A 144,179-nucleotide genomic window follows, 5' to 3' on the forward strand; every position below is an offset into this window, starting at 1 on the left:
TGCTCAGCTTGGATGGGGCGGAGTCTCAGGGTGGCGCAGACAAGCTTTGGTTTCCCTTCAGCCCCACCCTAAGAGGGCCCTGTTCTCTGTGTCCCGCAACAATGGCTGCGCGCACCTCTGAGAGAAGGCTGCTCTCGAGTTTTGCCCGCTGCCAGACAGACCATTTTCACTCCGACCAGAGCTGGATATCAGTGCAGTCGGGAGGTTTTGTTTTTCTCCTGAATGAGAAGGCTAGCCACAGGGAGGGCTTCTGTGCTCAGCTAGGGTGGGGCGGAGTATCAGGGTGGCGCAGACAAGCTTTGATTTCCCGTCAGCCCCGCCCTAAGAGGGCCCTGTTCTCCGTGTCCCGCAACAATGGCTGCGTACCTCTGAGAGAAGGCTGCCCTCGAGCTTCACCTGCTGCCAGACAGTCTAGCCTCTCCCCAACCGGAGCTGGATATCAGTGCAGTTGGGAGGTTTTGTTTTCCTCCCTAATGAGAATGCCTGCCATGCGCCTGCTGCCCGCCCTCTCCGCGCGCCGCGAGCAAGCCAGCCACGTATTCAGCTGCTTGCCCTTTCCGTGCTCACGGATCTCTGCACGTCCACAGCTCCTGAGGCTCAGCGTCCTTTTCTCTTTTTTTCTGGTTGTAGAACTTCCGCTCAGCCAGCTTTCTGGTGGTTCTGGACGATGTCCGCTCTGTTTTCCAGTTGTAGTTCCAAAATTGTTGTGGTAGGCAACAATTAGGTGTTCACCTTATGCCGCCATCTTGGTTTCTCTAGGGCTGGTGTTTTTAAATGTACATGTAATTTGTTTTAATTGGGTATGGTAAGACAAATAGACATGGAAGTGATTGTCATGAAGAAAGAAGTTTTTTGAAATTTATTTTTTAAAATATATTTTATTGATTTTTTACAGAGAGGAAGGGAGAGGGAGAGAGAATTAGAAACATTGATGAGAGAGAAACATCAATCAGCTGCCTCCTGTACACTCCCTACTGGGGATGTGCCCGCAATCAAGGTACATGCCCTTGACTGGAACTGAACCTGGGACCCTTGAGTCCGCAGGCCGACACTCTATCCACTGAGCCAAACCAGCCAGGACAAGAAAGAAGTTTTTATATTCACAATATCCCTAGAAACAGGAGACATAGCATGGCATGTGTATGGTAAATGGGAACATGGGCCCCTTCCCATGCTCCAACTCCCCCTCCCACCCTGTGGGAAATATAGTGAAGGCCATCTGGAAGTGGACTGTGAACCTGGCCAGCAACTCGGTCTAAGAAAGGCTAAAGAGAAACTGCTTCTAGATGTGAGCCTGGATTGTAAACAGGTAGTGTTTTGAACTCACACAGGCACGTGCCCCTTCCCCTGCATGCCCTGTTTTTCCCTGTTTTCTGTACTGTATAAAACCTGTGTTGGGAAAGTCTGGGTGGTGGCAAAACAGTAACACCCCCTCCTCACCGCCTGCCTCTTCTGTAAGCCCATCAGCAGGTTGGATGGCACTTAGTGGGACAACTTCACCAGTGGCAGCCAGTGCAACAGTAAACCTCACCAGTTGGCTGTCATCAGTGTGTGCACTTAAGTCCTAATAAACTCACATCTTTCACAGCCACTCCTCCAGGTTATTTCTTTGGAATCCACAAACAACTCACTGAGGTTTTCTGGGACCTCAGCACATTGCATATAACAGCATGCCTCTTAGGGCCACATGGCAAAGCACAGGGTTCATCAAGAGGCAGAAAGAATGAGGGGAAAACATGGGCATGAACCTTTACTGTAGTTTTTATGGGAAGGAATGGGTGAGGCAGGTTATGCAGGTTTAGGATTTGGCTAGTTTGAATAATTTCAGTGGGCTCGTGTGACATAGAGGCTGTGGCCTTGTGTGAGTAGGGTAGGGGAATATTGACTCCTAGAGTATAAGATCTAGATAGAAGAGGTGGCTCAGAGTATAAACTCTGGTTTGGGTTGGTCTGTGTATAAAAGCTGTTTGCTTCTCTAAGAACTGGCTAGCTTTGATAGAGGCAGTGTGTCCTTAGGCAGGGAGGCCCCAGATGCTGGAGCATCAAGAATATCCTCCTTATCTAATAAAAGAGTAATATGCAAATTGACACCAAGACACAAGATGGCCGCCCCATGTGGTCAAAGATGGCTGCCCCCATGTGGACACAAGATGGCCGCCACAAGATGGCCTACAGGGGATGGCAGTTGTGGGAAGTTAGGGGTGACCAGGCCAGCAGAAGAGGGCAGTTGGGGGTGACCAGGCCGGCAGAGGAGGGCAATTGAGGGGGACCCAGGCCTGCAGGGGAGGGCAGTTGCGGGGGATCCAGGCCTGCAGGGGAGGGCAGTTGGGGGGGACCAGGCCTGCAGGGGAGAGCGGTTGGGGGGACCAGGCCTGAGTAAAGGGCAGTTGGGGGGGACCAGGCCTGCAGAGGAGGGCAGTTGGGGTGGGACCAGGCCTGCAGTGGAGGACATTTGGGGGGCACCCAGGCCTGCAGGGGAGGGCAGTTGTGGGCGATCAGGCCAGCAGGGAGGGCAGTTAGGGGTGACCAGGCCAGCAGAGGAGGGCAGTTGGGGGAGACCAGGACTGCAGAGGAGGGCAGTTGGGTTGAGCAGGCCTACAGGGGAGAGCAGTTGGGGTGGACCAGGCCTGCAGGGGAGGGCAGTTGGGGGGGGACCCAGGCCTGCAGGGGAGGGCAGTTGGGGAGGACCAGGCCTGCAGGGTAGGGTAGTTGGTGGGGACCAGGCCTGCAGGGGAGGGCAGTTGTGGATGATCAGACCAGCAGGGAGGGCAGTTAGGGGTGACCGGGCCAGCAGAGGAGGGCAGTTGGGGGGGGGCAGGCCTGCAGGGTAGGGCAGTTGGGAGCCAGCAGTCCTGGATTGTGAGAGGGATGTCCAACCACCTGTTTAGGCCCGATCCCACTGGGCCTAAACGGGCCGTCAGACATCCCTCAAGGGGTCCCAGATTGGAGAGGGTGCAGGCTGGGCTGAGGGACAACCCCCCCCCCATGCACGAATTCTGTGCACCGGGCCTCTAGTAGAAAATAAGAAAATATAATTAATACAGTATTTAGCAATTTTGAAAGCTAGCTCAAAACATTTAGCAAAATCATTTAAATGGTCTTTGCTCCATTTCCTGAAACATGGTGCCCGTGCCCTGATTTCAATTATTGTGGATACTAACTAATAATATTTTTAAGACTATTGATTATATCATTTTAGACCTTTCGGCTATTCTGAAATTATATGTCCTTAGGCAAAAACAGCATATGTGATTAAGTGATGTCCATTTTTTAATAAATACTGGGTTAGAAACCTCACCTCATCTCATGCTACAAAGAATTTGTAGCTCTGTTTTTAACTGGTTTTGGGCAAGTCACTGAGTTGTTTACATCTCCTTCCTGCCACCCTCCTCAAGTGAATTCTGTGTGTGTGTGTGTTGTGTGTGTGTGTGTGTGTGTGTGTGTGTGTGTGTGTGTGTGTACTACAGAGTTGACCATCCTCCAGGAAACAATGAAGAAGTTTTAAAACCTCATGGAATGCCCCTTGCATTTTTCCAGCTAGCGGCCTGCTGCTGTCAGCCCAGCCAAGCCTCCCTTGGAAGGTCAAGTGTTGAAGTCCCTTGGAATGCTAGAAGAAAATTTGGCAAAAGTCCAAGTGTCAAGGACAATAGGCTCTATGCCAAGTTATCTTGTTTAAACTTCATATTCCTATGAGACAGATGCTGTTATTATTCCCCATTTAATAGTTGAGAAAACAGGAGGTGAGCTAGGTTAAATTGCCCAAAGTCATACTGCTGGTGAATACTAAATCAAAATAATGTCAAAATAGAAGGAAACATATTCTTGTTTAAGAGTAGGTGGGACTTTTGAGCCATGCTTATCAGTAAAAACTGTAATGGGCTGCCTTTTTTTGGCTGGCAGGATTGAGGTAAAAATTGAATAACCATTTTTTTCAGAGATGTTATGGAGGGGATTCTCCAACTGCTTGAGAGTTGGATTGGACAGCCTCTGAATATCCCTTGATAATTTTAAGATTCTGTGAGTCGGTGTTCACACCAAAAAATTCACACACAGCATCTGGAGACTCTACCACCAGAGGGCAGTGTCTTCACACTTGGTCCATTTTCACCTAAGGACTCAAACCTGGTTCCCTCTGGAGCTGCTTAAGAGCACCAAGTTTAGAACCATTACAAGGGTGATATGGGCCTATGTGAAGATGGAGCGGGAACTACCAATGGGAGATTACTATCCCTTCTTCTATCAGCTTAAATAATGATTTCTGTCTGCCAATGAATTGGAGAGTTGTCAGACTGCTAATGGTCAAAGGGAAGACACCATTTCCAGAAAGCCGAGGAAAGGTGCGTTCTAGGGGCTGTGAACTGGCAAGGAGCCCTCATAGTGTTGCCCCTGCTACCCCTGCACTCTGAAGACTAGGAAAGTGAAGAGAGGAAAGGATTGAGTAGTGTTAGAAGGTGACAGCAGAAACCCTGTCATACTTGGAATGGTTGAAAGACCCAGGAATATTCAGCCTGGAGAAGAGAAAACCTGGAGAACTGTCTTCCATTAGGGTTGTTCTGCAGGGTCCTGGGTATCAAAACCAGGGTTAGCAAGGGGATACTGCTACGGGGCAGATCTCAGCTTGATTTAAGGAAGAACTTTCTGGTAAAGTCTGGAAGGACTACCTTGGGAGGCCACTCGTTCTCCATCATTCAGTCACAGTGTGTCTATTTTAGGCCTGATCTCTCTAGTTGCTGAGGAATATAGCAGTGAGTAAAACAAAACAATCTGCCCTTATGGAGCTGACCTACCTGTGTCGGAACATATTCTAGAAGATGCTGAGGTGGATCATTTGGAAGCCTCATATATCAGCCAGGATGGATCTTACCATCCCTTCAGTGGATTCCATAACTTCCTGAACTTTATGAAACCTAGATTGGCTTCATATCTCTGAGACTACCCTCTCAAAATTTGCAAAGAACACCACTAAGACTGCATAGTTTTTATGGTTTCAATAGAAACAAGCCTGTGAATTATGATACAGGGACACAACAGAACTCTGATATATTGTAAAAATTGCCTTTGGATTTGGAAGTCTTAGAAAAATAAAAATTCTTCACTTAAAAACAACCTCTAGCCAGTCTATTTTTCATATTTCTTTTATTTAAGCTGCATTGGGACAAGACATTAAAATTTTCCATGTGATGAATTATTTCTAGAGAACAGCCAGGTCACACAGATTTACATATTCCATCCTTGACATGAACATGTAGGATCTCAACTGAAACAGACCCACTGTTACTTTTTTCCAAGTGCTTACACATCTTGATACAGTCTTAGGGAAGCCATGCTAATTTTAATTCCTCTAATTATTGGTATTTATATCCCAAACCCACTTCCCTCCACAGCTATCTTTATTCTTTAGCACCTGTCTCTTTCTGGCTTGCACTTTCCTTTGCATAGCAAACATTCTCAGGAAGACCCAGTTTTCATTTTCATATATTTTTTTCCTCTCAATGGTCTGCTGTTGAGATCTGTATCACCCTAGAGGACAAAAGAGAGAGAGGTTGAGAAAATCCTTGTGGGCCAGAGCTGAAGTTCTGACATCTTTGCCCATTCTTGCTAGAAAAATGCCTGGGCTGGTTCTACACAGGCTTCCTTCCTCATAATGGACACCATTGGGTTATATCTGGCTCATTCTGTGTAAGGCTGTGGTGGTTTAGATAAACCTTCCTTGGGCTTAGCATGCTCAAGCAGGCCTGAATCCCACACAGGCCACTGAGAGGACCAGAGTGTGGTTCCCTGGAATACAATGCTCCCCATGAGCTTGCCTGTGTTGTCTCATGAGGGGCCAAGGGGCTTGTTTTTCTGTTGTGATGTGTTTTCCCAAGAAAGAAAAACTCATTACATCCCACAAATGGATTTTTAAAATTAACAAGATTTCCTTATGGAGATTGTGGGATACTTGCACTCAACAGGGCCTTTCGCAGCCTCACCCATGCCTATCCTGCTAGCTTCATCTCCCTCCCTGTCCATCACTCTTGCCTCATCATGAGCCCCTCTTCTCCAGTCATGATGTACCCTTGTGTGAATCCCACCTCTGCACTTTCACATGTGTTGAACCTTCTATCTGGAGTTCCCTTCTTTCCTTCTCTACCTGGTGTGGCAGCAATTTATTCTTTTTATTTTTTATTATATGTTTTTTTTTTTCATTTATTTTGATATCAGAAACTAACACTCTTATAAAATATGCTGATCATGTCCATGGATGTCATACAGTCTCAATTGCTATAAAAATTTCTAAAAATGTCCTCTTAGTTTCTGTACTTCTGTTATCTTGGAAGGTAAACAGGCACCACCCTTGAGTGGCACTGCTCTAGATTCTTGTACAGGTTACATCCAGTGTGGAGCTGTTTCACACAGCCACTCCAGGTTAAACCAGTCACTCATTCCCTGTGATCCTTTCTCAGGAGAGGCAAACACCACATCACAGATTATTTGCTCACAGCCTTGTGTTGATGTGTGTGTCTACCTCTCCACTGGATTCTGAGCTCCACAAGGGAGGATGGTCTTTCCTACTCATCTCTATATTCCATAGTACAGGCCTAGCCCATATTCAGAGCTTGATAAATATTTGTGGGACTTAATATAATGCCATTTGGAAAACTAAACTCTGTGGGGTCTTGACTCAGTGTTGACTCATGAGCTAGTTTGCTTAAGACATGTCATGGCTACAGATGGCGTATCTGCTCCTATGACCAACAGGGAAACTGGGATAAGAGAGTGAGGATGGATAAAGACATGGATAACAGACCCCAGGGCTTCCAGCCTTATAACCTCTGCATGCTGTTGGCACAGTGATGTGGAGAGAGACCAATCGGACTAGGGCCAGCAGACCCCAGGAATAAACAGTCACCAAGCCAAGGCAGGGGATATGCTTTCTGAGGTGTCTAATTCTGGAGGCTAACACTTAGCAGGTGGAAGGAGCTGAAATGCCTCCTGAGTCTGGATGGTGTAGGAAACCCATCTGGTATCTTCTTTTGGATCTACCTGCACGGTTGATGAGTTCTGGTCATTCCTCCCTTTGGAATAGGGGCTGCTCCCCAGTTCTGCAGGTACCTTTAATTTTGGGGTGAAGTATAAGGATGCCCATGATGAACACCCATTAAATTCTCAATTTAGAACCATAGCATAATAAAACTTTTATAAATTTGTCTCCTGTATTCTTTTTAATTGGTTTTGAATTAAGAAAATAAGAAAGGGCTATTTTAAATTGTCTCTCTAAAATTCCACCTGCACTCAGGCTCAAGAAATGGTACTGCAATGATTATTATTTCCTTAATGCTAGTTATTGAAATTCAACCAGTATTGATGAGATCCTCAAGAAGAATGATACTGTGGGGGATGTGGAAGCTGAATACACGTTGCCTATAAGCTTGCAATTGTCCCTATGGTTGTCCAGTGAAAACAAGCTTGTACTCAGCACCTATTTTCCAGGCTTAGTATTAAGTAACATCAGACATGGAACCTGCTTTCAATGAGCTTTCACTCAGATGGGGACACATCATGACTACCAGCACCTGTGATACAGGTAAATAGCACCACAGCTGAGAGCTTTCAGATTAGAGAGAGAGAGAGAGAGTGTTGCAGCTAAAGGGACAGGGGAAGCTTTGGGGTTCCCATTGTGTGAGATCAGGGCATGACAGTCTGGAAGCCAGGAAGCATAGAAGTCTGAAAAAGCAAAGCAGGAACAGAAGCAGGAAAGGTGAACTTGGAGCATGGCTGTCGAGAGTGGTATCTACACTCACCGGCTGTGAACTGGGACATGGAGAACATCACTCCTCAGAAAGGGTTTTGGAGGAGCCTGTCTTGGACACCTGGATGATCTCAACGGAGGTGATGCCTTTGCCGGCTACACGGTGTCTGGTGCGTAGCTTGTTCAGAGCAGTCTCTGCCATACCAGCCCGCTCCTCAGCATCATCCAGCTCATGTACTGTTTTCCTGTAGCGAGCAAAGGTCTGGTTGGCCTGCTCCTCCTGCAGCGAAGACAGAGTGGAAAGTGGGATGTGAACCTGGCTTGTTCTGATTAAATGTATTCTGTTTGTTTTCTATCCTGCATTGTCATCTAAGAGTGTAATTGTTCTATAAGGCTCTTACAAAACACAGCAGTCCTGGGTCAGGGTCATCCTCCAGCTTACCACGAACAACTGTCTCAATACTTTTAGATAATTCTTTTTGGCCTTGACATCCATATTTCTAAATAAAATGTGCTCTGTTGCTGCTTTTATAATTCATGGTTTTAGGCATTAGTTATTGGGGCCCCGCTTGGAAGTTGTGGATTTAGTTCTTCTCCTAGCCCCCACCACACATTTCCCATCCCCTTGTCTTCCCAGTAAAGATGTAGTTGTTTTATTTAGACCATATTTACTGTATGCCTGGCCTTTATTGAGCCTTTGGGGAAGGGCTTTGAGTAGGTTAGTGGCTGATAGATTCAACATGGTAGCAGAACTGGCAGCAAATGATAGCAAGAGTCAAATATCTATGTCTTGGATGATGGTGGTAAGTGGACATGTGGTGTAGGATTGAGACTTGAAGCCACTATTTGCTAACCATCTGACTTTAACTTTAACATAAATACCCCATACTGGGCTGTTTACTCACTTGTGAAATGGACTGAAAATACCAGATTTCCTGCCTTGCATCAGGAGAATCAAATAAGGGTGGGTCCTTGTGTTTAACAGTATGACCAGGAAAGAGAAGTTATCCGGGCAGAGGCCACAGAGTTAGCAGAAGGACAAAGGAAGCTAAGACCTTCCCTGATTTTAGAGCACACCCTTCAGTGGGTACTTCACCCAACACAGGTGTTCTTAGCGGATAAGTTTGGTTTTTACATATTCTTATTGCCAGTGTGTAGTGTCCAGTCCACTTCTCACATGATAGTGGGGGTGAAGTGCCATAGACATAAGACTCATGGGAGTCGTCTTTTGGCCAATACTTTATTCCTTTCCTGCGGTTAATTCTAATCAAGGCTTGAGACCTGGGCTGGGAAGAAAGGGAGAATTAGGGATGTGTGGTGAGCACCTACCGCCTCTTCAATCTGCCGCTTGTAGACCTTCATCTTGTTCTGTAGCTTCTCCACCAGCTCCTGCATGCGCTGATTGGTCTTGTGGTCCTCCTCTGTCTGGAAGACCAGCTCTTTGAGGCGACGCTCATTCTTCCGTAGAGTCTTGACTGTCTCCACATGCCGTTTCTGCTCGCCATCCAGTTCTGTCTCTAGTTCCTTGATCTGAGGAAGGAGGAGAGGAATGTGGCTGAGGAAGTGTATGTTTTTGAACTTCAGAGCTCAGTGACCTTGGACAGGGATGTCATGGCTACAGTGTCCACTTCCTACCCAGAGGTGAACAGGTGAGCCCTGGATAGGAGGGGTCAGGCCCTTAGTAAATTGGTTACTTTTCCCAGAGCCTCAAGTTTCCTCCTCTGAGAAATGGGAGAGGCAGGGATCAGAAAAGGTGACCAAACCTCCTGGGCCCTTCCAGCTTCAACATTCCAGGAAGTAAAGGCTTATTTTAGGTAAGCAGTAAGAGAGGAATAATATTGGAAACTGAGACTGGGAACAAAGAGGACGAATATATTGGAAACTGCTCTGCTTGGGGGCTAAGGAAATTCTGGGGGAAGATGACAGGGAGAGGAAGTGGAGAGGAGACCTTTGTATAAATAAATTAGAGCTGTTGCCTCAATATCCCTTTCTTTCCCAGCTCTGGAATAACCTCATCAAATGCTGGGCATGTTTTTTGGGAAAGGACCTCCTTCCTCCTCCAGCCTGGCCATGTCTGTCTCCTAGCCCAGCTCAGTGTTGCCCTCACCCTGGTTTCCAGCTTCATGATTGTGCGCTTCCCTCCTTTCAGAGCCAGCTGCTCAGCCTCCTCCATCTTGGCCTGCAAGTCTTTGATGGTGATCTCATAGTTCTTCTTGATCTTCTCCAGGTGCATGCAGTGGTCCTGCTCCTGCCGGAGCTCTTCTGCCATGCGGGCAGCCTGTGGGAGACCAGGAGAAGAGCATGAGCTGGGGCTGGGGCTGCATCCAGGCTCACGGTCCCTTTGAGAGCTGAGGAACCTTGTCTCCCAGTCTCTTGGAAGCCAAGTGGTTGACTTGAGGAACCTCACTAACACACTGCTGGGGTTTGATGGAAGGGGGCTCCAGGCTCCCATGTCCTTCCAAGTGCAAGGGGAGGAGGCAGGGCCATGCACTCATAGCCAGGCCTTCCAATCCTGTGGACTCCACCAGCCTGATGCTCTCCAGCCAATCTCTTTGCTGTATCATCCAAGAGGGGCATAGCACAGAGGGTGGGAAAAGCACAGATCTAGAGTAGGAAGGTGAAGTTCTGTACCCAGCCCCTGTGTGACTTTTGGTAAGTCGTTTTACCCACTCTTCTTACATTCATTACACAAATATTCATGGAGGACCTACTGTGTGCTATGTCTGGGTCTATGCTCTTGAGACATACCACCAAATTAGACCAACAATGTTCCTGAGCTCCTGGCATTTCCATCAAGTGTGAGAAAAGAAAATCTGTATTTTCTCAGCCCTAAAGTGGGATACATAGTATCTACACTCAAGGTCCATGTGAACACCCAAAGGGATACTGGGATAAAAATACTTGGCAGCACATCTTGCCAACATCCACCCCTGAGCCTCTGGTCACAGCACCCATTTTCCTTCCACTAACCCTCCCTTCAAGGCTGGTTTGATGTTCCTCTTTGCCAAAAAGCCTGCCAAGATGAGTCCACATCGATGGCTCCTTTGATCTGTGCCCCCAGGCTGCACTCTCTAATCTCTCACATGATCATGTGTAGCTTGTAAGTGTTCCTCCAGACTCTGGTCTCCTCAGAGCTGGGACCATATCCCTCTGGCAGGGTGCCAGGACTCCATAGTGACTCAAGGAGAGGTGCTGGCCTTCCCTGCCTAGGGTAGCCGGGTCCTCAGCAGGTGGCCTGGCCTGGGGTGCCCTGGCCCCCTCCCACCAGCAGCAGGCAGTGCACACACTTACGTCAGTCATGGCTTTCTTGGCCCTCTCATCAGCTGAGCGGAACTCGCTGATGAGCTCCTCGTGCTCGTTGGAGATGCGCTGGACATCTGATTCCAACTTGCGCTTGACCACCAGGAGGCTTTGGTTCTGGAGGAGGAAATGAAAGAATTGCTGTGAGACAGGAGTCTGCACAGCCCTTTTGTTTCCAGGAAAGAAAATGACCCTCTCCTAGACATGCTTGTCAGACACCCTAATAGGAAATGGCTCTAGGACCCTGCTTGGAGTGAGGGTCTTTCCTCTGTATTCTTCTCTGGATTTTAGAGCAGAATTTGCATCATGAGGAGCCCAGGAATAACATCATTTAGGCCTGAGGAGGATGGAAGCTCTAGAAAAATTCTGAACTCAGAGCTTGGAAAACCCAGTTCAAGGTTGGGTACTTCCACCTAGAGATGGATGAATTCCTTACCTCTAGGCGTTTGGCTTCTAGTCTCCAAATGGGATAACCCCTATATGTCCCATGTACATTTTTTCTTTTGGTAAATTCACATGAGATGATGAGTAAGTATTAAGCCACGCCAGTAAAGGACTGCACTGTGAACAGTAAGCAGTACTGGTGTTTCCATTAGTAGCAGACGGAACTCCCAATGTTGACCATGGTTAAACCACTCAAGTCTTTGGCCTATTATTTTCTTCATTTATAAAATGAAAGTCAAACTTTGGAATATTCTAGATCACTCCCAGTTCTGAAGTTCTAGCCTCAGCTACACTTGTTTAAAATTGGCTTAATAGTTAGACTTTTCTGCAGAGTTTCTAAAAGTTTAGATTTCTGGGGTTCTATCATGGATCCACTGGATCAGAATCTCCAGGGGAGTCTCTGGGAGCCTGTCTTTAAAAGCTGTACACAACAGTGTACATGTGGTTAACACACTGTGCTGTGCATGGAACATGGCTAATATGGTACATTTTTAAAAAAATATATTTTATTGATTTTTTACAGAGAGGAAGAGAGAGGGATAGAGAGCTAGAAACATCGATGAGAGAGAAACATCGATCAGCTGCCTCCTGCACAACCCCTACTGGGGATGTGCCCGCAACCAAGGTACATGCCCTTGACCAGAATCGAACCCGGGACCCTTGAGTCCGCAGGCCAACGCTCTATCCACTGAGCCAAACCGGTTTTGGCTAAGATGGTACATTTTATGTTATTATTATTATTTTTACCGTAACAACAACAACAACAACAAAGTTCTGCTGGTGAGTTTCGAGGACTTGAGGAATGAGGACATTAGCTGCCTCTGAATTCTGAGGGGGAGCTCACAGGTCTGGGCACCATTCTGGACTTGCCCTGGCATCCTGAGTATGAGTTTCCATGGCACTTCCCAGGGAGCCACCATCCTACCTGGACGTTGACCTCGTTGTGTCGCTCTGTGATCTCCACCACCTCTTGTTCCAGCAGCTTGCGGGAGCGCTCGCTGCCCTCCAGGGCTGAGCGCACCTCCTCCAGCTCCGTTTGCAGCAGGCTTAGCCGCCTCTCCTGCAGGTTGTACTGCTCCCGTAGCTCCTCGTGCTGCCTGGCGTCCTCATCCATCTGGACCTGCAGATCCTGGGGGACAAGAAGACACAATCTGAGCTCATCTCTTTGAGCTGGCCAGGACTAAGGGTGCTCTGACCTTCACAGACCTGGCTCAGGAGGGAGCTGGGTGGAAATGGGGAAATGAAGTCACAGCCTGGTGTTTACAGCAGGGCCTCTCAAGAGGCCTTCCTCAATGAGCTTTGACAGTTATACCCCCACTGGCTAATCCCTCTCTTCCCCTGTCTTGTTATTTCTCCATAGCACTTACCATTTTTTTATACTACAGTTTTATTTATTTGTTGCTTATTGTCTACATGCAGAGATATTTGTTGTTTCATCCATTCTCCTACCCCTAGCACTTATACAGAGCCTGGACAGAGCAGGTCTCCAATAAACACATGTTGAATGCATGGATCCAGCTATACATGCTTTAAAGACCAACCTGATGATGAAGAGTGATAAAGGAGGACTTCAACTCTATTTGTGTTTATTTCTTAAGGTGGGTGAGTAGTGGATACATGGGTGTTTATATTCTTTATTTTTCTATGTCTGAAATCATTTATAATAAGTAAAAAATGATTTAAAAAATTAAGACAGGTCCAACTTCCTGTTTCCCTCCTTTCCCCTCTTATTCCAGTGGTCCTGGATATGGACTATGGTAGTTGGGACCTCTTATTTATTTATTTTAATAATTTCAGAGAGGCAGGGAGAGGGGAAGAGAAATAGAAACATTAATGATGAGAAAGAATCATTGATTGGCTGCCTCTTGCACTCCCCACACTGGGGATCGAGCCCTCAACCCAGGGCATGTGCCCTGACTGGAAATCGAACCTGGGACCCTTCAGTCCGCAGGCCGATGCTCTATCCATGGAGCCGTACCAGCTGGGCGGGACCTCTCATTTATAGTCTCCAAGTCTCCTGCTCCCTGGAATGCCAGCCACCCCATATTCTCACTCTCTTGTCTTTATCCTAGCTGAAGACATGCATGAAGTTAGCTTTCTGAAAGCATGTAGGCTTGGGGTTGGCTTGCTTTGTGATTAGTTCTTTTCCCCTCCCAGGTCACTACCTTGAGTTGCTGTTGTAGCCTTTTCAGGGTCTTCACAAGTTCGCTGTTGTTCTTGTTGGCATGGTCCAGCTGGATTTCCATTTCATTCAGGTCAGTCTCCATCTTCTTCTTCAGGCGAAGTGCCTCTGCCCGGCCCTTGGCTTCTGCCTCCAGGCTGGTCTGCAAAGACTCAATGGCCCGCTGGTGGTTCTTCCTACAAGGCCAAGCAGAGAAGGCCTTGACGTACTGGACAAGCACATTCAGTCTGTGCTAAACCTCCCTAGATAAGAGACTTCTGAGCATCAACATGAGTATAGCAATCATGTTAAGAAACTAAATTATCTTTTCTTAAAGTATTTAAGTGAGGGAGCTTTGGAAAAAGGAATGGAAGGTGAAAATTTACCACATGTCTTTTGTGACATTGATCCATTTAACCTGAAAAACAGTCCTGCAAGAAAACTGAGGTTCCAAGATGGTGAAAAACATGCCAAAAGTCATCCATTTAGCCCACAATGAGTTGCATTCAAACCTAGATGCTGAGGTCCAGTTTTATTTATTATGAAATAGGAGTTTTTATTATACAAGTTAGATATATACTTATCTTCAAAACAATTCATTGATTGTTCTTAATATATATATTAATTATATTGTAATCAACATAATAAACATTTCCATAAAGCCCTCATATAAGCTGTATTAATATCCTTTTATAAGAGGGGACCAGAGGAATTAATTTAAATGTTAAAAAAATAAATGTTTCATTGAGGCAAATAAATGATTAGCATGTAAAGATCCTGTCCACATTATGCTTACCTCTGCCTCACTCCTGAACACCCACTATGTGTAGGCATGTTGCTGGATTTGTAGCACTTTAAGGTGTATTCAATTTGTAGATATGGGCAAGATTATCATGACATTATCAAAAGTGAACAAAATTGAAACTCATTTTGGCTTAAAAATAAATACAAGCAAAAATGTTGGAAAAAAAATTAAAGATCTAAATAAATGGAAAGACATTTATGTTTATGGATTTAATATTGTTAAAGTGGGATTAAATGCAATCTAGTCACAAATAACCACACATTGTATGATTCCATTTATATGAAATGTTCAGAATAGGCAAATTAAAAAAAACAGAAAGTAGATTAGTTGTTGCCTAGGGCTGGGGCTGGTGGTAGTGGTGGGGGTGAAATGGGGTTTGACTACTAAAGTAAATGGTATTTCTTTGGGGGTGTGATTAAAATGTTCTAAAATTGTAGTGATAGTTGCACAACTAAAAACCATTGAATTTTCCCCTTAACATGGGTAAATTGTATGGTATGTGAATTATATCTTAATAAAGCTGTTGTAAACACACACACACACACACACACACACACACACACACACAGTGGCATAGCTAGAAATTTAGGGTGAGGGTCAGGTTTAGCCTACTGGCTATAGAGTCATTGGCTTTTCTTCACAACATGCTTTCATATCTATAATTTAATTTAATCTTTTCCACATCTCAGAGAGAGGTGATTAGGAAGCTGTCATCTTCTCATCTGTTAGCTGGGAGAATTGCATCACAGGTAGTTTTTTCTAATTCTTTATTGTGGCAAAATATACATCAAATGAAATTTACTATCTAACCATTTTTAAGCATACAGTTCAGTGGTATTAAATACATTCATGATGTTGTGCTACCATCTATCTCCATAACTCTTTTAATCTTATAAAAAAAAACTCTATACCCATTAAATAATAACCCCCATTTCTTCCTTCCCCACAGCCCCTTGCAAATACCATTCTACTTTCTGTCTCTATAATTTTGAGTACTCTAAATACTTCATAGAAGTAGAATCATACAATATTTGTCCTTTTATAACTGGCTTATTTCACTTAGCATAATGTTCTCAAGGTTTATCTATGTTTTATCATGTGTCAGAACTCCCTTCCTTTTTAAGGTTAAATAATTTTCCATTGTATGTGTATATCACATTTTGTTTATCCATTTGTCATTATTATTGGATTATTTCCATCTTTTAACTATTAAGACTAATGCTGCTATGAATACAGATATACAAATATCTCTTTTAGAACCTGCTTCAAATTCTTTTGGGTATATATCCAGAAGTGAAAATGCTAGGTTATATAGTAATCCTATTTAAAAATATTTGAGGAATCTCCATACTGTTTTCCATAACAGCTGTACCATTTTACATTCCCACAACAGTATAAAAGGATTCCAAATTCTCTACATCATCAACAACACTTGCTATTTTCTGTGTGTTTTTTTTAAATAGTTGCCCTTGTATTGGGTGTGAGGTAGTATCTAATTGTAGTTTTGATTTGCACTTCCCTAATAAATAGTAATATTGAGCATCTTTTCATGTGTTTATTGGCCATTTGTATATCTTCTTTGGAGAAATGTCTATTCAAGTCTTTTGTTCATTTTTTGATTGGATTATTATTTCATGGGGTTTTGTGATGAATCATTGAAGTAAGACATTTCAAAGTGTTTGTTAACCACAGAGTACCCCATCTGTATAAAGTACTACCATTATTACCGTTCAACAGATGTGGAAACTGAGGTTCAGAGAGGTTCATCTAATTTGCCCAAGATCACATGACTAGTAAGTGGCAGAGACCCAGATTTCTGAACTCTGCTCCATCATGCTATCAGTCAGCCTCCCATCCTGTCAGCCCCATACCTCGTAGCTTCAAATTCTTCCTCTTTCTCATGAATTCTCCGGTCAATGTCAGCTTTAACCTGAGCCAGTTCCAACTGAATTCGAATCACTTTGCTCTCTTCAACCTGCCAGGAATGTAAATGTCAGTCTTTCTGTCTAAGCAGGTTTGCAGACCCTTGCCAAGTGTTCAGCCCCCAAAGAGACAGCCACGAGGTTACCTCCAGGGAAGACTCAGCTTCCTCTAGGGCCACTTGGAGTTCGTCCTTCTCAATCTCTAATTTTTTCTTCAACTTCTGCAGCTCATGCACACTCCGTCCTCCCTCGCCCAGCTGATCAATCAGTTCTTTTATCTCCTCTGAGAAAAATAATATTCTTGTTAATAAGGTGCATGAGGACTACCAGCTTCCCAGGATCATGGCATGTGGCACAGATATTCCTCCACTGGGGCCACAAGCAGGCACTCCTAGCCTCATTGTATCAAAAGAGAAGCAATACACTCCAAGTCATGGATTTGTGGAGCATCAGGGCTTTGAGTGGATCCAAGCTCCTCTTTTTATAGATGAGGGTCTGAAGCCCAGAGAAGAGTAAGCAAGCACAGAGTAGCTTTAGGGCCAGTGCCCAGAACTCTAGGGGCTGTCAGTTCTATATGCAAGGCCTTGCTTTCTGGAGACACACCCCCACAGCACCCCCCAGGCCTCAAATTCCAGCCTGAAACTCTTATATGTAAGGAATAAGTATACATATGTATATTACTTACATGACAGATGTAAGGGCTAAAATAAAATCTACTGAGCCTTTATTTGTGCCAGCTCTTCTACTAAGTGAAGACTTGACACATTTTATTGTATTTCATTAGCATAACAACCTTACAAGGAAGGCAGTATTATTTCCCTATCTTATAGATGAGGAAATGGAGACACAGATAGTTAAAGTAACTCACTTGCCTGAAGTTATATTACTGAGTGCTCGAGTGCTTCTACAAAACTCTTGCCCGACAGTCAACAAACATTTATTGTGCACCTACTGTGTGCCAGTTGCTTAAACCCATGATGTGCCTGGGAGAAAGAGGGCTCTGGCTGTGTCTTTGTCCCTGCAGACCCACCTGCCTGCCCTTGACTCACCCTGCAGGGTCTTGTTCTCCTTCTTCACTGACTCAAGGTGCTCGATGGACTCCTCGTAGGCGGTCTTGATCTTGAAGCTCTCTGTCATGTACATGCGGCACTCCTTCTGTGAACTGTCCACCTCCACCTGCAGCTCCTCGCACTTCTGCTGCCACTCAGCCAGCATCTTGTCAAAGACCCGTTGCTTCTTGTCCAGGGCGGCAGCTGCAGCATTGGCCTAGGGAGAGATGGGGATGGTCTCTGACTTTCCTGCCCCTTTCCCCTCCTGCTGCCCCCTCCCTTCCTTTCCTCTCCTTCCCCAGTGACTCTGGTGACCACAGACTTCTTGGGGATTGGGATATAATTCAACATTTATGGCACAAGCACAGGCTTAGGGAGTCAGGAAAGAGCTACATTCTAGTTCTAAAACCTCTGCTACTAGATGTGTGACCTTGGGCAGTCTACCTGACTTCCTAGGCTAGAATTTTATCAAGTGTAAAATGAGGAATCTGGGCCACAACATCCTTCCCAGATTTATGACATTCCCCCAATTCCCCATAATGTATTTCTCTATAATGTATTAATATACGTTATACATCCATTGTCCAACTCAGAGATGGGCTTGGTATTATTTTTCTGTGAATCAAAGCTGATTACTCTTAGACATTATTTTTTTCATAGATTTTCATCTTTTTCATAACTCTCTGGTAACTATATATTTGCTGCTGTGCAATACCAGATTTTGTAAATTTCTGCGTTATTTCCTAATTTGGGAGTAGCAAAACCTTTTTGGGTTTTAGGACGATTTTCTGAAGCCTTTCTCATGGATGTGACCTTCTGCCCTCACAGCTGGCATGAAGCAATGGTCCTGTCTAGACCAAGACCAGGTTGATATGGAAAGGCAGTGGATCTTATTTAATTCGGCTGAAGACTGGCAAATCAGCCTGAACCCCAAAGATGCAAAGAGGAATATTTAGCCACACAAACTCTGTGGGGCATGGTTTTTATGAGAGAATAGGGAACAGGGATAATATGTTACATGACTTCCTGGGACTAAATTTTATCCTTGTCATGGATCTATTTAAATAGTGGCTTGTTGAGTGTTAAGATCTAGAATTATGAGTATATATAAACACATATTCAAGCAGGAGCCTGTTTTCAGTGGGCCTGAATATATACCCTGTGTTTCATCCCCATAGGCCACTATTTCTTCCTGTTCACCCAGGACATATGACAGTCTCATCCCGCTCTCTGTGGTCCCTTAGACCTGGCAAATAGGCAGCCTTTGAGCCTTTAACCTTCTGACCTTTTCCAAGTCAATGGTGAGGTCCTCGACTTCTGCCTGGAGCCTCTGTTTATTCTTTTCAAGGGAGGCAGCCCGGGCCTGGGCGGCTTCAGCTGTCTCTTCCGCTTCCTGGAGCCTGGCAGCCAGTTTCCTCCTACGGATGAGGGCAAGAGGGGCAATCAAGGAAACAGAGGAGCCCACAGGCAGGGGGCCCGGGAGTGTGGTGCTGAGCTCTAGGGTGACATGGACAAGATGAAGCAATCACTTCCATTCTTTAATTCAACAAGTATTTGTTTCTATTCTGTGCCAAGTATTGTTCTAGGCATTAGGGAAGCAGCAGTAAACAAAACGGACTAAGATCTCTGCCCTCATGGAAGTTCTGTTCTAGGCGGGACAGACAATACACAACATATAGACATAGCACTATGGAGAAAATAAAGCAGGGAAGGGGACACATGAGCAAAGGCCTCAGAGAGGGTGGGTGAGGGGCCCGTGGGTGTCTGGGGTGGAAATTCCAGGCAGAGAGAGGTGAGGGAAGAGATTTAGGTTTAGCCGGGAGTGAGAGCAGGCAGCTGCTGGCTGCTCCTGGATAGCTCACAGTAGAAAATAGAAAAGGGCTGGGGGGCAGGAGGTGGGAGTTACAGGAAGGCAATTTAGGCTCAATCTTTGAAGATCTTTAGATAAAAGATTTGGAAGGCGCAGTGGTTACTGCTATCCTGTCACCACAAATTCCAGTGAGTGGAAGGCACAGTAAGGAGGCACAGGGCTCACATGCAGGGCTTCCCTGGGTGGGCGGGCCCATGGCACCCAAGCAGCCTCTGATGCAAGAGGCCAGCTCAGAGCCACATCTCTGTGTCCCCTTTTATTTCCTCAGGCCCTTCAAGCAGAGTGTCCACTTCTCTAGTTTGTGAATGAGGACTCGAGGACATTTACCACAGAGCTGGGGAAAGGCAGAGTGGAAACCTTAGCCACGGGGTGTGGTCTGTGTACTGCCAGCATCACAGAGAGGCTCCACCCCAGACACACCAGGCCTGTGGAGGCTTCCTAAGCACTTCAGAGGCAGAGGAGCCGCCTGGAGGGGGAGCCCCTGCTCCTGACTTCCCTGTCTGACCTAGCACTTAAGGCGGAGGATGAGGCAAGAGAGCCCTTGATGATGGAACCTGAAGGCTGGCGGTGAGTGGGCTCCCCTGTCTAGACACTCATCGCTCCTTTAGAGGAACCTGCAAACTGCCTTCTTCTGGTCTCAGCTGTGGCTGATGGTGGGGAGATCCCCAGGGCCCACCCTCCCGCTTGGCCTTCCCGGCTCTCCTGCCATAGTTGAGCTCACTTGGTCTCCTCCAGCTCCTCAGTCCTTTGGATGGCATCAGTCTCATACTTGGTCCTCCAGGTGGTCACCTCGGTGTTGAGTTTGGACACTAGGCGCTGCAGCTCTGTCTTGCCTCCCTGCTCCTCCTCCAGCTGTTCCTTCAGCAAGTCCAGGTCGTGCTTGGTGTTGGCGAGACTCACCACAGCTGTGCTGCGAGACTGTGGAGACCACACGAGCCTGTCAGAGGCCCGCTGGTCTCTCCACGGCCCAACAGTGCAGCAAGTAAAGGGGAAAAATACCACCAGGGTTTATATTCCTTTTTTTCCCCCCAATTACTGTCCATAAGATACATATTTTCACTTAGTCATAGTTAACTTTTTTACTTGTTAGTGGATCAAGTATTTTTCATGCTCCTTCTACATCTTCATAAACTATAACTTTCTTCAAGGAGGCTGCTCTGTCACCCACACCCCAGCCCCCAACGAACCTTGGACTCCTCATCCAGCTGCCTCTTGTAATCGTCCACCTGTGATGTCAGCGATGTCTTTATCCTCAGGATTTGATTGAGTCGGCTCTGGGATTCTTCATATTCACGGCTCAGCTCACTATTTTCAGCTGGGTGAGAACGAAATGGGAGAAGTATTGGATGAAGAACTGGCTCCTCAGCCAGATCCTGAGCTCCCTCAGGGCATTGCTCCCAAAGTGGCGACTGAGTTGGAATGGGGAGCACAGTGACCACCACACCAGCCACCCAAATGAAGTCATCCCAGGGATGGAGCAAGTGCCCAAGAGCTGCCAGCCTCCAAGTGACTTGCCTAGGGCAAAGGGCTTTATTCAAATAACAAAGCCCTGACCCTTGGCAGGAGATACAGCAAAGGAGTTTGGAGAAGACAGCGGGGCAGAGTGTTTACTTTGTAAACTGTATTTGTCACGGTCCCAGAACCTACTACATTCCTGTCACTTGTGGACTGATTGCTGAACCGGAGGACAGAAAGAAATGCATGAATCAGAGGAAGACCAGGCTTCTGGTTCTGCTCTGTAAGTCATTAGTTTTGTCACCTCATCTCACTGAGCTTCACTTTTTTCATCTGTCAAATGGGGATATTGATTTTAAAAAGTATTACAGGACGTGGGAATAAGGTCAAAGGATACCTGCAGGTTCTCTGGTGTCACACTGGAGCTTGTCTAACCCAAGGGGTGTTTTCTTCTCTCAGGGAGTGCAACTTTGTTTGACTTACTGTTTACTCCAGTTAGAGCCCAGCCTCTGCAAAGTTAGGTGTTAAACTGGATAGTAATAAGTTCCAAATTATTAAAGTCTTAGAGATGCAAAGGATTTCTTCTGATAGAAAAACAAAAACAGCCCTGGCTGGTGTGGCTTAATTGGTTGAGTGTCGTCCTGTGCACTTAACAGTTGTCTGTTCATTCCTGGTCAGGGCACTTGCTGGATTGTGGGCTTGATCCCTGGTAGGGGGTGCGCAGGAGGCAGCTGGTTGATGTAGCACTTCTACATCAATGTTTCTCTCTCCCTCTCTCCCTCTCCCTTCCTCTCTGTCTAAAAATCAACTTTAAAACTCTTAAAAAAGAAAATAAGAAAAACCAAAACCAAACTCAGAGGTTGCAGTGTTGTTGTCTTGTAGGACAGTAACCAGTTTTGTATCTAACTTAGCAGATTTCCTTGAGCACTCCTTTTCCACTGACTATGAAAATCTCACCCCGCATGTTCTTCAAAGGCAGCTTTACCATTTTTCTGGTTCCCTGATTAGGACACATGTTCACTTTATGTTAGTATGTGGGTCATGTTTTAAAATGTTTAAAAAGTGTCAGTATGACTGCCCCCCCCTGCTGATCTCACAGGATGAGAGAACTGATATGAAAATACTTTGTATAGTGTTCTCCATTTTACACTATAAAAATGTGACTTGGAACATTCTGAGGGTAAAATAAAATCTCCTTGTCTCATCACAGAGGATGCGAATTTTCCAAAGCCAAGAAAGCTCTGAGGAGAGGACCTAGGTACTCTTTCAGTTTCCCTGCGAATCCCTCTTCCATTCCATGTACTGTTTTTTAGGAAGCTGCAGGGAGGAATGAGCTCACCTTGGAGGCGTGTCCTGATGGCATTGATTTCTGCCTGGTTTCTCTCCAGCTCAGCCACTTTGGCGTTGGCTTCTGCTAAGCTGTCTTCCAGCTTTCGGACATGGGCCTCGGCATTCATCTGCCCAGGAACAGTGCATTCAGTGGGGAAATGCGGCCAGGCTGCATGTACTAGGGGAACCCAGGCCAGGCCTTCCCTTCCTTCCACCTGGGTTTGCCTAGTGTAGGCTCCCAGGTTTCCAACTCCTTGAGGATCTCTCTATATAAAAGCCTAATATGCAAATTTCCCCATTGGGAGTTTGACCAGGAGACCGGGAGTTTGATTGCTCACTATGATGTGTGCTGACCACCAGGGGGTGGCACAGAATGAAGGAAGGCCCCGGCAGCAGCTGGCAGCCGGAAGGGTCCGATTGGCCCTGATCGCCGGCCAGGCCTAGGGACCCTACCCATGCATGAATTTCATGCACTGGGCCTCTAGTATAGTCAATGTAATGATGAGCTTAATAGCACACATTTATTGCCAGGGACTTTTGAAACCTTCACAAAAGTGCTTTGAGGCAGGGATTATTATTATCCCCATTTTATATATGAGGAAACTGAGGCATAGTTATGTAGCTTGGCCAAGGTTATATACACAGTTGGTGGGGTCTGTGAAAGGTTCACCTCGGTTCCCTTCACAACATCTAGAACAGGTGGGGAGCCTTTTTTCTGCCAAGGGCCATTTGGATATTTATAATATTACTAGAGGCCCAGTGCATGAAATTCGTGCACTTGGGGGGGGGGTGTCCCTCAGTCCAGCCTGCACCCTCTCGCAGTCTGGGAGCCCCGGGGGGAGTGGGCCTAAGTTGTCAGTCGGACATCCTTAGTGCTGCTGCGGAGGCAGGAGAGGCTCCCGCCACCGCCACTGTGCTCACCAGCGTGAACCTGGCTTCTGGCTGAGTGTCTGCCCCCTGCGTTGAGTGTCTGCCCCCTGGTGGTCAGTGCGTGTCATAGAGACTGGTTGTTCCGCTGTTCGGTCGATTTGCATATTAGCCTTTTATTATATAGGATTTGCTTATTATAACTCACTTAATATAAATTTATGTTGCTATGAAAAATGCTCTTAGATTTATTGACTTTTGAGTGCCACCTCTGGTTGTCTTAGAAGGGCTAGACCAAATGATTTCATGGGCCTTATATGGCCCATGGGCCAGACATTCCCCACCTCTGATCTAGACCTTAACTCAGGCCTGCTGGGGGCTCAGGGAATATTTGTGTAAGAGCTAATGCCGGAGCACCTCCATGGTTCTGGGAGGGGGCTTTCCTCACCTTGGACTTCTGCACATTCTCCATGCTGGCATTGAGGTCGTCGATCTCGGCCTTCATGACCTGCTTGTCCTTCTCCAGCTTGGACTTGACCCTCTGCAGGTTCTCCACATGCTCTGTCAACTCAGCCATGGAATCTGTGTGTTTCTTGCGCAGGGTGGAGGCCGTTGCCTCACTCTGCAAGGCTGCCTCCTCCAGCTCCCGCCGCAGTTTCAGCAGCTCGGCCTCCCGCTTGCGATTCTGCTCAATCTGGGGGTAGAGGAGAAGCAGGGCTTAGCAGGACTGGTTGGCACTGGTCTCCTTGGGGTGGACACTGCTCACCTGCTCAGTGGTCCTTTGATATTCCTGTACCCCACTAATGAGATGCCCTGATTGAAATATCAATCCTAAGCCTCTGGGTGGGTTGCCTATAGGGTTTGTTTAGATAGTGTTGTGTGTTGAATTATGTTTCCCTCAAAGATATGTTTAACCTGGATGGAATTGGAGAACATTATGCTAAGTGAAATAAGCCAGTCAATGAAAGAAAAATACCACATGATCTCACTCATTTATGGATAGTAAAGAACATTATAAACTGATGAACAAAAAGATAGATACAGAGACAGTAAAGCATCAAACAGACTTTCAAATTACAGGGGGAAAGTTACGGAGAGGTGGGGGAGATAAGAAATCAAACGAAGGACTTGTATGCATGCATATAAGCATAAACAATGGATGCAAAACTCTGGGGGGTGAGGGCATGTATGGGTGTGGGGTGGGGGGGGGTAATGGTAAGATATGTACACATATAATACCTCAATAAAAAAAAATGTCAAAAAAAAAAAAGATATGTTTAAATCTTAACCCCGATACTTGATTTGACCTTATTTGGGAATAGGGTCTTTGCAGATGTACGCAAGTTAAAATGTCATATTGGATTAGGGTGGGCCCTAATCTCTAATTACTGGTTGTCTTTGTAAGAGGAGGGAAATTTGAACCCAGAGAGACACACAAGATAAAGGCCATGAGAGAGGCAGAGACTGGACCATGCAGCTATTAGAAAGAAACAGCAAAGATTGTCTGCCAATCATGAGGAGCTAGGAGAGAGGCCTGGAACAGATTCTTTCTCAGAGCCTTCAGAAGGAACCCACCAGGAAGCCCCTATCTATAGCTCTTGCTCTAATGGCCCCCTGTTATTCTCTTAACTCCCTGCAGTGCTAGAGATAGTCCCTTTGTTAATGCCCCTCATTCAAACCATCTGGGATGATTTTGTTTTCTGCCAGGATCCGACCCCAGCTGGACACCTGCTTCAGTTCAGCTCCACAAGGAGCAGACTGTGGCCAGAATGATGAAGCCACAGGACATGGAGTCCGGGGGCCACCGGAAAGGATATCCAGCCTTCCAGTGATAAGGGACGCCATTCATGCTCTCTGCTCTGATCCAGGGTCCACATTTGCAAGAGAGCTGACTTCATGAAATTATGAGAGTCTCATGTGGCTTCTGGTAGTCTCCATGATGCCTGCTTGTGAGGTAGAGGAAGACACATTCCACCCCAGGAGGCATGGCTCAGATTCCAGCCCCCATTCACCTCTCAGTGGGGTGCTCTTGGAGTGTGTAACCTGGTCTATATTTTCTGTATTGTGGTGCTTTGACATCTGGGGCTTTGCTGACTCCAGAAGGATGGCCCCTCCCAGGTTTACCTAATTCCTAGAGGTAGCAAACTATTCCATTTCAATCGCAACCAACCAATCTAGAGCCTCCCCACCCCCCAATTCCTTCTTTCATGTGGCTCTCACACTCTCAGCTACTATCCACTTACCAGAATTACTCATGGCCAAGTACTAGACAACTAGGGATGGCCCCTATGCCCCAGAGCCCTCCAAAATGGTCCGAGCTAGCCAATCTAAGCCTGCTCCCATGCCTTCCTCAGAAACCATAACAAAGGCTTTCTCATAATTCCCCTTCCCTCTGCCCCCTGAATGACCCTGGTGCTTCCCTGTGTGGCTCTGCCTGGCATGCCCCCTCCTTTTGGGAACTGTAGCAAACTACAGTTGGACCCTTGAACAATGCAGGTTTGAACTATGTGGGTCTATTGAACTGTGGTCAATTGAAAAAAAAAAAGTGTGTATAAATATACCCATGTGGTTCAAATCTGTGTTGTTCAAGGGTCACTGTACCTCTTCAATGGCAATCTTCTCATCTTTTGGCCTTACTGTACCTCAAAGTTTTTTTTATTAATACAATGTATTTTATTTTTTATTTACTTTATTTTATTTTTTAATTTCTTTATTGATTATGGTATCACATAATTGTCCTCATCTTCCTATTCCCATTCTGAACCCCTCCCCACATATGCTCCTACCCCCCTGTTGTCCATGACCACTGGTTAGGCTTATATGTATGCATATAAGTCCTTTGGTTGATCTCTCCCCCTTTACCCCACCCTCCCCTGCCTTCCCTCTGAGGTTTGACAGTCTGGTCGATGCTTCCCTGTCGCTGGGTCTGTTTTTTGTTCTTCAGCTTATGTTGTTCGTTATTTCCCTTAGATGCGAATACACTGTATTTTAGAATACCCGCCCTCTGCATGCAATCCAAATCCTGCTTCTATTAGTGTCACTAAGGAGCCCCAGAAGGAAGTGGACCAAATCAGCCTCTCTCTTGCCTACTTTTTTTTAATTTTTATTTTTTATTACTAATCAGTTTCTCTTCAAGGTAGCCCCAGGAATTCAGCAAAAACTAGGTGGTCTTTATCCCACTGTTTATCATCCCTATAGGCAGGCAGGATTGGGGTCCCCAGGTTCCCCGAGGATGGTACCTGAGCAGATGTGGCTCCCCCAGCCTCTTCCAGCCTGTCGCTGAGGTCTTCAAGGTCCCGGGACAGGTCACTGCGTTGTTTCTCCACCTGGGGTAAGAGTGAATGACACTGACTGAAGCCATCCATAAGTCCCTCTTTCCACATGATGTTTGTGGAGCCAGGGGCCTGCGCTTGGGGAGCTCTGCACTCTGCCTGCCACCACACATGCTCAGGGAAGGATGCTGTCTGTCCTTCTCCTTGCACTGGGTGGACCTTAGTGCCCATCCTGCCCGCCCCCCAGCCCAGTTTGGCTGAATCTGGAGTTTAGGCATCTTATGATTTATTTCCCATCATCTTTATTGCCTCATTTCCTGTAGGATCCCTGCCCTCAACCCTCCCTCCACTCTTTGCTCTTCCTTTTACACCTTAGTTCCTGTGCAGGGAGGTGCTATTTCATTGCCTTGGCCTGAAATTCCTCCCTGCCTCAGCCTGTTGAATTCAGTCTTTGAATTCCTAAGCTAATGTTGCCTCTACAACCTGTCCCAGGCAGAGTTAGCCTTCTCTCCTTGGTTTCATACCACAAGCAGCATCTTTGCATCTTACATGATATTTAATGTCCACGTGTTACACAGTGCCTGGCACACAGTAGGTGCTAACAATGAGGCCTTTTCAACTGGAAACCTGTCCTCCTCTCTGTTTCTGCTTATGGTTGGATTGTAGCTGGCATTTGGCACTTTGACTCAAGAAAGGTAAAGGAAGTATGTTGTTTACCTTGGCTCTCATTGCTCTCTCAGCTTCCAGTTCTTCCTCCAGTTCCTCGATTCGGGCCTAGCAGAAAAGTAAGCAGAAGAAGAGGGTTGAGGGGGATTATCTTAATTCTGTGGGAAACTTACCCAGTTAGCCTTTTAGAATGGAGGTAATGGGGAAGAGTATTATGCTAAGGAAAATAAGCCAGTCAGAGAAAGACAAATACCATATGATCTCACTTATATGTGGAACCTAATGAACAACAACAAAATAAATCTATATATGTAAAAGCCTAAGCGACCATTATGACTGAACGACAGGTCGCTATGACATGCACTGACCACCAGCTCAATGCAGGAGCTGCCCCCTGGTGGTCAGTGTGCTCCCACAACCAATCTCCTGTGGCCGGCCAACTCCCCCCTGCCCCCCCCCCCCCCCATCCCAATCGGCTCTGATCAGGGCAGAGCCAGCCAGCCAACCTCCCATAGCCCCTCCCCTGGGTTGGCCTCCCATGGTCCCTACCCCCGACTTGCCTGGCCAATCCCCTGCGGTCCCTCCCTCTGGCTAGCATGCCCTGATGGCCCTGATCGGGACTGGGCAAGATAGCCCAGATGGCCCCGATCGCCAGCCAGATCGAGGGACCCCACCTGTGCATGAATTTGTGCACCAGGCCTCTAGTAAATAAATAAATAAATAAGGAGGTAATGGACGGGAGCTAAATGTCAAAAGCAGAGGGGACCAATGGCCCTGAGGCAGGAGGGAGGCTGGGATATGAGAGTGCCCTCACGGAGCTAGCATGGGTGGCCAGCATGGTGGTGGTGGTGGGGATAGTGGATGATGAGGTCAGTGAGGAAGCAGGGGCTAGATTGTAGAGGGCATTTTAACCACTGTAAGGACTTTGAATTTAACCCTCAGTGAGGCGAACATGTGTCGCCTCCAAGGACTCTGTGGCAATCTTGCTCCTCAGGAAAACTTAGTAGCCAATCAGCTGCTGTGAGAAAAGGGTGCAGGGAAGTACATCTTAAAAGGCAGGTTCAGTCTTCTCAGTCCTGGACATACCTGGTGTTCTTTGAGTTTCCGTTGCAGTGTGGAATTCAGAGACTGCTCATCCTCATATTTAGAGTTGACAGAATTGATTTCCATATCCCTCCTGCAAAAGAAGTTTTGATCTCCTGAGGAAAAGCTCTGAGGGTAGACCAGTAAGCTGACCAGAGAATAGAGACTGGGCTGCCAGACGAGGCCTTAAACCTGCTGAAAAATACGTGCCCCCAACCCCCTGGCCTTTGGGGATGACAGCCCAGAAGGACCCACCCTACAGAGTCCCAGAATCTATTCCACTGGCTTTTCATGCACTTATTCTTTCACTCATGCACTTATTAATTTAATATATGTTTATTGAGTACCTACTATGTACCAGACATCATTTGGGGTTCTAGGGACACATCAATGAACAAGCCAGACAGAAATCACTGCTCTAGTGAACTTTAAATTCTAGGGGCTACAGAATCACATTAATGCTTTGCCTTTTTAGAGAAAATTTCCTCCAAAAGCTTTTAACAAAAGGTTGTCTCCTTCTGATGTGTGAGTTCCATGTGTCAGGAAGCCACATATGAAAACTAAGATGATAGAACGAGTAGATGAGGAGGATGGGCAAGGCCACATGCACCTTCTGGGTGTGCCACAGGAGAAATGTGCTGAGATGCAGATTTTGCTGCATATGCCCCTCATAGCAGTCTGAGGTACTTTAAAACTGCCTTAGAAACATATACTTCAAAGATGTAATGTCCAAATTCTACTCCTTTTTCCTTATCTTACTCCTTATCTCCATCACCTCAGCCTTTTACTTAGTTCAAGCTTATGCCTGGACTATTGCAGTAGCCTTCCAATTAGTTTTTTCCTACTCCATCTTTCCTCCATGTTATTGCCAGAGTGATATTGATAAAATACCCTCTCAACTTGTGATCTTTGAGAGCCCAGTTTATACGTTTCTATAAACTTTCTGCCCTCAGATACATGCATTGCTTAATACAAGTCTCATTTTCATCATCCAACAGGCCATGTCTGATGTTGGGAGCTCCCTGTAGACAGGGTAGCACCTACTCCTTTCTCCCTATAGCCTCCATGGTGGGCACACGGCCTGGTACATAGGAGGTGCTGGTGACAGGCATGGATACATGTGAATCCCTCAGCACAGTGCCTGGAGCCTGGGACCATCTAGAAAGTGGTAGATATTGCTAATATTATTACGAAGACATGAATGACTGCATTGGCGTACTTTTTCACCACCTCCTCAAGATCTAGCTTGGACCGCTCCATCTCATTGAGATTGTCAATGGTCATCTTCAGGTCACTCTCAGCTTTCCGACGAGCCTTTTCCACCTCTGCCCGGATTTTCTTTTCTTGTTCCCAGTTATCTTCCAGCTGTAGAGAAAGTAGAGGAGGGGTGAGTCTCAGTCCAGAGCACAATAAGAAACCAGACTGGGCCTGGTTCCTTAGCTGTGGCATCAGAAGAGCCCTCACTTCCCTGGGTGCTGGGGGGGGACACTGGGGGATGTGTCAGTCCAGTGCCAAAAATGTATCTGAGGACCCTGTCCTTGAGTGTAGAATTGGCCAGCTGTGGGCATTACCTCATGGATCTGGGTGTTGAGCTTGCTGTTGCTCTTTGTCAGGTGGTTCACCTTGTCCTCCTCAGCTTGCAGATCATCGAGGGTTTTCTGGAAGGAAAGATACACACGTGTGTCCCACAATGTACACAGGAGCAGCCGGTCAGACCTGGTTTTCTGCCATCACTTCTGAGCTGAGTTGAGTGGACTGCAGTGAACAGCTACTGAGTGCCTGCGCCTGGGTGCTAGGTGAGGCCGGGGCAGACCTGAGCACCCGTCAGCAGCAGGTAAGCCCTCGGGTCAGTAGGGGGGCTCTGGTTCTCCACAGGCATGTGGGAATCTGTGGGGGGCTTTTGGTTGTCACAATTATTGGGGGTCACACTGTCACTTAGTGTGTAGTTCCAGGGATGCTGGACCTCTTTATCTTGCTCTGGACAATCTGGCACCATGAAGAGTAAGTCTATTGTCCACATGCTTGATGTCCCACCCAGACTCTCATGTAAATAAAACAACCATTTATCCTTTTCTGAACCTAGAACCCACCACAACTTTACATATAACTCAAATACTTTTTAAATTTAGTATACACTGCATTTTGAAAGAATGATCTACCATGAACATTGAGAGATGATTTATGAAAATCTCCCCGGGAGTTATTCAGCATTTTGTTGAATTGCAGCAGTGATAGCCGCCACACATTGCTCTCTGGGTCACCAACACACCCTCCGGTGCCCATCTGTAGCCGTTGTAGACAGGCCCAGGCAGACAGCCCACTGTTCACAATATCTACTAGTCCATCTGCTTTACCTTTTACACATGGACAGCTCTATTATTTATTATAAATTACTTTCCATTTATTTCTCCTTTATATTGAAGGGTGCTCTATTGATATTTTTATTTCAGGATAGTAAGAGAGCCTTCCAAAATAGTCAGTCCTTATTATTTGTGGATTATCTACCTGCCAAGTTACCTACTTGCTAAAATTATTTGTAATCCCCAAATCAATACTCATGTTGCTTTCATGGTTATCCACAGATATGAGTGGAATGGTGAAAAATTTGAGTCACCTGGGGTTTTTCAGCTGAGATCAAATGAGATGATCTTGTTTCATCTCATACTGCAAACAAATGTCCTTTTCACAGTCTATTTAGTGTCACATTTTTATATTTTTGTTGATGATTTCACTGTTAAAAATGGTACCCACACACAGTGTTGTCTAGTTCCTAAGTACAAGAAAGCTTTGATGTTTCTTACAGAGGAAATTGTGTATTAGATAAGCTTCATTCAGGCATGAGATAGAGTGCTGTTGACCAAGGGTTCAATGTTAAGGAATCAACAATATGTACTAAAAAGGCGCTTTTAAACACACACAAACATAAAACAACATAATGTATTGATCATAATTATATGTATTATGTATTGATTGGTTGACAAAATATTATGATCAAAGGCTTACAGAAACCTAACCCTAAATTTCCCCTAGGAGCAGAGTTTTAGTTTTTGCTATTTCAGTGTGTGTGATGATTTTATAGAACATAACTACGGTACCTTGAATAATGAGAATTGGCTGTATTTGTTATAAAAAGTGGCTCTGGGTATTTGATATAGTTGAGTCACAGTCGAAGGGGAGATATTTTCAGAGGCAGCTCAGGGGACATGTTGTGGATTCAGGTTTTAGCAGACACAGGGATGAAGGTCCATTGTCTGGTTCTGAGCTTCAACTCACTCTTTGCACCTTTGTTTCCAGAGCTAGGAGGTGCCCTGTGCTGGAGGCTGGTAAGAGCTGGCTCTGTATTTAGTAGCCTGAGCCTGTAATAATCGGGTGGGTCTGCCTGTGACCTCAAGACCTCATGTCTGTTGTTGCAGCAATGCATCAGAATTCACTGGTACTTTAGAACTCAAGGATACTTCCCTACCCCCCACCTCATTCTTATGACTCTGGGGATCACACCTCCCAGTCACTTCTGACTTTTGTCTGTTGTCCCCATTTTACTCTGAAAGCTGTCCCAGTTTGGGTGATAAATTATATGGTTGTCCTACTTATAACAAACCTAGAAGGAAGGCATTAAGATGTGACCATGCTCACTTCACTGATGAGGGAATTGAGATTTAGGAAGATTCTGTGAGTTTCCTGAGGGTCCCTAGCTGAGGGGTGACAAATCTGAGGTCTGCCTGCTCTGCCAAGGGAAGAAGTGGGCGGTGCTCACCTGGTGCAGCTCCTCCAGGGCCCTCTTCTCTTTCTGGAGCTTGGCGATGGAGTCTTCTCTGAGTGAGAGGTCCCCAGTCAGGGTGCGGACCTTGTGATCTAGGGCCTGGAAACCCGGGTGTGAGAGAGACAGATCTTTAAGGCTGGGAACACCTCTGGTGGGAGGAGAGGAGGCACTTGCTTTGAGAGAGGGTCCTTTATTTGGCTGTACTCTAGAGTCACCTGGGAGCCTGAGAAATACCATACCCAGGTCACACCTCAGTCACCCAAGTCAGAATCTTGGGGATAAGGGAAGCAGTGAGAACCACCAGTTCGGGCCTTTGCTACTCAAAGCCTGGTCCTTGGATGTTAGCTGTGGCATTGACCGAAAATGTGTTGGAAACATGGATCCTGGTCCCTGCCAGACTGCCAGCCCAGAATCTGCATCTTATCAGGATCCTAATGGTTTGGGTGCACATCAGAGCTGGAGAGGCGTGGGTTTGGTCATGTCTACCTTTCCCTGCTCATGGACCCCTACAACTACAAGGTACGAAGGGGGTCTTGGGGCCAAGGGCCAACAAGATGGTATCAGGAGCCAGGGGCTCCCTCTGGAGCACTTGGAGGGGCATCAATTGCTTGTTTGAGCAGCGATAAGTGGCCCCATTCTTCTGATAGGGTTGCCTCTTCTGGGAAGGGAGGAAGAGTGGACATGATACTGCAGGACATTCTGTGAGGGGCCAGGGATGCTGAGGCTAAGTGGGCAGCAGGGTAATGCAGATGCCTGGAATCCCAGGCTTGAGGAGAACCAGTCAGGTCTGAGTCTGAATGGCACCATGATATGAAGAGTGCTCAGTCCCCTTAGGCAGCGGCTCTAACAGAACTTTCTGTAACAATGGATGTGTGTTCTCAGTTTGGTTTGTCCAACACGGTAGCACTGGCTACATGTGGCTATTGAGCACTCAAAATGGGGCTAGGTTGACTGAGGAACCACATTTTAAATTGCGTTTAATTAAGTTAACATAACTCCATTTGGTCCAGCTGGGTGGCTGAGTTGGTTGGAGTGTCATCCTGTACACCAACAGGTTGCATGTTCGATTCCCAGTTAGGGTACATTCTTAGGTTGCAGATTCAATCTCTGGTTGGGGTGTGTGTGGGAGGCAACTGATCAATATTTCTCTCTCGCATAAATGTTTCTTTTTCCTCTCTCCTTTCCTCCTTCTCTAAATCAATAAACGTATCCTCATATGAGGATTTAAAAAAATATCCCCATGTAGCTGGTGGCTAGGCTCCTGGTGTGGCCCCTGCAGGGTGAGCGAGCTGGGATTCCTTGACCCTGAGAGGAGCGTGGTTGTGCTCAAGGCCACCTCACCTGCTTCTCCTTCTCTGTCTTAGCCAGGGTGGTCTCAAGGCCCTCCAGGTCACGCTTCAGGTCACTAAGCTCCCCCTCCAGCTTTCGCTTGGTGGCACTCAGGGAGGCAGCTGTGCCCTCCTCTTCTTCCAGCCGCTCCCTCATGTCTCCGATCTGGCTCTCCAGCTCCATTTTGGTCTTCATCATCTGGGTCAGGCGCTCCTCCGCATCCATTAGGTTATCTTGTTCCTGATGGAAAAAAGAGCCCCAGTCAAAAATAGGGGTCCAGGCACCCACAGGGGACCAAGATGGTGGGCAGTCCTCGGGCTGACAGGATGTCCCCTCCCCCCAAATGTGTCCTGAGGTTGGACAGAGGCTGGGCTAGCTCTGAGCTCCTTTGCGATGTGTACAACCAAGTGTAGTCTAGGAGTGTGGGCCCCAGATTAGTTGCAGCACCTGAGAGTTAGTCCGGATGCTAAATCTCAGGCCCCAGGTGATACCTGCTACATCTGGATCTGCATTTTAATGAGATCCCAGGTGATCAGATGCACCTTAAGGTTTTATCAGAGGTGCAGCTGTCAAAAGTCACACAGGCAATAAGTGGCAGAGGAGGGACAACCTGAGGATCCACTGGGGTCTCCCCAAGATAGGGTCAGTGGTATAAGACAACAACTGGTCACAGAGGCAGAAGACTGGCCCAGCGGTGTGACTTTTGTTCATGGCATAACTTTACTGAAATTCAGATCTTTGTCTGCAAAATAAGGGAAACAACACCGTGAGGCGTAAAGGGATGGAGCTCATGAGGTGCTAAATGGAAGATTCCTTTATTACTGTGGTCTCACTCAGGCCCAGTCTTCCCAAACATAAAATAAGGTTCGAGGCTTGAGAAACTCCTCAGGGATGTTAAGAGGATGTGAAGAAACTATGCTAAGCAGGAAGCACCCAAGATAGAATCGAACCCTTCGCAGTTGTGGGTTTTCTACTGATGAGCTTGGGACCTTGATGAAATCTCTAAATGTTGGTCAAAGTGAGTTTTATACCCTGTAAGATACATGGGAAAATTGGGTATCTTAAGGGGTGTTTTTGAGGGTCAGAGAAGGATCCTTGGTAAACCAGGAGGGTCACAGCAGTGACTGCAGTCATTATATTAGAATGCAGGGAGGGGGGCATTGAGTCAGGCACCCATGGAAACTAGGTCATTTGTTCTTCCTGCTGTGTTTGCACTTGACAGGCAAGGAACAGTAGGCAAAGAGGGCAAGTTCCCAAGGTCCTACAGCAGACCCAGGCTCACTTTGGGGGCTTCTCCCACCACCTTGTCTGGACAACCCTCGCAGGGCCAGCATATCTGTGTGTGCTGAGGGCAAATAAGACTTTGATAGAGACATTTTGGTATTTGGGTCAAGGATGACATTACAATGAAGAAAAGAGAAGGCTGGAAGCACACAACTCTCAGGAAGCTCATCCTCCACTCCGTCTAGGGCCTGACTCATGGCAACCCTCGAGGTCTGGACAGTTGCCAAAGCCCCAGCTCCTGTCCCTCCCTCAGGGCCCCACGTACGGCCTGCAGTTGGATTTTGAGGTCGTTCTTCTCCTGGCTGAGTGTGGCCACCTTCTCCTCCATATCCTTGACCTTGGTTAGCAGCTCTTGTGTCTTGGACATGGCATTCCTCAGCTCCTCCTCTTTGGCCTTCATCTCTTCCTCTTGCCGGGCCACATTCAGGAGTGGCTTGACCTGAGTAATATCATAGAGTGTTAGGGAGATGGACTTTGCCAGGGGACTGAGAGACGGAATATATGGCTGGGTCTCATATTCCCACTGGGGTGGAAAGCAACTCTTGCTGCAGCTGTGAGGAAGAGCCCTTTTCCATAGAGACCAAAGCATGTCTGGCCTCTACAGAGAAGGCCCATCCTTCTTAAGATCAATCCTCAGGGTGCTCTTTGATCCCAGGAGACACAAAGTTAGATGGTCTTCAGTATCTAGCTGCACCCAGTGTTTACACCAGTTATGTAAATTGTGTGTGCTTGGAGCCCTGGCTATATCCACAACTTGGCTCCCCCTTGCTTTTCTTCCTTATTGTGTGCTCTATCTATCTATCTATCTATCTATCTATCTATCTATCTATCATCTATCTATTCTCTCCCTATCTCCATCTCTCTGTTTTATTTTGTTTTTATCTTTTTATGTCTCTCTGTCTCTCTTGTGTCTGCTCTCCAAAGTGGCAAAGTTCAAATAACCAGGTTATGTAGGCACTATGACTTGCAGCTGTCACACTTTTTTTCAGTGAAAATGTGTTTTTCTCCGCTGACTCATCCTACCTGGCTTACTTAAATAAGATTAGCATTTAGTCAATATACTAAGAGTAAAGGATTTTTATTTTGTAGTATGTTTTTACTCATTGGAATAGCACTTTGCCCTGAATGTTTAATTAGTGAAGTTTTACTTTATAGTAAAGAACAGGGAAGCTTCCAGGCTCTGTCTCCTTGTCATCTGTGATCACTGTGTCTGGTTGAAAGACCCTAAGAACTTGGTCTGGGACTTCCTAAATGGTAATCTGTACACAAAGATGACAGGTGAGGTAGATTCCAGCACTGCATCGCAACCCTTTGATTTTTATTGTTACATAGTTTCTTTAAAATAATTATCTATACTAATAAAGGGTAATATGCAAATTGGTCACGACACCCTTACAGTAACAACTGAACAATAGGCTGCGTGGGGCGACCAGGCTGGCAGGGGGGTTAGCGAGGGATGACCAAATGACTGACCAGCAGGCTGCGTGGGGTGACCAGGCCAGCAAGGGGGGCAGTAAGGGGTGACCAGGCTGGCAGGGGTGGCAGTTGGCAGCAACCAGGCCGGTGGGGGGCAGTGAGGGGTGACCAGGTCGGCAGAGGAGGACAGTGATGGGCAATTAGGCCAGCAGGGAGGGGAGATGGGGGCAACCAAGCTGGCAGGGGGACAGTTGGGGGTTACCAGGCCAGCAGGGGGGTCAGTTATGGGCAACCAAGCCAGCAGAGGGGGCAGTGAGGGGCGGCCAGGCCGGTGGGGGGAAGCCAGTTGGGGGCAACCAGACCAGCAGGGGGGGCAGTTAGGGGCAACCAAGCCAGCAGAGGGGGGCAGTTAGGGGCAATCAGGCTGGTAGGCAGAGGCGGTTAGGGGTGATCAGGCTGGTGGGGGGGCAGTTAGGGGCAATCAGGCTGGCAGGCAGAGGCGGTTAGGGGTGATCAGGCTGGTGGGGGGCGCAGTTAGGGGCGATCAGGCAGGAAGACAGGTGAGCAGTTAGGAGCCAGCAGTCTTGGATTGTGAGAGGGATGTCCCCCGAGGTGTCCCGGATTAGAGAGGGTGCAGGCTGGGCTAAGGGGACCCCCCCCCCCACCATGCATGAATTTTGTGCACTGGGCATCTAGTTAATAATAATAACATAATTTTGAAAAAATTTTAAAAATGAAAAAGAACTTGTCAAATTCATAATTTTATGGATGCTATTTGCTTAGGATGAGATTAGAGCAGGTTAAGGAAATGAAGTTTCCTTTTAAAATAACTTTTCAAGATAAAAATAGTGAGTTGATATAAAGGAAAAAGCTCAGTCATTGAACAGGTGGGAACGTGTCAGTGATGATGACCTTTGAGAATGCTCATCTAGGACCCTCTGCAATGGCCTGTGTGTGGGCACATTTGGGAATGCAGAACTTACTATTCTGCATTCAGAATTTGTGGTCAGCACCAATTGTTTGAAAGCACCTTTTCTATGGGAGGGAAAAGAAGCTTCTGTGTGTGATATGGGGGGCTCACAGCCACCCGAGATGACCTGGAACCTGTCCTAATTCTCCACAAGGCTGCCCCCTTGAGACCAGCATTCTCCTGTCTGCTGAGTGTGGCAGCCCTGCACCTGGCTCCTCTGGTGCCCAGTGGTGTGTTCCCTCTCAATGGGGGCCCCAGGTGTGATGTCATAACCTGGTGTGATTCAACCTGCATGCAGTAGGATGGTTCATGGTCTCCTGCCTTGGTTGAGGATGGCCTGGCTGCTTGGGGCACCAGCAGCCTCATCACCTGGCTGACTCACACTGCCCTCACTGCTCTATTGGAAGAATCTGGGAAATGAGATGTCAGATCTCATGATTTCCTGAGGCCACCCCAGTTCTGAAGCCAAGGACTTCACTAAGGGAGTTGAAGATGTCTCAACCCCAGGGGCGGGGCACTGATAACCACGCCCACTTTCTGCAGCAGAGTGGGGGGCTCCTCTCCACTCTAAGTGTATTTTATTTTTAGGGATGAGATGAAAGGTGGGAAGACACTATGATTTTTCTGAGGGAGAAATTAGCTCCTGTCTGGAAGGAGGCTAGACTCCTCTGTCTCCACAGCACTCTCATTTTTAGACTGTCCCTGCAGCATCCATAGCTTTCCACCCCCAAGAGGCACCTCTTTCTAACTAGGACTGAGGCCCCCGGCCCACAGATAGCAGCAATCCCAGCTGGCCTAGCCCTCAGCCCTCACCTTGTTGTAGAGCTTCCACCAGCCCCAGAAACGCAGCTCTAAGAACTTGCGAGTGTTCCGCTGGATGACTTTCAGGCCAATCCTGCAAAAGAATTCAGGGATCCATGGGTTAAAATGCAGGTGTCAGGACCTGGCCTCCCAGATGGAACTATTCCTGTCAGACAGCATAAGGCTGAGACAGACTATTCATTTCTTCCTGCATTTCCCTTCCTTTTCCTCACCGGAAATCACCGATTGGTCTCTAATCCCATATATCAGCAGTCTTTAGAATTCACCTTTTCTTGTCCCTTGCACTTTCATTTGACTGACTTTTACCAGTGACTTCCTGTGCACCAAAGCCTTGGGCTGGCTTGGGTTGCCATCCGATCACTTAGCCCCTAATCGATGTCCCTGCCTTTAGCTGGGGTCATAGAGGGCCTGATGCTGGATATCCGGAGTTCATTACTGTTATTATTTATCCATTGCTATTATTATTACTAATTCTATGACCACAAATTGCCAGTCACAAGTCAAGCAGGGAAGCCTGAGATATTTTCTAATTACTGTTTTAGGGAGTTGACTAAAAAACAGGATTCTGAGGGCAGGGATTTGGAATGAGGATTTCTGGGATCTAATCCTGACTCTGAATGAACCTGGCCCAGTTCCTTAACCCCTCTGACCTCAGTTTCCACATCTATAAAATGACAGTACTGGCCCTCCCACTTCTCTCTTACAGCATCATCATATGGAGCAAGTAAGGGGATGGCTGTGAAAATAGCTTGTACACTGTAGGGAGAAGGGTTTATGTAAGGTGGTCCCTGTTATGAGTTCAATTGTGTCTCTTTCAAAAGGTATGTTGAAGTCCTAATCCCCAGTGCCTATGAATATGACCTTATCTGGAAATAGGTCTTAGCAGATGTAAAATTACTGGGGTTAAGATGAGTTATACTGGAATAGAGTGGGACCCTAATCCAAGACAACTGGCATCCTTATAAAAAGGAGGAAGATTTGAAGACAGACACAGAGAAGAAGGCCATATGAAGACAGAGGCAGAGATTGGAATGAGGCCAACAAATGCCTGGGGCTACCAGGACTGAAAGAGGCAAGAAAGGTTCCTCCTCTAGAGCCTTCAGAGGGAGCATGGACTTCCACACCTTGATTTCAGACTGTTGACCTCCACAACTATGAGAAAATGTTTCTGTTGTTTTAAGACACCCAGGGTGTGGGGCTTTGTTATGGCAGCCTTGGGAGACTAATATAGCCCCCAAACAGGGTTCTTTGGTCCAGCAAAGACATTGGCACCTCACTGCACTGTGTCACTAATGGAGCTGACCACTGTGTGTGTGGTGGGGCTCCTGGTCATTTTGTAAGGATGGGTGTGGCTTCAGTGGTCCTGCCCCATTGGTGTTCGTGCATGCTACCTTCGTTCCAGCATCTTCTTGAACTCAACCCTCATGAGGAAACCCCGGAGCCGACACTGTAACATCGTCATGATCTTGGCTAGACGTTCATCTCTCATGTCCTCAAGTTTGGCCAGGATGCCTGCTCGGAAGAATACCTAGAGGAAAGACACACTTATCTGAAAATAGCCCAGCTGTCACTAATAGCAGCAACTTGGGAGTGGAGGTTAAAATCAAAGCACCAGAGATTCAGAAGGGTCTTTATAAGAGTTAAGAGACACAGTCTGGTGCTGGTATTTGAGGCCCCTCAGAATCAGCTGGCCCCAGCCTGGACACCTCCAATAGCAGGGCAATTGGATTCTCCTATAGGCTCCAGCCCGGGTCTTGCACTTGCTAGCTGGGTCACCTTGGACATGTCTCCTCACATCTTATGGCCTCAGTTACTTATCTGTGAAGTTGATCCCTCCCTTAGATGGTTGTTATAAGGATTAAATAACAGGCAGAAAAGTCCCCATGTAACTATGAAGCTCTGAGTAAGGTGTGAGATCCTTAAAGTCCCCACTGCTGTGATTGCTTGGAAGCCAGGGTGTCAAGGGGCCTCCTTTTTTTTTTTTTTTTTTACCACCATGCAAAGCAGCCTGGATAGTCATGATCCCATGGGAATCGGAATGGGAAGAGGGGATAATGATCAGCTGGGGGTGGGGAGTGGGAGGTTGACTTTCTCGAAAGGAGACAGAGTGGTACTAAGGCTGCACAATTTCAGGCATCCAGCTCTTGTGTGTCAGTGAGACTCATCCCCAGGAAAACAAGACTAGCAAAATGCAAACTTTGGTCACAAGATAACATTCACCCTTCCCCTCACTGCACCTTTAGGACCTCTGATAAAACAGGTGTTGGCAAGGATGTGGATCAAGGAAAAGGTGTGTTGGTTCAATAGTTTTGGAAAATGGTTTGGCATTCTCTCACTCTACAATAGGCAACTGTCCTCCTCAGCATATATCTCAACCCTGGCTGCACCTGGAGGCTTTGGAAAGATGTGGATGCCTGGGTATAGGTGATTTCAAACAATTTCTGGGGTAGGGCTCAGGCATTGGTGTTTTTAACCCCCCCCCCCCCCCAGATAATTGTAATGTGCAGTCAAGGTTGAGAATTTGTTCTAGAGAAAAATCCTACATATTGACCCATGGATAAGGATGTATACAGTAGTATTGAAAAGATAGTTTTAGTGTGACCCCCTGAGGCAGTATGACATGGCAGTGACAGTGACTGGGTGTCGAGTACCAACTAACAAGGATGAATCTTAGAAACATGATTAAGTGGTAAAAGCATGCCACAGAAGAATATATCAATTATGATACGTTCATGGAGCTCAAACCAGGCAAAACTTGGGGCCATATGTGTATGTTATAAAACTATCTTTATAAAGGCAACGGGATGGTTAACATTCAGGACAAGCGTTACTCATAGGGGTGGGGAAGAAGGAGAGGAAAGAGATACAAAGATTAAGTTCTGGGTTTTTAAGTGGGCTTATGAGTGGTCACTTTATTAGTAACATCTTTTTGTCCTTTCAATAGGACATGATAGAAACTTCTAGAAGGACAGAAGGAGCCAGTCTTTTGGCCTCAGCCTTCTTTGGATGTCCATGTGACTTTGGCCAAGTCACTCTTCTTTCGGGGGGGACCATGGTCTCTCTTCCCTCCCAGTGGGAGTGTAGGACCCTAAGTCCTATCAGATCTGAGAGTCTGTGATTCTATATGTGGGGGAAGGGGGTAGAGCTCCCCAACTAAATCCTTTATGTGGATGCTATGGACACTGACAGGAAAATAATAGAAAAAAATACTCCCTTCTGTCCGCCACCGCCCCCCCCCCTGCCAAAAAAGAACACCCAGGGAACTAACCATCAGAGGGGAAAATATTTGATATTTCAAAATTAATTGGCACTGAAGTTTGGTCTTTGAGGGGCAGTGGAGCATGTGGCTGGAAAGTGGGGCCCACATGGGCCAAATTGGGGACAAAGTCAGTTTATAGGCAGAATCACCCTGTTCTCTTCTGCCCCAGCCACCAGAGCCTGCCTGACCCTCAGAGCAAAGCTGTTCACAGCAGCCCTGGGCCTTTACCTGGACCTGAGGTGCCCAGTGCAACCCTTGAACAATAGTAAGATGCAATCTGTTTGCTCACGTGGTAGCTGTCATACTGGTGATGTCATCCCTGTTTTTCTAGGTCACATGACCTGCAGTCATAGGGCCTGAGGCCTGCACTGTCCTGTCTAGTTCTATGACATTGAACATGTCACCTCACCCCACCTCCAGGCTTTCTTATGTTTTCCACCTGTCAAAGTGGACTGCCAGCCTGCTCTAAGCTACATACATTGATAAAAGGGGTGTAACATTTATTGAGTAGCATTCTGTCTGATTTCATGTATGTTACTTTTAGTCACCCCAAGGTCCCATGAAACTGACCTTATGAGCCCTGCTTTTTCAAAGGAGGAAACTGAGGGTCTCATTAGCCAAGAGGCTTGTGCAAGACAGGCAACTGGCCAGTGGTGGAGCTGGAATTCACACCTTGAAGCTCACCTTCTTAAAAAAGGCGGAGTGTTATAGGGAGGGTGCACCACCGGAAGACCCTACCTTGGTATGTCCAATTTTGTATTCATTTACATCCAGGTCAATGGACCCAAGCAGCAGCTCTGAGGCCTTCTTGTTGTCTACGAATCCCTGAGGAATCACGTTGGGGTTCAGCACTTGGTACCTGTCAGGAGAGGGTAACAACAGTCATGCAGTCAGTGTCATCTCCAAGCTGGCAGCATGAAAGCTTGTCTATGCAGTTATCCCTTGATCTATGGCATGACCCTTGAGTCAGGGGATAGATTTCTTTTACAGATGCCACAGCAGGCAGATAGATGTGTCTGACAGGAGACTTTGAGGACTGTGTGGTTAGGGGTTTCAGGGGGGAGGTGTTTGTAGAAATGAAGACACCAAACTTTTTCTTTTCTTCCAGGCATAGGAGAACTGCTTATTTTTCCTGACCTGCAAGCAGTCCCCTTTGTAATCTTGGATAAGTTCTCCCCCAATTAGGGACTTCAGATGACTTGGACAAGATGACCTCAGATGACCCTTCTTACCTCATCAATTTGTGGTCACATGTTCTAGCAAGTAGAGAGGGAGTAGAAGTAAAATAATCCAAAGATGGGGTCTTGGTTTGGGTTTAGACCCTGAGACCAGGATTCAAGTGCAAGTAGTTAATTGGGAAGTGGCAGAGTTGGGAAGTGGGGTGGGAAGCAAATAAAAGGCATGCTATCAAGCCAGTTATTGCAGCAGGCAACTGGATCTTAATCCTGCTGGGGACACTAGGAGCATTGGTGAGTTGGAACCTGCTCCTGCTGGCTCATAAGAGTGAATAGTGTGCATCTCTTCCCAACTCCACATTCAGTGATGCCACATTGATAGCTTGAAATCAGCTGTGGTGGGAGTATTTACACCATGGAAACAGGCAGACACTACAAATCAGGATTTCTGTTTAAAAAACAACAAAAAACTTGGAGAGCCCATTGTTAAACATTTACCAGCATGTTGCTATCTGATCTGACAGCCAATATAGGACACACCTCAGAATTACCCCATCAGAAGGGTGAGGGGGCTGAAATATTTATACACCAATGGCCCTTACTCATTGGTTGGAAGGCTGCTCCTAGGGAGGCATTAATTCCTGATACTTTCAGCCTGCCAAGTAGCAAAGTAGGCCTCAGAAGCCAGAGAAAGCCCTCAGCAAAGAAATGCAGGTGATGGCAGTTGAAACTTGGGCCAATGTATACTGAAGTAGGAATAGTGAGGCACCATATGTCTTCATACCCATAGTGTCTGTGACAATGGGATTATATTTGTCAATAGTCAATCCCTGGAAATTGTCAAAGTTTCTGGAACATACCACTCACCTCTGTTTGAACTCTGGGTATTGCAGCCTGTTTGGGAAGCCCTTCCTGCAAATACGGATACCTTCCAGGACTCCATTGCAAGCCAGCTGGTGCATGATTAGGTGGGCATCCACCACGCCTGCCAAGAGGGAGGGCACAGGATGGGGAGTCACTACTCTATGGTGGGACAGGCCACTTGCCACTTAAGAAGACTGAAATGAGTATCCACATCATCAACCCCAGTCTCCTCCTATCACTGCCCAGGGATCCCTGTTCCCCACAATTCAGCAAAGTCCCAAAGGCTCTCTTGAGTGTGACTTCTGTCTGGGTGGACACCACTCTGCTGTACAAAGCAGCTAGAACACAATTTTTGGATTATCCATTGTTGGGGATCCTTTCATGCCCCATTTAGCCCCAATTATTCCTGGTTATTGAACTTAATTTGGAGCAGACACCAAATTCACAGATCCTGAGAACTTTCAGCAGGGATACACATCCCCATGATATACCTGATTGCTTGTACTCATTGGGTACAATACAGCGGACAAAATGAGGGGCAGTGCTATGGAGGGTGGTCATCAGCTTGTTCAATTGCTCCTGGGGATGGAGAAAAAATTAAAATGAAGAGTGAGTAAGTTTGGCACTGGTGTTGCAGGACACCTACACTCAGGAGAGGTATTTATTTAGTTTAATTAAATTAAAATTAAAATCCAGTTCTTTCAATCACAGCATCCACTTTCAAGTACTCACTAGCTACATATGGATAATGGCTACCATATTGGACATCATATTGGAAAGAAGAGAACATTTCTGTCATTGTGTAACGTGCTGTTGGTTAGCAGTGTTCTCGGAGGTCCAGTGACTTGCCTAAGGTGACATGATTTACAAGAAGCAGGGCCTCTTCTGATGCAGCACTGGATCATTAGAAAATCTTGGTAGTAAAAGGAGCCATAGTGCCTGTGTGTGGACCAAACCCTGTCCATTGTTAACCTCCCTACTAAACAATTCCTCCTCCTCTGCTTGGATCCTCCAATGAGGTGACCCATTCTGCCTTAGGACAGCTGATTCTTGGGAAATATTAAAATCTTTCTTTGGGTAACATCTCCTCATTGGCTGCACTTCTGCACTTTAGAACATGTTTCCAGTAATGCCCAAACTTTGTGGAAGAAGACATGCCAACTAACTCTAGGGCACAAGAGCTGCTTAGCCATTGATATCTCCACTTTTTATGTTGGGCAAGTCCCATCATTCTCTGGGTTTCAGTCTGAAACTAGACTGGACCTCTCTGAGGCTCTTTTCTGCTCTACTGTCCTGTGGTTCTGTGACCCCTTCAGAAGGAAACAGACTCCTCAAATGCAAGAAGCAACCATAGTCATAGAAATGAAATCATCCTTTCCTTGGTTGTGAGGTGGCAGCCATACCACCATACCATTGAAAGGGGGGGTGCACTGAATATAAGGTGGACTCTGGGGCAGCCCCTACTTACCCTGTAGAAGTTGGAGACTGTCATGAAGGAGGAACCTCTCTTCTGCTTCTTGCTTCCAGCTGAGAAAGAGAGACAATACGTTTCACATCAGCACCCAGCATGGGAGGCTGTCTCAAGGATATGCATTCTCTGGTTTTAAAATTTTTTTGGGACTAGTTAAGGTGGGGTCCTCCCATCAGGAAAATGAGATCTACCAGGGAGTGGGCCAATGGCTGACTGTGACATAGTTGCCAAAAGAAGTACTGTGTTCCTTAGAGAGTGTGTAGCCCTTGGTGGTTTAGGGCTGGCACAAGGGAGCAAACTATTCCCATCACCTGGGGAAGAGGAAGAGCACACAATCTGAAGAATTGCATGTTGGTGGTGAAAACATCTCTGAGTCAAAGGAGATTTGCAGCTCTTTCCCCACTGAGTGGCAGTCCAATTGGGCAGCTATAACCCAGAATGTTCCCCTATGGGCCACACAACCTGGACTGGGCTGGAGGTAAGGCTGGGCTTGGCATTTGCCTCAGACAAAGGCAAGCAGGGAGCAGAAAATAAGCACAGAGCTTCTGGGCATCAACTTTTCCAAAGCAGTATTGTCCCACCTACAGGTGATATGGACCAGATGATTGATTCAGTTGATGGAAGCTCTCAGGTTGCATCTGCATCCCTCTATGGTAGTATCCTCTATGGCCTACCTTAAGCAACATGCCATCCATCCATCCATCCATCCATCCATCCATCCATCCAGAGTTGAATGAAAAAGTTTTGTTTTTTTTCTTTCCTTTTGGTCACAAAGGGGCATCAACATAGGGAGACTGGATACAACAAGGGTTCAGCCATACCTGGAGCCTCCTCTTCTTTGAAGAGAAGGGCCAGGATTGCCATTGTCGATTTCTGGAACAAGCCCACCACTGTTTCATTCAGGGGGTCTTTGTTCTTCTCTAGCCAGCCTGTGATGTTATAACCCACCTGGAAAGGGGAAAATCCCAGTAATTATATTTCTACCTATAACTCTACCTACTCTCAGTTCCCAAGACCAATCTCCCATCTCCTGGTACTTCCATTCTTGTCCCAATGACGCCCTGGAGTCTTGGTATATCTCACATAGAGGTCCTATCATCTGCTTTCTTGGGCATTTGCAGTTTACCTGTCTAGCGCACCCAACCTCTGGCCTTTGCCCACAAACCAGGACTCCCAGCTGCTCTGTGCTGGGCTGTGACCTTATCTTGCATGTCTTGCTTTGCTGGCCACATTGAGCCTTCCTGACCACTGGATCTTCTTTTACTCAGGTGATAGGATATTACTGTCAGTGACTGGCCTCCCTGTGAGGGCATTTAGTCTGTCCTTGCTGAGGAGCACATATACCCTGGGCCCGTGGTTGGCAAACGGCGGCTTGCGAGCCACATGCAGCTCTTTGGCCCCTTGAGTGTGGCTCTTCCACAAAATACCACGGCCTGGGCAGTCTATTTTGAAGAAGTGGCGTTAGAAGAAGTTGAAGTTTAAAAAATTTGACTCTCAAAAGAAATTTCAATTGTTGTACTATTGATATTTGGCTCTGTTGACTAATGAGTTTGCCGACCACTGCCCTGGGCCATTGCCTGGTGGAATGGGGGGCGGGGGGCTTCACTTATTCATTTCTGGGGGCTCCATTGTGTCCAGGTAATTGGAAATCCACGAATTTCTATTTTCCATTTGCCATGTGGCACCAGCAACAGAGGCAAAGAGGAAGGAGGCTTTCAGATCCTTCCATTGAGGACTGAGAAACAAGGGAGCAGACGAGAACCCCAAAGTTTGGGTTTCTTATGTCCTATAGAGCATAGATGTTTGTCATCTCCAGGCTTTATTTTAGAGCCTTCTTGGAAGTGCAGAGTCCCCATTTTACTTTGAACATTGCTTCTCATTTCAGTGTGGGAGATGGGTGGAACACTGCAATTCAGCCTCAAGCCTGCTGTTTGCTCTAGATATTGGCACTATTCATTTTGTGAGTAATTGACATTGTTATGGTTAATGAGATTATAAACTCTTGGTCCCAATGCTCAATCCAACAGCAGCTTTCCTGGTGGCTCTGGTGCTAAGGCTACTGTTTCCTGCAATTAAACCCAAGGAGGGTCAACAAACTCTAGTGGTAACAGGAACATTGGCATTTATGGCAATACTTAAATCCCAAGGAAGCCAAAGATTCTTATAAACTGGGTGGACAAATGTTGTCTCCCCTATGAATTATTCAAATAGAACCCGAGTCCTGCTTGCACTTAATTTCCCCCTTCTCTGAGGACTGGTTTGTCATGAGTGGAAAGCCACTTCAAAGATGTTACCTTGTTGGTTTGGCAGCCACAAGCTGTCAGAGGGATGAGTTAATTATTTAGGAAATGATTAATGGGCTCATGGAATTTTAAAAAAAGTGTTCTCATTTCTGACCAAGACTGAAGTTCACCTGTCAAACCACAGGTCATATATAATGGTGTAGCCCTGGCAGTTCTGAGGGTAAAAAACTGTTGGTTACTCCCTAGTAAGCATCCTAGGCTGGATATCTTTTGAATTCTCAGCTGAAGTGATGAAGTGTGAACTAGAGTTTATGTCAGTGAACTGATCACTCTGTTTTATCATGGGTGTACTTGTTGGAGGCAGGAAGCCTCAGGGAGGGTGTGTCAGGACCTATAATAGGAAGAAGAAACAGCAGCCAGTAGGTGGCCACAGGATAATACTCACAGTGCCTGCATAGTGGACGAGCTCAAAGTGGGCCTCAGGCCCTTTGCCCTTTCCTCCCTTGGGTTTGAGGAAGTTGTTGGACTTGCCCAGGTGGTTGTCATATAGGGCTGCCTTGAATGTGGCATCGGTGGCCTTGGGGAACACACACTGCTCCTCCAAGATGGAGAAGATGCCCATGGGCTAGAAGAGAAGAGGAATGGACAGCGTTAGAGGAGGCCACAGAATCACAAAGGGGACACTTTGGTGTTGGCCTGGGGTTGGTGGGAGGGGTGCCTCACACACCCTGTGGCCAGGAAGCAGAGCTCTGGGAATGATGCCTGGCACTTCATGGTCTGGTCTTCGAATGCCATGGCCATTTCAACTTGAAAGAGGCTAGAATTCATGTAGTCCAGTAGAAGGGAAGACAAGTCTGAAGGGAGCAGATAGCTCCCCAGAGTTAATCCCATCCATACAGTGGTGCTAGGTAGGTTTGGCCCTCAGAAAAAGGGTGAAATCAGTAACACCTGACATCTCTGTGTTTAATTTATCTGCTTTTATCTACTCCTCCTCAATGACATTCCTGACTATCCAGGGGCCTCATGTTGTTCTAGGTCTATGCTTACACAAAAAAGGGGTGCTCATAAATGTTGTTAGTGCCTTAATATTCCCCCTCCTATGGGAAGTCTGGATTTTTAAAGAAGACTTCTGGAAGAGGGCAATGCTTAACCCCAAAGCTCAAGCGTGAGAATATTCTAGGCTCTGTGACAGCTGGACAGGGAGATATTTGCAGGTGTTGGGGGTGGATGAATCATGCATGTAGCCTGATTTTGGAGACTCTGTTTTCCTGGAGGGTTAAAGCTGAGCCCACATCGGAGACCCCTGGTTATCTTTAAAAATATGTATTTTTATTGATTTCAGAGCGGAAGGGAGAGGGAGATAGAAACATCAATGATGAGAAAGAATTGATCATTGCTGCCTCCTGCATGCCCCCCACTGGGGATTGAGCCTGCAACCAAGGCATGTGCCCTGACCAGGAATTGAACCATGACCTCCTGGTTCATAGATCGACGCTCAACCACTGAGCCACACTGACTGGGCACCGCTGGCTATCTTGATGATAGATTCTCTATGGTGGGCTTAAGGATGAGCCTAAGAGACAAGATAAGTTCTTTCTTTTTTAATTTTTTAACTTTTCACTTTGATATAATTTTAGGCTTGCAAAAATAATGTAAAGCATTCCTATATACCCTTCATCCAACTTCTCCAAATGTTAACATTTGGAGTTACTCTGTACAATAATGAAAACCATGAAATTAACATTGGTGTAATACTACGAACAGACTTTGTTCAAATTTCATCTATTTCATTAATGTCCTTTTTCTATCCCTTTTCCGAATTTAATCAAACAATATCTATTCTTGAACTAGGCCATTTGCTAAACCACCAAAATCCCTATCGTGTGATTACAGGAGAGACTCTTAGATTGCCTGGGTTAGAGCCCAACTTCTCCACTCATAGGTGGTATGACCTTGAACAAGTGACTTCCCTTCTCTGTGCCTCAGTGTTCCCCTATGTGAAATGGTTATAATAATTTATTCCCCACATATGGTAGCTTGTGATGATCCAATGAGTTAAGGCATGCAACAGCCCAACTAACCATGGTCACTATAGTCACTGATATACCCATTTGCAGAGAAGAAGCTAGAGGTCAGAATCAAGCATGTCAAACTTGCAGGTCAGACCAACCAAAGTCATCAGCAGTATTGCTGACTGCCCTGAATCCAGGTTCTGTCTCCCTGCAGACCCCAGTGAAATTTCCTCCTGATGTGAACTCTGGTCCTGGTCTCTCTCTAAGCCACTCCTTTGAGGAGCAGGTTACCTTTTCCAGGAGGTCGATGCAGGCCTGCAGGTCGAGGCCAAAGTCTATGAAGACCCATTCGATGCCTTCCCTCTTGTACTCCTCCTGCTCCAGCACAAACATGTGGTGGTTGAAGAACTGTTGCAGCTTCTCGTTGGTGAAGTTGATGCACAGCTGCTCGAAGCTGTTGAACTGTGTCAGGAGGACAAAAAAGAGGGGTCTCAGCCCAGATCCAGACAGAGCCTTTCCTAGGACCAAATGATAAGCCATAAGCAGAGCTAAAATCTGCCAAGGGCCAATCCGTGTCGGGCACTGTCCCAAGTGCCTTAACACGGATCACCTAGTTAGTGGCCCCATCAGCCTTGTGAGAAGCCCTTCTTCGTTACCCTCCCTACAAGAATGAAACAGCTTGAGCATGTGCCCCTGGCCACACAGTACTGCCAGGACCAAAACATAGGCAGTCAGACTCTGGCCTGTGTAGTTAACAAAAATGTTTGTGGAAAGAACCATTTTCTTTCCAGGGATGGAAATCATTTGAGATGTTTTTATAGATCTGACCCCTGTTCTGCCTTTGGACAGTTCTCTCTCTGGTAGTTTATCTCATTCCTCATCTGTAGAATGAAGGGATTTGAGGAATTTATAAGCATTTTTTTAAAAAGCCAGAGACTGCTTTCTCTGAATGAAACCCTATGCTGAAGCCTCATATGAAAAATAAGTTTAAGTAGAGGTGCCATTGAAATCACAGAGCAATATGCATGCATCAGATGCTGGGCTAAGCTGCATCTGCTCAAAAACCTTACAAGGCAAGAATGGTTGGTGTTCCCATTTACAGACGGGGAAACAGAGGCACATACAGCTTGGAAATGGCCAAGCTGGGATTTGATTTCTGTTTGTTCATTGCACACACTCTGCTATTGGCACAGGGTGTCTTCTTTCTTCCCTAGTCCATTCCTGATGACTGTCAATGGCTGGCCAGGACTCTAGGGAGCACAGTTTAGACACTCTAAGACTCTTTCTACCTATTAAATTAACTTATTCTATTGTAGACAGCAGCCAGATTACCCTTTAAGAACCTGAAAGAAATTGGGCTAAACTTTTTTTTTTTTAAAAAATCCATCTGTGGCTAGTAGAAATCTTAGAATAATAGGATAGCAGAGCTGAAATGAGCCTTAGAGATCATCTCCTCCAGCCTGTTCATTTTAGAGTTGAGAAAACTGAGCCTCAGAGAGTGGTAGACACTTTCCTAAAGCAACACAAGTTGACGGACAATCTGAGTTCAGAATCAGTCTACTGACTCTTAAACATGCGGCTTCCAATTATAGAGGCAAAATCTTCCTGACCCATACATAATAATAGTCTTATGATGACAACTGAGTCTCATTTCTGTGCGCAAGAAGTGGGAGGCCACTAATGTGTTGGTAAATCAGCTCTCTCGTTCGTTTTCTCTCTCTCTCTCTCTCTCTCTCTCTCTCTCTCTCTCTCAAAAAACAAATAAAACACACACACACACACACACACACACACACACACACACACAAACACACACAAACAAACCTGATTTGTAGTGTTGGCCAATTTCCATGGTATAAATAAACATACCAGGGCCATATATCAACATGATGCCAACTGGCTCACAAAATTCCAGAAAATTTAATAATCAGCCCTTGTGAGCCAGTACAGGCTGGCTCCAGCACACCTCTCATTCTATCCATTATCATTCTTTATGACTAGGCAAATGAAGACAAACCTTTCTGGAGGCCAAAAGTTGGAGACCCAGGAGCAAACTGAAATTGACTCATTCCAGGTCCAAGGTGAGATGGTGGTGAAAAGAAGCTTATAAAGGGAGGATGGCCACCCCAAAGCAGAAATAAAAGGCAAAGCCAGGCACACCTCAAAGATCTCAAAGCCGGCAATGTCCAGCACCCCGATGAAAAACTGCCTCTGCATCTTGGTGTCCAAGGTCTTGTTGATCCTGACCACCAACCACTTGAACATCTTGTCGTAGACAGCCTTGCCCAGCGCCCCGATGGAGTTGTTGCATTGTTCCAGGTTCTGGCCCTTTTGCACAAACTCGTTGCCTACTTTGACCCGAGGCCTGGTGATGCCCTTCTGGAGTTCCCCGGAATTGAGACCCATGAGATGGGCGACTTTGTCAGCCACTGAGCAGGGATGGAAAAAAACAACAACACAGGTGAGTGAAAGAAGGATGGTGCCCTGACATGGAGAAACTTAATATGGTCTATTCTGTGATAGGAGATGAGGGGAGGGTGGAGGAGACCGATGTTGCCAATGCATAAACAGAGGTCTGAGGTGGTTTCCACAATCCCTCAAGGTCAAGTGGCAAAGCAGAGTATAGAAACCAAAATCATGTCTCCGATTCTCTGTCATTTCTCTCTGAGAATATAATTGCCTGGACATACAAGGAACATTCTTGGTTTACAGCATGTCTCTGAAATGGCATGAGTCCCTGGAGAGCAGTGAACCCTGCCACTGGCTGCCTCCTGTCTGAGTGGCCCCAGCTCAACACCTACCCTCGGTGGTGTCCACTTCAGCTTGCTCCTCTCTGGGCTTCTGCTTGAACTTCATGTTGCCAAAGTGCATGATGCCCCCAGTCAGCTTGTAAACGCTAAGCTTCTCCTCGGCGCTGAAGCCCAACACATCAAAGGCAACCTGCAAGGCCACAGGGAGGAGAAAGCCGAGAACCTCCTGGCTTCTCATTCCAGAATGAAGGCCACAACACTGCCACCCTTGGACTCTAGAGGTCAGGCACACCCTGCTCAGAGAGGCCTGTTTTTCTTCAAGGAGCCCAGACTATTTGTTTAACCTCTCTGGCCTCTGCAAAATGGAACGTCCAGCAGGACTGAAAACAGAAAACGAATGGGTGGAGTACATGGCCCCCTGAAGTCCCTATGGATTTCTAGTTTAATACTGCAAAGAGAAACTGCTTGCTATGACAGGCTTGGGAGGAATGCTAACTGCATCCCAGAAATCTCCAGGGAAGCATCTGAGTTGCTGCCTGACAATTCTTAGGGGGACCTCACCCCAATTCTGATGGTAGTGCATGCAGGCCCCCAAAGTTTCTGTCTTGGTTCTCTTTGTCTTTCCCCAGCCACACCCACCCACTTACATCTGTGATCTGCAGCTCCTCCCCGTCGTCCATGTTTTCTACTGAGGTGACGCCCTGGCTTATCCAGTGGTACTCCTTAGGGTTGGGGACCAGCAGCAAAGTCTCTGCCAAGAGCAGAAAAGTAAATTAACAGCTTGGTGACACTTGCTTTCTTCTCTTTCATTTGTAACCAATATCTCCAAATGCCTCTCATGTGCCAGGCATGAGGGGTGACAAAGCTGAATAAGACACGGTCCCTTCCCTCTGGAATCACCTCCAGAGTCATGGAGGGACTTGAACAGGGTCACATGAGGAGCTTGAGAGTGGAAAGAGTATCTCAGGGACTTGGTTGGGTCCTTTGTCACTTGACCCTGTTTCTGGCACCTAGTATGCACTCAGTAGATATTTTTGGAATAAGTGAATTCATATTTTTCACCTTCCTCTTTCCTGCAAAGAGCAGGTCAGACTCTAAGGCAGAAGGTAACACATGATTGCAGTGGGCAGTAATAATCACTTCATATTGGGACGTTGTTGTTTTCACAAATATCTTTACTTTTATTTTCCTTCAAATGTGAGTCCCTGTTGGTCTTTGTTTTTTCACTTTTGGAAGAGACATGAGTGCAAGAAACACTTGTCCTTTCTTTCATCTTTACTTTCAAGAGAAACTACAGCTCAAGAATGAAGATAGGCATCAGGGCATGGCGGAGAGTGTGGTAAACAGGAGAGCCTAAGCTCCATCCAAAGGGACCATCACCATTCAACTGTCCTGATTAGTCCCACAAAAGAGAGCCGGCCCATGGCTACCAGATCTTCTGCTATCCCAGGAAAACTAGGAAATTGGGTTTTTATGAGAAGTCTCCCAAAATCAAAATGCCATCCATTAATTAAAAGTGCACTGTATTGAACAAATAAAGCCCACCTGGGGGTGGGGGTGGTGTCCAGTGCCTTAGTCTCTGGCTGGGTCAGGAGGTGTGTATATGGGAGATTGAGTCTTCATTCCTCTCTTCCCCCTGCATTTACATCCTGTGCAGTTCTACCAAGGACAGTTGAGGCTGTTGGTGCCTGCCCAAGGGCATCCAGCTGAGTGGATGAGTGCATTCTGCCTGCTGAGCAGTGCACTTAATGTCAGCTGTGTCCCCTTGCACCCCGCCCAGAGAATAGCCTGTTGTTATTGCACAGACAAGCACTGGCAGGGCTAACTGTGGTCTTTGGCTGACCTCTCTGCTGCTGTCTGAGTGTCGAGCCCAGAGGCAGCAGGTCTAAGACACAAGAAGTCTAAAGCTCCACATCTCAGCCATGAGTTTCAAAGCCCCATCTGTGAAATGAGTTAAGCCTCATAAGGCTGTTGTGAAGATGAGATGTGAGTGGAATCTTAAGAAAATTTCCTGTAATCTACTCACATAATTCTAAAGTAAAGGGATTCGGGCAGAACCGTGGGCTCCGCACATGGAAATTTGTTTCGTTATTGAAAAAAAGGGAAACGTGAGTTAAGGAGAAGGCAGACAGACATAAAGATCTTTACCAATAAGGTCAGGCTTCTTGTTAGAGAGAATCTGGTAGAAAATGTGGTAGCCCCTCTCAGCTGCTTGCTGTGAGATGACCCGAGATTTCTCTAAGAGATCTGGAAAAGAATAAGCAAAATGCCTGTAAGTTTCCCCCAACTTCTGCCTGGAGTGCAGGGTTCCTCTCCATAAAGCCCAGTGCCATCGCCAGTCATGGGCTCATTCTTCCCTCTCCGCCAGACACACAACACAGCCTCAGGGGGCCTGACTGCTGGTGGAGGCCAGACAGGCTGGGCATGAGGCAGGCTACGCTCAGGAGGGCCCCACACTTGATGTAATGTTCCGGGGAGAACCTTCCGAAAGGGCCTGACTCACAGCTCTCGATGTCAGCTCCAGCCAGTTTGCCCGTAGTTCCAAAGTGGATCCGGATGAACTTGCCCTGAGCAGGGAGGAGAGAGGCGGATTGTGAGGGAGGGTGTAGTTCTAGAGCAACACGTGGCCCAGGTTTGGCCGCAGCCACTCAGTGACAGCCCCCTGAATTCAGAGGGCACTTGGGGAATGTAACTGGGCCAGACGTGGCTGTGGTCTGAGTTGTGGATGTCCCATGCAGATGGGCAGAGGAGGTGGATGGGTTTTGGAGCTCAATCTTGGGTCTGTGGGGTAGCCTGTAGATTTGGGGTGGGGGTTCACAGCCTCCAGATATTGCAAATCTCTGGCTCCTCTGTCTGACTTCACAGCCCCAACATCACTGTGTTCCCAAGTTTCTGCGTTCAAGCCCCTTGATTTGTGTACTGATATGGGCTCTGTTTGATATAGACCCTGACTGATAAAAGTCTCTGAGAAGATGATGTGACTTGCTTAATCCCATTGGTGTGTTTAAACCAGCCCCAATTTACTTACCTGGAATGGGGTGAGGATACCTGTCCCACCACCCCCAGGGCCCACAGTTGCCGCTGCGCACACTTACAAAGCGAGAGGAGTTGTTGTTCCTGGTGGTCTTGGCGTTCCCAAAAGCCTCCAGCACGGGGTTGGCCTGGATGATTTGATCCTCCAAGGACCCCTGCCCCAGAGAGAAACACCAGGTGGGTTGGCCTGTCCTGGGGCTACTGCCTGGGGACTCAGGGCTTTCACATGACAGTGGCTTGTGTGTCAGGAATCAGGATGGAAACAGGTTTGGGAGGCTGGGAAATTGGGGTTGGAGGGGACCTGGAAGGAGGGCCACTGCCTGATGACTACCCCCTGCAGCCCCTGATATTGGAGGGGCACTGGCAGATGCTAGGCCTTGATTCTTTGCTGTTGTTTCCTCACTGCTCTTGGTGGAGAGACCCCTGAGTGACCTGAGCACCCTTCCCTGGCATCTCTGGTGTCTCTCTCCCAACCTTCCTTTTCTTGTCAGCTTTTGACAGCCACCACTGACACAGCTAATGCTCTTTGTGCCCCAGAGCCTGTGTGTAAGATGTGGCCTAGGCAGCAGAATCCATCCTGTGTGAGGAGACCCGGGTCTGCAGCCGCCTTCTCCCTGTGTGACCCCACCCAAGTCGCTTCTCTCCAAGCCTCAGTCTTCTTATCTGTAAAATGGGCCTAACCCCCAGAGCAGGCACTATGTGTGACAGCCTGCCCAGGCCACCCTTACCTTGCCATCCGAGGCCTGTTTGCCAGTTCCTCCGATATTGGCAAAGTACTGGATGACTTTCTTCGTGTTCTCAGTCTTGCCAGCACCAGATTCTCCACTGTGGGTGGAAACGGGAGCAGACAAGTGAAGCACGTAGAGGGGAGTAGCAGCAGAGAAGTAGAGCAATAAAAGGTGCAGGCTGAGCGTGATCACATTTCACACTTTAGCTGTGACAGACAGGTGGGGGGCTTAGGGACACGGAGGCTCCCCTTGCTAGTCCTGCTAAGCCTACTTGCTGTCTACAGATTTCTATACAAGGTCCCACCAGTTAATTTAAGAAGGCTTAATTACACGTATAAGACACAGACCTAATTATATATATATATTTACGGAGGGACAGAAGGGACACTTACGTGATTAGCATAGACTGATTTTCACGATCTGCAGGGAAGAAAACAGCAATTGGAAGATGTAATTAAGGAAACTTAGAAACTTAGACATTTGGCATCATCTTTGCCACCCACCCTGCATCCCACCCGACTTGGAGAGTGGCCATAGAAGCCAGGTGTGTCGGAAAACCCAGCATCCTGTGGGGTCCATGGTGACATGCCTGCCTCTGCATCAAACATCCTCGCAGAAAGGGCCAAGAATTGACCAGCCACCCTGGTGCTTCTACCAGCACCATCCCAAAAAGGTACCCAGTCATAAAAAAAATAAAGAGAAATGATAATAAAAATTACTTCTGGGGTCTCTGTACTTGTATGGCAGAGATCATACAGCGAATGGTTAAATGTTGACTTGAGTTCTGGGCACGTTACTTAACTTGGCAACCTGGCTTTTGTGATGCTTAAATGAGATAGGGCGTGAAGTAGGGCTGGTGCTTAGCAGATGCCCAGGGCACTCACTGAGCACTGGTACCTAGTGTTAATATCACATACGGTTGCAGCTCAACATTTAGCAAAGAACTTCAACAAGTGGTTCAGGTTGAGCTTGGGTAGCATGTGGCTCTAATGCATCTGGAGCAACAATAGCAAAGAGTATCTCACCCACCACAAGAGCCCCAACAGGCCCCACCCCACGCACCCATGAGCATGTCATGGTAGGCATTGTCCGAGATGGAGAAGAGGTGGGGTGGCATCTCTGTGCGTTTCTTGCCCTTGTACATGTTGGCCACCCGGGACCCGTAGATGGGCAGCCACCGGTAGGGGTTGACTGTCACGCAGAATAAGCCCGAGTAGGTCTGGTGGGAGGGAAGGAAGATGGTTAGCTGGCCCTTCCCTCTACTGCCCCCTTCTCTCTGAGCCCCAGCCTGTCATAGAGCAGCCTGGCAGGAGGTCCTCTCTGGGGGCAAAATCTATGCCTGAGTCTTTATTCAGTAAGCAAAACAAGTTTTCTCTTTAATATATATTTGTTTTATTTTCTTTTGGTTTAATTATTTGAATAGATAACACAGGCACTGTATGGACAAATATGCAGCAAAAAGTTCTCCCAACTGCTCAGTGCCCGTCCCCTCTTCCCACAAGTACTTTCTAATACCCACTCCCAAGGTTTCTGATGCATATACAGACAGATGTCTCACATTCTTATGTCCCACCTTGTTTTTAAAACTAAAGATAGTATTTTACAATATTGTTTTATATCTTGCTTTCTCCACTTAATATATCTCAGAGAATTTTCCATGAGAGTCCACAGTGAGACTTCTGGGGTATTTTACAGCCATGGAGTGCACACTGTGTGGGTTCGATCTATTTATTTTTATTTTATTTCAAAATTAAATTTATTGGGATGACATTGGTTAATATGATCATATAGGTTTCAGGTGTGGGTTTCTATGTTACAAGATCTGTATATTGCACTGTGTGCCCACCACCTAAAGTCAAATCTCCCATCATCATATATTAGGTCCCCATCACCCCCAACCACTTCCCTCTAGCAAACACCATACTGCTGAGACATCAGCTTCTTTTTTCATCCCAAGGCAATTTTGTAAGAAAATCATCCCGTTAAAAAAATATCAGAAAAACCAATGAGATAGTAAAATAAATGAACTGAAAGGAGAATAAGTGAGGGCAAGCAATAGCCAAATCCATGACTACCCATCCATGGCTTCCAAACTTTCTCTTCTCTTTGCTGGACACTCATATTGACCTGATGTTCAACTTTAAGACCTTCCATTTTGTTCCAAGTGGGAATACTGCTCCCCCCAGCCGCCCCCTCACCTACCAACCCCAGTTTCTCCTTAGCATAGCTGTGATATGTTGAATTTTAAAAGGAATTAAGAGTTGAAAGTGTGATGCACAGTGTCTCATCCTAGGACTCCAGCCATTGAATCACTCTTTCAAGCACTACTCAGTGTGTGTGTGTGTGTGTGTGTGTGTGTGTGTGTGTGTGTGTGTAGGGGGTTGGGGGGTGGGGAGGAGGGAGGATGGCAGATATTAGCCTGCAAATCTGTTTTGGTCAGAATGAAGAAGAGAGGTTCCCTACCCTCTCTCAGAGGAAGGACCCGAGAGGGAAGCTTTTGGGGTTGTGGAGTCCTTGCCTGTCAGTGTTGTTCAACCAGCAACTGAGGTACCTTAAAAGGAGACTCCTTGCCCTGATCCTCCACAGAGCCTATGACATGGCCACGCATGGAGAGCAAGGGCTTGGCATCAGAGTGACTATGATCTAAGCCCCAGCCCTGAGCTTAGCCATCAAGCCCACACAGACATCCCCAGCCCAAACTCCATGCTCAGTCAAGAAGAATGTGGTTTTTTCCAGACCTGAGGTCCAATGATGCCATCACTAGTCTCCAGGCCCAGCAAATATCCCCAAGAGCTTTCTAGAGTTCTTTCAGCATGGCCTGGGGATTTGAATCTGGACTAAAGTAGTGTTGAAGTAGGTTGAGAGAAGGAAGCATGCAGCAGCCATCTTGGTTGTCACCACAAATCCTGAGGGGCCTCTGACCTTGAAGGTAGGTCCCACCTCACCTATTCCTACCAGATATGCATCTTTCTGTTTTAGTAAAGACATCTAAAGGGGCAAATACCAAAACTCCCTTACATCTCATGTTTCAGGAAATCACACTTCTGTTTTAGGAGTTCCAAGATGGTCAAGGGACTGATGGTAACCCAGTTTGCACATCCTAGCATAGTGCACAATGTTTGTAGAATGAATGCTTGGATGGATGGATATAAAAAAGGAAGAAAAAGGAGAAAGAAAGGAAAAAGGAAAGAAGGAAGATAAACGGATGGTTGGCTAGATAGACAGGGAGGGACTTTTAATCAAGTCATATAAAGTCACTAGGGGGAAAACGATGTTTTTATTGGAGAGTTTGCAAGGGTGGGGTCGGGAAGAAGACTTTAGGGTGACAGCTTCAGCAAAAGGTATTTCAACTGCCTGCGGAGATGGTGCCCATCACTGAGGTGTTGAAAGCTTGGAGTGGAAGTCCTACTGTGTCAAAAACATGGTCCCTGTGCCCTCATCTGAGTCATAATGTACATTGGTTGCTGGGAAATGTAGAGTAGTTGCTCCCTCCCATCAGGAGAGGGGCAGAAGATCTGCAGTGCCCATTTCCTTCTCACCCCAGCCCCAGGCACTCACATAGATCCTCATGTTGGTGTAGCGTTGGCGCAGATTGTCCAGGACACTGGCCTCATTCAAGAAGGTCATGTCCGCCATGTCGCTGGCCTGGTAGAATTTGGGTGGGTTCATCTGTTGAACATCATCCTTCTTCACAGTGACAGTCTGCAGGGAGATGTCAAGACATAGCAGCACATGAATTAAGGACCAGTACTGTCACAGCCACAGCAGCATCTGGCACAGTTACCGCACACAGATGGGTGTCCTGGAAGGAGCTGCAGTCAGGTGTCCAGTGGGCCCAATTCCTAGTCCAACCAACTTCCCCATCTGCAACTTGGGATGGGGAGGGACTTCTGAGGCGATATGAGCCCTAACTGCCTCCCATCTGAAGTAGGGATGACAATAGCCCCCATGGCTGGTTTCTGGAAGAATTTATATGAACGTAAATGGGATCATGGAGAAATACCTTGTAAGCTATGGATTTCCCTCCCTACATTCACAGCATCTCAGGCCTATGCTTCTCTTCCCACCAAATCCATACTGGCAGCTGATCAGAGCTTTCTCATTGATCCCAGGGATACATTGCAGAGATGTGACTCTTGCTCTCTGCCTTGGGAATTAGTGATGGAGTCTAAATAGCAATGAACTTTTTCATAATAAAAAGACATTCCCCTTGAAAGTAAGCAAGCAAACAAGATAAAGAAAAAGAAGACAACAATGAGTGTTCGGCAGTAGTTGTACAGCATTAAGAATCGAAGCTCCTGTGCATGGTAGGCAATTCCTGTCCCCCTTCTGCACCCCAGTTTTTCATCTGTAGATGAAAACTAGCACCCACTCTTAAGTTTTATCATCTGGGACCAGAAAAAAAATCTTGGAGTTGCCTACAGCCTGAGATGTGAGGCTTGAACATACACTTTAATTTTTGGGACTTTTAATAATTTATGAGTCCAATAGGCAGGTAATTTGAAATCTTGACAGTTTTGGGAAATCCACCCAATGATGATCACCACCCTTAGTAAATCAAGCTGGGTCCAAAATTGGGTCTTTGGGGCCCCACTCTTATGGTTCATCATTTCTTACAACACTGCCATGCTCTGCCCTTCTGAAAAGTGTGTTCCTTTTGAGAATTAGGCTTGATTTTCATGTTCAAATCCACTTTAATTTGGGTACAGCCTCATCTCTCTCTTGTCACTTCCCTGGAAAGAGGCTACGAAGTAAAGTTCAGCTATTGCAAAATCTCATCATGGAAGGTCTCTGGCTTTATGCATGAAATTAACCAAGGACTGGCCTCACACTTCCCTTTTGCAGCCCACCATGGAGAGATGGCATGGTGACGTAAAGGGGACACAGGTGTTTGAGCCAGATGCTCTAGCTTTGAATCTGAGTCCGTCATTGTGACTATGGGCACAAGGGTAAAGTCTACTTGATCCTACTGCAAACTAGGACCAATAAATCATATAATAAGGTTATTGAAAGGATTAAATAAAATCCTTTGCCTCACCAGGAGTCTATAGCAGATAGGGATTTAATAAAACAAACTTTCTATTCACCTTCTCAAGTCATCCCTCACAGTCAGACAGTGTGGACTAGCAGAGACTGGGAAAACATCTATATGGGGGGGAAAAAAACTCTGATTTGTACCATTTGTTAATTCCCCTGGTGAAAATACTTCCACCATGCCTCACATCAAGCTACCAAAGGTTTAACAACTGGCTGCAAACCCTGAATGTTTAACACTGAGTCCTTGCAAGCCAGAACAAGCCAGCTCAAGCACACCACCACCAGGCAGCAAGGGGCTCAGGAGCTGAAGAGCTCTCCCAGGTTGGCCAGGGTGGTCCGAGCCCTGCCTCACATTCCTCGTGCCATCATGGGCCCATAGTGCAAACACTGATGGGTGGGATGCTCACTCTCACTCTTAGGAACAGATTCCACATGAGAGCTGTTTGGGGCTTTAAAGATGAGCAGCTCTCATGATAATCTTATACACATTTCTGTTTCAGAGCATATAAAGTACTTTCCTATGTCCTATCACGTTGGAATCTCTATTGTGAGAGAGCCAAAGCTCAGAGAGGAAAAGTGTCTTTCTCAGGGCCACACAGCTTGAGTATCGTTGAGTCTGAACTTGAACCCAGCACCTGGGACTCAGAGGCATCTGCTCTTCTTGCCACTCTGACTCTGGAGCAGAAGCATGGACAACAGAGCCTGAGTGTCTGCCACTTCCAAAGCTCGGTTTCATCCTGGAGATTTCTCTCCACTCACCTGGTTGGTGACCGTCTTCACGGTGACTTGGTCGCCCTGTTCAGACTGGATCTCTCCAGCGATGAAGCCTTCCTTCTCGTCTTTGACCCAGCAGGACCTCTTGATGTCATAGGGCTTGCTCATGGCTTCGATCCTCTCCTTTTCAGGAGGTGCCAGGAAGGGCATCGGGTCCACATCGTCCCCGCATTCGCCTTTGTATCCACCAGGCATTGCGGCTTGGCTGAGGGAGGAGCAAGAAGGAACCAAGGATGGGAACCAGGGCTTCCGTAGGTGCTGTAGGGGAGAGAAAGCGAAAACAGCTTGTCAAGACTTACGTATGGGCTAAGGCGAATGCCTGAGAGAGGCAGGGGCTCCTAATAACTTAGAATAAGCTAGTAACTCCTCGGAGTTGTGTACCCCCCAACCACAAAGCATTTCTGCATCTTTTATTGATATACCCCTCACATTAAGGCCCTGAGGTCAGGCTGGATCATTTTATGGAGAAGAAGACAAGGACCAGGAGAGGTTAAAGCAAGGACTTTAACCATGAAACAGCACCGGAAAACAATTACCACTTGTTTTTCACCTTCCCTTAAGGCAGTGGTTCTCAACCTTCCTAATGCCGCGACCCTTTAATACAGTTCCTCATGTTGTGGTGACCCCCAACCATAAAATTATTTTCGTTGCTACTTCATAACTGTAATTTTGCTACTGTTATGAATCGTAATGTAAATATCTGTGTTTTCCAATGGTCTTAGGTGACCCCTGACAGCGGTTCTCAACCTGTGGGTCTCAACTCCTTTCACAGAAGGTTGAGAACCACTGCCTTAAGGGATGAACAGAGGCCACAAGCCATGGTAGTACTAGAATTACAGTGGCTTGTCCCCAGCAGAAATCACAGCTCTTCTCCTTTTATTTTAGTGTGGTTGCAGGCATCTCAGAATAGTGTTTACCCTCTTCTCAAACTTTGAAATTACGTACTTATTAGACCCTCAGTTCGAGGTTTTTTGTTAAACCTGCTAACAAAGAAGTACACTTTTAATTACTATATCACAAATTGACTTTTAACATTTCGATAGCTGTGTTTTAATACCATCGGTTTTCTTTGTGTCTCTATGACTCAGCCGTCACCAACCTTTCGGACCTCATGGACCACCAGTGGTCGTGGACCACCGGTTGGCGACCGCTGCAGTCTATGTAGTTTAATTTATTCATTTAAAAACACTAATCTGATCAGAGGTCCGTAGGCTTTACTAGACCTGGATACAAATAATTGCCCAGGTTCACTGATTATCTTTCTCAAGATGAGGCCAGCCTGGGCTTAAGCCTGGGCTTCTTAACCCAGAAGTTTCACCAGACCACCAGGAAGGAGGAGAACCGGGGACTCACAGGGGCAGAGAGGGAAGTCAGGGCATCCCAGGTTGTCTTGGGAGTGAAGAAACCTCTTGACGTTTTGGGGAAGGTGTGTTCTGAGCCCCTTTGCCAGCAGTGCTATTCTAGAGGCCACGGGGCCAGGCTTTACCTTTAAACAACTCAGGGGCAACTGGAGGGTCTCACTGCGGTGCCCCTGGCCCCTGCTTGAATTGGGCTGCCCTTGGGAGAGCGCCAGTTTTTCCTGGGAAAAGAGGCTGAGCCAGGACAGGCAAGCAGTGGAGGCAAAGCCAGACACGTTCTCCTCTTCCCCCCTTCCTGTGGGGTCCAGCTTAGAGTTCTGGCTGGCGCCTGGGCTCCCCAGCCCTGGAGTTGGTCCATTTCATAGAAACTACAAATGACAAGAGGACAGTGGGGGTCTTGTGCCATCTGGTGATATCTGTAGTCCCATTGGGTAAAATGGTTTAAATTCAGTTAATAAAATATATAGGGTCATCAAGAAAACAAATGGCATTCAACTATAATTGACAAAATACTAAACATGCATATGATGGTAATACATATGCTTCTTTACTAGCACATCAAATAACACGATCTAACAGCAGCTCTAATAACCACTGTTCTGAAGCAACGATGGAAATTAACAACATTTTGAGCTTTTTGCAGTATTTGTAACAGGATATGAAAATATCAGTGACTTCCATTGCTGGCAAAGTTACAGGTACTGCTAATAAGAATGTGACTTGTTGCCCGTGTTGAAAGAGGAGGACATTTTACATTTCGGTGAAAGGCAGGGAACATCACGATGGGATTGTTTTCCCATGGAAGATCCCGAGCCTAGGGTAAGAGTCCTGTCCTGAGTCCTGTCCCGAGGAGCACTGGGCTGGGAGTCCTTGGTTCCTGCCAATAGCTTTGAGCAGTCTTCATCTGGCATCCAGTGAGTCACCTTGGAGCTCAGTGGCCTTCTTGGGCCTCTCCCACCCCCTTTACAGAAGATATGATTGCTCAACATAAACCTCCTTTTGTCATCTGTTGTCCCTGCCAGCTCAGTTGCATTGTTTTTTTTTTTTTTTTTTTCTGTCTCATTTTCCTGGTTCTGTTTGACATAGATGGAAGTCAACAGGAAGATGAGACCAAAATCCACAGGAACAGAAAATGCAAGTGTCAGCCAGGTCGGATTAAAAAGCATTAGACTTGTCATTAAAACAAAACAACTGCTTCTGAGAGCTGGGTTCCTTTTTAATTGTTCTAGTCGGGGAGGAAGGGCCCGGAATTCTCCTTTGTTTATTCCAACATGGCTGCTTGTACTTCTTTAATGGTAGTTTTGCTGTGAACCACCAGCTAGGGTGTTATTGCTGTTGTCTTGGCCTGGTGGCCTGGGGCACAGACTCCTGAGACCAGGCGTCTCCGAGGGCCGTACAGGCCTCTGACACCAGGTTCCGCCCCTCTCAGTGGCCACCAGCCTCCTCCTCAGGTATGACCCTAACTCTAAGAACCCCCTGCATCCAAATCACTCCTGTACGCCCCTCTCCCCCAAAGGCTCTTTCCAGGAACCTTGGATAAACAAGACCCATTTTTAAAATTTAAGAACCACAACACATATAAACATTGAGCTCATTGAATGTAACAGCTAAAAGGGTCTTCAGGGGAAGAGATTCAGTACAAAGTACGGGAAAGACAGAGCTGGGATTGAAACCAGCATGGACCCAGCACCCCTCCATGCCTCCCCGCTTCCCCAAGGATGGTGCAGGGAAGTAAGGCTGATCTGGGTTTGAACCCCCGATGCTCCTGCCTCATTGTGGAATGCAGCACACGTCCCACAGGCCCAGGTCCCTCGGAACATTGAGTGAGATGCCCACTCTGCAGCCCCTGGGTCAGGCAGGTGCTTAAGAAATGCTCATCCCCTGCTCCTGCTTGCTCATCTCTCTTCATTACATCTACTTACCTCAAGTGGCTCCTCCAGGACCCCCCGCCCCCTTCCCCCACATCCCCTATGGTACCCACCTGAGACCACACTGGAAGAGACTGGGTGCCCAGCAGAGCCTGGCCATTCCCTTTTATACCTGCCCAACAGGTCTGAGCCAGCAAAACCTTAAAAAAGAAAAGAAGCCCTCAGGGCTCCAGTGGGTCAGCTGGCCTCACCTTCCGGGGCCTGACTGGACTTTCCCAGGTCCCTCAGGGGGGATCAGTGGATGCCCTTATTCTAGGACATTTGCCTTCCTCCCATTGCCCCTCTGGGGAAACTGATGACCTCAGCCCCAGGGTGCAGGCTGTGGGCAGAAATAGAACAGCCAGCTAATGAGTTTTCCTCTTAAAGCTGTAATTGCCCTCATAGAGGGGGCTAACTAAGGAGGAAGACCCAGGTAGACTCATTCAAAGCCTTTGCCAGGGATGAGCCCAGAGAGCCATTAGTGACTACTTTGCCCCTTTCACATGCTCGGGCTGGAAGGCTCGTGTAAGCTTGGATTTCACTCATCTAGTCACGACCGTGGCCCTCCTGCAGCCCACCATGGCCCGCAGAGGTCACGTGGCATCATGGTGCAGTGTCAGCTCTGAATTCGAAAGCTGGCTTTGTTTTGTTTTATTTATTTATTTTCATTTCAAACAAATTTATTTCCTTGCTTCATGAAAAAGAACACTCTAGCAGCAGTGTAGTCAGTATACAATCACAATGCTGCAGAACATTTAAGCATGAGCTTTAAAAAAATTGCAGGGCACACAATGGGATGGGAAACTTATGAGAGAGTTCAACAATGCAGGAATCATGTGTGGTTCCCACCATGGGGTTATTAGCTGAGCAGGACATTCATGGTGTTAATTATAACTGAATGGAGACATTTTTAGCTAAGACTGGATATTTTCATGTACTTGTTTTGGTAAACTGCAACTAACTTAAAAAATCCCAGTAGCTCCCTAAATCAACATTCGGTGCTTCAGGTTTAGATTGTTAAGGAAACTTATTTTAAGTTAGTGACACTGATCTGAATTGTAAAGCCAGCTTTGAATTCAAAATGCTTCCCTTGCATTTTGTGGCCTTGAGGAAGTCCTCGCCCTTTCTGGGCTTGCCTTTCCCATCTGTAAAATGGGATGAAAGGACTGATCCCTTTGTGCCCTTATCAACCTGGGGGATGGCCTCTGGGTCTGCAGTGAGAAACTGCTTGGGGGATTTTCTTCCTGGCACCTGCCATCATTCCTATCTCCACCTCCAGGTCCTTAATTCACTTTTTTTTTAAATTGAGAAAAAACATAACAAAATTAACAATTTTAAGCACATAACTCAATGGCATTTAGTATAATCACAATGTTGTGCAACTACCACCTCTATCTAGTTTCAAAACACTTTCATCAGCCCCAAAGGAAACCTACTATCCATTAAACAGTTTCTTCCCTCACCCCTGGCAACCAAAAATCTGTTTTCTGTCTCTATGATTTCACCTATTCTTGGAATTTCATATGAATGGAATCATACAACATCTGCCCTTTTATGCCTGGCTCTTTCATTTAGTATAATGTTTCCAAAATTCATCCATGTTGTAGCTGTAAATGGGAACAATAGTGGTACTTACCAAATAGGCTAGTTAGGCATTACATGAGTTCATATATGTAAAGTGCCTAGCATCTATTAGATGATCAATAAATATTTGTTGAATGACTGAAAGCCAGAGCTCTGTGATGGGAACAATGACTCCAAGCACACTACTCTGTTCAGGTGGTAGTTGAGATGGAAATTATTCTTGGTATCTACATCCAGAAACCCCTGGAATTGGCATTCATACACAGAGGGCTGGGCTCTGCCCCCAAATAGCTGGCTTAGGAAATAGGCCTGCTGGACTTTATGTGTATGTCAATCTGTCTCTGCCCGCCCCCTTCTTCCTTCCTTTCCCCAGTTCCTTGAATTCTATACCCAGTTCTTTTTAAGACCCTAGCAAAGATTTTCAATTAACTAGACACTTTCTCTACCTTCGAGGGTTTTGCAGTGTTGCCTCAAGGCCCCTGGTGGGGAAACACTGTGCTGAGTGCTATGGGAGATGGACTGGGGCGGGTGGGGGTAAGGTGGAGGGGTGGCGCCATAATCAATCCGGTCCTCTCTGTTCCTCCTGCCAGCCTGAGGACCCCCACACTCAGTGCCTTGGGAGAGTCTGCAAGTACCAGGCCCAGGCCCAGAACCTTAGATGGAACCGAGTTCTTAGTCAAGTTACCCTGCCCAGACTCAGGGCCAGGAAACCAAAGCTACAGATTGCTGTGTGCCAGGCCCTGAGCTCGAACCAGCTGCTCTGGGAGCAGGTGCCCTTCCCATGAAGCAGAGCGCCAGCTGTGAAAGGACCACAGGGCGGCTTCCCCAGCCCCGGGGAGCTCCTGCTGCTGGGTGCTCTGCCCTTCACTGGACAGCCACAGGGCAGGCCCCCCACGAGGTCCCACTACTTGTGAGGCTCGTCAGGATGGTGAGGGCTATGTGTGGGGGACTTGGTCTTCTCTCCTTGCTTAAAATGCTAAGTATGGCCTTGTCTAATTGGATACTAAGTGTTGGCTTCTAGAACATTCTTAGAACTCAGAAATCTCCCAAGTGGAAGTTCCTTGGTTTTGAGTCTCTGTTCTGACCTTGGGCAAGTCCCTTAAACTCCTTGAGCCTCATTTCCCCCCCACTATAAAATGGTAATAATAACAACAATAACAACCACTAACCTCACAGAATTGAATTGATCAAGTGAGATTATGGACTTGAAAATACTTTTTAAAGTTTTGACTAGTCACCATCAACTAATGATATCAAGTATCTTTTCAAATGCTTATTTGCCACCCACATATCCTCCTTGGTGAAATGTCTGTTCAGTTTTTTGGGCCCATTAAAAAAAAATCATCAGGTACTTTGTTTTCTTATTAATTTTTGAGAGTTCCTTATATATCCTAGATACAAGGCTATTGTTAGATATGTACTTTGTAAATATTTTCTCCTAGTCTGTGGCTTGTCTTGAAAAAGCTTTTAAGTGGTAATATGCTGACTACATGTTAAGGGTCTCCCCAAGTGACTCAGAATGGAGACCCCAAGAAATTTCACCTCCATCTACTTGTGCTTATCTCCTGGGCTGCTTCCCTGGCCCATTTCGGGCTCCTCTGAGCGAGGCCCAAGGTTGGAGCTGTGAGTTCTGATAACTTGGCTCAGGGCTGGTGGTGGGAGGGGAGGGAACATAATCTGAAAATATTTCTCAGGCCTCAGTGTTCCTCAGCTGGTTTCTGCAGGTGTCTGCAGGGTCGTGTCCTCAGAGCCTGATCCCAGGGCCCCCATGGGAGCATCTCATTGCTGCCTCTGACCATCCAGTTCCACATTGCACATAGTTTGGATGTGTGGGTTATTGTTAGCTGCTGGATGGATCAGGCTGGACCCATGCCTCCAGGTCATTCAGGTTCTGGAACCCTCTGACCTGAAGAAGTGCATCTGTGACAAGCCTGGCCTGCCAGAAGCAGCCCCTCACCAGGCACTCCCATCCCAGGCTCCTGCTTCAGCTCCTTGGGGGAGCTTTTTAGAAGCCCAAGGTGGTCCTTCCTTCCTCTCTCTCCCCTCTCTCTCTGAGCTGGCTTTCCATGGAAGGGAGCAGAAGGGGAAATTCGGCAGGAAACTTCTATTGAGGGGGTCAAACAAATTGTGAGAATGAAAAGTCGGAAACAACCTAAATGTCCATCCATGGCTCATAAAGTGAAATGTAAATAAAGGCAAACAAAGCTACATGGATATTTTTAAAACTAGAAATTCACATTCCTTGATGCGGAGCAAGGCCTATAGCACACTGTTGGGTTTTAAAAAATGGCCCCTTTGTGACAGATGCACCAAGAGCTTCTCTGAAAGGATGTTCATCCAGGCGACCATGCCCAGTAGGTCTGGTGGTGGGATTTTAGGTGATTTTTTTGGTTAAATCCCTTTTTTAAAGATATCACTATTGCCTGAAGCTTTTTGTTTTGTTTTGTTTTTATTATTTTTAATCCTCATCCAAGGATATGCTTTATTGTGTTTTTGTTTGTTTGTTTTAGAGAGAGAGAGAGAGGAAGGAGAGGGAGAAAGAGAGAAGGAAACATTGATATGAGAGAAACATCGATCAGTTGCCTCCTGACAAGGGGTTGAACCCACAACCTGGGTATGTGCCCTGACCGGGAATCGAACCATGACCTTTGGTGTATGGGGCGATGCGCCAACCAACTGAGCAACACCAGCCAGAGCCTGACGTTTTTCAATGAGAAGAACCATTTTTAGGTCCTGAAATCATTTTTTTCTTTTAGGAAAAAAAGGAAACAAATGTACGTTGAATGTGTCCCAGGAGGCTCCCTTCAGTTTTTCACCCCAGGGTGGTGGTTGGAGGGGTCCTTCCTGGCATGTTCTGGAAGCTGCATTCCCAGCTGTTGTTTACCGCCTTGGAGGAAGGAGGGATCAGTGCCCTCCCAGGAGTGTTTTGGGATGAAGTCTTGGCAGGTGAAAGACAGTTCACAGTGTGCTCCTTGAAGACCAAACATGGACACAGAGTCTGAGCCCAGAAATAGCCGCTTCCTCTAGGGACCCTTGGAATTCTGCAGGGTCACCTCAAGGGCGGAGAGCCTGAGCAGCCACTGGCGGAAGCTTTCTCAGAGGCTCTGAAATGGAGATGGGGACTGGGACAGGCTCCTCTGAACACATGCTCTGGAATTGGGCCAGAGTCAAGGTGGGACCTAGACAAGGAGTTCGCCAAACTCAGCCCAGTTTAAAGTCTCAGATTCCAAGCAAACTTGGAGATTTCCTAATTAATCATGAATTCTATGGGGTCTCAGCAATATTGTGGTGAAGGCTGCTGAAGGACTTCTCCAGCCGCATTTCTTTCTTTTTCATACTGCATTTAGATTTATATCTCAATTTGATATTACTTGGCACTAAAGTGCAGTTTTTTATTTTATTTTGAAAATATCTACAAATCTTTCCAACTTGCATCTCTTCCTCCCCAGCATCATTCCTCTTGACCAAGAAATACTTACTCTTATTTTTCCAAAGGAGAGAATCTCTTTACTTTCAGTGAATCAATCTCCCAAGGTCAAATAAAGCCCAGTGTTTGAAGAGCTGAGGTGGATTCAAACCCTAACTCAGCGGGGTAATCTCTCATTCATTTATCCATCCCATCCTTCCATCAATCATACATTATCCATTCATACATCTGTCCATTTGTCTGCCTATCATCCACTCATCCATCCCTTCATCATCCATCACCTATTCTTCCATCTGGTTGTCCATCCAGTCATCCACCATCATCGCCTATCCATCCATTCATTCACCCATCCATCTATAAAGCACATATTTATGATGCTCCCTCTGGGGTCAGGGACCCAGCTGGAGTGAACCTTGACCTTATTCTTGTGTACTCTATGAAGACAGCACGTCTCCCCAAGGAGCCATTGCAGAAAGGGGAGCGTCATAATGGACACACAGTGTTATCTTTGAATACCCACCTCTCTTCCTTATCTGGGATAATGACATCTATTTCACCAGGTTGGTACACAAGTGAGCTGTTAACAGTGGACAAAAAGGCCCTGTGTGATGATTAGAACCTAGGTGCCCAATGACAGCTGTGAGTTTCGAGTTCCTCTGCCTGGTTCACTCCTGAACCTCTCAGAGGCCAGCAGAGAGTAGGTGCCCAGTAGTTTCTCCTGAATGGAGCCTTGTCCATGGCCCAGCTCCTGTGGTCACATGGTATCAGGAGAAAGCCAGACATGACTGTGGATTCTGGGTACAATTTGTGATTCTGCTATTCAGAGGTCCAACGAGGCGAACATTCTATAGACCGCTCCCACATCCCCAGAACAAAAGCTCTTAAGATAACCAGATGGAAGAAAACCTCGGGAGTGATGGGAGTGAACTGGCCCACAAAACAGAATGACACTTTTGGGTTGTAACTCCTGCATTGAGGGGTTCGGGTTCTGATTTTACCAGAGAGCCTCCAGACCTGGTAAATAATCAGCCTTCAGTTTCCCTTGCTGTCCTTTCACCTGCCTTTTTCTTTCCTTAATATATCTTTTCCTCCTCATCTCCTGGTTCTGGGCTAAGAGTCTAAAATTAGCTCCTTAAGGGTCAGCAACTGGGATGTTCAAATCCCCCAGATCCCAGGGACTTTCTGACACATCTGAGCACACACAGACAGACACAGACACACAGACACACAGACCCACACCACCACAAACTCGCACACACAGAGGCCAAAGGTTGACAGCTGTATTTGCCAGGAGCCAGTGGATTCCCAAAGACTTACCTCAAACATGAAACCTTCCTTGAATCCCCTGAGGAACTGTGAAATCAACTCTCGGATTCTGGGGTTCTTTAAAAAAACCCTTTTAACATTAATTATATAACAAATAGGCATCTATAATAATAAAACCATAATATGCAAATCGACTGAATGGCCAAACAATGGAACGACTGTCCGGACGACCTTCCAGACGACCTTCCGGATGAAGCAGGCAGGGCTGCAAGGGCCGAGGCAGCCGGGGCTGTGAAGGCCTACTCTTGCACAAATTTCGTGCATCGGGCCTCTAGTTTATAAATAACCAGGGATGTACCAAGTTGGGGGGGGGGGTGGGAGCAGTTGGTCAGGGATATGGGCAATGAGGGAGTGCATTGATTGTAGGAAATTAAAAAAAAATAATGAAAACTGAGCAGAAATTTGTCTGCTTTTTAAACGTCCTGCACTGGCCATTATAAATGAGAGCAATGACAAATACTGGCCCCTGCCAGCGGGACCACTCCACCCACCCTATACCTTGTGCTTGCCACTGTAAATACAGTAGTAATGATGCTACAAAAACAACGCAAACATGCTCTTGTTTTATAGACAGTAATCGAAGGAAGGGAATCCTGATACACGCTACACAACATGGAGTGAGGTCATTATACAACGTGAAATAAGCCAGTCACAAAAGGTCACATTTTGTATGATTTCACTTATATGAGGTACATGGAGTCGTCAAATTCATAGAGACAGAAAGTGGTGGTGGGTTCCAGGAGCTGGGGGATGCGGGAGTGGGGAGTTAGTGTTTAAGGGGCACAGAGTTGGTTTTGCAAGATGAAAGAGTTCTGTAGATGGGTGGTGATGATGGCTGCACAATAATAATGCACTTAATGCCACTAAACTGTACACTCAAAAAATGGTAAATTTTATGTGTATTTTACCACATCGAAAAAAAGTCAGGCGTGATCCCAGCACAGGGATAGAGTAGAGCATTGAGGCAAAAAATGGGGCCACACAGACCTGGCCTTTGCCCATCATGCAACGTTGGGCAAGTCCTATCGATGTTGGCAGCCTCCGTTTCCCACTCTGTGAAATGGGATTGGTAATTCCTACCACAGCATCAGAGGAGTCAAGGTGGCCTAAACAAACCAGGCAACAAACCCATCCATGTGATTCAATCACAGGAATTTAATGTAAGCGTTTGTGGGAAAGGTATTGTAGGGAAGTGCTGCTGGGCCAGTGGCCCCCAGGGATCAGCTGGAGCAGCGGTTGGGAAGGCGGAGGAGCAGCGCTCAGTGGAGGGTAGGGCTGATGGAGGAAGCAGATGGGAGAGGGGAGGCCAACATCAGGATCCCAGTCTGGGCGGACAGTGTGGCCCTTACGTGTGACTGGGCTTAGGAGTAGCGGAGAAATGCAGCGCCTTCCATCTGAGGACTCGGAGTCCATCCAAAGTGCTTTTCCATGACCTTTATGTGGCAGCTGTGGCTGTGGTGGTGAGCTGGTTAGATTTATTCAAAGGACACTGGCTGGATGCTTGGTTTGGGAAGGGCGTGTGTACTGCCCACCTAGGAACATCCTGGGTGATGGGGGAGGGTCACCGCAACACAGCGGGGGCAAGGGGGGGCCTGGCGGTGGTGCCAGGATGCCCTCTATGCATTCAACAAATGTGACGAGCAAGGACTCCTCCTGGGAATAGAGCAGGAACAAACCCCTGCCCTCTCGGAGCCTACGTTCTATGTCGCTGGGGGTGGGGCAGTGGGAGTTGGAAAATATGCAAGTAAATGTACTGCATTTCACATGTTAACAAGTGCTGCTGGGGACAATAAAGTGAAGAAACTCAGATGGGAATACAGGATTGGGGTGAAGTTCAGTTTTAGATGGGGTGGCCAGGAATTATCTCTGAAAACGGAGACTGAAGGGAGAGAGGGAGGCCCAGGGAAACGCAGGTGCACAGGCCCTGAGGCCAGTGTGGGCCTGATGTGCGTGAGGCCAGTGAAGAGGCCAAGGCGGCTGGAGCAGGAGAGTGGCGGGAGTGAGATAAGAAGGAACAGAACTGCCGAAACCGGTTTGGCTCAGTGGATAGAGCGTCAGCCTGCGGACTGAGAGGTCCCAGGTTCGATTCCGGTCAAGGGCATGTCTCTCTCATCGATGTTTTCTAACTCTCTATCCCTCTCCCTTCTTCTCTGTAAAAAAGCAATAAAATATATTTTTTTAAAAAAAAGAAGGAACAGAACTGGGGAGAGGCAGAGCATGAAGGGCTTCATAGGGGATGATGGGGATGTTGGGGAGCACTGGGAAGTGTGAGCAGCAAAGTGGTATAACCTGACTTAAGTGTTTCAAGGAGCCTCCAGCTGGATGTGGGGAAAATCCTGATGGAGTACGAGCTAAAGCAGGGCTAGCTGTGACAGGTGAGGATGCTGTTGGGCCTGGGTCCCAGGTGGAGGTGGAGAGGTGTGGCCAGAACAGGGTGGCCTGGGGTAATCCCTCGAGAGCCTCGGATCCTGCAGAGGTCAGGTCTCCATGAGTCATCCTGAAACCCCCTCTTCTGACGCCACCACTCACCTCCCACCTCGGTTTATGCGTCTCTTTCATTGTCACCCACCACCACCTCCAATGGTCACTGCGTCCTGCACAGCTCTGAACCCACTGGTCTTTGCTGAACCCCGCCTCGTCCTTCAGGCACCTGGGTGTGAGGGTGCTATCCCGAACTCCACGCTTCACCCACCAGAGCCCGACTTCTTCACGCCCCTCACCTGCTATAGCCAGAGCGTCCTGGGGTCACGCCCTCCTCCCTCCACTCAGTAATCCACACCGATGGCAGTACTGATACGGAAGGCCACCTCCTGTCTGCTCCTCCTCCGTGCAGCCCTACCCGGGAAGGACTTCCCCTCCACCTCCCCAAGGCTAGACTAAATATCCCAAAATGACAAAATGCTGATTTTGTTGGGTGTGGTTGTGGTATTTTGGTTTTAGTTTTTAAAATCTTTCTATTTGTGGGTGAAATAATATGATGTCTGAGATTTCCTTTAAAACATTAAAACATACCAACAAAAAACAGTAAGTGCAAGATGAAAAAGGCGGGGGGAGAAGAAGGAAGACGGTGTTAGTAGTTGTTGGACCGAGGCGACCAGTACTGAGATTCGTTGGTGTCTCTCTACTTTCATGGACTTGGGACTTGTCCCTAATAAAAAAGTAAACAGGCGCACCACCTGCTGAGGCCTGTGGCTCCCTGCTGCCCTCAGGACAGGTGCAGACGCTCTCAGAGGCTGAGTGAGGAGGCGGTGCAGCTCACCAGCACTGTTCAGAATTTCTGGCTTATCTATCTCTGTATATAAAATGCCAGTGACCGGAGCGCTATAACCACCGGAATGACCACCAGAATGACCGATTGCTATGATGCCCACTGCAGCCATCGAACCCGAAGATCGTGGGTGGGGCTGGTGGCCAACCTCCTGCAGCCCCTCCCCCCACCCGACCCCACCCCAGCTGGGCCCCCCACCCCAATTAGGGGCAGGTCCAGCAGGCCAACCGCCTGTGGCCCCTCCCCCTGGTTGGCCCCACCACCGATGGCCCCCCACCACCCAGATCGGCCCACGGCCCCTCCCCCCAGCAAGTTCCCATCCTGATCAGCCTCCCCACTCTGATCAGGGGGCAGGGCCGGCCAGCCAACCACCCATGGCCCCGCCCCCTGGCCGCTGGCCCCCAATCAGTCCCCCCCTACCCCATTTGGGAGCAGGGCTGGCTGGCCCACCACCTACAGCCCCTCCCCACAGCCAGCCCCACCCCTGATCAGCCCCCCCACCCCAATTGGGGGTGGGGCCCACTGGCCAATCGCTGGCACCCCTCCCCCCCTGGCCTGCCCAGCCCTGATTGGGCCCCAATCGGAGAGGGCCAGCCAGCCAACCTCCTGCCATCTCCTCCTCCCAACAGGCCCGGCTCCGATCTGCCCCGATCAGGGCCAGGCCGCTGGACCCCACCCATACACGATTTTGTGCACTGGGCCTCTAGGATGATAATAAAAAGCAAACAGACTTGTAGTCAATTTTGTCATCGGTTTAAATCTCCCTACAGACAGTGCCATCCCCTTACTGCCTGGACCAGAGTGGACAGCTCCCACTGTCCCCTCCTCTGCCCACCAGCCTATCTTTGCCCTGGCACCTGACTCCATCTGGCAATCTGAAGGGCCTCTGTTTCCAGGGGAACATGCAGTGCCTTTTCCTATGCTCTTCCCTCTGCCTGGAGTATCCTCAGTGCTAATCCTGCTTTTCCTGAGGAATTGGCCCTGGTATCACCTCCTCCAGGAAGCCCTCCCTGACCGCCCCACCCTGTGCTATTGCTGTCCTGTTCCCACTCTGCTGGGAGGGCCCATCTCTGCTCCTGAAGGGAGTGCGGGGACCAGGTCATCTTGTTCACTGTTGCATGTCAGGGCCTGGCACGCAGTGGGAACTCAATACATATTTGTTGAATAAATACATGAAATTTTGTTTTTATTTCCATTTCAATACGAAGGAGACCTATTCTCACCACCACCCAACTGTCTTGCCTGCCTTAAGAATAAGCTTTTGTTAACTGCTCAACAGCAGTTTTAAGCTTAATACTCCCTTTTAGGATGAAGCCTCTCAATTAGCCAGATCCCAGAGGCCCGGAATGCAAACCCTTCCTGGAGGGAGATCCCTCGCCCCTCGCCCCTCGCCTTGATAGTCCATCTGAATGTCTCAAAAGGCTGCAGCTGCAGAACCTGAAGGTACGTGGTGCCCCTGAGGCTCCGGCTTTGGGACATGAGAATCACCTGCGGACCTGGGCCTCCCCCTGGACCAACTCAGCCTCTGGGCCGGGCTCAGTGCAGGTGTTCGGAGCTCCCCACGTGACTCCAGTGGTCATCCAGGGCTAAGGACTATTGGCTGGTCAGACACCAGCCCTATAGGGAAGGGCCAAATGCCCTAAAACTCTTGCACCTTCCAGGGGCATTAAAGGCTGACCCTAGCGCTGGAGGCCATGGCTCCCTGACCGGTGAGTGAGAAACGGGGTGGCCTGTTCCTGTGCGTGAGGGTGTGTGTGTGGGGGGGGGGGCGGGCAGGGGGGCTCCTGGTGTGGCTGTGTCCTCCCCTAGCTCTCCATCTGATATTGACCAGACACCTTGCCTTGTTTGGGCAGTGACCACAGAGCTGTCTGGGGGCCGGATGAGGCTCCCAAAAGCCAGGTCTGTTAGGAGGGGCGGCTCCCAGACGGCCTGGACCTGGTCTCTCCTGTTGAACTCTGCCTCAGTTTACAGAAACTGTGCTCAGTGGCCCTCGGCTTGTCTCCAGGATGGGTAAGGAGGGTGTAGCACACGCTGGGTGTCTCCGTTTGCCCTGCAGAACCCAGCTGGAGGGTGTGTGGAGCTGTGTGACCACACCGCAGCCTGTGGATCTGGGCGCCCCGTGCCTTGGCTGGGTTCCCGCTCCCTGAACTATGCCTCCGGCCATTCTCACCTGTGCGGCTTGTCCACTCGACTCTGCGTCCTCCACAAAGCCTGGCCCCCTGCCTCCTTCCTTGCTGTGACACCGGCCTCCCCTCTGGGCCAGCATGAGCCTGGAGAGAGGCCTGGCTGGGTGTCCCCCTGCATCAGACGTGTTGTGTGGATCTATCTTATCCATGTTGGTAAAACCCTTTGGGGAGCCAAAGAATGCCGAGGGGGCCCCGTTCCTGGGGCCTGCTACTCCTCCCCTTCCTGGGGAACCCCTCCGCCCCCCCGCCAGCTCGCTGACCTGTGCACCTTGGAGCAGAGTTCTGCTCCATTTTTCCTGGGGAATAAGCCTCACTCACTCCAACTCCATGTGTAGTTGATTTAGCTTAGAACAAACCCTACTTCGTTTGAAGAAGTGACCGTTAGTGATGTAGGTCTGAACATACTAACGTCAAAGGATGTCCACAGTATAGCTGTAGTGAGAAACGTGTCCCCAAACCATGCATCAAGCGCCTCTTCTATAGTCAGTCCCTGCACAGGAGCAGAGCGGCTGGGGTGTGTGGCAGGTGCTGTGAGGTTACTTGGAGGAGGGGGGTTGTTGGGAGTTAATGCTCAACACGCTTATGAAGAGCTTAATTTTCTTAAGCTGCGTGTGTTAATGTTAAATCAGGAAAACACTGCTCTAGGAAAGCCAACTCTTGGATGCTGAGCTATGTCTCAATTTAACAGTTCTTAGTTCATGAAAGATGCTGACAGTCAAAGATTGGCTGGATCTGGAAAAACAGAAGGAAAACAACATGGCCTGTGATGCCCCAGCCAGAGTGAGTGACTCAGGGCCATTAGCAGAGTCTGGCCAGGGGCCCTGGCCTGGGCCTCTGCCGCCTGACACCAGGGCAGGGCTCACAGTGAGTGGGAACCAGCAGAGCCGGCGTGAGCCTGTGTGTGTACACGCGTGTGTGTGCGTGCGTGCGTGTGCAATAAAGCCCCTCAGTTGGTGATGTTTGTGTAAAGGACCAGTTGGGCCTTTTCTGGATCAAACTCAGAGAAGCCACTGGTAAAGGATGACGGGGGCCTGCTCTCCTGGGTGCTACAGATAGCAACGCGAGAGGAAGGAAGCACTCTGAGCTGGGACTAGAGAAGCCTGTGAAAGCCAGGAGGTTTGCTTTGCAGACTGTCCCCCAATGAGGTGGTTTGGCCAAGCCTGTGACTTTCAAACTGCTCCTTCAGGACGCCTCAGGGACGGGGAGGACCCGGTCCCATCTGAAGTGAGCTCTCTATGCTTATGCCATCAGGGGCCTTCCATTTGGTATTTGATTTGAAGGAAGGCGGTTGCTCTCTAAACCCCAGGATCCACTTCCAAGGTTCCTTTATGGCTATATTTTGGGGGTGTGGCAGAAGGCTGAATGGTTCCCATGGCAACAGTTCTAGAACTAGACAACTACCTTGTGTCTCCTCAGAAGCAGAAGTATTTTCTCCCCTGGTACCAAACCAGCCTCTTATGCACAAGCAGGCAGTCTCATGAACTAGCTGGTTGGGCCGCGTACCGGGGGTGGAGCAGTGATGAGGTGGCAGCATGCAGCAGAGTGTTTCCCAGGTGGCCTCTACTGTTCCCATTGCCTAAAACGTGTGCTTCCCTAGCTTCCCTCACCCCATGTGTTAAGTGTCACTCATGGTGGTGACTTGGTGTTCTCCTAATCAGATCTTGTAACAGCTTGTTGGTGGCAACGCTTAGTGATCCCAAGCATAGACACATGAGTCAGCTCTAGACCCAAGTCCTGGTTCTGATATGTGTAACAGCTGTGGGAACTCTGGGTCTCTGTGGGCAATGATGTCGGAAAGAGCTTCCTCACCTGCAAAATGGAGGTCACTCTACCTTACTATTAATGTTGCTTCATTTAACCCTAAATGCCTAATATTCTTGTCACGTAGTCAACGTGTCTCGGTCATTGCTTCCTGAAATAGGCCCATAATAATAGCTTATCCCAGACTTATAAAATACCGTAAGACTTAACTCTTAAGATATAGGATATATTCTAGTAGCTTCTCATTTAAATATAAATCTCAGAATCCAACTGATAGTCATCTTTAAAAAAAAATTCTTTATTGTTGAAAGTATTACATGCTAGAGGCCTGGCACATGAAATTAGTGCACTCAGGAGGGGGGTGTCCCTCAGTCTGGCCTGTGCCCTCTCGCAGTCCAGGAGCCCTTGGGGGATGTCCAACTAATGGCTTAGGCCCGCTCCCCATGGGGACCATCAGTCAGACATCCTTAGTGCCACTGCAGAGGTGGGAGAAGCTCTTGTCACTGCTGCTGTGCTCGCCAGCTGTGAGCTGGCTTCTGGCTGAGCGGCGCTCCCCCTATGGGAGTGCACTGACCACCAGGGGGCAGCTCCTGTTGAGCGTCTGCCCCCTGGTGGTCAGTGTGTGTCATAGCGACTGGTCGTTCTGCCATTAGGTCGATTTGCATATTAGCCTTTTATGCCTGTGGGATAGGGCCGAAACTGGCTCTCTGACATCCCCTGAGGGGACCTGGATTGTGAGAGGGTGCAGGTCAGGCCGAAGGACACCACTAGTGCATAATCAAGGCCAGAGAGGGACGTGGGAGGTTGGCCAGCTGGGGAGAGACCGCGGGAGGGCTCCAGGGCATGTCCAACTCATCTCACTCAGTCCCTATCAGCCGGACCCCAGCAGCAAGCTAACCTACCGGTCAGAGAGTCTTCCCCCTGGTGGTCAGTGCATGTCATAGTGAACAGTTGAGTGGCCTTAGCCTATCATTAGCATATTATGCTTTGATTGGTTGAATGGACAACTGGATGACCAGACACTTAGCATATTAGGCTTTTATTATATAGGATGTTCCTTTTTTTTCTGCCCCTGCCCCCCACCCCAGGCCTCCACTACCTTAATTGTCTGTCTGTGGGTTATGCATATATGCATACAAGTTCTTTGGTTGATCTCTTCCCACCAACCCACCCCTGCCTTCCCTCTGAGATTCAACAGTCTGTTCATGCTTCTATATCTCTGGATCTATTTTGTTCAACAGTTTATTTTGTTCATTAGATTCCACATATGAGTGAGATCATGTGATACTTGTCTTTCTCTGACTGGCTTATTTCACTCAGCATATGACTCTCCAGGTCCCTCCATGCTGTCCCAAAGGGTAAGAGATCCTTCTATTTTACAGCTGCATATTATTCGGTGGTATAAATGTACCACAGCTTTTTATCCACTCAGCTACTGATGGGCACTTAGGCTGTTTCCAGATCTTAGCAATTGAAAATTGTGCTGCTATGAACATAGGGGTGCATACATTGTTTCTGATTGGTTTTTGGGGTCCCTTAGCATATATTTATAAAAGTGGGATCACTGGGTCAAATGGCAGTTACATATTTAATTTTTTTGAGGAAACTCCATATTTTTCATTATGGTTGCACCAGTCTGCATTCCCACCAGCAGTGTACTAGGGTTCCCTTTTGTCCACATCCTTGGCCAACACTTGTTGTTTGTTGTTTTATTGATGATAGCCATTCTGATAGGTGTGAGGTGCTATTTCATTCTGATTTTAATTTGCATTTCTCTGATGATTAATGAGGTTGAGCATATTTTCATATGTCTATTGGCCATCTGCATGTCCTCTTTGGAGAAGTGTCTACTGTTTTTTGGTATTGAGTTGTATGAGCTCTTTATAAATTTATGCCTTATCAGATGTATCATTGGTGAATATATTTTTACCATTCAGTGAGTTGTCTTTTCATTTTGTTGATGCTTTCTTTTGCTGTGCAAAAACTTTTAGTTTGATATATAGTTATATTTGTTTATTTTTTTTTTTTATTTTCCTTTCCTGAGAAGATATATCAGAAAAACAATTACTAAGAGAAATATCTGAGATTATACTGCCTATTTTTTCTTATAGGAATTTTATAGTTTCAAGTCTTATATGTAAGTCTTTAATTCATTTTGAGCTTATTCTTGTACATAGTGTAAGAAGGTGGTCAAGTTTCATTTTTTTTTGCATTTATGTGTCCAGTTTTTCCAACACCATTTATTTTTATTTATTTATTTATTTATTTATTTATTTATTTATTTTTTATTTAATATATTCTATTGATTCTTTACAGAGAGGAAGGAGAGGGATAGAGAGCTAGAAACATTGATGAGAGGGAAACATCGATCATCTGCCTCCGGCACACTCACCACCGGGTATGTGCCTGCAACCAAGATACATGCTCTTGACCGGAATCGAACCTGGGACCCTTGAGTCTGCAGGCCAATGCTCTATCCACTGAGCCAAACCGGTTAGGGCCCAACACCATTTATTAATTATAATTAGACTGTCTTTATATGTGCTTGCCTCTTTTTGAAAATATTAATTCACCATATAGCCGTGGGTTTATTTCTGTTCTGTTCCATTGATGTATATGTCTGCTCTTATGCCATTACTATGCTGTTTTGATTACTATGGCCTTGTAGCATAGTGTGATATCAGGTAGTGTGATTCCTCCAACTTTGTTTTTCCTCAAGATTTCTGTGGCTATTCAGGGTCTTTTGTGGAGAAACCAGAAGTATCTTAATACATTTTAGCTTCCTTATAACTAATACTTAAAAGTATTCAACCTAAAACTCATTTATCTATAAAAGTTAGACCATTTCCCCAGGACGCTCAATGCTGTCAAGTCTGTGAGTTTTGCTTGATATAAAGAGAAAAGGGTTGTTTTCAATTTCATTCTCCCTTAATGTGGTGTCCAAGTAAAACTCTTGGGACTGGATCAAGACTTGGAGGACACATGGACTGATTCCCTAACCGTTAAAATAGTCAGGGATGTCTGGGCATGGGCTCTCCCTTCAAGTCCCCAGTCTCGCTTGGATCCCCACATTGGAAGGCTCAGGCCTGCTCCTCAGGAACTAGTCAGCACCAATGAAGTTGTGCTCAGACTCGGGGCAATGGGATGCTGAGAATACTGGCCTGCCCGGGGTGTACATGACCTTCATTTACTTTGGGAGGAAGATTGACTATTTTTCTGGGTGTGGTATAGTAGGAGTAAGAAGAGGAGGTAAAACCAGCTGATACTATTTACTAGCTGTGTGATCTTAACTTCTCGGGCTTGTTGCATCTGTAAAAGTGAAATCAGATGCTTTACACATGTTCTAAAAGCTGAATGTGGTGACAGCCTGACTGCCTAGCTCTTAAGTGCCCCAGGTCTTTCTTTTAAACACTAGATGAGGTGGCAACAGTGGACAGCCATCAGCCTGGAGATGAAGAAGGCCAAGAAATATGAGCAGGCCTGAAAGAGAGGAAATACTACCAACCTCTCCTTGGACCCAGCTTCTGAAAAACTGACCAAAGGGGTACATCTGGAACATAGCAATTAGAACAGCTGTGTATAAAATACAGCCTTAGTTTCTCTGGCTGGAAAATGTTTAATGGATTCAGAACTTGCAAGCTCTAATTGATGGTCTTTAGGGAAAAGAGATCTTGGCTTGAACTAAACTGATGTTGTCAGAAAGCTATGGGTTGTTATTTTTGTTTCTGTGAGTCTGGGATCTATGTTCTAATGGAGAGAAATGCTGCTTCTAATTGAAAACTCACTTGCTACCGCTCAGCTCTAAGTAGGAAATGAGGGGTCATAAAGGTTATATCTCAGTAGAGGCATCTAGTCACTCAGCCTGTAAAATCTTCTCTAGGATTTGAATGCTACCCTCTGTCTTCCCTTCTCCATCCACCCAAACTCACTAAATGCAGATCTTGGTTTGACTTCCAGGCCAATACTGTTTTTGTGAATCCTTTCCAGAGTGCCCTGGCTAGGAGGTTTCTTTTCTTAGAACTCCAGTAGCTTTTCTACATGACTTTAATGATCCACCCCTTGTCCCGCCTTAACTATCCATGTGCATCAATGCACCCTGTGAGGCTTAGGGCTTTTAGAGACCAGAGGTTGATTGAATCTGGGCAAGTGGATTTGATGAGGTGTTACCGGCTATTGTATAGAGGGACTGTAATCATTCTTTGAATTGCCATAGGATTCTGAAGCATGTCTCTCCTTAGCTTCATTTGTCTAGAATAGTCCCTAAGATTCACCCCACCAAAGAAAGATGAAACTATGAAACTAAAGAATTGTTTTTTTATCCTACACTAGAGACCCGGTGCATGGATTCATGCACCAGGAGGGTCCCTCAGCATTGCCTGCACCCTCTCGCAACCCAGAACCCCTCGGGGGATGTCAGACTGCCATTTGTAGCCCGATCCCTGCAGACCCTCCCTTTACCCCTCCCTTCTGAGATTCATCAGTCTGTTCCATGTTTCCAAGCCTGTGCGTTGAGCATCTGCCCCCTGGTGGTCAGTGGGCATCATAGCTACTGGTCGAATGGTTGAATGGTCGAACAGTTGAACAGTTGAATGGTTGTTTAGGCTTTTATATATATAGACTAGCATGACTTTAAAAAAAGTATAGTTCACATGTCACAGAATTCACTTTTTTAAAGTATATAATCAGTAGTTTTTAGTATATTCATAAGGTTGTGCTACCATTACCACTATCTAATTTCAGAACATATTCATCACCTCAAATAGAAATCCTAAACCCGTTAAGCAGTCACTCTTTAGTCCTCCTTCCCCCTCTCTTCTGGTAGTCACAAATCTACTTTGTCTCTATAGATTTACCTATTCTGAATATTTCATATAAATGGAATCATTCAATATGTGGCCTTTTGTGTCTGGCTTCTTTCACTCACAGCATAATGTTTTCAAGGTTCATTCATGTTGTAGCATGTATCATTACTTCATTTCTTTTGTGGCTGAATGACATTTGATTGTATGGATGTACCACTTTTTGTTTATTCATTCATTAGTTGGTGGACATTTGGGTTGTTTCCACTTTTTGGCTATCTATCTATATATATAAAAGGCTAATATGCTAAGTGTCCCGCCGACCGTCCAACCAGTCGTTATGACACACACTGACCACCAGGGGGAAGACGCTCAATGCAGAAGCTGCTGTGACATGCACTGGCCATTTACAGAGAAACGGCACTGCGGATCTGGCACTGACAAAGCAACACTTGGCTTCCCCCAAGTGGGACGCAGGCCCTGCCACCACCCCAGAGCGACAGCCCACCAAACCGCAACTGACACTGCCAAGACCCCATTGTGCAAAATGTGGCCCACAGCCCAGCCCAACCCTAAAATGGTTGCTGTGGGTGCCAGGTAATGATGTCACGTAGCAATGCCCCACTTCCTCTCCCTAGTGACTAGCCTCCTTGGAGTTTCTTCAGCCCAGGAAAACGACTTGGTTTATAGCCAGGTGCAAACATTTTATACTTTAACCAAATGTCTGTGAAGCATTTTCCCATGCCTCATTTCATTTGATCCTCACAGAAGTCCTGGAGTAGGTAGATAGGAAACTCGGTAGAATCCTATTTTCTTTTCATTGCCGGAAAACGGAGATTTAGAAAGCTTAGAAACTTGACCCGACTGAAAAGAAATATAAATGGTGGGCCTTGAAAATGACTTCAGGTTTTCTCACTGCGCAGAATACTAGGTGTACTGGTTAATAATTCAGATTTTGTAATAAAAGAAAACACAATAATTTCAAGAGAAACATCAAAAGTGCTTTATTCAAAGTAATGTCCATCGCTAGCTACACATTTCCCCATCTTTCAGGTAATTTGTGGATACCATCCCAATAGAACTTTTCTTGTTTTGAGGCAAACCATTCAGAGACCCAATTTTCCACTTCTTCGTATGCTTTGAAGTGCTGCTCAGAAAGTGCATAACCACATCGGAACAAGTGGTAATCTGAAGGAGCAAGGTCTGATGAATACAGTGGGTGGGTTAATACTTCCCAGGCAAGATCTTTTAAGGTGTCTTTAACTGGCTTTGAAGTGTGTGATGGTGCATCATCATGAAGCAAAATTACTTTGCCATGTCTTCTGGCACATTCTCGTCATTTTACGATCAAAGCATGGTTCAAATTGATTATTTGTTGTTGGTAGCGATCAGTATTAACGGTTTCACCTGGTTTTAGAAGCTCATAATACACCACACCTTCCTGATCCCACCAAACACAGAGCATTGTCTTCTTTCCGAAGCCGTTTGGCCTTGCAGTTGATGTTGATGGTTGACCTGGATCAACCCATGATTTTGTGCATTTGGGATTCTCAAAATAAATCCACTTTTCATTGCCAGTCACAATTCGATGCCAAAAAGACTTTGTTTTGTGCCATTGAAACAACATTTTACTGATGACTTTTCGGTTTTTCATTTGTCTTTCGTTCAGTTGATGTGGCACCCATTTTCCTTCCTTTAAAATCTTTCCCTTTGCTTGTAAATGATCAGAAATTATTTGCTGAGCAACGTTTAATCTTTCTGCAAGTTGTTTTTGAGTTTGACATGCATCTTCATCCAATAATGCTTCTAATTGTTGGTCTTCAAACTTTTTCAGTTAACCTGGATGTTCTTTGTCTTTCACATAGAAATAATCACTTTTAAAGCATTTAAACCAGTGTTCACAAATATTTTGAGATGGCGTATGTTCACCATAAGCTTCCTGAAGTATGCAATAACTTTTTCTTCAAAACAAAGTTATGAATTAAAACTTCCCGCAAATGCTCTTTTTTTTTTTTTGGCATGAAATTCGACATTTTTAAGTGTAAAAATATCTATGATGTTAACACCTTTAGCAAATTTGACATATGAAGTTTTTTAAAAAAAATATTTTATTGATTTTTTACAGAGAGGAAGGGAGAGGGATAGAGAGTTAGAAACATCGATCAGCTGCCTCCTGCACACCTCCCACTGGGGATGTGCCTGCAACCAAGGTACATGCTCTTGACCGGAATCGAACCTGGGACCTTTCAGTCTGAAGGCCGACGCTCTATCCACTGAGCCAAACCGGTCAGGGCAACATATGAAGTTTTGAAGCTTGCTGTCAATACAACAAAATAGCATACATATCAAGTCACATAAATATCAACGTATGTGTAACTCCATCTATTGAAAAAAAATCTGCATTAGTAACTGGTACACCTAGTATAGTCAAACACTGCTGCAGTTAAATATTTTACCCTTTGTTCTCCCTGTGTGATCTACAATAATAATCTGGTTTGTGTTGATATTTACTGCTGTGTTGCTGACAGTTACTTAGAAGAGAAGTTGGGGTGCTTCACTGGGCTGGAAAAAGTTTAGCCAAATCAGAAAGCAGGTCTAATTAATCAAGTTTATTCTATATATATAAAAGGCTAAGTTGACTTGCACATGCATGATACATATAAAGCTCTCGCTAGTGCCAATTGCACGCGTGTGTTTCCATCTGTCATTGTCGATCGTGAATTTGGTTGACACTTCCATTATAGAGAAAGGGCGAATAGCGATATTAAAATATTTCTTCTAATTTCCTTTCAATGTACACGAATCCATGCACTGGGCCATTAGTTCTGAATAATGCTACTGTAAACATTCATATACATGTTTTTATATGGACATGTTTTAAATTCTCTTGAGTATATATCTAGGAGTGGAATTGCTGCGTCATATGGTAACTCTATGTTGAACTCTTTGAGGAACTGCCTGTGGTAAGCTGAATAATGGCCCCCCAAATGTCTCTGTCTCCTAGAACCTGTGCATTTTACCTTATATGACAAAAGGGTCTTTGTAGATGGTAACTAAGAAAAAGATCTTGAAATGGGGAGGTTATCCAGGGTCATTTAGATGGGCCCAATGTAATCACATCAATCCTTATAATAGGAAGGATAAAGGACAAGTCAGAGCAGGTGATATGACAGAAGCAGAAGGTAGTGTGCTGCGCTTTGAAAATTGAGGGAAAGGTCACAAGCCAAGGAACACAGGTGGCTCCACTAGAAGCTGAAAAAGGCAAGGATTCTCAACTCGGAGCCCCCAGGAGGCACCAGCCCTTACAACACCTTGACTTTAGTCCAGTGAAACTGATTATGAACTTCTGACCTCCAGATCTATAAGATCTATAAGGGACTAGGTATGTGTTATTCTGAGCCACTAAACGTGTGGTAATTTTTTACAGTGGCAATTGGAAGCAAATATGCTGCCAGACTGTTTTATCAAACAGCTGACATTCTTATAAGACTTGCTATTGTCCACTTTTGGATTATAGCCATCTACTAGTAGTGGGTGCAAAGGCCAATGTTGTTGTATTTTGATATATTTTCTAATGACTAATTATGATGAACATTTTTGTATGAGCTTATTGGCTATTTGTATATCTTTATTGGAGAAATGTCTATTTAAACCCATTGCCCATTTTAAAAATTCAAGTAATTTGTCATTTTATTGTCAAGTTGTAAGAGTTCTATATATATTGTGGGTACTAGATTGTTATCAGATATGATTTGGCAAATATTTTCTCCCATTCTATGTGTTGTCTTTTCACTTCTTGATAGCAACCTAAAAGAACAAAGTTTTAAATTTTGACAGGCGGGGATACTCACCACTATACTAACGAGTACGAGCCATAAGTTTTAAATTTTGAAACAGTCCAATATATTTACTTTTTTTTCCTTTGGTTGCTTGTGCGTTAAGTATTATGTCTAATAATCCATTGCCTAATCTAAGATCATAAAGAGTTACCCTGTGTTTTCTTCTAAGAGTTTTATAGTCTTGCCCTGGCTGGTTTGCTCAGTGGTTAAAGTGTTGGTCCGTGGACTGAATGGTCCCGGGTTCGATTCTGGTCAAGGGCACGTACCTCAGTTGCAGGCTCTATTTGTCAGCCCCAGTCGGGATGCATGAGGGAGGCAACCAATCAATGTGTCTCTCTCTCATGATGTTTCTCTCTCTCCATCTTTCTCCTTCCTCTCCCTTCCACTCTGAAAAATCAATGGGAAAAAAAAAAATCCTTGGGTGAAGATTAGCAACAAAAACAAACAAACAAAAAGAATTTTATAGTTTTAGCTCTTATTTCAGGTTATTGATCTATTTTGAGTTAAATTTTGTAAATGGTGAGTAGAGGTCCAATTTTATAGTTTTGTATGTGGATGTCCAGTTATCCCAGCATCATTCGTTGAAAAGACTATTTTCTCTCCATTAGCCCTTGTCAAACATCAGTTGACCAAAATTGTAGGGCTTATTTGTGGACTCTGAATTCTCTTCCTTCAATCTGTGTTTATCTTTACCCCAGCACAACATAGACTTGATTACTGTAGCTTTGTAGTAGGTTTTGAAATTGAGAAGTGTGAGTCTTCCAAATTTATTCTTCTTTTTCAAGATTATTTTGGCTAGTTGGGATCTTTTGCATTTCCATATGAATTTGAGAATAGGTTTGTCAATTCAATAAAGGAAGCTTATATTTTAATGGAGATTGCATTAATTCTGTAGATTGATTTATGGATTATTGCCATTTTAAACAATGTTAAGTCTCCCAATTCATGAATGTGGGATGTTTTTCATTTTATTAGGTCCTCTCTAAATTAAAAAAAAATTTTTTTAAATTGATTTCAGAGCGGATGGGAAAGGGAAAGAGAAACATCAATGATGAGAGAGAATCATTGATCAGCTGCCTCCTGCACACCCCCTACTGAGGATTGAGCCTGCAATCTGGGTATGTGCTCTTGACCGGAATCAAACCCTAGACCCTTCAGTCCACAGGCCGGTGCTCTATCCATTGAGCCAAACCAAAATTTATTGTTTTCAGCATGTGTATTACACTTTTGCTAAATGGATTCCTAAATATTTTATTTTTTGGATGGTATTATAAATGAAAATGTTTTCTCAAATTCAATTTTGGATGGTTTACTTTTGCATACATATTCATGAGGGATATTGTCTTGAAGCATCCATCTTATATAAAAATGCTGTTTAAAATTTAAACCCTGCTTGCTTAAATAATAAGGAAAATAAGACTACTCCCACTTCAGAGAGGCCATTAAACCTTCCCTGGACAAAATTATCAGTGCTGGCACCAGGCCAGGCCTTTGGTTGAGGTCTCAAGGCCCCGGCACATAGGGGCTCTTTAAGAACTTGCAAAAGGGGCTGGAAACACCCCATATTTGGGAAACAAAGAAGGTAAAAACATATAAATAGGGGAAGTTCCTCCATGTTGGGGCCCAGAATTTGAGAGACATTTTCCTCTGGACCCGCGCGTAATAAATGTAACTCCATCTCTCTAAGTGTTGCTTGGTTCTTCTCTGGTTTTCTATAACAGTCTGTCCCTCCTTTTTTTGTATTGTCTTTGTCTGGTTTGGTATCAAGGTAATACTGGACTTATAGAATGAGCTAGAAAGTTTCCTCCTACTCCTGAAACTAATATAATATTGAATGTCAATTGTAACCAGAAAAAAAATTTCTCTCCTCTTTTATTTTTGGAAGAATTTGTAAAGAATTACTGCCCGGCCCTAGCCGGTTTGGCTTAGTGGATAAAGTGTCAGCCCACGGACTGAAGGGTCTCAGGTTCGATTCAGATCAGTGGGACGTACCTCAGTTGCAGGTTCAATTCCCAGCTCTGGTTGGGACGCATGTGAAAGGCAAGCAAATTGATGTGTCCCTCTCACATTGATGTTTCTCTCTCTGTCTCTTCCCCTTCCTTCCACTCTCTATAAAAAAAAATTTAAATATGTTTTAAAAAGAAATAAGATATATATATATATATATATATATTTTTTTTTTATTTTTTTTTTTATATATTTTTTATTTTTTTTTAAGGAATTGCTGCCTGGCTGGGGTTGCGACTCAATCCCGAGTAGGGGCATGCAGGAGGTAGCTGATCAGTGATTCTCTCTCATCACTGATGTTTTTATTTCTCTCTTTTCCTTTCTCTGAAATCAATGAAACCATATTGGAAAAAAAGAGAACTGCTATTAATTTTTCTTTAAATGTCTGGGAAAATTCACCAGTGAGACCATTCAGGCCTTGGCTTTTCTTTTAAAAAATTCAGTCTCTTGTTATAGGTTTATTAATATTTTCTATTTTTTGAGTCATTTTTGGTAGTTTGTGTGTTTCTAGGAAATTATCCTTTCTTAGATTATTTAATTTGTTGGCATGCTTCATCTAGTCTCTAATCCTTTTTGTTTCTGTAAGCTTAGTAGTAATGTCCCCACTTTCATTCCTATTTTAATACCTTTAGTCTTCTCTTTTTCTGTGTTAGCCTAGGTAAATATTCGTCATTTTTGTTGATCGTTGGAACTAATTTTTGGTTTCATTGATTTCCCCCCTCCATTTTTTCCATTCTCTGTTTCGTTTATTTCTACTCTAGAATTTAATATTTCCTTTCTTCTCCTTGTTTTGGGTTTACTTTGCTCTTATTTTTCTAGTTTTTTTAAGGTATAAAGTTAGCCGGGGCCGGTTTGGCTCAGTGGATAGAGCGTCGGCCTGCGGACTGGAGGGTCCCGGGTTCGATTCCGGTCAAGGGCATGTACCTTGGTTGCGGGCACATCCCCAGTGGGGGGTGTGCAGGAGGCAGCTGGTCGATGTTTCTCTCTCATCGACGTTTCTAGCGCTCTATCCCTCTCCCTTCCTCCCTGTAAAAATCAATAAAATATATTTTTTTTAAAAAAGGTATAAAGTTAGATTATGACTTTGAGATATTTCTACTTTTCTAATATATGCATTTATGGCTTTATGTTTCCCTCTAAGCTCTGCTTAAGCTTCATCTCATGTTTTGGTATGCTGTGTTTTTGTTTCATTCATCTCAAAGTATTTTCTAATTTCCCTTATGATTTCTTCTTTGAACCTTTAGTTATTTAGGAGTGTGTTATTTAATTTCTACAAATTTGTGAATTTCCAAAATTTTCTTCTCTTATTAGTTTCTAATTTCATTCCATTGTGTTTGAAAAACATACTTTGCATGCATATGCCTCTATTCCTCCACTACTATCAATCTTCATTTGTGTTAAATGGATATTTTCTAGTTTAGTATTTTAATTTCCTTGTTTCTTTTACTATATACTTTTTTTTTTAAAAAAAGACATCTTTTAAAAATATATTTTTATTTCTTTTTTTTTAAATATATTTTTTATTGATTTCAGAGTGGAAGGGAGAGGGGAAGAGAGAAACATCAATGATGAGAGAGAATCATTGATTGGATGCCTCCTGCACACCCCCTACTGAGAATCAAGCTCACAACCCAGGCATGTGCCTTTGACCGGAATCGAACCCAGACCCTTCAATCCATTTCCTGTATCTATGAGTGTGTTTGTTTTATTTTTTAGATTCTACATATTAGTGTAATCATATGGTGCTTGTCTTTCTCTGACTTATTTCACTTAGCATAATACCCTTTAAGTCCATCCATGTTGTAAATGGCAAGATTTCATTTTGGTTTTTGGCTCAGTAATATTCCATTGTATATATGTACCACACTTCTTTATTTAATTGTCTATTGATGGATACTTAGGTGGCTTCTATAATTTGGCTATCCTACATAATAATAGAGTAATATGCAAATTGACCGCACCTTCGCTACACCCAAGCCATGCCCACCAGCCCAAGCCACGCCCACCAGCCAATCAGGGCAAGTATGCAAATAAACCCAACCAGGATGGCTACAGCCACAGAGAGCAAGGTTTCCCAGGCAACAGAGGAAGCCAAGCTTTCCGCATGCCCTTGCCAGGCCTAAGCCTCCACTCAAGCTACAAAGTTTCAATTATAGAAGGTAAACAAATTCAAACAGAATGGCGGCAGCCACAGAGCTGGAGAGACCAGGCCAGGGTTGCCCGCGGCAATGGAGAAAGCAAAGCTTTCCACACACCCTGGCCGGGCCCAGGCCTCCGCTTAAGGTTACAAAGTTTCACTTATAGAAGGTGAATTAACCCAAACAGAAATGGCTGCCGGCCGTGGAGCATGCAGGAGGCTTGGCTCCGCTCCAGGCTACAAAGTTTCAATTATAGAAGGTAAATAAATTCCAGATACCAGGGCCTCTGCTTGGGTCGCCAGGGGGTGTGGCCAGACTGCAAACCACCACAGGCCCCTTGCTCAGGCCGCCTCATGCCCCAAGGGAACCCCCACCCTGATCTGGGACACCCTTCAGGGCAAACCAGCTAGCCCCCACTCCTGCACCAGGCCTCTATCCTACCTAATAAAACAGTAATATGCAGATTGACCATCACTCCAACACACAATATGGCTTCCCCCATGTGGTCAAACATCCTGCCCCTATGTGGACACAAGATGGCCACCACAAGATGGTCAGCAGGGGAGGGCAGTTGGGAGGCACCCAGCCTGCAAGGGAGGGCAGTTGGAGGCGATCAGCCCTGCAGGGGAGGGCAGTTAGTGGTGACCGGGCCGGCAGCGGAGGGAAGTTGGCAGCAAACAGGCTGGCAGGGGAGCAGTTAGGCATCAATCAGGCTGGCAGAGGAGTGGTTAGGGGGTGATCAGGCTGGCAGGCAGAAGCGGTTAGGGGCAATCAGGAAGGCAGGCAAGCGAGCAGTTGGGAGCCAGCAGTCCTAGATTGTGAGAGGGATGTCCGACTGCCCGTTTGGGCCCGATTCCACTGGGATTGGGCCCAAACGGGCAGTCGGACATCCCTGGAGGGGTCCCAGATTGGAGAGGGTACAGGCTGGGCTGAGGGACACCGCCCCCTCCGTGCACAAATTCATGCACAGGTAGGGTCTGGCTGGCCTGCCCCAAGGGCCGGGAGGTTGGATGGAGGTGGGGGTGGGGCCTCAGCAAGGAAACAGAAACTACCAGGAGGGTCTGCAAACAGGCCCTGAGCTCCCTCTGGCCAGGCGGACTCAGAGTGGTGTCTCTGTGTGTACATTAGACACAGCCCGGCACTCGCCTTTGTCTGTTGGTCAAATCCAATTGCATTGAAAAACTTGTTCCCCTTCTTCTCTTTGGGCCCCTACAACAAATACAGGCCAATTGGAAGATGCAGGCCCCAGCGGCAGAGCCAGGCCCCACAATCACCCAGAATTTAGGCCCAAGACAACTGGGAAGCAATCTCCACGGAACAGAACACACTGTTTTAGTCTTTATTCTCCCCTAAAATGTGCCCAGCTGCTCCTCTTTAGCCGGGATAGTCTGAACTAAGGAACCAAAGACCAAGTTTCCTTTGAGGTGGGATCCACCAGAGCCGGCTGGTGGCATGGCCCTCACAGGCGCTGCCTTCCTCCCAAGCTCTGTGTGCTCTGAGACGGTCCGTTTCTGGTGGTGCTGGGCCCTGGGCTGCTGGTCAGGTGGGTGGCAGGTCCACAGGGTTTCTCTCTGCCGTCCTCCTGGCCTCCCTAGCAGTACCCTCTGGCCCGGTGCGCCAGGAGGCTGTAGCTAGAGCCGGGACTCGGAGAGCGAAGGAGCTGGTCCGCCCCGAGAGGGACCTGCAGGTGGCCAGGCTGCGCCCCCGACCCCGCTTCTCAGTCTCGCTCGGGTGGATCAGGCCAAAGCCTGCTGCTGCCCAAGACTGGCCACGTGGGGAGGGTCACAGCGGGGAGAGGGGCACCCTGACCTGCCAGCCTTGGTGATGATCATCTTGGTGCCCAGCTGATTAAATTCATCCCACAGAGCCTTCATCTCAAGCTGCACGCTCACGCTGGCCACCTTCACGTTCTTTTTTACCGGCGCCTTGGCGGCAGCTGTGCAACTGACCCTGGGGCCCTCGGGCTCGGCAGTGGCGCTGGTGGTGGCCCCTGCATCCAGCGCTTCATAGCCACTGGTCATTCCGGTTGTTCTACCATAATGGTCACTGGGCTTTTATTATATAGACTAGCGGCCCATTGCAGGAATATTCCTGCAAGAATAGGGCTTCCTGCAGCCTGAGCGAAGCTCCCACCCATCTCTGCTGCCTTGCTCCCTCCCTCCCGTCTCTGCTGCCTCACTCCCTTCTCCCCCGCCCTGCCTGCTTCCCTTTTTCCTCCGCCACCCCACTTGCTTCTCTGCAGCTTTGCTCCCTTCTGCAGTGCTTGGCTTCCTTCTCCACTGTCTTCAGTCTTCGCTCTGAGCCTGGATAACCGCCATCTTGGTTGGGTTAATTTGCACATCTCTCTTGATTGGCTGGTGGGTGTGGCTGGTGGGTGTAGCGGCGTGATGGTTAATTTGCATATTACTCTTTTATTAGATAGGATGCTGCAGTGAACATAAGGATGCATACATCTTCAAATTAGTGTTTTAGATTTCTTTAGCTACATACCCACAAGTGCAATTGTTGGGTCACAAGGTAGTTCTATTTTTAACTTTTTAAGGAACTGCCATATTGTTTCCTCTAGTGGCTGTACTATTTTACAATCCCATCAACAATGCATAAGGTTTCCCTTTTCCTCCACATCCTTGCCAATACTTGTTTGTTAATTTATTGATAATAGCCATTCTGACAGATATGAGGTGATATTTCATTGTGGTTTTAATATGCATTTCTTTGATGATTAGTGATATTGAGCATCTTTTCATATGTCTATTGGCCTTCTGTATGTCCTCTTTGGAGAAGTGTCTATTCAGGTCCTATGTGCATTTTTTTTTAATGGATTGTTGTGGGGGTTTTTTTTTTGGTGTTGTATGAGTTCTTTATAAACTTTGGATATTAACCCTTTATAAGATGTATCACTGGCAAATATGTTCTCCCATTCAGTGGGTTGTCTTTTCACTTTGTTGATGGTTTCCTTTGCTGTACAAAAACTCTTAGTTTGATATAGTTCCATTTGTTTATTTTTTTCTTTGGTTTCCCTTGCCTGAAGAGACATATCCATAAAAACTATTGCTAAGAGTAAAGTCAAAGTGTTTACTGCCTATATTTTTTTCTAGGAGTTTTATATTTTCAGGTCTTATATTTAAGTCTTTAATCCAGTTTGAGTTTATTTTTGTATATGGTATAAAAAAGTGGTCTAGTTTCATTTTTTTTTTTTGCATGTATGTGTCCAATTTTCCCCAAACCACTTATCAAAGAGACTGTTTTTACCCCATTGTATATTCTTTGTCATACGTTAATTGACTATAATAGTGTGGGTTTATTTCTGGGCTTTCTATTCTGTTCCATTAATTTGTTTTTATGCTGGTACCATGCTGCTTTGATTGCTATAGCCTTGTAGTATAGTTTGATATCAGGTAGTGGATACCTCCAGCTTTGCCCTTTTTTCTCAAGAATGATTTGGCTATTTTGGGTCATTTGTGGTTCCATATAAATTTTAGGGCTTTTTGTGAAAAATGCCATTAGTATTTTGACAGGGATTGCATTGAATCTATAGATTGTTTTAGGTAGAATGGACATTTTAGTGATGTTAAGTCTTCCAATCCAGGGGCATGGTATATTTTTTATTTATTTGTATCAACTTCAGTTTCTTTCTTAAATGTCTTATAGTTTTCTGAATATAGGATGTTTACCTCTTTGATTAAATTTATTCCTTGGTAACTTATTATTTTTTGATGCAATTTTATCTTTTTTTGGTTGTTAATTTTGTTTTTTTTAATCCTCATCTGAGGATATTTTTTTCCACTGATTTTTTAGAGAGTGTGGAAGAGAGGGAAAGACAGAAACATTGATGTGAGAGAAACACATTGATTGGTTGCCTCCTGCAAGAGCCCCAACCAGGGCCTGGGCCGGGGAGGACCTTGCAACCAAAGTAGGTGCTCTTATTTAATTAATTAATTAATTATTATTTTTTGTTTAAATTTCTTTATTGATTAAGGTATCACATATTTGTCCTCATCCCCCCATTCCCATCCCACACCCCTCCCCACGCTTGCCCCCACCCCCCTGTTGTCCTTAACCACTGGTTAGGCTCATATGCATGCACACAAGTCCTTTGGTTGATCTCTCCCCTTTATCCCCACCCTCCTCTACCCTCCCTCTGAGGCCCGACAGTCTGATCCATGCCTCCTTGTTTCTGGGTCTGTTCTTGTTCATCAGTCTATGTTGTTTATCATTTCCCCTAGATGAGTGAGATCATGTGTTACTAGAAATACACTTATAAGAACCAAAAATGAGACAAGCAATAATGGTTATGCTGAAAGGCAAATGAATAAGTCTGTAGTGAGTTTCTTTCTGAGCCAACAGTTCTTTTGAGACCCAATTTCAATGTCAAACAGTTCCTTATGAGTACATGTCAGCAATGATATTTCAGTTCTGGATGGTGGACAAATGGTGGTAATGCAGGTCCGACCCTCTCTGGTTTGGTCCTGGGCAACCTGCAGTGACGCACAGCTGCTAACTGCTAGTATGGCAAGGCGACATAAGCGTCTTCCATCTCTAGACTGCTTCTCTTCTGTCTTCATGGCTGGAGTAGTCCTGTTGATTCCTCTCTGTTGCCGGAATCCACATGGTCTCGGAGTTGTTTTCTGAAAATATACAAACATATTCTCTACCAGAAGTTAATAAAGGGATATTTTCTATAAAATTGACTTGGGATCCTTTTTAATTTTTTGCCCAAATGATTTTCCTCTGGCTTGTTTTGACACCAGGTGTGTTTTTCATGGGTGTCTTGCTTTTAGCCTTACAATTAATTTTCTAAAGTACAAATTTTCTAGATGTAATTTACTTACAGGGTATTTTTCCTTACATGATATTCTTCTACTATTTCCCCCTTTTTTGATTTAAATATTAGGAGGCTTTTGAAAATTTTATAATGTAGTCTTGATAGCTTTTAAATCTTAATTTTTTGCACTATAATATTACTGCTTTAGGTTCATTACATGTTATGCAATTTTATCATGTGATGAACTACCAATAAAAATTTAGTTAACACTTTAGGAACTGCTTTTTGTCCGTACAATTAATTTTTCTAGAATATTCGCTTGTTTCAATTAGCCAATTTAAATTAGCCTGAAAACTTGACTACTATTTTACTGTCAAATTTAATACTCTAACAACAATCTTATTTTACCCTGTAAATATTAGTGGAAAGGATTATTTGCCTTCTTGAGTAGGCCCTGAGCATTCCTGGTATTAGGCTGGATTTAGATATCAAAAACCCACTTCCCCACACCATGGGTACAAGACATCTCAAACAAGACTTGTTGCAGTGAGAGGGCAGCTGCTGTTGGCCAAGTCTCTGTCTGTTACCGGGGTCCTGATTTGAGCTGGGCATGGGAAGTTAAGCAGCCATGGAGGCAGGAGACCTCCTTCAGAAGGGGTGAGTGTTCAGGCCCCTGCAAAGTTGGGGGAGGTGAGGTTCTGTGCCCCACCTCTGTTGACCCCCAAGTTCTCTCCTGATGGCCCCTCTGTGACTGTGCCTGTCTTACGTTGTTCCTTCCCTGAGGAATCTTACCCGTCTCTGGCTAACCAGCCATCCTCCGGGGCCAAGCAGGGTGATGTGAGGTTCAGTTCTGTCTCCTTGGTACCCTATGCCCCCGTTGCCTCCATGCCCAGTACCTGCCTTGGGATCCCCTCGCCTGCTGGCGGGGCCCCAGCACTGATCATATATTTTTGGGAACCCGGGTTTCTTCTCCAGGGAGGGTCCAGATCGTCCCACTGGGCGAGAGACAGATTCATGGTACCAGTCATCACGAGGCTTCAACCTCGACATGAACAGAAAGCTCAGGCAACAGCTGTAAGCAATTGGATTGTAAGAAGAGGGTCCCTCTTGGCCAAAGGGCAAGAGGGACCAATATAGAATGCTCAGGTGCCTTCCCTGGAGGCCCTTTACACAATGGAAGAGATTAAATCCTTACATGTCCTTTTGAAATTGCTGCCAGACATTCAAAGAATTAGTTTGTAAGTTTGCTTGGGATAATTGTATATTATGCTGTTGTAATTCTAAAATATCAAGAGATGTGTTACCTTTGTCTCCAAGCACCAAAAAGATGATTTTTTTTTTATTGATCCCCAAGGGTGGGAGGTACTATTATAAGTAATGGGGGTAATCCAAATCTGGGAAAAATTTTAATGACATTGTAGAATAATATTATGTAAGGATATTCTTTGCTCTAGGCCATGGCAATTCCCTTTCAAACTGGCTGTCCATTCCTTTTTGTATAGACAAGGTCTTAGTTACATTTTCTGCCCCTCTCCCGGGGGCAAGTAGTGATAGTAGTGACACCCTTTCTTTGGTGTCCCAAAGTAGGTGCTCTTGACCTGAATCAAACCTGGGACCCTTCAGTCTGCAGGCAGACACTAACCACTGAACCAAACCAGCTAGGGCTTTGATGCAATTTTAAATGGGATTTAAAAAAATTTCTCTTACTGATGTATAAAAATGCAACCAATTTCTTAATATTAATTTTGTATCTTGCTTTGCTGAATTCATTGATTAGTTTTAATAATTTTTGGTGGAATCTTGCTTACATTTATTCCTGTGTGTGTGTGTGTGTATATTTATTTATTTTTTAATATATTGATTTTTTACAGAGAGGAAGAGAGAGGGAGAGAGAGTTAGAAACATCGATGAGAGAGAAACATCGATCAGCTGCCTCCTGCACACCCCCTACTGGGGATGTGCCCACAACCAAGGTACATGCTCTTGACCGGAATCGAACCTGGGACCCTTGAGTCTGCAGGCCAACGCTCTATCCACTGAGCCAAACCGGTTAGGGCTCCTATGTATATTTTTTGATGTAACTGTAAATGGGATTGTTTTCTTAATTTTTTTTTTACACACACATCAGTTTATTGGAGACTTAATCACATACAAGTTTATTGTGTTTATGTATATCATTTAACTTAATCCCCACAATAGCTCTGAGAGAAGAGTGTTATACCCATCTCATAAATAGGAAACAGAGGGTTGAAGATTTGTACTCAGAGATATCTGAGAGTGAATTTAATGCTTGTTTTAAATTTTTTTATTTTTAATTATAGTTTATATTCAGTATTTTGTAGTAGTTTAAGGTGTATAGCATACTGGTTAGACAGTCAGATACTTTACAAAGTGACCCCCCCCCCCATATTTCAAGTACCAACATGGTACCCTACATAATATTACAATATTATTGACTATATTCCCTTTGCTGCACTTTATATCCTGTGACTATTTTGTAATTACCAATTTGTACTTTTTAATCTCTTAATCTTTTCCACCCAGTTCCCTGAACCTCTAACTCCCAACCCTCTGATAAACATCAATCTGTTCTCTGTGTCTTATTTTTTATTTTTATCCTCACCCGAGGATATTTTTCCATTGATTGTTAGAGAGAGTGGAAGAGAGAGGGAAAGACAGAAAGAAATACTGATGTGAGAGAAACACATTGATTGGTTGCCTCCTGCATGAGCCCCGACCAGGGCCCAGGCCAGAGAGGACCCTGCAACCGAGGTTATGTGCCCTTGACTGGAATCGAACCCGGGACCCTTCAGTCCAAAGGCAGATGAACTGACTAGCGCAAATTTTTTTTTTAAATTTTGTTGATTTGAGAAGGATAGGTATTAATTCTCTTTGTTTTGTAAAACCCACCTATGAAGCCATCTAGCCCAGGAGTTTTGTTTGTTGGGAGTTGTTACTAATTTGATTTTTGTTACTAGTTATTGGTCTGTTTAGACTTTTTGTTTATATCTGATTCAGTCTTGGGAGATTATGTCTTTCTAGGAATCTATGCATTTCTTACAGGTTGTCCAATTTGTTGGCATGTAATTTTTCATAGTATTTCCTGGCGATTCTTAGTACTTTTGTGGTGTTGGTTGACACTTCTCTTCCATTTCTGATTTTATTTAGTTGGGTCTTCTGTTTTTCTTGATGAGTCTGGGTCAAGGCTTTGTAAGTTTTGTTTATATTTTCAAAGAACCAGCTCTTGGTTTTATTGATTATTTTCTATTATTTTTTTAGTCTCTATTTTATTTCCACTCTTATAATTATTATTTTCTTCCTTCTACTTGCTTTGGGCTTTATTCTTTTTATTCTAGCTTCTTAGGTGTAAGGTTAGATTGTTTATTTAAGATTTTGGTTGTTTTATCATGTAGGCTTGTATTGCTCTGAATTTCCTTAGAATTTCTTTGGCTGTGTCCCATAGATTTTGGGTTGTGCTTCATAATTTTTTTCTTGTAATTAATTTGTATTTCCATACCATTGTGATTGGAGAAGATACTTGATATTATTTCAATCTTCTTAAATTTATTGAGATATTTTGTGACATAACATGTGATCTGTCCTGGATAATGTTCCATGTGCACTTGAAAAGAATGTATATTCTGATGCTTTGGGGTGAAATAACAATATCAATTAATTTCATTTGGTCTAATGTGTCATTTAAAGCCACTGTTTCCTTGTTTATTTTCTGTCTGGATGATTTATCCATTGATGTCAATGGGGTGGTATAGTCTCCTACTATTATTGTCTTCCTTTCTGTCTGTCTATATTTGCTTTGCATATTTAGGTGCTTCTAAATTGGGTGTGTAGATGTTTGCAAGAGTTGTATCCTCTTGGTGAATGGGTCCCTTTACTATGAAATTCCCTTCTTTTTCTCTTGTTACAACTTTTGTTTTAAAGTCTATTTTGTCTGATATAACTATCGCTATCCCAGCTCTTATCATTTTCATGAAATATCTTTTCCCTCTCTTTACTTTCAGATTGTGTGTGTCTTTTGATCTGAACTGAATCTCTTAGAGATAGCATATGTAGGGGTCTTGTTTTCTTTTTTAAAAAAATATATATTTTATTGATTTTTTTACAGAGAGGGAGAGGAATAGAAAGTTAGAAACATCGATGAGAGAGAAACATCGATCAGCTGCCTCCTACACACCTCCCACTGGGGATGTGCCTGCAACCAAGGTACATGCCCCTGACCAGAATCGAACCTGGGACCTCTCAGTCCGCAGGCCGATGCTCTATCCACTGAGCCAAACCGGTTAGGGCAAGGGGTCTTGTTTTCTTATCCATTCAGCCACCTTTTTGATTGGAATAATTAGTACATTTACATTTAAAGGAATAATTGATAGGTATGTAGTTATTGCCATTTTATTAATTTTTTTCTGATTGTTTTTGTAGTTCTCTGTTCATTTCTTATTCTCTTGTTCTCTTGCGTGTTGATGTCTTTCTATAATTTTGTGTTTTGATTCCTTTGCTTTTGTTTTTTTGTATATCTTATAGATTTTTGGTTTTTGGTTATCATGTGCTTGCTTCATATATACCAATCTATGTTGATAGTAGTCAAATTTTTAAAAATATATTTTTATTGATTTCAGAGAGGAAGGGAGAGGGAGAGAGAGACAGAAAAATCAATGATGGAAAGAATCATTGCTTGGCTGCTTCCTGTATGTCCCACACTGGGGATCCCTGGAGATCAAGCCTGCAAGCCGGGCATGTATATTGACTGAGAATTGAACCCTGACCTCCTGGTTCATATGTAGATGCTCAACCAATGAGCCATGCTCGCCAGGCAATAGCAGTCAATTTTAAATTGATGGTCTCTGAAATCCAGACACATTCTAAGCTCACTACAATATTTACTCACCCCTTTCACATTTATGCTTTTGTCGTTATGTTTGACCTCTTTTGTGTGTAACTTAAACTTATTGTTGTAATTACACACAATCTTTCTATTTTTGTCTTTTAACCTTTGTACTAACTTTATAGTTGTTTGATCCACTGCTTTTACTGTTTTCCTTAGTGAGATTTTTTCTATATATTTTTACTCATATTTTGTTCTCCTTTTCTATTTAAAGAAGTCCCTTTAACATTTTTGGTAATACTGATTTAGTGGTAATGAAGTCCTTTAACTTTTTCTTGTCTGGAAAACTTGTTATCTCTCCTTCAATTCTAAATGATAGCCTTACTGTGTAGAGTAATTTTGATTATAGGTTTTTTCTTTCATCACTGAATATTTTCTGCCATTCTCTTGTTGCCTGAAAAGTTTCTGTTGAAAAATCAGCCAATAACTTCATATGAGCTCCCTTGTACATAACTAACTTCTTTCCTCTTGCTACTTTTAAGATTCTCTTTTTGTCTTTAACTTTTGACATTTAAATTATGATGTATCTTGATGTGGGCCTCTTTGGGTTTATCTTGTTTGGGACTCTCTGTGCTTTCTGAACTTGTATATCTATTTCCTTTGACTGGTTAGTGAAGTTTTCAGTCATTATTTCTTCAAATATGTTTTCAATCCCTTTCTCCCTACCATTTCCTTCTGAGACCACTTTGATGCAAATGTTGGTACACTTGATGTTGCCCCAGTGGTCCCTTAATTGCATTAAAAATTTAGCATAGTCTATTTTGTCTGGCATAAATATTCCTATGCCAGCTTTTTTGTTGTTTGTTTCCATTGTTATAAAATATTGTTTTACATCCCTTTACTTTCAGTCTGTGTATGTCTTTTGATCTGAAGTGAGTCTCTTAGAGACAGCATATGTAAGGGTCTTGTTTTGTTATTCATTCAGTCTCTGCATAACTTTTGGTTGGAGCATTTAATCCACTTGCATTTAAAATAATTGTTGATAGATAAGTATTTATTGCTATTTTATTCACATTTTTAATCTTTTTTCTTCTTTGAAAAGAAGACCCTTAAACATTTCTTGTAATACTGGTTTGGTGGTGATGAACTCCTTTAGCTTTTTTTTGTCTGGGAAGCACTTTATCTGTCCTATAATTATAAATGATAGCTTTGCTGGGTAATTTCAATTGTAGGTTCTTGCTTTTTATCCTTTATATTTCTTGCTGATACATTTCTGGCCTGCAAAGTTTCTGTTGAGAAATCAGCTAATAGTTATCTACAAGGGAGCTCCCATAAGACTAACTGTTCTTGAGATTTAGATATTTTTCTTGAATAAACTCTTTTTGGTTTAAATAAAACAAAATTGCTGCAAGCCTTTGGTTAGTTTCTAGAGTTCTGAAAGAGTTGATTCTGACTGTTTATCAGCTTTCTTGTTGCTTTTATAGAGGACAGAATTTTTGCAGGTCTTTATTCTGCCATTTTTTTTGCTGTTATTTACAAGCATGTCTTTACTGCATAAAATAAAATGGTGCTGGGGATCTAAATGATGTTAGGAATTACCTCTCATGCAGGGTGTATGCATATGTGAGATCTATGAGACCACCAGATGTTCTTTCCTCCCATAATAGTATAGACCAGCATGAAGATTGGGACATGCTGTCCAAGCCAGCCTGTTCTAATCAGATAGATGGCTAGACTAGATGACTTTCATGGTCCCTTTTTGCAGAGACTCTGACCTGAATGTTTATCTTCTTGCAGATCAGTCATATTTTGCAAGAAATAATCAATGGTACAAATGCCTCAGATCCAGACCCATGTTCCAGGCCATCCAGGAAGCCAGGAATTGCCAAACAGATTTCTTTTATTTACAGGTTCATAGCTGGAAATGAGCTCCAGTGGCCTATTTGTTTTTTTGTCAGAGGCAAAATGCCCACACAATATAAGAAAAGGCTAGTTCATTCAAAAGTGAGACTAAATGTCTCCTCTACAATGTCCTTAAGAACTTAAGATTAGCCTCATGTATTTGGGACCAATGCTCTAGTCCCTGTGTCGCCCAGAAAAGCACACGCTGAGGAGTTAGTGTTGCATGGTTGGAAGCTCCCAGATTCCTGCCTCAATATAAATACAATGCTTTCTGGTGAAAAACTCAATTGGGTCTCTCAGGATTATGACAAATTAAGTTCAGCCCAATAGCGATTTCAGGTTCAGAGACGGCAGAAACAAACAGTATGATTAGACCTCCAAAGACTTCAGATATTAGGATTAGCAAACACAGGATATAAAATAAGTATATTTTACTTTTTAAAATTGATCTTTATTGTTGAAAGTATTACAAATGTCCCCTTTGCTTTTTAAAAAAATATATTTTTATTGATTTTTTACAGAGAGGAAGGGAGAGGGGGAGTTAGAAACATCAATGAGAGAGAAACATCAATCAGCCGCCTCCCGCAACCCCCCCACTGGGGATGTGCCTCCAACCAAGGCACATGCTCCTGACCAGAATCGGACCCGGGACCCTTCAGTCCACAGGCCGACACTCTATCCACTGAGCCAAACCGGTTTCGGCCCCTTTGCTTTTTTTGATTTTCTTATTGACCCCCTCTACCCTGCACACACCCCTCCCAGGCCTTCACCACTCTATCATCTGTGTCCATGGGCTATGCATATAAGTTCACTGGTTGATCACTCCTCACCCACTCCCCAATCCCCTGCCTTCCCTCTGAAATTCATCAGTCTGTTCCATGCTTCTATGTCTCTGGATCTGTTTTTGTTCATCAGTTTATGTTGTTCATTAAATTCCACATATGAGTGAGATCATGTGATACTTACCTTTCTCTGACTGGATTATTTCACTTAGCATGATGCTCTCCATCCATGCTGTTGCAAATGGTGAGAGTTTTCTTTTTTACAGCCGCATAATATTCCATTGTGTAGATGTACCACAGCTTTTTAATCCACTCATCTGCTGATGGGCAATTGGGCTGTTTCCAAATCTTGGCTATTGTAAATTGTGCTGCTGTGAACATAGGGGTGCATATATTCTTTGTAGTTGGTGTTTCTTGTTTCTTAGGATCTATTCTAGAAGTGGGATCACTGGGCCAAAACAAGAACCTGTACCATACCCTTGTGAAAAACATGAAACAAATATCCATTCTTTTCCAGCACCAAGACAGAGAGGCTCTCTCAGACACCTACTGGGCCCTGTCCTACCTCACCAATGGCTGCAACAAGTGCAGAAGCCAACTGGTTGACATGGAGATCCTTCCCAGGCCAGTTGAACACTTGGAATGTGTCCCAGGTCCTGTCTGTCTCTAATGGGCCTTCAGGTTAGAGTTTGTCATTTCACTTTAGCAATTTCTGTCCTTTCCCACCCCCAGGTCTTCCACAGTCAGCTCTAATCCTTTATCTGGAACAAAGCTTGTCATCTGCATTTCCCTGGTCCCTGCTACTCTGTAGCCACACATTTGAATCCATTTTGATCCAAAATTCTAGTGGGTATTAAATAATGTACTTTTTCTCAATCTGATAACTAGAAATTATAGAATAGCACCAAATTAAAACTGCTTACAATCCCTCTAACCAGTGAACTATTCTTTTGTGGCCTTTCCTTCTAGTGGTCTATGTTGTAGACATAAACAAGTTGGCTTATACAGGGTGTGTGTATTAATGTTAAGCTCATTGTAACATTTGAGTGTCTTACTCAAATCTAAAAGAAAATTCCCTCTTATTCCCTCCCTCGTTTGTTCCCTAAGACCCCTGCAGATATAGGTGAAAAGTAAGTGAAATCAATATCAAGTACTTTCCTATGTTATGGAACATTTCACTTATATGATATACTTGTTGAAACTGTAGTTTAAAATGTGGGTGCCCTTTTTACTTCTATGCTTAATACTGCATATTATACAATCTTAGTGGTTGTTTATTCTAAAATTAGCATAGTATCCCTCAGATGTCAAGGTGGGTTTGGGGATAGTAGTTGGGGCATGGATGGTGTGAAGAGAATACAAGAAGTTGCTTATTCTGGGGGACTGGGCCCAAAATGCGGGTCCTGGCAAGGCTATGATTTGTTTGTAGCACTATCTCCACCTCTCACGTGAATAGCAGACATGTAACATAATAGGATAGGAACATTCTAGAACTGTTGATGGGCTGCCACTACAGTGCAGAGAAACCAAAATAAATCCACATTCAGCCCTCCTAGGACAGCTGTCTTGAGCTCAAATGTAAACCCATTCTGGGGACCTTTAGTGTTATTGAGAGGAGGTTTGTGAATATACCAACAAATGCCATCGGGATCTCATTAGCTTCAATTAAATAGACACTAAATTCAATAGACATTATTATATTATAAACACTACAATTTATCAGTTTTTCCAATGTAAGGCTATAAAAGGGACGGCATAATTTCTTGATAAATGTATCTTTTTGCTTTCTATTCCACTTGAGCCAGAACTATTGTGAGGCTGACAATACATTTAAGCTATAATAATACCGTGGATGTGCTGAATTAATAAAAGTCATGGATTTAATAATTGTTCGCAGGCTTCCAGAGAGCCATCAAGCATAGCATGACTAATGTTTAGGAGGGCACAGATCTTGGTGTGTTTGTCACTTTCCACTCTGATAAACTTGCACCATTTGGTTACACTTCTAGCCTTGTTCTTCCATACCCTCTCTCCCCGCTTTGTAGGGAAAATTGTCACGGGAACAGATCACCAGACCCAGGTCGCCACTGATGCAGGCATGCTGTTCCAGCTCCTGATATACCCAAAGTCTTCCATCCACAAGACAGCCCGGGGCCCTGGTTTGTGCAAGAAGACCCAGGGAAAATACCCCAAACTGAAAGACTGAAGAAAGAGGCTGGCCACTGCAGCCTGGTAAGTAATGGGGCTTATTAAGGGAAACGTACATACAAAGTGTGTCTTGGGCAGCTGCAAGATGAAATTGGTTCCTGCCAAGCATCACAGAGATCCAGGAATTTTGTAGGGTAAAGGGATTGTCATGGATACTACCAGGTAGAGAAAATATCTTGACTTGCTTCACCAGGTCAGGACAACAACAGCTTATTCCAGGAACTGGCACACAGGAGGAGGCCAGGGAGAGGTGCTGATTTATGTTTGTCTGATCATAACTGCTATTCATTCTGTCTCTAAGGAGGGTCTGTGAAAAGCAACCTCTGTTCTGGCCCAGGTCCAGCTTTGGGACAGAGAGCGATCATATCATAAAACAGTCTCCTTCACATCCACCCCCTTGGGACTGGCTCTTACAATCTCACTTGTTCCTCTCTGCCGCCAGGTGCTCTGAGTGGTCAGCAAGGGGCTTCAGTAGCAGGGAAGTAGCTTGCTTAGTCACCAATTGACCATATTGGAGACACAATCTGCTTCAACAGTACAGACAGAGACAGAAAAGAGAAAAATTAAAAGAAGCAGTCCAGGTATTAGTGACATTTCCCCCCATCATGACTTCTAGGCCCCAAACCAGTGATTTAGTAGCTCACCTAGGCTTGGGGTCAGATCACTTAAAGCATTTGAGTTTTCATTATGTGCTAACAGAGAAGCAATATTAGCAGACTTATCTTACCTAATAATAGACAAACATGTAAATTGACTGTACCTCCGCTACACCACCAGCCAATCAGGAGTGATATGCAAATTAACCCAACAAAGATGGAGGTTAGTTTGCATAACTCAGCCACTGGATGACAGGGGCGGGACGCTTGCATCGTCACCATGGCAACGACACAGTTCTGCCTTACCCTCGGTCTCTCAGGGGTAAGGGTCTGGCAGCGTTGGAGAAAGGGGGCTGGAGTGGAAAGAGGTGGCTCCAGGGCCTGAGCTGAAAGGAGGTGCTGGCAGCCAGGGAAAGGAAAGCCCATTCTAGCATGAATCTTTGTGCATCGGGCTTCTAGTATGGTATAAAAACACAACATTCAGTTCGGATGTGGCACAGGAACACTAGAAATAAATCTAAGATCAGAAAGCTAAATATTTAGTAGGGTCATAATTTTATTTGCACCATAATCTTAGATGTTAACATGGCTGCAGCCATGGAAATCTGGCCAGGGGAAGTGATTTTTTTTTTTTTTTTTTTGGCGTGAGCCGGGTAGGTAACGGGAAGAATAGGCTAGGCCAGGGCCCTTACCTTCTCTCCTCTTTTAATGTGGCATGAACTGGTTTACATATAGCATGTTTCCATGGGTCCCACCAGAGACTGAGCAGTTCTTCCCATTCAGGAGCATGAAGCACCTGACCCATCCCAGTGGGAAGTCCCTTTACAGATTCCAGTAAGTGTCTCCGTTAGGATTTGGTGCCTTGATAGTGTGTTGGCCCATGGCAAACATCGGGTCTATTGCTACGTCCTTTGTTTTCTACACCTTTTCCCTCCTGAGTGCCTCTGGCTGAGTTCCCAGCCTGACATGGGGAGCAGTGCGCCCCACAGGGTTGTTATTCAATGTGTTAATGTTTGGGAAAGCACGTCTGTCCACCCGGCCCAAGTAGGTTTTCCCGTTCATAACTTTGCTGTTTGAGGACACCCTTTTCCATTGTACCAACCCAGTCGCCTGTGTGTTATATAGGAATGGAATCTCCATTCAGTAACTCTATTGACCAGTCACTATATTTTAAAGGCAGCACTGTGATGTCCACTCTTCTGGTGTACCCAGTCTACAGGGTCAACTGACAGGTCAGTTGCTAATGCATGTATTTTTGCCAAGTCATCTGCCTCCTGGAGGTACAGACACCTCCTGGACAGGGACATGGAAAACAAGGTCTGCCTCAGACTCTTCACGTGAGTCCAAATACGTTTCTACATCGACCGTCTCCATAAATGCTTGTTCATAATTATTCACTCCTCTGTGTCTACTGTCTAAGCCATAAGCCAACTGGCAGTATACAGGATCAGTGGCCAAGGTTCAGGTATGATCACCAACCAGACAGCTCTTAGAGCAGCCCAGGTAGTGTCAGTGGATGGTTGGGCTGAAACTGCCATCCGGGTAGCTGGATTACCTCAGCTGAGCCGTTGGTGTACCAGGTCCCAGCTGGAAGTTTTCCTGTTCTTTTTGCAGGTTGCAGGGGTTGACACAGGGATGGGAGCAGCAGTATTTGGAGGGTAGTATACGCTTATGCTGTAGGAATACTCGCCATTTGGTCAGCATAGGAGTCTGAGCCGTGGCAGATGCAGGTCAGTGGAACATGTTGTCAGTCCAGTTCTTTTTAAAAAAATATATATTTTATTGATTTTTTAAGAGGAAGAGAGAGGGATAGAGAGAAACATCAATCAGCTGCCTCCTGCACACCCCCCACTGGGGATGTGCCCGCAACCAAGGTACATGCCCTTGACTGGAATCGAACCTGGGACCTTTCAGTCCGCAGGCCGACGCTCTATCCACTGAGCTAAACCAGTTTTGGCATCAGTCCAGTTCTTGTTGGGAAGGGAAGTTCTTCCGTAACTGGCTTCTCTTTGGTAAGAGGCTCCGCCTGTGTTAGCACTATCTATACACTGCCAGGAATTGCAGTTCTAGTGAGTGTAACTGATTTCTGCCCCCTTCCACAATAGGGAACAAAATCCAAGGGATATCCTCTTTTTTTGCTATTTTTTTGCCATAATGCCCAGCCCATGCCTTTCTGAGTGACTGAAATATCTGATTCAAATGTTAACCCCACCTGGGGAATTCCAAGGGCTTTAATCTATTTGACCAGCATTTTCACAGGCAGTCTGTTGTTTGGCTCCCCAGCCCCATATATGGCCCTTTTAAACCAGGTGATAGAATGGCTGAAGGTATTATGCTAAATGGGGTATAAATACTCACCAGTCCCCCCAAATTCCCACAGGAGCCGGCACCTCTTTCGCATTTTGTGGTAATGATAGGCTTGTAGTTTGTCTGTGATGGACTCAGGGACAATGTGGGTCTTACCTGACCATATGACTCCCAAGAACGTTAGTGTGGTGCCTGGTCCTTGAATTTCCTGTGGATTTACTGCCCACCCTCACTGTTGTAGGTGGTTCAGCGAGGCTGCAAGGTGTTCTGCAGCAGAGGCAAATCTTCATAGGTTAACATGTCCTCAATGTAATGAGCCCACAATCAGAGGCTGGGAGGGAAAAAAAGTCCCAAGCCACCATCCCTTGGCATGTGGTGGGGCTATGTAAATAGCCTTGAGGCATACCCCAAGTAGGAAACAGTTTCTCACAGTTTGTCACTGTGAAGGCAATAGCCTTAGCCTATTTTCTGGCAGGGGAGAGCGTCAACCCTTCCAGAAAATGTACACCCAACAGCAAGAGGGTACTGATAACCCATACTGAGTGGCAGTTGAATGAAGTCCAGCTTACATGCCCTTTGGTACATGAAAGAATGCCAAAACTGAAAAAGTGAGATTTGCCAGGGCCCTGGAAGAAGCAAGCAGCCGTCTTGGGGTTCTCAGGCCTGACTGTCTATTCATTTAATGTACAACCATTGTTTACCCATCTTAGTTTCCCTGATCCAGGAGCAGACCGCTGCCACGTCACAAGGACGTCTGGACAGCAAAAGTCTGGCAGTGAGGGGTCGTTTGTACAGAAGGAGAATGGGCTTCATTTTGTTGCTGCTGCCTTTACATGAAAGTGAACTAGAGCATTCTGAATACAAAAGGCTAACTTTTCCTATGGAAAGGATTCAGTTTTCTTAAGTAATCAAAGGCCTGATTAAGACCACATAAAACCCAGGAAGTTATTCTGATAAGAGATAGAATCTTTGCTTTCTAGGCAGAAAACTTGTTACAATATCTTATCAGGAGCAGACCCACAGTCCAAAAAACTTCATCCTTTTAACAGAAAGAGGAACAAACTCTAAATCTGCACCAGCTTACTTTTGATATTAAAACCATTTTCAAAATTAAATCCATTTTTAATCTTAGCCAGCTTGATCACACATTAAAAAATTTCCCCAAAGTTTTCTTTTCACAAACCTTCTACAATTATTGCTAAAGGTTTCATCTAAAAACCTTTTTATTTGACACAAGTCTATATTTAATTTATTAGTTCTGAACAATTATGGTTAGGTTATGCACAAAAACTTCATGAGATTTTTTTTTTTTTTGCTGATAACTCTATAGCACAAAAACTTCATGAGATTTTTTTTTTTTTGCTGATAACTCTATAGACAAGTCCAAATTATAGGAATACTTCAATGAAATATTAACACAGTATTAATGATTTATAGTTGCTCTGCTAATGTTTCATTTCTCCTTTCCACTTTTCTCTCAAAGAACAGTGAAAAAACTTTAAACATTGTGTGATATTTTTGTCTTTATAGGAGGAAAAGTTATCTTAAACTGCTTTAGAGGATACATGAAGAGTAAGTTTTTCTTTTTTGATATATCTCTGACTTTGTTATTTCTCCTTCTGAGGAAAAGTAGAACTGCTTTTGGCTTGGTTTCCTGATTACTTAACTAAAATCTCACAGCAAAAGCTTTGTATGTAATATGGTGAAAATAAGGGAAGTGCTGAATGTCAGCACTAAGTACTATGAGTTGATGAAGAATGTTAATAATGGGTGATGAATATGATACTATCATACAGTAGTTTCATTATGTTTCCTGATACTGACACCTATGTATCCTTAAGTATATTTCATTTATACTATATCTCAATTGAAAAAGGACTTGAAGTTTTAAATTGTCTTGACACATTAAAATACTATAGAATAAAAGGCTAATATGCAAACCGACTGAACAGTGGAACAATAAGTCGCTATGACACACACTGACCACCAGGGGAGTGCCGCTCAGCCAGAAGCTGGACTCACGGCTGGCGGGCACAGCAGCGCTGGTGCTAAGGATGTCAGACTGCCGGAGCAGCTTAAGCCATCAGTCAGACATCACTTGAGGGCTCCCCGACTGACTACAAGAGGGCGCAGGCCAGGCTTAGGGACTGCCCCTCCACACCGAGTGCACGAGTTTCGTGCACCAGACAGACCTCTAGTATTTTATAATGTTAGTAGTCCATTATTTTATGATTAACTCCTGCTTTGAAACACTAGAAAGAAGGGGAGAGAAAAGGAATGTTCTCACTTATTCATATCCCATACTGAAGAAGTAAAAGACTGTACCAACAGAGTGAAGCTATGAAAAAAGAGATCTAACAGTAACCTGAAATAGCACTAATTAAAATTGGAACTCTGTATACAGGGGAATTGTTAAATTTTATGCCCACTGAAATAGCAAAATAATTATAACTTAGTTACAAAAATAAAGAATGCCTTATTTTTATCATATTTTACAACATCCTATAAAAAAGATGAATAGCTGCAATAAAATGCATTAGGCAGATGTGGCTATAGTACTTGCTTCGAATGCCAGCTGGATCTGTAATTAAATTTTTGGGGAGATGAAGACTTGAATGGTTGCATAGAATGTGGTATGTAATATTACCTGCCAGCAGTGCTATTTATAGACACTCTTAATTAACAAGGACGTGTCAATATATTTAATCTATAATGTGTTTTATTAATATACTTTTAAATTAAAGATTTATATCCTTAAATATAAAATAACTTTTTATTAAGTATTAGGATATCTATCCTTATGAAAGGAGATAGATATACAACATCTAAACTCACCCAATGATACGTTTTTATTTTTTTTAGAGAGAGGAAGGCAGAGAGAAACATCGATCAGTTGCCTCTTGTACACACCACAACAAGAGATGGAACCTGCAGCCTTTTGGTGTATGGGACAACGCTCCAACCAACTGAGCCACGCAGCCAGGCGCTTTATACATAATTTTTTAATGTAAGATTTGATTTTTATCACATTGCCTTTAGCCAAAAATAGAGGCCAGTTCCTGAGAAATAAATCACAGGTTAGAGATTAGAGAAGAGTTTTAAAAATAGTTTGATCAGTAGTTCTGTTCTTTCTCTTATTAGCATAGAAACTGAACAAATTTACTTGCCATTTAAATCTATAATTGAGAGACAAGAAAGCATTTTGGCAGGTGAAAAAGGACAGTCAATTGAAAATTAGACGCAAGAGAAATCCCTTCAAAGCCAACATGCTAAATTTTTATATCGTTCAAGATTGTGAGTCTCAGATCTGCGTTAAAGGCCAAAAGATGATACTGATTTGCAACTGCCAAGCTATGTCTAAGGAAGTCACTTTTAAAGGAGAATGACAGTGAAAGCAATTTTAGGGGTCACCCTCCTCTGGTGTATTTGAAAAGGGAAGTGGGTTAGTCTCACACTCTCCAGTTATCCCCATAACCGCTCCCCACCACCTCCTCTGCTGTCAGCTCTGTGTCTGTGCACTGTCCCCTTGACGGACAGAGTTCAAAGGAAAGCCAAGCTGGCTGTCCTGGACACTGTGCCGTGTCGGCCAGCTGACCTCAGCGGAAGGGAAAGTTGACGATGCTGCCCCTTCTCTCTCACCTGAACTTTATTCTCTACATATTGAAACCTCCACTTTACTGAAAAATCAGGAATATCTACAATGTATTATAACAAAGATATGTGTAGGAGGGAGGCGATATCTTTAAAACTGTATGCTAAATGTGACATTTTTGGGAGTGAAAAGGAAAAGCAATTATGGAAAACTCCCCTTCCTAGCTTTTACCTTTCTGTCAGAGGGAACTCCTGTTCCTCATCTTTCCTGTGCAAGTCGCCACCCCTCTGCAAGAGGTTCTGGTTCCTGAACCTTCAGAGGAACTTCCGGCCTGGGCATCTGGATTTCTCCTCAAGCCCTGTAATTCACCCACCCCCCTAATTTGATTCCTGAGTATAGAATAATGCCACCACCTCAGTGGGAGTCAGCAGGAGACTGTAGCTAGGAAGTGGCCTGGTACTCAGGAGACGAAAGTCTGGTCTACTCAGGACCCCCTACCCCTGTGAGATGTGCTTTCTTAGCCTTTCAAAAAAAAAAAAAAAATTACACTCACACACAGTTGTCATAAGGTGAATGTAACACCTTTTTCCACACACGAAACATTTTCCCAATGAGTACAGTAAACCATATTGTTAAACTCAGTAAGGTCAGTTCTCTTTGTTCAAACTTTCTTTCTCCAGACAATGCTTCGAGCATGGGTTCTCAGTGCCTTTTGGGACCCCTGGAGGTTCACCAGGCCAAGCTATTGTAAGGTAAGCACTGAGATGTTACTGCCTTTGCTACTGTCCTTCTTTCACGACTGCACAGTGAAATCCTCCAGAGCCTCTCTTGCCATCATCATCCTGACAGCGAATGGAAAATATGCTTGTGGACCCTGTGTCTTCTAAAATCTTCCAAAGTAAGCTCTTTGGGGTCCTTTTTTTTACACTCTTAAAAGTTAATAAGGTCCTGAGACCTAAGTTTTGACAACCCCTCCAAACCATAGGTTGGTCCACCCCCGGCAGACGCTCTTCAGGATATCACAAACACTGGGGTTTTACAGTTACAGCTCGTCTTTGCCTGGAGCATAGTGAACACCTGGCCGGACGTCCTTCCCCATAAAACGTTCTAAACAGAGGCTAGCAGTGCAGTTTCCCCTTAGCCCAGAACTGGGATTTTTCTTTTCTCCTACCTCCAAAGTTGAGATTTTCTTCCCCCAGGAGGCATCTATATCTAAACATTGTGTGTAGTTTCAGAATAAATAAACATACATATATTATATAGAAAGTCTTATTGTTAAAACTGATCATTCTTAGATTTTTATATCTAGGAAATCGAGGAATTTCTGTAGATGTTATGCCATTTCTGTAATAGATAAGCATTTACACTCTACAAAACGATAGTAGGTCTAAGGACATATATAGCCCTTTAATTTACTAGAGAAGAAAAGTTAAACCAAAGAAATCTGTTTTTAAAAATTCCAGAATGAGCTTTAACAGGTTAACGACTAAGAAACTATCAGAACTGTCATTTGCTGTGAAGTTTGAGAGCAAACAACCAGTCACCATTGACCATTCAATTATAGCTTACTAGTCAGTGCAAACTTTTGCTTTTTAGTTTTGAATTTTTATTGGATTCCTTGTATTCTATCTACCTTAAAAACAGCAGGAAGGGAAAAAAGCCAAACTTATCAATAGGCTAAAATTTGTCTGTAAAGTTGATTTCTGGTATTTCTATTCTATATGGCTTCTGTGGGTCCTATTACTTAGAAAGCACTTCTCTTCTTAACTACTGGACCTACCTATTATTTTATCCCAGATCCCCAGAGGCGAAGCATAGCTTAAGAACTCATAAAACCCAGCTTCTTACGCACATGCTCTTTACCACTTTAAAAGTTACTTCCTAGTGCCAGATATACTGCTAAATGTGGTTCACAACCAAAAAATAATAGGTCAATTACAAAAAGACTTAGGGTATTTATCTGCTGTTTTTCTTAGGACATGACATCTATAAAGGAAAAAATGATCATAATGTTATCCTGATAAATGTAAAATTTCAAGTGAATCTTTCTCTACACAGTTTCCTCTCTAGTGAGATTTCATATGTTACCCTCAAATACCTTGCTTTAGTTAAAAGTCATTATCCCTGCAGTGCAATAGATCCAAAGAACACAAAACTGATCGTCCAATATTGTTCACATGATATAGCTAGAAACATATCTAAGTCTCTTGAATCATGTCTGCGTGCCCAATGAGAGGGAGGGAATGACAGAGACAGACAGTGAGTTAGTTTTAGGAGTAGGAAAACAGTGAAGCAATTGGCTAGCTATGCTTTTTAGATCTAGTCTTTGAAGTTCCAAGATGATAAACAAAACAGACTAGACAGAGCCTATTCTCTAAGCTGAGTAAGAGAACAAAATAATCCCAATGTTACAACAAAGAAAATAGCTGCTGAACTTAGATATTACTTATTCCTCTTACAGCAGCATTAGGTAATGAAAGTTTATATAGATGAATAAACCATTCATTTTGGAAAGGAAAGCATACATTACATCAAAATCTAACACAGAAAAACACAGGTCTTTCATATCCTTAGGGAACATATTTTTCCTGACTGCATGTTAACTGCTAGGCTTTATGGTCTTTTTCAAAGAGGTTGTCTTTTCTAAATAGCACCATTAGTGGGAACCCAAGAAGTCCTACAACAATCTCTGTTTCCTATAGATTAACGTCATATTAGTAAATCTCAGAGAATACAAGTCATTTGGCCCATTCACTCAATGCTATTAATACAGGCCCCAATTAATCCAAATATGTGTCTTTTCCCTACTTACTCCCATTTTCCAGTCTCTGCCTGGGCTTAATAAAATCCGAATTTTGTTCTTTGAACATTGCCTCAGAAGTTTGCTAGGATCAAGATGATTAATTCGGGACCGATTTCTGGACACCAGGGAGCACAGCTCAACAGGCCCAATAACAAAGCCAGATTTCTTAACACTTACTTTTAGCTCAGTTTAAGAGAACAGCTGCTTTCATTCCAGTACCTACTCATCATGATGAACCAACTCTTGCAGTGCGTCAGATCCTCTTTCGGCATTAAGCTTCAAGGCCAGAGACACGCTCCTGACAATATTGGGAAGTAAAACAGTAAATCTGTGTCTGGTCAAGTCACAGACAGGCTTTGTCTCATTGATTACTGGGTAACCAAGATTTCTTTACCAGCCTTAAGTATCGATAACATCAGATTCATTTACCAATTTCACTGTCAGAATGTTACAAAGGCTGCTGAGGTTTAACTCCCTTGCATTCACGAAAGGAGGAACCTATCCTGAAGTGTTAGGACAAAAATGTTCCATTGTAAATAGAAATTTTGAAATGCTTTTAGCTAAAGAACTGAAATTAAAGCAGGACTTTTATCATAGTCCCACAAAATCACCTATAATTCATGACAATAGTAAATTTTTATTATTTCTTTGGGTTTCTTATAGATACAACTTTCTTTCTAAGGAAGGTAAGATACTGCTAGGATTGTTTGGTTAGTTTTACCATTACGACAAAAGTAAAATGTATAAGAAAAAGAAAAGTTATTTTGTCAGAATTTAATGCTAGCAGGGACATGGTTCCCCACAGACGTTCCTGGCGTGTCCTGGTGGTGCCTGCCTCTGAAAGCCATCTGCTTGCCGCTCAGATGACTCCCGTGGGTGACCCCAGGCCTGTATTTCCTTGACAAGGAAAAGTGAAAATATCTGCAGGGGAATGAAACCGTATTTCAATCTACCAAGCAGAGTAATTCCAAAGGGTGGATGGATGACAGATAAAAAATGTCAAGTGTTCCCAAAATTAAATAGTTTAGTCATAAGTCATTCAACTCAGGCAAGAGCAAAAACAACAGTGCTTGTCCTGACAGCCACCAAAAAGAAAGGACACGTTCCGGCCGCAGCGACAATATTGCTTTCCCCGGCAATCCCTAACAGCAACACGTATGAGAGCACAGGGAGGACAAAATAGAAATATCTGTCTTTCAGGGGTGGAACCCCACGACATATTTCCAAAGAGAGAGCTCATGCAGAGAGGAAAACCAGGCCAAAGCATAAAACCAGAACTGCATCTTTCAACAGAAAAGTCCCTGACATACCTATTAACGATTAGAGCACCGAGCACGGCAGCCACCTTTGGCTGAAATAGACGAAGTCATTGCAAAGGCAGGGGGGTGGGATTTTCTTCGCATGATGCACACACCAAGAAAACAAAAGACCTTACACAGGCCCAAGGTAATAGATGTCAGTTTCATCATCCAGATCTGAGTCCCTGTGTACATGGACCAAAAGCTGCTGGAGGCTACTGACTTAACCCTTTGCACTCGCTTGCTTTTTTTCTCGATTCCTTTATTCTAATGCTAACCGTGTCGAGTCACACTCGACATCCGAGTGCAAAAGGTTTTAAAAGTCCAAAATGTCACATAACCTTTTGTCTGTTCTTTTTTTGGAACTAGCGTTTTGATTGAAAAATAATACTGTCACTGGCATATTCCTCTAAAATGTGTGTTTGTGTGAATATATATTTGATTTGTTCTTCTCCACAGATGAAAGCATACTTTATATATGCATAGACACTGTTCTGAACCTGATCTCTTTTTGCCAAAAATATACTTTGAAAATATTTCTCTGTTAACTCACAAACATCGGCCTCACTGGAAAGGACTAAATGGTATTACATTGCTTGAAGTCCCATAATTGATCCCACCAGCCATTAACGTAAAAATGCTTTTACAATGAAAAACAAGGCAGGGGCCCTCTTTCTGGGGCTGTATCTGTATGAACATATCTTTGGATAATTTTGTAATACTGCATTTCTTGTCAAAATGTGTGTTCCTAATTTTGATAGAACTTAATCAAATTTGTTAGTTAACCCACCAGCAAAACTTTGAGGATGTCTGTTTATACCCTCACCCACAATATATGTGGATCTTTGGTGAATCTGATAGGTGAAATGGCATTTCATTTTTGTTTTAATTTTCAAACCATTAATATCTATTCATTTTTAGTGCCATTTATATTTAAATGTGAATTAGGATTGTTTATCTTTCATTGATTTGTAGAAGCTCATTATATTCCACATTTCATCAAATCTAAGACATCATTAATTGTAACAAAAAAATCTGTTCTTTAAGTTAAGAAACAGTGCTTTTTTAAATCAACTATAATTTTTAATTTGAATATCTTAAATGATCCTTTTACACTTAAGTCGGCAGATATTTTTGTCATGTTTCACTCTCTAACATATAGACAGGAACTAAACCACACTTCTCCAATGTCTGACTCTTCAGAATCCTTGCAACAGAGTCCTCCGTGTTCATGGTTTTCCATATAACGGTGTCTTCTGTGCAACCAGAGGGCTGGTATTGAAGTATTTCTTTTAATCAGTTCCTCAAAGAACTAAAAGCCTCCAGGGCTGGGCTATTAAGCTGATATTTAATGTTGTTGACATTAAATAGAACTAGCCTGCTCTTGACTCCAGCTGCAGGCATGTTGCTAAAGGAATCTCATACCCCAACCTCCCCTCCCCTTTCCTTCTCCTCTCACAGCCTTCTGTTTCTATAGATGACACTTGGAAGCTTCTGGACACCCTCATTTCAGAGATGCTGAAATGAGGTGAAGATGTGAATACAATGAACACAATTCTCAATAAGAAAACTGGACTTTGCATTAGGGGTTGTAAATATCTTTCTCAGGTTGGTACTTTATTTTGACTAATATTTTTATCATCGAGAACGTTTACATTTTCATGTGGTCAAATGTATCATTTTTTAAATGTATGGAGTATGCATTTTGTGCCTGAGGCTTCATCATAATAATATTATAGAAAAAAAGTCCATACTTCCCAAGGAACAGTTTGTTGTTTGTTTTACTTTTAAATTTGTTATCTTATAGGACATAGGGTATGTGTGTATGTTGTGTGTTCAGTAGAATGTCTGAGGTAGAATTTCAGCTTTTTCTCAACTACACAGGTTTTCCACTATCATCATATACTACTAAATTTTCACATCTGTGTTGGTTTATTTTATAATTTAGCTTCCTTTCTTTTATACACTGATCTATGTATATTCTCAGAAAGTGTAATACAATGATCTCCTGTAGTGAAACTTTATGAAATATAAATCTTACAGTAATATAAGTAATATAAGTGGGCTTTCAATTCTCCTTTTTCTTAAGTTTTCTGCCTTTTCTGAGTGTTTTTCTCGTTAGTTGAAGTTACAATCACTTTATTCTCTTTGTCACAATATTGAATTTACATGATTTAGAGCGTTGCAGTCTCTAGAACACCAATTTACTGTCTAAAAACAGTGAACTCATTATATTTATTAAAATATCATTCTGTTTTTAAACTTTCAAATACATAAGACCTGTTCATTTATATTGTTAAATTTATATCTCACCATCTTACTAGTTTATTGCTGTTGTGAATAGGTTTTATCTAACATTTTCTAACTAGTTATAATTAACATATAAAGAAGCTGTCAATTTTGTAAACATGCTGATTACTCCAAATTCTTCTTAGTTTTAATATTTTTTCCAGATCATTCTGGCTCCAAAGCCTATACTCTATTATACTCTTCTGCACCCACATCAAATGCCTGCTGTCATAGGTGTTTCCTCCTGGAACCTCTCTTCCCCAGGTGAGCTTTAATTTAAGTAGCCACCCGGCTGTGCATTCCCTTTCATGGCCTATCTCCGGCCTTCTGTATTACACCTGTTTGCTCTTGTTTATAGGTGGTCTGTAACTTTAAACATTACATGTCTTGTATTCCCAGCACCTAGTAAAGTGTGCAGTCTATTGAATGTGATCAATCAATACCTGCAAATGAAACAACAAAAAAAACTACCACAAAGAATAGAAATTCATTTTTAAGAGTCCCGGGTTCTATATATTTGCATTTTATTAGTGGTTAGTACACTTCCCTGCACATAATAAATACTCAATAAAGGTGAACTACTGGCTCACTACACTCCTTATACTTTTAAATATGCCAGTGCATATAGATGCTACTTCTTTTAAAATAATCCTTGAAGTTGTTAGGTTTCTCTTCTCTCTAGCCCACGGTCATGCAAAGACAAGCAACAGTTATGCACAGGAATGTATTCAGAGGCTAAAGCTACTTTTCCTCAGACCCAACAAATGTAGGGTTTTGGCATCTTACACCACATGAAAACGAAATAGAATTGAAAAGTCAAAACACAGTTGGACATATGAACAATGGGAAATCATTGACCATATGAGTATCATCCTTTTGAGGTCCAACATGATGACCACCACTGTTGATAGTAAGAAAACATCTTAAAATAAATGCCTGGATAACAAGAGGGGGAAAGGAGAAATGACATCTGCATTTACCCAGCATTCTACACTTCTCTTGATTTCACAATCATTCTGTTTCTACCTTTAAAACAACACAAGTAAGGACAGTTATTATCCCGACTTTACTTACAATGTTATTTAAACACTGAGACAAAATTATTTTTGCAAAATGATGAGGCCAACAAGTAACATAACTGGCACTCAGAGTCAAGTTTTCTGAATCACAATCCAATATTCTGACATATTTAAATATTGCTGTACTTGCAGCCAATTTTTTATTCACAATTGCTTGTTTTATGATCTAAGGGTATATTTGTTAAACAGTACTACCACCTGCTGGTAAGTTTTCCAATAATTTACATTATAGCAAATCCTAAAATGGCAAAATAACAATAATAATAAATTGGTTATTTTTTTTATCTACTACATTCTCTAGAACATCCTGTTGTATACTTTATAAAGTAGTCAAATGAATCTTGTAAGATTAAATGTCCAAACATTTTGTTTCTCAAGAATTTATAATCACATTAATTTTCTAGAATGTGTATATTTGGAATAACATTTTACTGAACTTTTATACAATATAACATCAAATTTGGTGCCTACCAATAATATAAAGCAGTAATCCCCAATTTTGTGTGCACAGAGGACTCACCTGATGAGGTTACTTAAAACCAGACATTTCTAGGTGTCAAGATTAATTTTTTGTGTCAGCTTGAGTGGGCCATGGAGTACCCAGATAAACATTGTTTCTAGGTGTGTCTATGAGGTTGTTCCCAGGTGACATTAGCATTTGAATCAGAAGACTCAGTAGACTGGCCTCCCAGAAATGGTTGGGCATCACTAACCCACGGAGGACCTGAACAGAACAAAAGGCTGGAGGAGGAGGAATTCCCTCCCTGCTTTCCTGCTCCATGATTGAGCTGGGACACCTCATTTTCTCATTTTTCCTGTTTTAGAACTAGGATTCACACCAGAGGCTCCCCTACTTCTCAAGCATAGAAACGCTTACTGAATTATACCATTGGCTTTCCTGGGCCTCCAGCTTATGGATCCTGAGACTTCTCAGCCTCCATAATAATGTGACCAATTCCTATTGGATACATACATGAGCACACACACATATTTTTTTTCTCTCCTTATTAGGTAACAAGAGATACATGATTTTATATTATAGTATTTTAGTACTGTCGATTTAACATCATAGTATTGAGGCAGGATAGAAAGAATGAGGGAAAACCCCTGACAAGTGGAATGAGGAAGTAGGAGTAGACATCATCAGGCCAATAAACCTCTAGGTCCTTTCATCACAGCCCCCACCTCCACCCATGATCGTATGGAAAACAGCTCTGGCAGGAAACCCCTGCAGTGGTCACAGAAGTCAACAACAACAAGGACTGGCGAACACCGGATCAATCCAAGATGGAGGAAAAATTGACCAGAGACTGACCCCAAAGCTCATTATACCATCATTATAATGAAAACTGACACCACACATAGAAGGAAGGTCAAGGGATGCAAATGCCATTACACTCCTGGGAAGACCATATTAGGGACAAGACCCCTCCCAACTAGAAAGCAGTCAGAATTTGGCACCACAAAATTCAGAAACAAAGCCTCCTTGGAAACACATGAAACCCCAAGAACTGACTGACCCCACAAGCAACTCACCAGATCGCTCACATCCACCTGGATGTATACTTTCACTGTCACAGTGGTGCCCTGTGAGACTTGTAACCAGGGGGGCAGCAGGTGACTCAACCTCTGATCTTGTTGCCAGGAACCTGAGTCCCAGCCTGCTTTTCTTCACCCGAATAAAACTTGCTTTCACTCTCACACTTGTTCTTGAATTCTTTCCTGTTTGAATCAAGAGCCCCAGCATGAAGTCATGGGATATCATGGAGAAGAGTAAACATAACTTAAGGACTTCAACTCTTCTGGGGAAGAATGTAGTGCATTTTTGTTGGATACAGCATATTTGTCTTATGATTGGCAGAATTATGACCACGTTGTTGTCTTTATTTGGTGATGAAGTGTGGTTTAAGATGTGGATGGGTACCAGGTTGACAAGAGGTGGACTTGTGATGGTTAATTTTCTGTCAACTTGAGTGAGCCATGGGTGTTTAGGTTAACATTATTTCTGGGAGTGGCCGTGAGAATGTTTCCAGATGAAACCAGCAGAGTCAATTAAGTAGAGTTCCTGCCCCAGTGTGGGTGGGCATCATCCAATCTGTTGAACAAAAAGTAGAGGAAGGAGGAATTGGCCCCATTTCCTACCTCACTGATTGAGCTGGGACATTGCATCTCATCTAATCTAATCTCTGCTCCTCAGACTGGGATTTACAGCATCAGCTGCTCTGGTTCTCAGGCCTTCAGACTCCAACTAAATTATACCACAAGCTTTCCTGGCTCTCCAGCTTGCAGATGGTATATTGGAGGCAGAAAAGTCCCACATAGTTATGTAAGCAAATTTCTCATAAATTTCCACATACATACATTCCCTCCCCTCACCTCCACTTACATATCATATTTGTTTTGTTTCTCTGGAGTACCTCAACACACTAGATTTCTCTCCCGAACATTCTCATTATATCATTCCTGATACATTAAAGAAAAAAAAAGTGTTATTTTTAATGAGCACCCCAAGTGATTCTCATGATGAAGAAAGCTGCAAAGCTCTGACTTTGCAGAAGATTTATCCTGTCTCTACCCATAGTTGGTTCTGATCAAGGTCAAAGAACCTTTCTAAAACAGTTCTTAAGAGAAATATGGGGACTGTAGAATCCAAAAACTAGATATTCTCTAAGAAATTTCCACTGTGGACATCATCTTTCCAAAATAAAAGCATTTGAAAAAATTGATCTATGAAGACAAACCCATATGTGGTAACTGAATTTTCACAAATGTGATAGTTAGAAAAACTTGTTTTGGTAGTCAGCAATGTTGTACTTCCAATTAATTATCCCACTGTACCACGAAAGAACTGTCAAAAAATTAACTTTACAAAATAAAGGAAAAAAGTTTGTCAATATCAGTGAGATTAGAAAGTAAGAAAGTAATTTTGAACTAGATGCTTTGTCATAATCCTTTACTTACTCAGAGTCTAATTGAACAATGTCACAGCAGAAAGATAAAAATCAGGAGAAACTTAAGAGATTCTTGGCTGTAACTGCATTCGCTTGCAGCTGCCAGATGCTGAAGTCTAATTACAAAATTAGTGAAAAATAAGCCTTATTTGGGGAGCGTTGGGCACGTAAATAAACGACATTAGAAGGAAATAGAGGCTGGTTTAGGACACACTGACCTGAGAAAAACCATTAGCTGCCTTACAGACCTATTCTCCATCCCATCATTCGCTTGTAAAACCAATACTGGCATCCGACAAGTGAAACCGTTTATGACTCATTAAAATAAAGGACGAGAATGAAGAAGCGCAATGAATCCTGCTCCCCAATGCTTTATCCTCAGACTCACCAGCGTTTAGTATCACATGGAGAGCTAAACGTTCCATGTGGCAAACAGACAGATTGTCCGGGAATGGGCTGCTTAGAACTGAGGTAGCTGGTCAGCAATCAGCTTTGCCAGCTCATGTGCAAGAGTTTTTCATTCATAGGCATGCCTTCATCTGGTCATTAAGTCTTCCCCCTCATCCTCCCTTATGTCGCACATCTCCAGCTGATGTAGGACTTCAAAGCTGCCCTTCAGTCTAGCCAGGTTTTACCTATGAAAGAATGTGAAACCGGATCTGAGAGTCTCACACAGCAGTCATTTTTCCTGGTGACTGAACTGCTCTGGCCAAAGTGACAACAGAGCGTAGCCTGCTTTGAAACCTGGCTGTGTTCCAACGAGAACATCCAACTGCCGTCTGAACGGGTGTGGTTCCTTGGGTGCATAACACCAAACTCAGAGGAGTTAATTTTATTGATTGGTCCTAAGTACTAAAATGTAAAAACACACACACACAAAAACAAACAAAAAAACCCCCTCCATTTGAACCACAGAAGAAAAGCAAGCTCTGTTCTAAACCCAGTGAATAAGTCTGCATTGTAACAAGAGCCCCACGTGGTCTGAATGCACATTAAAGTTTAAGAACCACCGTGTTAGGATAAAAGTCCAACTCCTTCCATGGCTCACAAGGCCCTTCCTGAAGTCGCCTCACTTACTTTTCCTGCTTCTCTTAACAAGCCCCATCCGTCCAACCTATAAAGATGCCCTGAGGTCTCTTCCAACTAGATTTTCCGGTGTCGGTGCTTTTCCTGAACCCTCTTTCCCACACCACACCCAGCCGCTCACAATGTTACACTTTTTTTGTTCTCTCTCAAGGATAGTTCATCCCTCTCTTGTTTCTTTCATCTATAAATAATTTCTACTTCTTAGTACAGAGGAAGACTTTACACTCCAACTGAACATTTGCATTTTAAAAAATGCTGCTGTTCTCTATATAGCTGCTATGTAGATACTAGGAGATCAGTGTCAGTAAACCAAGTAGGTAACTATAGAAGCCTGGACAGAGATTATGCAGTGAAGGTGGGGAGGGTAGAATACATTTGAATGATATTAAAGAGGCAAGGTTGATGAAACGGGTTATGAACTGAACTGTAATCTCATTGGCTGAAATTTTAATACTTTAATAACTCATTATATCCAACCCATCGTTGAAGAAATTATAAAAATAGAGTATCATCTTTGCTGGCCAGTGCTAACAAGGAGGACATGCTCAGGTAGAGCATGAAGACTGTGAAGCCCGAAAGCCAGGCGAGTTCTCGTGCAGCGTCTCGTAGGCACTCCTGTAGCTGGAGATGCGTTCAGGCCCGAAGGCCCAGCTCAGGGAGCTGAATATAACAGCGGCCAAGGAAATGGGAGTTAATGGGGGTCAGAAAGCTATTATGACCTTTGTTCTCAGTCCTCAACTGAAATCTGTCTTAAAAAAAACAAGTCTGATAAGTATTTGGAAAAAGGTTCAGTGGGAAGCACATTGTCTCTAATGCTCAGAGAAGAATTCTGCCTAAGCCAACTCGAAAAAACTGTACAAAAAAAAAAAAAAAGCCTTAAGCTGGGTTGGCTCAGTGGATAGAGCATCAGCCTGCAAACTGAAGGGTCCCGGGTTCAATTCTGGTCAAGGGCACATGCCTGGGTTGCGGGCTCGATCCCCAGTAGGGGACGTGCAGGAGGCAGCTGATCAATGATTCTCTCTCATCGATGTTTCCATCTCTCTCACCCTCTCTCTTCCTCTCTGAAATCAATAAAAATATATTTAAAAAAATAGGGCAAAAGTGTCCCAGAAACCACACTCTGACAGCTGTGCACATGTGATCCGGGAGGACTTAGTCTCCCCAAGGGAACCTGTGGGCAAGAGAATCCAGGTGAATACAGAGGTTTATTGAGATAAAGTGCTGCAGAACCACGTGATGTGGAACACAAGGCTGAAACTTTTTCTGGTGTTTATAAGAAGCTCGTGGGCAAGGATGTTAATTTTAAATTCCTAGAGTTTTAGTTGTAAACAGAAATGACTAAATAAAATACCATTCACCAAAATTTTTTTTAAAAAAAAGTAAATTTCATCGTCTAATTTCAAAGCCATCCTGGAAATGAAAGGAGCTTCTCCCAGGGTAATGAATAAAGTCCCGACGAGCTAAAGCTTAGTCAGCCTATACGGGCTCTTCTTCCTGAGGGCACCACCACGGTCTGTGTCTGGTTACCTGACCTCCTCATTACCTAAGAGAGAGACTCGCAAATGTTTTGATTAGAGTGTACCTCATTTTGCTTTTTTGTTTTTATATTGTCAAGAAAATATCATAACACCTCCTTAATACCATGTACATTCAGCCCAGATCAAAAGCAAACTTTGGAGATAAGGACCAAGCTCTAAAGTAAGGTGACTTCAGACCTACCCTAAAATGAAAACCAAGTCCTAAGAGATCAGCGAGGAAGAAATAACTTGAAGATTTACTGTACAAATAAGAGGGGCTTGAGAAACACCCTGAACTTCCCAGGGTCTCTAACAAAGCATAAAATCAAACCTACACAAGTCCAATGTGATTAGTTAGCAACGTAACTGCTTGATAAAACACAAATAATCCAGAGGTTCTGCAATTTTTTTAAAATAATGTGCAACATGAAAAAATACTAGATAAACAAAAACTAAAATATTGTTATGCATATTAAAGTAAAAAGCAATCAATAGAAACCAACCCTAAAATGGCCAAATTGGTGAATTCAGCAGACAAAAATTTAACACAGATATTGTAAATATGTTCAAAGAACTAAAGGGAAATTGTTATAGTGGATGAACAGATAAGGAATACGAGCTGAAAAGTGAAAATTATAAAACTAGCAAGGAAAATTCTGTTCTGTCCATGAATGATTAAATATGACAGGAATTTCACTTCCTCCAGTAGAAAACTCAACAAAATAGATTACACAACTGATTTCAGACATTGTGTAACAGACAGGAAGTAACTATTATCCCTTAGAAAAGGGAAACAAAGTAGGCCACGTAATTGCCAGAGGTGTTTCTTTATCACACCACAGAGCGGGGCAACCCTATCAAGCTCTGTCATTTTTTGAGTATAATCATAAAAGTGTAATATGGTAATTAGACCAGATGTCCTTCTAGACGACCTTCTGGATGAAGCTGGGGCTGTGAGGGAAGCCCAGGTTCCGGGTGCCAAAGGAAGGAAGGCCTACTCTTGCACGAATTTCATGCATCAGGTCTCTAGTACATACAGATAAGAGGATGCAGGGAGACAAGAACAACTAGATTCAGTAGGGCAGAGTAGTGGGAAAAAGGAAGCTGCAGAGACAGACATACAGAACGGTTCCTTCAAATATTTGGCTGAGTACTGATCTGCATACGTATGAGAGAAATTACCCAAGACGAGAAAAGAAAAACTATGGAAAGCAGTAGGTCAGACAATTCTTACAATTCACAAGGGCTAGGGATAACTTATTATTCCATTAGCCAGAGTTTAAAGACTCTATGATGCATTGGCTAGTCCGCAGATGGGTATGAACTTATTGGTGGGGCTATCTTGAAGTAGGCCCACTAAATAATCTTAAAATCAAGCCTCAAGAGTCTAAAATTTATATGACACTAACTCCAACATTCTTTAAAGGAATACAACTCAATTCAGCCCTCAACAATACCCAGCAACCAAAAATAACCAGACAAGCAAGGAAGCAGGAAATACTATCTGTACCGATAGAGAAATCATCCAGAGAAACAGACCATAAAGTGGCAGAAGTTATTGATGTAGCAATAAAGAGGTTTAAAAGGCTATGATAAAGATTATAAATATTCAAGTATGTCAAGGAAAACTGAACATAGAGAAATGGAAGATAACATGCAAATCAAACTATAGAGATGAAGAATACAGTATTTGAAATAAAAATATAATACCTGAGATTAAGAAAAGATTATGAGATAGTGAAGAAAGTATCAGTGAATAAAGAAAATAAAGATAGGAAGTGAAACTGTTCTTATTCTGAAATGACATGTTTGTCTACATAGAAAATCCTAAGAAAGCCACTGAAATTAATGAATAAACTAGAGGCCTGGTGCACAAAATTCATGCATGGGGGTGTGTGTTCCCCAGCCCAGCCTGCACCCTCTCTAATCTAGGACCCCTCTGGTGGGATCGGACCTAAATGGGCAGTCAGACATCCCTCTCACAATCCAGGACTGCTGGCTCCCAACTGCTTGCCTGCCTGCCTTCCTGATTTCCCCTAACCATTTCTGCCTGCCAGCCTGATCACTCCCTAACCACTCCCCTGCCAGCCTGATTGATGCCTAACTGCTCTCCTGCCAGCCTGTTTGCCCCTAACTGCCCTCCCCTGCAGGCCTGGTCACCCCTAACTGCTCTCCCCTGCAGGCCTGGGTCCCCTCAACTGCTCTCCCCTGCAGGCCCAGGTCGCCCCCAACTGCCCTTCCCTGCCGGCCTGGTCACCCCATAACTGCCCTCCTCTGCTGGCCTGGTCACCCCAACTGCCCTCCCTTGCAGGCTTGATCCCTCCCAACTGCCCTTCCCTGCTGGCCTGATTTCCCACAACTGCCCTCCCTTGCAGGCCTGGTCCCTCCCAACTGCCCTCTCCTGCTGGCCATCACAAGATGGCCATCTTGTGTCCACATGGGGGCAGCCATCTTTGACCACATGGGGGTGGCCATCTTGTGTATTGGAGTGATGGTCAATTTGCATATTACTCTTTTATTAGATAGGATTTAAGCAAGGTTTATGGAATATAAGATAAATACTATATATTAGCTACAAAATTAGGAAATAATTTTAAAAATCCTAAAGATAAGATGCAAAAGCATAAAATAATTAGGAATAAATTTAATGGAAAATATGTAAGAACTGTACACTACAAAACTATAAAACACTATTCAGAGAAATTAAAGATCTTAATAAATAGGAAAATAAAAATGTTTGTTGATTGGAAGACTAAGTTTTAAGATGTCAAGTCTCCTTAGATTAATTATGGATTTAATGCAGTCCTAAACCAAATCCCAGCAAACATACACATATAAATCAATGGAGCAGAATTGAGAGTTCAGAAATAGATATATCAGTACATGAATGTATGGTCAATTTTTTGACATTTGTACCAAAATAATCTAAAAGGGAAAGTTTTTCAACAAACTGTGCTGAAATAACTAGATATTCATTAAAAAAAAAAACCCAAAACTTGGCTTCTACCTCAAATTTCATACCAAACACAAACCTTAGTTTGAAGTGGATAGAGACCAAACAAAGTTGAAACCATAAAAATTTTGGAATCATATATTTGGATCAGTGGTACCAAAGACTTCTTAGACAAGATAAAAAAAAATCACCAACTATAAAATACAAAAACATGTCAATTTGATTTCATCAAGATAAAAACCTTCAACTCTTCAAAAACACCATTAAGAAAGCCATATTGAACTAGGAAAAAAAATATTTACAAGCTATATTTCAAAAGGATTTTGCATCCAGAATACATAAAGTACCCTTACAACTCAAAAATAGAAAAACAACCCAACTATTTTAAATGGGAAAAAGACTTAAGTAGACTCTTCACCAAAAAAAAAAAACACACACACACACATATATGTATATATGAATACAAATGGATATGAAAGGTGTTCAACACTACTAGTCATCAGGGAAATATAAATTAAAACTTCAATGAGATGCCACAAAATATCACCAGAAAGGCTAAAATTATTAATACTGATCATATCTAGCTTTGGAGAGAATGTACAGCAACTCTGAAATTTCAAACTTTGCTCTTGGGGATGTAGAATTAATAAACCACTTCGAAAAGTCACTTGCTGGTTTCTTTTAAATATATATTTATATGACCCAGAAATACCATACATAGCTACTTATTCAAAATAGATAAAAACATGACCACACCAAGAGCTATACACAAATAGAGAAAGAGCGGGTGAATAGATAAATGAACTGTGAAATTCAGATAAATACTAGTCAGTAATAAAACCAAACAAAACATTAAACTATGACACATGCAAAAACATGGATGAGTTAAAAAATATGCTAGGAAAAAGAAGCCAGCTATGAAACAGCATATACTGTATAACTCCAGTTATATGAAGTTCCAGAACTGACAGTATTAGATTAGTGGCTGCATAATGGTGGGGGTCGGGAGGAGGACTGACTGCAAAGGGGATTGTGGGAACTTGCTGGAGGTGATGGAAATGATGGTCTTGATGATGGTTACAGAGGTATATACATTAAAAACAACAACACATACAATACAATTACTCAATAAAGTTTATTTGAAATAAACTCTTCTTATTTTATGCAAATCAATGAAAACCTGTACAAATGGTACCAGCCTTCTTGGCCAACTTGGGGAGGCATCCATTTGCAAAAAGGTAAAATTAAATGATTAGTCAGAAAGAGCAGTTATTTTGTTGAGTAGCTACACTTTTCCTTTCAATATTTTATTTCACTTAGATTGCTCTGATGTAGGAATTTACTAATTCCTAATAAATTAATAATACTATTAAAAAAGAAAAGAATTAGTAGCCATGTTGATCATACGGCTTGCAGTGATACCCAATGAGCTGATCTCATAGTCAGCAAGGCCACTGCTATGGTCTGAAAGTCTGTGCCCCCCAAATTCTTGTGTTGAAAGCCTAACCTCCAATGTGATGGTATTAGGAGGTGATTAGGTCATAAGGGGAGAGCCCTTATGAATGGAATTAGTGCCCTTAAAAAAAAAGGCCAAAGAACGCTTCCTTGCCCCTTCCGCCCTGGGAGCAAGGCGGGCCCTCACCAGACACCACATCTGCAGCTGCCATAACCTTGGACCTCCCAGCCTCCAGAATTGTGAGAAGCGTTTGTTATAAGCCACCCAGTTTATGGTATTTTTGTAGTAGCAGCCAGGATGGACAGAAACAGCCATAGAACTGCTAACCACTTGGTTTCCAGTTAGGTGAATCTTAGCCATCTTCATTTTGCCAGCTGTCAGTGAAACTGATGCTTGGAAACACACTGATTTAGAGCAGCAACAAGCAATAGTTCTAAAATAAATACATCTTTTTAAGATTTGACCAGAGGGTAAAATCTCTTTATAGATTATACATATTATAGTGTCTCTTTACAGATTATACATATTATAGTTTAAAATAGTACATTCTTGACCATTGTATTTTCAGGAGCATCATTTAAGATACCCCTATATTTTCATTAGAATAGCAAAATATAAACTGAAATAAGTATTTTAATAACTCGTGTTCCCAGAGTGTATTTTAAATATGTATTCCTAGGCAAATTTGAAATAAAAAATTACATCACAAATAAGAATAATGATGCATTTTAAGGAAAAAAATCGCATTATTCTTATTTATTTATTTATTCAACAACTATCTATTTGTTGAATACCTACAATGTTCTAGGCACTATTGTGGATGCCTGGGATTTATCAATGAAAAAGACAGATAAAGATCTCTATCTACATGGAATGTAAATTCCAACAAGGAGAGGAAGAAGTGAAGAATAAACATGAGTGGTGAGCTACCTAATGTCAGAGGTTAATAAGTGCCTTGGGGGGAAAAATGAAAGAAAAAGTAAACCAGAGTGAGAGCCAGCCTGCCAGACCTGGGAGTGTGAAATCCTCACCCCCAATCATGAGTGTATGTATTTCCCAGCACACCAATATTTTAATGAAACGATTTATGGTGCAAAACAGATCCTATGTTAAGAATGCAAGATTGCGCCGAAACCGGTTTGGCTCAGTGGGTAGAGCGTCGGACTGCGGATTGAAAGGTCCCAGGTTCGATTACGGTCAAGGGCATGTACCTTGGTTGCGGGCACATCCCCGGTTGGGGGTGTGCGGGAGGCAGCTGGTCGATGTTTCTCTCTCATCGATGTTTCTAGCTCTCTATCCCTCTCCCTTCCTCTCTGTAAAAAAATCAATAAAGTGTGTGTAAAAAAAAAAAAAAAAAAAAAGAATGCAAGATTGATAGTGTTCTCTGGCCCAATGTTTCTTATAGAAGAAACGTTCCTTTGAATTGCCCATTTTTTGAAATTCCAGTTCGAATTAAGTTGCATTGATTTCTTCATAACTTAAGTAGTTATAAGAACAGCTCAATTAAGAAGTTATAGGACATCTTTAACTTTTATTTTTCGGTGCATCTTTTTTTTTAGGTAAAACAGTTGAGTTAAAATTTAACCACCATTTATTTCTCTGCTCAAGAAACCAGAAAATTATAAGATATTTCCAGTACAAGGTTAAAAGTAAAATCTTAACCTTGTACTGGGAATATTATTACAATTTATAATCATGATTTATGAGTACACATCTTCTGATTTATGACTTATCTGACAGCACATTAGTTAATTATGGGCGATTTAGTATGCTCAATAGGTATAGAAATCTAATACCTTAATTTTAAACAGCACTCAGTAATTTTTTTATTACAAAACTGAGTAGACTTTGAAGTAGCTCAGGCAAAGCTATCCCTGCTTCAGGTTAGCAGTGGCTCATTGACCCAAAACAGCCAAGACCAGCGTGTGTATGCATGCTCCCTGGTATAACATTATGTGTCCAAAGTCAGCTTCAGCTGCCAGACAAGAGGCCCATTCTCTCTGCGAAGAAGCGGTTGTGACTAAAAGTGAGGATTCAGTAGAATGCTCCTACTGTAAACTTTGGGTCAGAGGGCACCTGACAGACAGACTGCAGAGGAAAAACAAGCCATGCGTCAGCATTTTCTGCTCTCCACAGCCCAGAGCAGTCAGATGGTTCCAAGGTAGCTTTAGCACCAGTGATTAAAAAACCAAAACCAAAACAAAACAAAAAACACCCCAAATTTAGAGTTTTCACAATGCGTGAAAAGACAGTAGTCTTATAAAAAATTTTTTATTAAACTTCCCAAAATTTAATAATAGAAACATTGGGGAGAACAAAAATATTAGATAGAATCCACAGGACATAAAAAAAGCTAGAAGCTTGGCATCTCCACAAATAACCAGCTGAAAACGTGGCCTCCTCCCCCGCTTTGCTGCACCCACACCCGCCCCACTCCCTCCAGGTCTCCATGCTTGTATACTTAGTTTTAAATTTTCCCTCTTTGCACCTGTAATTAATGACCATGAAACCTGACAGGAATGGGAGTGAAGAGGCCACCAGGGGAGCAGAAGACGCAAGTGTAACAGGGCAGAAAGTTTGTGTAGCTGGCAAACTCAGGGTGTGCCTTTTAGAGTAATTAACAAAATGACATCCTTCTTGAGATCTTGGTCACAGGACACACTATATGTTCATCACTCTTCTGTCACTTTAACTTCACAGTAAATGCATGTGAGATTAACTTGTCAACTCAAGTTAAAAATCTAAGTGCTTTTGTCAAAATCATGAATTTTAATTATCTTCATGTTCAAGACTCCTTTAAAGATATATGATGTACTCTTGGCTGACTGGCAAAGGCATTCATTGTCTTGCCCACAACGTACGAAAAGCTTAAGATCTATCTTACCCTCTACCCCCTGTGTCCAGCTTAGCAAGGAACTGCTGATGTACGAATTTAGTTCTTTAGAATTAATTGTACAGGGCAGGAAACCTAGAATGGAAACAAGACTAGAAGTTGGTTGGGTGGACGAAGACGAGAGAAATGTCTCCTTTTCCACCTCCCCAAGCTAGAGATGGCTACTAAGGGAGGGGCACACATTTCGTTCAAATGCGGGCTGCTGGTAGCTTTGGGTATCACTACAAATGGCATTAATAGGATCTCTCTCATTGTTTCCATGGAAATTTGTACCTCTACAGAGTACTTCTCTTTTGCCTCCAAGTTAGTTCTTATTTCTTCTACTAAATTCTAATCAGCTTAAACTCAAGGATAATATTAAATCACCCCTGGGGCTCTTGCCATCAACACTGCTTTGCACATGGAAATCCGTAAATAAGTGCCCATTGAACAAAAATGCTTAGTTATGTGACCCAGACCCAAGTAGTCCTCCAATCATCATGTGTTCCCATCCTGCGTTTAAAAGGCTGATGCTAATACCAGTTGTTTCATTATAAAAAAGTATTTTTAGCATCCTGCCTTAATATCATTAGACACCAAACATACAGCACTTAAATGTTCTAAAACTCCATGAAACATATAAGACTCTCTTGACTTAAGTACATGGCCTGCAGAGGTCATACTAAAATTGTATTTATCACTAGTAGTATCCTAAGTGTATTCTTCCCAAATGTGCATGCATATTCCTTCTCCTTTTAAAAGACTTACACATGAAGAGACACAGACAAGCTTTATGTTTAATTAGTTGCTTCATTTTACTGAAGGCGAATTTAAAATACAGCGATTAGAAATTGAATTATATGGGCTTCTACTCTATGTAAACAAAATCCCAGTTACTGGAATGAACTGCATCAGGCATATAAAGGCATATATTCTCTAGTTGAAACAGGTCTTCCTACTTACCCAACATCAGGAGAATGTTTAAATGACAATCTAAAGTTTCAAGCTTTTATTTTTTAAAATTTATTTATTGATTAAGGTATTACATATGTGTCCTTATCCCCCCATTGCCCCTAACCCCCCCCCACTCATGCCCTCAACCCCTGTTACCTGTGTCCATTGGTTAGGCCTATATGCACGCATACAAGTCCTTTGGCTGATCTCTCCCCCTTACCTTCCCTCTGAGGTTTGATGGTCTGTTCGATGCTTCTCTGTCTCTGGATCTGTTTTTGTTCATCAGTTTATGTTGTTCATTATATTCCACAAATGAGTGAGATCAAGTGATATTTATCTTTCTCTGACTGGCTTATTTCACTTAGCATAATGCTCTCCAGTTCCATCCATGCTGTTGCAAATGGTAAAAGTTCCTTCTTTTTTATAGCCGTGGAGTATTCCATTGTGTAGATGTACCACAGGTTTTTAATCCACTCATCTGCTGATGGGCACTTAGGCTGTTTCCAAATCTTAGCTATTATAAATTGTGCTGCTATGAACATAGGGGTGCATATATCCTTTCTTTTTTTTTTTTTTTTTTTTTTTTTAATTTCTTTATTGATCAAGGTGTCACATATTTGTCCTCATCCCCCCATTCCCATCCCACCCCTCTCCCCACGCATGCCCCAATCCCCTGTTGAACTTAACCGTTGGATAGGCTTATATGCATGCATACAGGTCCTTTGGTTGAACTCTCCCTCTCCCCCCACCCTCCCCCTCCCCTCCCCTATCCTCCCTCTGAGGCCCGATGGTCCGATCGATGCCTCCTTGCTTCTGGTTCTGTTCTTGTTCCTCAGTCTATGTTGTTCATCATTTCCCCTAGATGAGCGAGATCATATGTCACTAGATATATACTAATAAGAACTGAATGTGAGACGAGCAATAATAGTTATGCTGACAGGCAATGAATCAATCTGTAGCGAGCTTCCCCCTGGACCAACAGTTCTTTTGAGACCCAATTTCAATGTCCAGTAGTTCCTTATGTGTACATGTCAGCACTGACCCCTCAGCTCTGGATGTGGACAAATGGTGGTAATGGAGGTCCTACTCCCTCTGGTTTGGTCTCGGCCGAACCCAGGGGCACGGCGTCACCCGGACTAAGGGGCACGTGGCCTCACCCATACCCAAGGGGCGCGTGGTCTCACCCGGGCCTGGGACCCAGCCTCACCCGGATGGATCCAGGGGCGCACGGCCTCACCCGGACCCAGAATCTGGCTTCACCCGTACCCAGGGACGCTTGGCCTCTCCCAGACCCAGGGGCACGTGGCCTCACCCGGGCTTAGTTGCACAAGGCCTCACCTGGATCCAGGGACACATGGTCTCTCCCGGACCCAGGGACGCTTGGCCTCTCCCAGACCCAGGGCCACTTGGGCTCACCCGGGCCTAGGTGCACAAGGCCTCATCCGGATCCAGGGACACATGGTCGCACCCGGACCCAGGGACGCTTGGTCTCTCCCAGACCCAGGGCCACTTGGGCTCACCCGGGCCTAGGTGCACGAGGCCTCACCCGGATCCAGGGACACATGGTCTCACCCGGACCCAGGGACGCTTGGCCTCTCCCAGACCCAGGGCCACTTGGGCTCACCCGGGCCTAGGTGCACGAGGCCTCACCCGGATCCAGGGACACATGGTCTCACCCGGACCCAGGGACGCTTGGCCTCTCCCAGACCCAGGGCCACTTGGGCTCACCCGGGCCTAGGTGCACGAGGCCTCACCCGGATCCAGGGACACATGGTCTCACCCGGATCCAGGGACGCTTGGCCTCTCCCAGACCCAGGGCCACTTGGGCTCACCCGGGCCTAGGTGCACGAGGCCTCACCCGGATCCAGGGACACATGGTCTCACCCGGATCCAGGGACGCTTGGCCTCTCCCAGACCCAGGGCCACTTGGGCTCACCCTGGCCTAGGTGCACGAGGCCTCACCCGGATCCAGGGACACATGGTCTCACCCGGATCCAGGGACGCTTGGCTTCTCCCAGACCCAGGGCCACTTGGGCTCACCCGGGCCTAGGTGCACGAGGCCTCACCCGGATCCAGGGACACATGGTCTCACCCGGATCCAGGGACGCTTGGCCTCTCCCAGACCCAGGGCCACTTGGGCTCACCCGGGCCTAAGTGCACGAGGCCTCACCCGGATCCAGGGACACATGGTCTCACCCGGACCCAGGGACGCTTGGCCTCTCCCAGACCCAGGGCCACTTGGGCTCACCCGGGCCTAGGTGCACGAGGCCTCACCCGGATCCAGGGACACATGGTCTCACCCGGATCCAGGGACGCTTGGCCTCTCCCAGACCCAGGGCCACTTGGGCTCACCCGGGCCTAGGTGCACGAGGCCTCACCCGGATCCAGGGACACATGGTCTCACCCGGACCCAGGGACGCTTGGCCTCTCCCAGACCCAGGGCCACTTGGGCTCACCCGGGCCTAGGTGCACGAGGCCTCACCCGGATCCAGGGACACATGGTCTCACCCGGATCCAGGGACGCTTGGCCTCTCCCAGACCCAGGGCCACTTGGGCTCACCCGGGCCTAGGTGCACGAGGCCTCACCCGGATCCAGGGACACATGGTCTCACCCGGACCCAGGGACGCTTGGCCTCTCCCAGACCCAGGGCCACTTGGGCTCACCCGGGCCTAGGTGCATGAGGCCTCACCCGGATCCAGGGACACATGGTCTCACCCGGATCCAGGGACGCTTGGCCTCTCCCAGACCCAGGGCCACTTGGGCTCACCCGGGCCTAGGTGCACGAGGCCTCACCCGGATCCAGGGACACATGGTCTCACCCGGATCCAGGGACGCTTGGCCTCTCCCAGACCCAGGGCCACTTGGGCTCACCCGGGCCTAAGTGCACGAGGCCTCACCCGGATCCAGGGACACATGGTCTCACCCGGACCCAGGGACGCTTGGCCTTTCCCAGACCCAGGGCCACTTGGGCTCACCCGGGCCTAGGTGCACGAGGCCTCACCCGGATCCAGGGACACATGGTCTCACCCGGATCCAGGGACGCTTGGCCTCTCCCAGACCCAGGGCCACTTGGGCTCACCCGGGCCTAGGTGCACGAGGCCTCACCCGGATCCAGGGACACATGGTCTCACCCGGATCCAGGGACGCTTGGCCTCTCCCAGACCCAGGGCCACTTGGGCTCACCCGGGCCTAGGTGCACGAGGCCTCACCCGGATCCAGGGACACATGGTCTCAACCGGACCCAGGGACGCTTGGCCTCTCCCAGACCCAGGGCCACTTGGGCTCACCCGGGCCTAGGTGCACGAGGCCTCACCCGGATCCAGGGACACATGGTCTCACCCGGATCCAGGGACGCTTGGCCTCTCCCAGACCCAGGGCCACTTGGGCTCACCCGGGCCTAGGTGCACGAGGCCTCACCCGGATCCAGGGACACATGGTCTCACCCGGACCCAGGGACGCTTGGCCTCTCAGACCCCGGGGCACGTGACCTCACCCATGCCTAGGTGCACGAGGTCTCACCCGGATCCAGGGACACACGGTCTCACCCGGACCCAGGGACGCCTGGCCTCCCCCTGACCCAGGGGCACGTGGCCTCGCCCGGGCCTAGGCGCACGAGGCCTCACCCGGATCCAGGGACTCACGGTCTCACCCGGACCCAGGGACGCCTGGCCTCCCCCTGACCCAGGGGCACGCGGCCCCACCCGGGCCTAGGTGCACGAGGCCCCACCCGGATCCAGGGACACATGGTCTCGCCCGGACCTAGGGATGCGTGGCCTCTCTCAGACCCAGGGGCACGTGGCCTCACCTGGACCTAGGTGCACGAAGCCACCCAGACCCAGGGGCGCGTTACCTCTCTCAGACCCCTGGTCGCGTGGTCTCACCCGGATCCAGGGGCTCACGGCCTCATCCGTACTCGGGACCCAGCCTTACCCGGATCCAGGGGCCCACGGCCTCACCCGGACCCAGGGTTCAGATTCGCCCGGACCCAGGGGCACATGGCCTCACCCGAACCCGGAATCCAGCTTCACCTGGACCCAGGGGCGCGTGGCCTCACCCAAACCCAGGGGCGTGAGGCCTCACCTAGACCCAGAGGCGTGTGACCACATCTGAGCCCAGAGGCTCGCAGGCTCGGCTGGACTCGGGTCTCAGCGGGGTTTCGTCTTCTTGATCCCAATTCCTGTTGGTCAATTCCCTCTCAGCAATTCCTTCGGTCATTTTCTCAGAGCTCCAGGGCGGCTGCCGCAGAACTCGTTGGGCGGCGGGCTCGGCAAGGCTCCGGTGTGCCCGGTGCCCGGCGGTGGGCTGGTCCGGTGTCGCTGCGTCGGCCCTTGGGTCTGCAACGGTGGCCAGTCGCTGAGCGTGCGCACCTGGCCACTTCGGGGCATTGAGATTCTTGAAGGACTCGGAGGTCAGCAAGCACGGAGTCTCCCTCCCCATGTCTCCCAGGGGCTCTTCTGTCCGTGCTCGGCAGCGAGTGGAGCCGTCCCCTCAGCTGGAGACCGCTGGGGGAACTGCGCCGAGCACGTTCCAGGCCACCATTGTGTCGCCTGAGCCATAGTTCTTAAAGTGTGGACTTTGGGTCACCGGCATCAGCATCATCCTGCGTACCCCTCTCTTTTATTCTAGTTGTAGAGCATCTGCTCAGCCAGCCCCCCGGTCTTTCTGGCTAGTGTCTGCTCTGCTCTCCCGTCGTAGTCTCAATATTGTTGTGGTAGGCAACGATCAGGCTGCCGCCCTATGTCTCCATCTTGGTCCTCCTTTGTACAGTTAAGTCTTGATTGTTGTTGGTGTCACTGGGAGGAATTGTCCTCCAGGCCAATTGGCCGTGAGGACCCTCTTTGTCTATATAGGAAGAGTTGCTGTGCAGGAGACATGTTTGTGGGCCGGGTCTTGATGCAGCAATGCCTTGGCGCTCACTGAGTCTGCCTCTAGAATGCCTCCCTTATGCAAGTGATTGAAATCTGGTGTCATCTCACACCAACCACTAGATGCCCTCGTTTCTGGGTCTCCAATGTAGTGTGGGTCAGCCACTACCTGAGGCACTCAGCAGGAAAAAGCTTCTGCTCAGCTTGGCTGGGGCGGAGCTACAGGGTGGAGCCTACAACCTTGGCTTCCTGTCAGCCCCGCCCTATGAGGCTCCTGTGTCTGTGTCCCTCTGTATTCCTTGCAAACACCTCTGAGAGAAACGCGCCCTGGAGTTTCGCCCACTGCCAAACAGTCCAGTCCCTCCCCTAATGAATCTGGACTCCCAGATTCTCGCCTGGAACTGGGTCTCAGTGCAGTTGGAACTGGGTCTCAGCGCAGTCTGGCGTCCCTGTCTCCTTCCCCGCAGGGCCACCCAGTGGCGCAGGCAAAAGTCCGTCCTCTGCGCACCTTCCAGTGCGCGCGTCTGGAGCCGCCGCTTCTCTGTGCCTCCGCCACCACAGCCCAAATTCATTCCCCCAGCGTGCGCCTGGCTTCCCAGGGTTTCGCCCGGAACTGGGGTTCAGTGCAGTCGGAACTGGGGTTCAGCACGGTCCTGAGCTTATGTCTCCTTCCCGCTAGGGCAGTTCAGTGGCGCAGGCAACAGTCCGTCCTTTGCGCCCCTTCCCGTGCGCGCCTCTGGAGCTCTGCCTTCCCCCGCTCCTCTGTGCCTGCGCCCCACAGCCCAGATTCATTCCCCCAGCCTGCGCCTGGCTTCCCAGGGTTTCGCCCGGAACTGGCGCTCAGTGCAGTCGGAGCCGGCGCTTAGCGCACTCCGGAGCCTTTATCTCCTTCCTGCCAGTGAACGCTGGCCAGGCCGTCAGCCGCCCCTTCCTCTCCGGCTCCATCCTCCCCGCAGGCGCGCGTGCTCGTGTCTCTGCCAGTTTCTCCATACCTCAGGCTTTTACGGCTCCCCCGATTGTCCCCGTGGCCTTCTCCTTCCCCCCAGCTGTGGGCATTTCAGTCCGCCAGCTCTCCTGTGGTTCTGGACGATGTCCGTTCTGACCTCTAGTTGTGCCTTTGAAATTGTTGTGCTCGGCTGCAGGTTAGGTGTTTCACCTATGCCGCCATCTTGGTTTCTTAGTATTTTCATTTTCTTCAAACGGTTTCTAGATGATCGGATCCATGTTTAGAAATGAAATCTGAGATACCACCAGAGTGTAAGCTCGACAAAGGCAGGGACTTTCTCTACTTTTCTGTAAACGAAAACATATGTGGAAGATAACTAAGAAAACCTAAGAGCTGAGCCGCTGAGCATTAAGCCAGGTTGAGCCTTATTCCCATAGTGTGCCCCACGGGGGCGCCAAAGAGCCTCTAGCGCAGGGGTTCTGTGCCAAGCATCCACCTAAGCTCCTACGGATCTTTCCAGCCCCCTGGGCCAGAGCATTTGAACATGTTATTTCTCTTAGACAAGCTTTATCTCTATTTATATCCAAAAGTGCCTTCTAAACGTTAGCTTTTATTTTAACTTCTGCTATGACGGGAAGATTGGAAGCCACTGTAGCATGTGACAGATAAATTAACCCGTTAAACTTGAATAAAAACCTGTTGGCCACTATGACCCAAGCATCTTAGTATGAATCTTAAAGTACATTGGATTGCTTGCTCATACACAATTTAGCTTTCCGGCATACCCCACAAAACAATACACTGAATTGCTCAGATTGCCTGGGGGTTGGGGGAGACCTTCATTTTCACATTAATGGGGAACATTTGGCTTACTGGAGATACTCTGGTTCTTTATGGTAAGCCACGCCATATGCATAGGGAAAGGTAGTTATTTGATATCTTTATGATTAAAAGCAATGCAACTAGTTCATTAAAAAAACTGCTTTAATTTGGGTAGAAGTCAAAGAAAGGGGAGCCGAAGTTCTGATATACCCCATTTAAGATGAATGCCTTCTGTCAGGAGAAGCCCTGCCCTGTCGGATTAGGCTTTGAGAAGTATTGACAGGTGACACTGTGCTAAGCGTTTTATAAACACTACAGGAAGTTCTCTCCTAAGTAACAGAAGAGATGTTACCTCCTTTCTCCAGCTGGAGAAACAGGAGCAATCCGATTTATCCCAGGTGATCTCGAAGTCCCCTCAGGCAAGACACCTGCTTGACTGAGCCACTCCTGTAGTTTCTTACTGGCCTGTGTCTGGGGGACTGGAGCATGGATTCTGCCCTTCGCCTCAGCTGAGGCATCGGAGTTCTGTGAAAACACAGCGAGTGTGGTTGCATCCAGGCATCCCAGTTCTTTGGAAAGGTCCCCAGATGACTTTGCTGTGTAGACAGACTGAAACCAGGGAGTGAAGGACCGCCTGTTTACAAAGAGGGCAGACTAACTCTTAAACCCATCTTCACAAGTGGCAGTTGAGGAGTTAATTAGCACAAGTAATCAAAATATTCAGACCTAGATATAATTGCTTACTTAGTTTTGGTAGTAGGCAAAATCCTCCCAGAGCCTTATAAAATATGAATTATCAGACGTTTTTTTAAAAAAATTATCTTTATTGTTGAAAGTATTACATATGCCCCTCCACCCCCCATCGGACCCCTCCACCTCACACCAACCCCTCCCAGGCCTTCACCACACAACTGTCTGTGTCCATGGGCTATGCATACGTGCATATAAGTTCCCCGGTTAATCTCTTCCCACCCTCCCACCCTGAGATTGCTCAGCCTGTTCCATGCTTCTGTGTCTCTGGATCTATTTTGTTCATCAGTTCATTTTGTTCATTAGATGCCACAGATGAGATCATGTGGTACCTACCTTTCTCTATCAGACAACTTCATAGTAGAGATATTTATTGGGCGAAGACAAGTTCGTAGAACTACAAAATGAAGGAAACTGAACTAAGGCAGTTAGTTGTTTTCAACCCTGTGGTGTATTAGACTCACTTTGGGACAGTTTTTAAGGAGGCTGATGCCAGGATTCACCACAGATCAATTAAATCAGACTCTTCCAGGACAGGCTGGGATATGGGGACATTTTGGAAACACTCTGGTGATTTTAATGTGTAACTGTGGTTAAGACCCACTGTCCTAAGCCTGAAAAGGGAGGTTCAACCTGTTACTTGGTCATTATTAGGCAATGCTTTAACCTGTGTAGGAATCACCTGGGAATGCTGTTAAACTGCAGGGTCTGGCTTGGTAGTACTGGGGTGGGGTTTGAGAATATGCATTTGCCACGGGCACGATGGTGATGATGTGAGGGGCACATTGAGTAGCAAGGCTTCAGAGCCTGGTCCTCGGACTTGGCTGCACCTCGGAATCTCCTGGGTCCACGGGAGATTCAGATTTCATTGGTGTGGGGTGTGGTTTTAAAAATTCCCCAAGTGATTGTAATTTGCATCAAAATTTGAGGAGAGAGAGAACCAACAAACCTGAATGAGGAGGAATTAGAAGAGTACCATGTGCAGGGGATGAGCTGCCTCGACAAACAGGTTTCGTGGCCTACAGACAGAATCAGAAAGGTCTGGCTTTTTATTTTTTCTAGGAGATTTGGAAGCTATGCCACCACTGGGTCTGCGTTCCATTGTGGTAGCAACCAGTGGCACTAAGTAGGGCCCGCCCCTGTAGAAGGTGCATGCGCTTCCCCATGTGCCGGGCCTACCTGTCCCAGGCCATTTACTCGTGTTACCTGTCTCGCCCTGAGAGCAATCGCGTTCAAGAGCTCTGGGCTATGCAATGCCTACTGCACCTTGACCCCAGGTCACTTGGTGCAACTGGCAACACCCCATCCGAGCTGCCTTTCCTCAAGAGTGACTGTCCATGCAATGAATAACTAGCCTCCTCAACAGAACTTGTAGACATTGCCCTGGTGCATGTAGTAAAGAGACGTCCTTGCCCACAGCTGACATTTAGGAATATTGGTGGGGGAGCCCCTACACCAGAGTGCGGCCATGCCAACTCCCAGCTCCAGGCACTCCCCCTCTGTGTGGGAGGACAACAGGAACCACCTGACGAGGTGATGAGACTCAGATCTCAGACATAGAGCACCTATCAGAGTGCCCGGCTCAGAGTAAGTGCTCTCAGTCTGTGTCAAGCTGCCATCATTACCCATTTTGTACGTATGCCCTTCGCCTGTTCATAGGAGCTGGGACCAGAGCACACTGAGCAGCAATTTTAGACAAGCAGACGCCAACCTCCTTCAAGAGACTGTAACCTTGGAACACAGTTTCCTACCCTATTAAAGCAGCAGGCAGAAATTTCCCGTCCTGTTAAAGAAGAAGCCAGGACATGTTTTGTGTATTAACCCAAGCCAACCAACCACCAAACAAACAAATCCTCCCGGAAAGAATTAAAATGAAAGGCTCTGGATTTAAAAAGCTCTAAACCATCTGGGGAGAATTTGTCACCTGCATCCCCTAATTGTGTCCAGCACCTCATATCGGCACTGATCACGTCGTGTGCCCTTTGTTTTGTCTCTCACTCCACCGACTTCCTTCAGAAACAACTCTCTCCTCGGTAGACAATGCCCAGTGGGGAGGCTCTCACAGCTAGGTGATCAATAAAGCAGCACTGAAAGAACGAACAAATAAACCACACACACACTCATCCCAGAGGACTCTTGCTAGCTAAGGCTTGCTTGTATCCTATTTATGTGGTAAAGTACTTCAAGACCCGTGGTGCTGTCTGTTGGTGACAGATAGCTTTTGTTGGATGATGTTACTATAAATAAACCTCTGCACCTGGACTTACAATGTTCCGCATTCCAATTAGCCCACATAGAATTTGTGTACAATCCAAATTTTAATAATGATAATAGAATGATTGATTTCTTCCAGAAATGTGCTTTGCTATTTTGCAAGTTAATATAGACTGAAGTAATTTAACACCTTGCCTTCCTAAGTATCTTTCATTTATATCTTTATTAGTTCATTCAATAGAGAAGTTTTTTAAAGGGTCAAGAGGAGATGCTAAACCGATTTTGAGAAGCTTCGACCAACCAAGCTGATCTAAACAATGTACTATTTAGCAAATTTGTATTCATAGAGTTTATTCCAACATCTAAAATAAAAATCTATGAAATGCATTTCAAAAGACAAAGCAATGAGCTCTCCTTCATTTGTTCTTGAAAACTCACCTACCTCAAACAATGCAGTCAATCTAAAATATCTCTAAGTAATCTAGACATTCCAGAGATAATTTTTTAAAATGCTCACAACACCCTTATGCCTTATCCAATCATTGGGTTTTTTATGGTTATCAAAGAAAAAGAAAGTGAGGTAATCGTTATGCATTCATAATTGTGTTTGCATTTTCTAAGATATATTTCTCTTTAATTTATATAGGGCATCCTTGATCGAACAACTACAGTGATTCATTTTCTCTTCTATAGAATCCATTTAGCACTTGAGGGCCATCAGTCACACTCTGTATTTGTGTTGCTTGGTTATGAGAAAATTCTGAGGCTCAATTTTTAGCCATAGGCAACCTGTAAATCTTATTTTAAATTACGGTTTTCAGAAAAGTGTAACCTGTAGTATCTAGAAGAGGAAGGGGTAGATAACTTTTGTCATCTCATCCAAGTCCATTTCCTGTACGAACCTAGAGCTCTCTCAGAAAGGCTGCAGGGCTGCTGCAGAGAGAGCTGGACAAGGCCCATAGCCCTGCCAGACTGCCCTCTCACTGCAGGACACTGCGCCGGTCTGTCGGGAGGTGCAGTACCTCTTTGAGTTTCTTGCACTCCCACATGTCTTGCTGGGTGTGCCACGTCTTCAAGGCCCTGAACACTTCCACCCAGGCCATTTCGCAGTGTTATTTATGCAGTTGGTAACCTTGAGAAATGAAATTTGCCCCAATTATCAAAGTAATTAAGAATGGAGCCAGGTCTGTTATTTCAATGCTTTCAATTACACAATGCATCACAATAGCCCCTGAGAGGAAGGGAAAGGGAGAGAGAGAAACATTGATGAGAAAGAACCATTGATTGGCTGTCTCCTGCACACCCCTACTGGGGATCGAGCCTGCACACTGGGGAGGTGCCCAGATCAGGAATTGAACTGGTGACCTTTTGGTGCATGGGACAATGCTCAACCAACTGAGCCACATCAGCCATTTCTTTTTTTTAAAAGGCCCCAACCATTTAAATTTATTTTTTATAAGAAATCTATGTTTACATGTGCATGTGGTACACACACACACACACACACACACACACTGTGTTATATATAAACATGCTGTCTACCTTCAGGAATGAATTGCTGAAATCCAATATTGGCTTCATGGGATACAGCGTATTTAAATTTTGCAAAATTGTACAAAAGAATAAAGCACTTACTTATTGGCATACAAACAATACAACCTAAAGGGGCCAATATATGGGTAGCGGCTAACAATTTACACCCACGTTCTTCATTCGTGTTTCATGTTTTTTATTTTAGGGTTTTAATTTCTTGGGGGAAAAATCCACATTTCCAACAATTCATAAATCATCACATTTTTAGCTGGGGCTGTCAAACAGTCTATTTTGAAAGCACAAAATGCATTTTCCAG

At 44.9% G+C, this 144,179-nt stretch overlaps 1 protein-coding gene, 1 long non-coding RNA gene and 1 pseudogene across 3 annotated transcripts; 2 read left to right on the forward strand and 1 right to left on the reverse strand.

Annotated features, from left to right (window-relative positions):
* Positions 1-5,080: 5,080 nt before the first annotated feature.
* On the reverse strand, positions 5,081-61,076 carry LOC103285956 (myosin-16). The gene is made up of 43 exons (XM_054714931.1): positions 60,867-61,076; positions 58,629-58,772; positions 56,133-56,289; positions 55,463-55,490; positions 55,071-55,167; positions 54,405-54,497; positions 53,813-53,876; positions 53,458-53,556; positions 51,957-52,060; positions 51,361-51,499; positions 50,720-50,988; positions 48,851-49,021; positions 46,993-47,172; positions 45,126-45,252; positions 44,302-44,360; positions 43,325-43,412; positions 42,837-42,954; positions 41,533-41,653; positions 38,927-39,063; positions 37,527-37,608; positions 34,593-34,766; positions 33,056-33,283; positions 31,709-31,813; positions 29,526-29,612; positions 29,174-29,319; positions 27,958-28,048; positions 26,923-26,979; positions 26,173-26,259; positions 23,382-23,627; positions 22,077-22,194; positions 20,470-20,597; positions 20,004-20,200; positions 18,698-18,830; positions 17,413-17,629; positions 16,510-16,646; positions 16,313-16,416; positions 13,641-13,833; positions 12,401-12,604; positions 11,023-11,148; positions 9,839-10,009; positions 9,061-9,261; positions 7,784-8,011; positions 5,081-5,519 (listed from the first exon to the last, which is right to left on the reverse strand). The coding sequence occupies exons 1-42, from the start codon at positions 61,074-61,076 to the stop codon at positions 7,811-7,813; spliced, it is 5,838 nt and encodes a 1,945-aa protein (XP_054570906.1). The 3' UTR covers positions 5,081-5,519; positions 7,784-7,810.
* On the forward strand, positions 29,278-52,806 carry LOC129148820 (uncharacterized). Of its 2 annotated transcripts, none has more exons than XR_008555793.1 (5): positions 29,278-29,341; positions 29,591-29,788; positions 50,561-50,640; positions 50,835-51,020; positions 52,596-52,806. It is a non-coding gene; the product is annotated as an uncharacterized LOC129148820 (long non-coding RNA). The 2 variants fall into 2 exon arrangements; XR_008555792.1 differs by having other exon boundaries at positions 50,879-51,020.
* Positions 61,077-118,751: 57,675 nt separating the features above from the next.
* Positions 118,752-124,301, forward strand: LOC103286214 (40S ribosomal protein S7-like; annotated as a pseudogene).
* The last annotated feature ends 19,878 nt before the right edge of the window (positions 124,302-144,179 follow it).

Source organism: Eptesicus fuscus, chromosome 4, assembly GCF_027574615.1.
Source record: "Eptesicus fuscus isolate TK198812 chromosome 4, DD_ASM_mEF_20220401, whole genome shotgun sequence".
NCBI lineage: Eukaryota > Metazoa > Chordata > Mammalia > Chiroptera > Vespertilionidae > Eptesicus > Eptesicus fuscus.

Bases quoted from the DNA above. Each gene is read 5' to 3' on its own strand.
- LOC103285956 (XM_054714931.1), bottom strand. From the start codon at position 61,076: ATGCCTGGTGGATACAAAGGCGAATGCGGGGACGATGTGGACCCGATG. The intron at 33,284-34,592 runs GTACGTGGGGCC...TTTTTCCATCAG, and splicing joins TCAAAATCCAACTGCAGGCC to GAACAAGATAACCTAATGGA. The intron at 26,980-27,957 runs GTATGTCCAGGA...CTTTTCTGCTAG, and splicing joins GGAAACTCAAAGAACACCAG to GCCCGAATCGAGGAACTGGA.